This window comes from Podarcis muralis, chromosome 5 (genome assembly GCF_964188315.1).
Source record: "Podarcis muralis chromosome 5, rPodMur119.hap1.1, whole genome shotgun sequence".
Lineage (NCBI taxonomy): Eukaryota > Metazoa > Chordata > Lepidosauria > Squamata > Lacertidae > Podarcis > Podarcis muralis.
In genome coordinates, this window is record NC_135659.1 from 18,264,434 (window position 1) to 18,406,540 (window position 142,107).

The window sequence follows — 142,107 nt, forward strand, 5'->3', positions numbered from 1 at the left end:
TTCGACCGCCAAACCTCTCAGGGGAGCATTTGCAACCGTTTGGCACCATTTTTGAGTGAATTGCCGAAAGTCAGATTTTTGATGAAATTGTGACCCCGGGGCTTAGGGATTTTTTCAAAAAAATCTTTTTTGCCGGCTATGTTGCCGAGGGCTGATTTCTTTTCCTGTGATAAAAAGCCTTCTGTTTCGACCACCAAACCTCTCAGGGGAGCATTTGCAACCTTTTGGCACCATTTTTGAGTGAATTGCCGAAAGTCAGATTTTTCATGAAATTGTGACCCCGGGGCTTAGGGATTTTTTCAAAAAATTCTTTTTTGCCGGTTAAGTTGTCGAGGGCTGATTTCTTTTCCTGTGATAAAAAGCCTTCTGTTTCGACCCCCAAACCTCTCAGGGGAGCATTTGCAACCGTTTGGCACCATTTTTGAGTGAATTGCCGAAAGTCAGATTTTTGAGGAAATTGTGACCCCGGGGCTTAGGGATTTTTTCAAAAAATTCTTTTTCTGCCGGTTGACTTGTCGAGAGCTGGTTTCTTTTCCTGTGATAAAAAGCCTTCTGTTTCGACCGCCAAACCTCTCAGGGGAGCATTTGCAACCGTTTGGCACCATTTTTGAATGAACTGCCGAAAGTCATATTTTTGATGAAATTGTGACCCCGGGGCTTAGGGATTTTTTTTTTTTAAAAAAATTGCCGGTTAAGTTTTCGAGTTCTGATTTCTTTTCCTGTGATAAAAAGCCTTCTGTTTCGACCGCCAAACCTCTCAGGGGAGCATTTGCAACCGTTTGGCACCATTTTTGAGTGAATTGCCGAAAGTCATATTTTTCATGAAATTGTGACCCCGGGGCTTAGGCATTTTTTCAAAAAGATCTTTTTCTGCCGGTTGAATTGTCGAGTTCTGATTTCTTTTCCTGTGATAAAAAGCCTTCTGTTTCGACCGCCAAACCTCTCAGGGGAGCATTTGCAACCGTTTGGCACCATTTTTGAGTGAATTGCCGAAAGTCATATTTTTGATGAAATTGTGAACCCGGGGCTTAGGGATTTTTTCAACAAAATTGTGAAATTGTGAGCTTAGGGATTTTTTCAAAAAAAAAAAAATTCTGCCGGTTGACTTGTCGAGGGCTGATTTCTTTTCCTGTGATAAAAAGCCTTCTGTTTCGACTGCCAAACCTCTCAGGGGAGCATTTGCAACCTTTTGGCACCATTTTTGAGTGAATTGCCGAAAGTCATATTTTTGATGAAATTGTGACCCCGGGGCTTAGGGATTTTTTCAAAAAAATCTTTTTCTGCCGGTTGACTTGTCGAGGGCTGATTTCTTTTCCTGTGATAAAAAGCCTTCTGTTTCGACCGCCAAACCTCTCAGGGGAGCATTTGCAACCGTTTGGCACCATTTTTGAGTGAATTGCCGAAAGTCAGATTTTTCATGAAATTGTGACCCCGGGGCTTAGGGATTTTTTCAAAGAAATCTTTTTTCCGGTTAAGTTGCCGAGGGCTGATTTCTTTTCCTGTGATAAAAAGCCTTCTGTTTCGACCGCCAAATCTCTCAGGGGAGCATTTGCAACCTTTTGGCACCATTTTTGAGTGAATTGCCGAAAGTCAGATTTTTGATGAAATTGTGACCCCGGGGCTTAGGGATTTTTTCAAAAAAATCTTTTTTGCCGGTTAAGTTGCCGAGGGCTGATTTCTTTTCCTGTGATAAAAAGCCTTCTGTTTCGACCGCCAAACCTCGCAGGGGAGCATTTGCAACCGTTTCGTACCATTTTTGAGTGAATTGCCGAAAGTCATATTTTTGATGAAATTGTGACCCCGGGGCTTAGGGATTTTTTCAAAAAAATCTTTTTCTGCCGGTTGACTTGTCGAGGGCTGATTTCTTTTCCTGTGATAAAAAGCCTTCTGTTTCGACCGCCAAACCTCTCAGGGGAGCATTTGCAACCGTTTCGTACCATTTTTGAGTGAATTGCCAAAAGTCATATTTTTGATGAAATTGTGACCCCGGGGTTTAGGGATTTTTTCAAAAAAATCTTTTTCTGCCGGTTGACTTGTCGAGGGCTGATTTCTTTTCCTGTGATAAAAAGCCTTCTGTTTCAACTGCCAAACCTCTCAGGGGAGCATTTGCAACCTTTTGGCACCATTTTTGAGTGAATTGCCGAAAGTCATATTTTTAATGAAATTGTGACCCCGGGGCTTAGGGATTTTTTCAAAAAAATCTTTTTCTGCCAGTTGACTTGTCGAGGGCTGATTTCTTTTCCTGTGATAAAAAGCCTTCTGTTTCGACCGCCAAACCTCTCAGGGGAGCATTTGCAAACGTTTGGTACCATTTTCGAGTGAATTGCCGAAAGTCATATTTTTGATGAAATTGTGACCCCGGGGCTTAGGGATTTTTTTCAAAAAAATCATTTTTGCCGGTTAAGTTGCCGAGGGCTGATTTCTTTTCCTGTGATAAAAAGCCTTCTGTTTCGACCGCCAAACCTCTCAGGGGAGCATTTGCAACCGTTTCGTACCATTTTTGAGTGAATTGCCGAAAGTCATATTTTTGATGAAATTGTGACCCCGGGGCTTAGGGATTTTTTCAAAAAAATCTTTTTCTGCCGGTTGACTTGTCGAGGGCTGATTTCTTTTCCTGTGATAAAAAGCCTTCTGTTTCGACTGCCAAACCTCTCAGGGGAGCATTTGCAACCTTTTGGCACCATTTTTGAGTGAATTGCCGAAAGTCATATTTTTGATGAAATTGTGACCCCGGGGCTTAGGGATTTTTTCAAAAAAATCTTTTTCTGCCGGTTGACTTGTCGAGGGCTGATTTCTTTTCCTGTGATAAAAAGCCTTCTGTTTCGACCGCCAAACCTCTCAGGGGAGCATTTGCAAACGTTTGGTACCATTTTCGAGTGAATTGCCGAAAGTCATATTTTTGATGAAATTGTGACCCCGGGGCTCAGGGATTTTTTCAAAAAAATCTTTTTCTGCCGGTTGAGTTGTCGAGGGCTGATTTCTTTTCCTGTGATAAAAAGCCTTCTGTTTCGACTGCCAAACCTCTCAGGGGAGCATTTGCAACCTTTTGGAACCATTTTTGAGTGAATTGCCGAAAGTCATATTTTTGATGAAATTGTGACCCCGGGGCTTAGGGATTTTTTCAAAAAAATCTTTCTTGCCGGTTAAGTTGTCGAGGGCTGATTTCTTTTCCTGTAATAAAAAGCCTTCTGTTTCGACCGCCAAACCTCTCAGGGGAGCATTTGCAACCGTTTGGTACCATTTTTGAGTGAATTGCCGAAAGTCATATTTTTGATGAAATTGTGACCACGGGGCTTAGGGATATTTTCAAAAAAATCTTTTTTGCCGGTTAAGTTGCCGAGGGCTGATTTCTTTTCCTGTGATAAAAAGCCTTCTGTTTCGACCGCCAAACCTCTCAGGGGAGCATTTGCAACCGTTTCGTACCATTTTTGAGTGAATTTTCGAAAGTCATATTTTTGATGAAATTGTGACCCCGGGGCTTAGGGATTTTTTCAAAAAAAATCTTTTTCTGCCGGTTGACTTGTCGAGGGCTGATTTCTTTTCCTGTGATAAAAAGCCTTCTGTTTCGACTGCCAAACCTCTCAGGGGAGCATTTGCAACCTTTTGGCACCATTTTTGAGTGAATTTTCGAAAGTCATATTTTTGATGAAATTGTGACCCTGGGGCTTAGGGATTTTTTCAAAAAAATCTTTTTCTGCCGGTTGAGTTGTCGAGGGCTGATTTCTTTTCCTGTGATAAAAAGCCTTCTGTTTCGACCGCCAAACCTCTCAGGGGAGCATTTGCAACCGTTTCGTACCATTTTTGAGTGAATTGCCGAAAGTCATATTTTTAATGAAATTGTGACCCCGGGGCTTAGGGATTTTTTCAAAAAAATCTTTTTCTGCCAGTTGACTTGTCGAGGGCTGATTTCTTTTCCTGTGATAAAAAGCCTTCTGTTTCGACCGCCAAACCTCTCAGGGGAGCATTTGCAAACGTTTGGTACCATTTTCGAGTGAATTGCCGAAAGTCATATTTTTGATGAAATTGTGACCCCGGGGCTTAGGGATTTTTTTCTAAAAAATCATTTTTGCCGGTTAAGTTGCCGAGGGCTGATTTCTTTTCCTGTGATAAAAAGCCTTCTGTTTCGACCGCCAAACCTCTCAGGGGAGCATTTGCAACCGTTTCGTACCATTTTTGAGTGAATTGCCGAAAGTCATATTTTTGATGAAATTGTGACCCCGGGGCTTAGGGATTTTTTCAAAAAAATCTTTTTCTGCCGGTTGACTTGTCGAGGGCTGATTTCTTTTCCTGTGATAAAAAGCCTTCTGTTTCGACCGCCAAACCTCTCAGGGGAGCATTTGCAACCTTTTGGCACCATTTTTGAGTGAATTGCCGAAAGTCATATTTTTGATGAAATTGTGACCCCGGGGCTTAGGGATTTTTTCAAAAAAATCTTTTTCTGCCGGTTGACTTGTCGAGGGCTGATTTCTTTTCCTGTGATAAAAAGCCTTCTGTTTCGACTGCCAAACCTCTCAGGGGAGCATTTGCAACCTTTTGGCACCATTTTTGAGTGAATTGCCGAAAGTCATATTTTTGATGAAATTGTGACCCCGGGGCTTAGGGATTTTTTCAAAAAAATCTTTTGCTGCCGGTTGACTTGTTGAGGGCTGATTTCTTTTCCTGTGATAAAAAGCCTTCTGTTTCGACCGCCAAACCTCTCAGGGGAGCATTTGCAACCGTTTGGTACCATTTTCGAGTGAATTGCCGAAAGTCAGATTTTTGATGAAATTGTGACCCCGGGGCTTCGGGATTTTTTCAAAGAAATCTTTTTTCCGGTTAAGTTGCCGAGGGCTGATTTCTTTTCCTGTGATAAAAAGCCTTCTGTTTCGACCGCCAAACCTCTCAGGGGAGCATATGCAACCGTTTGGCACCATTTTTGAGTGAATTGCCGAAAGTCATATTTTTGATGAAATTGTGAACCCGGGGCTTAGGGATTTTTTCAACAAAATTGTGAAATTGTGAAATTGTGAGCTTAGGGATTTTTTCAAAAAAAAAAAAAAATTCTGCCGGTTGACTTGTCTAGGGCTGATTTCTTTTCCTGTGATAAAAAGACTTCTGTTTCGACCGCCAAACCTCTCAGGGGAGCATTTGCAACCTTTTGGCACCATTTTTGAGTGAATTGCCGAAAGTCATATTTTTGATGAAATTGTGACCCCGGGGCTTAGGGATTTTTTCAAAAAAATCTTTTTCTGCCGGTTGACTTGTCGAGGGCTGATTTCTTTTCCTGTGATAAAAAGCCTTCTGTTTCGACTGCCAAACCTCTCAGGGGAGCATTTGCAACCTTTTGGCACCATTTTTGAGTGAATTGCCGAAAGTCATATTTTTGATGAAATTGTGACCCCGGGGCTTAGGGATTTTTTCAAAAAAATCTTTTTCTGCCGGTTGACTTGTCGAGGGCTGATTTCTTTTCCTGTGATAAAAAGCCTTCTGTTTCGACCGCCAAACCTCTCAGGGGAGCATTTGCAACCGTTTGGCACCATTTTTGAGTGAATTGCCGAAAGTCAGATTTTTCATGAAATTGTGACCCCGGGGCTTAGGGATTTTTTCAAAGAAATCTTTTTCTGCCGGTTGACTTGTCGAGGGCTGATTTCTTTTCCTGTGATAAAAAGCCTTCTGTTTCAACTGCCAAACCTCTCAGGGGAGCATTTGCAACCTTTTGGCACCATTTTTGAGTGAATTGCCGAAAGTCATATTTTTGATGAAATTGTGACCCCGGGGCTTAGGGATTTTTTCAAAAAAATCTTTTTCTGCCAGTTGACTTGTCGAGGGCTGATTTCTTTTCCTGTGATAAAAAGCCTTCTGTTTCGACCGCCAAACCTCTCAGGGGAGCATTTGCAAACGTTTGGTACCATTTTCGAGTGAATTGCCGAAAGTCATATTTTTGATGAAATTGTGACCCCGGGGCTTAGGGATTTTTTTCAAAAAAATCTTTTTTGCCGGTTAAGTTGCCGAGGGCTGATTTCTTTTCCTGTGATAAAAAGCCTTCTGTTTCGACCGCCAAACCTCTCAGGGGAGCATTTGCAACCGTTTCGTACCATTTTTGAGTGAATTGCCGAAAGTCATATTTTTGATGAAATTGTGACCCCGGGGCTTAGGGATTTTTTCAAAAAAATCTTTTTCTGCCGGTTGACTTGTCGAGGGCTGATTTCTTTTCCTGTGATAAAAAGCCTTCTGTTTCGACTGCCAAACCTCTCAGGGGAGCATTTGCAACCTTTTGGCACCATTTTTGAGTGAATTGCCGAAAGTCATATTTTTGATGAAATTGTGACCCCGGGGCTTAGGGATTTTTTCAAAAAATCTTTTTCTGCCGGTTGACTTGTCGAGGGCTGATTTCTTTTCCTGTGATAAAAAGCCTTCTGTTTCGACTGCCAAACCTCTCAGGGGAGCATTTGCAACCTTTTGGCACCATTTTTGAGTGAATTGCCGAAAGTCATATTTTTGATGAAATTGTGACCCCGGGGCTTAGGGATTTTTTCAAAAAAATCTTTTGCTGCCGGTTGACTTGTTGAGGGCTGATTTCTTTTCCTGTGATAAAAAGCCTTCTGTTTCGATCGCCAAACCTCTCAGGGGAGCATTTGCGACCGTTTGGTACCATTTTCGAGTGAATTGCCGAAAGTCATATTTTTGATGAAATTGTGACCCCGGGGCTTAGGGATTTTTTCAAAGAAATCTTTTTTCCGGTTAAGTTGCCGAGGGCTGATTTCTTTTCCTGTGATAAAAAGCCTTCTGTTTCGACCGCCAAACCTCTCAGGGGAGCATATGCAACCTTTTGGCACCATTTTTGAGTGAATTGCCGAAAGTCAGATTTTTGATGAAATTGTGACCCCGGGGCTTAGGGATTTTTTCAAAAAAATCTTTTTTGCCGGTTAAGTTGCCGAGGGCTGATTTCTTTTCCTGTGATAAAAAGCCTTCTGTTTCGACCGCCAAACCTCGCAGGGGAGCATTTGCAACCGTTTCGTACCATTTTTGAGTGAATTGCCGAAAGTCATATTTTTGATGAAATTGTGACCCCGGGGCTTAGGGATTTTTTCAAAAAAATCTTTTTCTGCCGGTTGACTTGTCGAGGGCTGATTTCTTTTCCTGTGATAAAAAGCCTTCTGTTTCGACCGCCAAACCTCTCAGGGGAGCATTTGCAACCGTTTCGTACCATTTTTGAGTGAATTGCCGAAAGTCATATTTTTGATGAAATTGTGACCCCGGGGTTTAGGGATTTTTTCAAAAAAATCTTTTTCTGCCGGTTGACTTGTCGAGGGCTGATTTCTTTTCCTGTGATAAAAAGCCTTCTGTTTCAACTGCCAAACCTCTCAGGGGAGCATTTGCAACCTTTTGGCACCATTTCTGAGTGAATTGCCGAAAGTCATATTTTTGATGAAATTGTGACCCCGGGGCTTAGGGATTTTTTCAAAAAAATCTTTTTCTGCCAGTTGACTTGTCGAGGGCTGATTTCTTTTCCTGTGATAAAAAGCCTTCTGTTTCGACCGCCAAACCTCTCAGGGGAGCATTTGCAAACGTTTGGTACCATTTTCGAGTGAATTGCCGAAAGTCATATTTTTGATGAAATTGTGACCCCGGGGCTTAGGGATTTTTTTCAAAAAAATCTTTTTTGCCGGTTAAGTTGCCGAGGGCTGATTTCTTTTTCTGTGATAAAAAGCCTTCTGTTTCGACCGCCAAACCTCTCAGGGGAGCATATGCAACCGTTTCGTACCATTTTTGAGTGAATTGCCGAAAGTCATATTTTTGATGAAATTGTGACCTCGGGGCTTAGGGATTTTTTTCAAAAAAATCTTTTTCTTCCGGTTGACTTGTCGAGGGCTGATTTGTTTTCCTGTGATAAAAAGCCTTCTGTTTCGACCGCCAAACCTCTCAGGGGAGCATTTGCAACCGTTTCGTACCATTTTTGAGTGAATTGCCGAAAGTAATATTTTTGATGAAATTGTGACCCCGGGGCTTAGGGATTTCTTCAAAAAAATCTTTTTTGCCGGTTAAGTTGCCGAGGGCTGATTTCTTTTCCTGTGATAAAAAGCCTTCTGTTTCGACCGCCAAACCTCTCAGGGGAGCATTTGCAACCGTTTCATACCATTTTTGAGTGAATTGCCGAAAGTCATATTTTTGATGAAATTGTGACCCCGGGGCTTAGGGATTTTTTCAAAAAAATCTTTTTCTGCCGGTTGACTTGTCGAGGGCTGATTTCTTTTCCTGTGATAAAAAGCCTTCTGTTTCGACGGCCAAACCTCTCAAGGGAGCATTTGCAACCTTTTGGCACCATTTTTGAGTGAATTGCCGAAAGTCATATTTTTGATGAAATTGTGACCCCGGGGCTTAGGGATTTTTTCAAAAAAATCTTTTTCTGCCGGTTGACTTGTCGAGGGCTGATTTCTTTTCCTGTGATAAAAAGCCTTCTGTTTCGACTGCCAAACCTCTCAGGGGAGCATTTGCAACCTTTTGGCACCATTTTTGAGTGAATTGCCGAAAGTCATATTTTTGATGAAATTGTGACCCCGGGGCTTAGGGATTTTTTCAAAAAAATCTTTTGCTGCCGGTTGACTTGTTGAGGGCTGATTTCTTTTCCTGTGATAAAAAGCCTACTGTTTCGACCGCCAAACCTCTCAGGGGAGCATTTGCAACCGTTTCGTACCATTTTTGAGTGAATTGCCGAAAGTCAGATTTTTGATGAAATTGTGACCCCGGGGCTTAGGGATTTTTTCAAAAAAATCTTTTTTGCCGGCTATGTTGCCGAGGGCTGATTTCTTTTCCTGTGATAAAAAGCCTTCTGTTTCGACTGCCAAACCTCTCAGGGGAGCATTTGCAACCTTTTGGCACCATTTTTGAGTGAATTGCCGAAAGTCATATTTTTGATGAAATTGTGACCCCGGGGCTTAGGGATTTTTTCAAAAAAATCTTTTTCTGCCGGTTGACTTGTCGAGGGCTGATTTCTTTTCCTGTGATAAAAAGCCTTCTGTTTCGACTGCCAAACCTCTCAGGGGAGCATTTGCAACCGTTTGGCACCATTTTTGAGTGAATTGCCGAAAGTCATATTTTTGATGAAATTGTGACCCCGGGGCTTAGGGATTTTTTCAAAAAAATGTTTTTCTGCCGGTTGACTTGTCGAGGGCTCATTTCTTTTCCTGTGATAAAAAGCCTTCTGTTTGACCCGCAAACCTCTCAGGGGAGCATTTGCAACCGTTTGGCACCATTTTTGAGTGAATTGCCAAAAGTCAGATTTTTTATGAAATTGTGACCCCGGGCCCGGCTTAGGGATTTTTTCAAAAAATTCTTTTTCTGCCGGTTGACTTGTCGAGGGCTGATTTCTTTTCCTGTGATAAAAAGCCTTCTGTTTCGACTGCCAAACCTCTCAGGGGAGCATTTGCAACCGTTTGGCACCATTTTTGAATGAACTGCCGAAAGTCAGATTTTTGATGAAATTGTGACCCCGGGGCTTAGGGATTTTTTCAAAAAAATCTTTTTCTGCCGGTTGACTTGTCGAGGGCTCATTTCTTTTCCTGTGATAAAAAGCCTTCTGTTTGACCCCCCAAACCTCTCAGGGGAGCATTTGCAACTGTTTGGCACCATTTTTGAGTGAATTGCCGAAAGTCAGATTTTCCATGAAATTGTGACCCCGGGGCTTACGGATTTTTTCAAAAAAAAAAATTTTTGCCGCTTAAGTTTTCGAGTTCTGATTTCTTTTCCTGTGATAAAAAGCCTTCTGTTTCGACCGCCAAACCTCTCAGGGGAGCATTTGCAACCGTTTGGCACCATTTTTGAGTGAATTGCCGAAAGTCAGATTTTTGATGAAATTGTGACCCCGGGCCTTAGGGATTTTTTCAAAAAAATCTTTTTTGCCGGCTATGTTGCCGAGGGCTGATTTCTTTTCCTGTGATAAAAAGCCTTCTGTTTCGACCACCAAACCTCTCAGGGGAGCATTTGCAACCTTTTGGCACCATTTTTGAGTGAATTGCCGAAAGTCAGATTTTTCATGAAATTGTGACCCCGGGGCTTAGGGATTTTTTCAAAAAATTCTTTTTTGCCGGTTAAGTTGTCGAGGGCTGATTTCTTTTCCTGTGATAAAAAGCCTTCTGTTTCGACCCCCAAACCTCTCAGGGGAGCATTTGCAACCGTTTGGCACCATTTTTGAGTGAATTGCCGAAAGTCAGATTTTTGATGAAATTGTGACCCCGGGGCTTAGGGATTTTTTCAAAAAATTCTTTTTCTGCCGGTTGACTTCTCGAGAGCTGGTTTCTTTTCCTGTGATAAAAAGCCTTCTGTTTCGACCGCCAAACCTTTCAGGGGAGCATTTGCAACCGTTTGGCACCATTTTTGAATGAACTGCCGAAAGTCATATTTTTGATGAAATTGTGACCCCGGGGCTTAGGGATTTTTTTTTTTAAAAAAAATTGCCGGTTAAGTTTTCGAGTTCTGATTTCTTTTCCTGTGATAAAAAGCCTTCTGTTTCGACCGCCAAACCTCTCAGGGGAGCATTTGCAACCGTTTGGCACCATTTTTGAGTGAATTGCCGAAAGTCATATTTTTCATGAAATTGTGACCCCGGGGCTTAGGCATTTTTTCAAAAAGATCTTTTTCTGCCGGTTGAATTGTCGAGTTCTGATTTCTTTTCCTGTGATAAAAAGCCTTCTGTTTCGACCGCCAAACCTCTCAGGGGAGCATTTGCAACCGTTTGGCACCATTTTTGAGTGAATTGCCGAAAGTCATATTTTTGATGAAATTGTGAACCCGGGGCTTAGGGATTTTTTCAACAAAATTGTGAAATTGTGAGCTTAGGGATTTTTTCAAAAAAAAAAAAATTCTGCCGGTTGACTTGTCGAGGGCTGATTTCTTTTCCTGTGATAAAAAGACTTCTGTTTCGACCGCCAAACCTCTCAGGGGAGCATTTGCGACCGTTTGGCACCATTTTTGAGTGAATTGCCGAAAGTCAGATTTTTGATGAAATTGTGACCCCGGGGCTTAGGGATTTTTTCAAAAAATTCTTTTTCTGCCGGTTGACTTGTCGAGAGCTGGTTTCTTTTCCTGTGATAAAAAGCCTTCTGTTTCGACCGCCAAACCTCTCAGGGGAGCATTTGCAACCGTTTGGCACCATTTTTGAATGAACTGCCGAAAGTCATATTTTTGATGAAATTGTGACCCCGGGGCTTAGGGATTTTTTTTTTTTAAAAAAATTGCCGGTTAAGTTTTCGAGTTCTGATTTCTTTTCCTGTGATAAAAAGCCTTCTGTTTCGACCGCCAAACCTCTCAGGGGAGCATTTGCAACCGTTTGGCACCATTTTTGAGTGAATTGCCGAAAGTCATATTTTTGATGAAATTGTGAACCCGGGGCTTAGGGATTTTTTCAACAAAATTGTGAAATTGTGAGCTTAGGGATTTTTTCAAAAAAAAAAAATTCTGCCGGTTGACTTGTCGAGGGCTGATTTCTTTTCCTGTGATAAAAAGACTTCTGTTTCGACCGCCAAACCTCTCAGGGGAGCATTTGCGACCGTTTGGCACCATTTTTGAGTGAATTGCCGAAAGTCATATTTTTGATGAAATTGTGACCCCGGGGCTTAGGGATTTTTTCAAAAAAATCTTTTTCTGCCGGTTGACTTGTCGAGGGCTGATTTCTTTTCCTGTGATAAAAAGCCTTCTGTTTCGACTGCCAAACCTCTCAGGGGAGCATTTGCAACCTTTTGGCACCATTTTTGAGTGAATTGCCGAAAGTCATATTTTTGATGAAATTGTGACCCCGGGGCTTAGGGATTTTTTCAAAAAAATCTTTTTCTGCCGGTTGACTTGTCGAGGGCTGATTTCTTTTCCTGTGATAAAAAGCCTTCTGTTTCGACCGCCAAACCTCTCAGGGGAGCATTTGCAACCGTTTGGCACCATTTTTGAGTGAATTGCCGAAAGTCAGATTTTTCATGAAATTGTGACCCCGGGGCTTAGGGATTTTTTCAAAGAAATCTTTTTTCCGGTTAAGTTGCCGAGGGCTGATTTCTTTTCCTGTGATAAAAAGCCTTCTGTTTCGACCGCCAAATCTCTCAGGGGAGCATTTGCAACCTTTTGGCACCATTTTTGAGTGAATTGCCGAAAGTCAGATTTTTGATGAAATTGTGACCCCGGGGCTTAGGGATTTTTTCAAAAAAATCTTTTTTGCCGGTTAAGTTGCCGAGGGCTGATTTCTTTTCCTGTGATAAAAAGCCTTCTGTTTCGACCGCCAAACCTCGCAGGGGAGCATTTGCAACCGTTTCGTACCATTTTTGAGTGAATTGCCGAAAGTCATATTTTTGATGAAATTGTGACCCCGGGGCTTAGGGATTTTTTCAAAAAAATCTTTTTCTGCCGGTTGACTTGTCGAGGGCTGATTTCTTTTCCTGTGATAAAAAGCCTTCTGTTTCGACCGCCAAACCTCTCAGGGGAGCATTTGCAACCGTTTCGTACCATTTTTGAGTGAATTGCCAAAAGTCATATTTTTGATGAAATTGTGACCCCGGGGTTTAGGGATTTTTTCAAAAAAATCTTTTTCTGCCGGTTGACTTGTCGAGGGCTGATTTCTTTTCCTGTGATAAAAAGCCTTCTGTTTCAACTGCCAAACCTCTCAGGGGAGCATTTGCAACCTTTTGGCACCATTTTTGAGTGAATTGCCGAAAGTCATATTTTTAATGAAATTGTGACCCCGGGGCTTAGGGATTTTTTCAAAAAAATCTTTTTCTGCCAGTTGACTTGTCGAGGGCTGATTTCTTTTCCTGTGATAAAAAGCCTTCTGTTTCGACCGCCAAACCTCTCAGGGGAGCATTTGCAAACGTTTGGTACCATTTTCGAGTGAATTGCCGAAAGTCATATTTTTGATGAAATTGTGACCCCGGGGCTTAGGGATTTTTTCAAAAAAATCTTTTTCTGCCGGTTGACTTGTCGAGGGCTGATTTCTTTTCCTGTGATAAAAAGCCTTCTGTTTCGACTGCCAAACCTCTCAGGGGAGCATTTGCAACCTTTTGGCACCATTTTTGAGTGAATTGCCGAAAGTCATATTTTTGATGAAATTGTGACCCCGGGGCTTAGGGATTTTTTCAAAAAAATCTTTTGCTGCCGGTTGACTTGTTGAGGGCTGATTTCTTTTCCTGTGATAAAAAGCCTTCTGTTTCGACCGCCAAACCTCTCAGGGGAGCATTTGCAACCGTTTGGTACCATTTTCGAGTGAATTGCCGAAAGTCAGATTTTTCATGAAATTGTGACCCCGGGGCTTAGTGATTTTTTCAAAGAAATCTTTTTTCCGGTTAAGTTGCCGAGGGCTGATTTCTTTTCCTGTGATAAAAAGCCTTCTGTTTCGACCGCCAAACCTCTCAGGGGAGCATTTGCAACCGTTTGGCACCATTTTTGAGTGAATTGCCGAAAGTCATATTTTTGATGAAATTGTGAACCCGGGGCTTAGGGATTTTTTCAACAAAATTGTGAAATTGTGAAATTGTGAGCTTAGGGATTTTTTCAAAAAAAAAAAAAATTCTGCCGGTTGACTTGTCTAGGGCTGATTTCTTTTCCTGTGATAAAAAGACTTCTGTTTCGACCGCCAAACCTCTCAGGGGAGCATTTGCAACCTTTTGGCACCATTTTTGAGTGAATTGCCGAAAGTCATATTTTTGATGAAATTGTGACCCCGGGGCTTAGGGATTTTTTCAAAAAAATCTTTTTCTGCCAGTTGACTTGTCGAGGGCTGATTTCTTTTCCTGTGATAAAAAGCCTTCTGTTTCGACTGCCAAACCTCTCAGGGGAGCATTTGCAACCTTTTGGCACCATTTTTGAGTGAATTGCCGAAAGTCATATTTTTGATGAAATTGTGACCCCGGGGCTTAGGGATTTTTTCAAAAAAATCTTTTTCTGCCGGTTGACTTGTCGAGGGCTGATTTCTTTTCCTGTGATAAAAAGCCTTCTGTTTCGACTGCCAAACCTCTCAGGGGAGCATTTGCAACCTTTTGGCACCATTTTTGAGTGAATTGCCGAAAGTCATATTTTTGATGAAATTGTGACCCCGGGGCTTAGGGATTTTTTCAAAAAAATCTTTTTCTGCCGGTTGACTTGTCGAGGGCTGATTTCTTTTCCTGTGATAAAAAGCCTTCTGTTTCGACTGCCAAACCTCTCAGGGGAGCATTTGCAACCTTTTGGCACCATTTTTGAGTGAATTGCCGAAAGTCATATTTTTGATGAAATTGTGACCCCGGGGCTTAGGGATTTTTTCAAAAAAATCTTTTGCTGCCGGTTGACTTGTTGAGGGCTGATTTCTTTTCCTGTGATAGAAAGCCTTCTGTTTCGACCGCCAAACCTCTCAGGGGAGCATTTGCAAACGTTTGGTACCATTTTCGAGTGAATTGCCGAAAGTCATATTTTTGATGAAATTGTGACCCCGGGGCTTAGGGATTTTTTCAAAAAAATCTTTTTCTGCCGGTTGACTTGTCGAGGGCTGATTTCTTTTCCTGTGATAAAAAGCCTTCTGTTTCGACTGCCAAACCTCTCAGGGGAGCATTTGCAACCTTTTGGCACCATTTTTGAGTGAATTGCCGAAAGTCATATTTTTGATGAAATTGTGACCCCGGGGCTTAGGGATTTTTTCAAAAAAATCTTTTGCTGCCGGTTGACTTGTTGAGGGCTGATTTCTTTTCCTGTGATAAAAAGCCTTCTGTTTCGACCGCCAAACCTCTCAGGGGAGCATTTGCAACCGTTTGGTACCATTTTCGAGTGAATTGCCGAAAGTCAGATTTTTCATGAAATTGTGACCCCGGGGCTTAGTGATTTTTTCAAAGAAATCTTTTTTCCGGTTAAGTTGCCGAGGGCTGATTTCTTTTCCTGTGATAAAAAGCCTTCTGTTTCGACCGCCAAACCTCTCAGGGGAGCATTTGCAACCGTTTGGCACCATTTTTGAGTGAATTGCCGAAAGTCATATTTTTGATGAAATTGTGAACCCGGGGCTTAGGGATTTTTTCAACAAAATTGTGAAATTGTGAAATTGTGAGCTTAGGGATTTTTTCAAAAAAAAAAAAAATTCTGCCGGTTGACTTGTCTAGGGCTGATTTCTTTTCCTGTGATAAAAAGACTTCTGTTTCGACCGCCAAACCTCTCAGGGGAGCATTTGCAACCTTTTGGCACCATTTTTGAGTGAATTGCCGAAAGTCATATTTTTGATGAAATTGTGACCCCGGGGCTTAGGGATTTTTTCAAAAAAATCTTTTTCTGCCAGTTGACTTGTCGAGGGCTGATTTCTTTTCCTGTGATAAAAAGCCTTCTGTTTCGACTGCCAAACCTCTCAGGGGAGCATTTGCAACCTTTTGGCACCATTTTTGAGTGAATTGCCGAAAGTCATATTTTTGATGAAATTGTGACCCCGGGGCTTAGGGATTTTTTCAAAAAAATCTTTTTCTGCCGGTTGACTTGTCGAGGGCTGATTTCTTTTCCTGTGATAAAAAGCCTTCTGTTTCGACTGCCAAACCTCTCAGGGGAGCATTTGCAACCTTTTGGCACCATTTTTGAGTGAATTGCCGAAAGTCATATTTTTGATGAAATTGTGACCCCGGGGCTTAGGGATTTTTTCAAAAAAATCTTTTTCTGCCGGTTGACTTGTCGAGGGCTGATTTCTTTTCCTGTGATAAAAAGCCTTCTGTTTCGACTGCCAAACCTGTCAGGGGAGCATTTGCAACCTTTTGGCACCATTTTTGAGTGAATTGCCGAAAGTCATATTTTTGATGAAATTGTGACCCCGGGGCTTAGGGATTTTTTCAAAAAAATCTTTTGCTGCCGGTTGACTTGTTGAGGGCTGATTTCTTTTCCTGTGATAAAAAGCCTTCTGTTTCGACCGCCAAACCTCTCAGGGGAGCATTTGCAACCGTTTGGTACCATTTTCGAGTGAATTGCCGAAAGTCAGATTTTTCATGAAATTGTGACCCCGGGGCTTAGGGATTTTTTCAAAGAAATCTTTTTTCCGGTTAAGTTGCCGAGGGCTGATTTCTTTTCCTGTGATAAAAAGCCTTCTGTTTCGACCGCCAAACCTCTCAGGGGAGCATTTGCAACCTTTTGGCACCATTTTTGAGTGAATTGCCGAAAGTCATATTTTTGATGAAATTGTGACCCTGGGGCTTAGGGATTTTTTCAAAAAAATCTTTTGCTGCCGGTTGACTTGTTGAGGGCTGATTTCTTTTCCTGTGATAAAAAGCCTTCTGTTTCGATCGCCAAACCTCTCAGGGGAGCATTTGCAACCGTTTGGTACCATTTTCGAGTGAATTGCCGAAAGTCAGATTTTTCATGAAATTGTGACCCCGGGGCTTAGGGATTTTTTCAAAGAAATCTTTTTTCCGGTTAAGTTGCCGAGGGCTGATTTCTTTTCCTGTGATAAAAAGCCTTCTGTTTCGACCGCCAAACCTCTCAGGGGAGCATATGCAACCTTTTGGCACCATTTTTGAGTGAATTGCCGAAAGTCAGATTTTTGATGAAATTGTGACCCCGGGGCTTAGGGATTTTTTCAAAAAAATCTTTTTTGCCGGTTAAGTTGCCGAGGGCTGATTTCTTTTCCTGTGATAAAAAGCCTTCTGTTTCGACCGCCAAACCTCGCAGGGGAGCATTTGCAACCGTTTCGTACCATTTTTGAGTGAATTGCCGAAAGTCATATTTTTGATGAAATTGTGACCCCGGGGCTTAGGGATTTTTTCAAAAAAATCTTTTTCTGCCGGTTGACTTGTCGAGGGCTGATTTCTTTTCCTGTGATAAAAAGCCTTCTGTTTCGACCGCCAAACCTCTCAGGGGAGCATTTGCAACCGTTTCGTACCATTTTTGAGTGAATTGCCGAAAGTCATATTTTTGATGAAATTGTGACCCCGGGGTTTAGGGATTTTTTCAAAAAAATCTTTTTCTGCCGGTTGACTTGTCGAGGGCTGATTTCTTTTCCTGTGATAAAAAGCCTTCTGTTTCAACTGCCAAACCTCTCAGGGGAGCATTTGCAACCTTTTGGCACCATTTTTGAGTGAATTGCCGAAAGTCATATTTTTGATGAAATTGTGACCCCGGGGCTTAGGGATTTTTTCAAAAAAATCTTTTTCTGCCAGTTGACTTGTCGAGGGCTGATTTCTTTTCCTGTGATAAAAAGCCTTCTGTTTCGACCGCCAAACCTCTCAGGGGAGCATTTGCAACCGTTTCGTACCATTTTTGAGTGAATTGCCGAAAGTAATATTTTTGATGAAATTGTGACCCCGGGGCTTAGGGATTTCTTCAAAAAAATCTTTTTTGCCGGTTAAGTTGCCGAGGGCTGATTTCTTTTCCTGTGATAAAAAGCCTTCTGTTTCGACCGCCAAACCTCTCAGGGGAGCATTTGCAACCGTTTCATACCATTTTTGAGTGAATTGCCGAAAGTCATATTTTTGATGAAATTGTGACCCCGGGGCTTAGGGATTTTTTCAAAAAAATCTTTTTCTGCCGGTTGACTTGTCGAGGGCTGATTTCTTTTCCTGTGATAAAAAGCCTTCTGTTTCGACGGCCAAACCTCTCAAGGGAGCATTTGCAACCTTTTGGCACCATTTTTGAGTGAATTGCCGAAAGTCATATTTTTGATGAAATTGTGACCCCGGGGCTTAGGGATTTTTTGAAAAAAATCTTTTTCTGCCGGTTGACTTGTCGAGGGCTGATTTCTTTTCCTGTGATAAAAAGCCTTCTGTTTCGACTGCCAAACCTCTCAGGCGAGCATTTGCAACCTTTTGGCACCATTTTTGAGTGAATTGCCGAAAGTCATATTTTTGATGAAATTGTGACCCCGGGGCTTAGGGATTTCTTCAAAGAAATCTTTTTTCCGGTTAAGTTGCCGAGGGCTGATTTCTTTTCCTGTGATAAAAAGCCTTCTGTTTCGACCGCCAAACCTCTCAGGGGAGCATATGCAACCTTTTGGCACCATTTTTGAGTGAATTGCCGAAAGTCATATTTTTGATGAAATTGTGACCCCAGGGCTTAGGGATTTTTTCAAAAAAATCTTTTTTGCCGGTTAAGTTGCCGAGGGCTGATTTCTTTTCCTGTGATAAAAAGCCTTCTGTTTCGACCGCCAAACCTCGCAGGGGAGCATTTGCAACCGTTTCGTACCATTTTTGAGTGAATTGCCGAAAGTCATATTTTTGATGAAATTGTGACCCCGGGGCTTAGGGATTTTTTCAAAAAAATCTTTTTCTGCCGGTTGACTTGTCGAGGGCTGATTTCTTTTCCTGTGATAAAAAGCCTTCTGTTTCGACCGCCAAACCTCTCAGGGGAGCATTTGCAACCGTTTCGTACCATTTTTGAGTGAATTGCCGAAAGTCATATTTTTGATGAAATTGTGACCCCGGGGTTTAGGGATTTTTTCAAAAAAATCTTTTTCTGCCGGTTGACTTGTCGAGGGCTGATTTCTTTTCCTGTGATAAAAAGCCTTCTGTTTCAACTGCCAAACCTCTCAGGGGAGCATTTGCAACCTTTTGGCACTATTTTTGAGTGAATTGCCGAAAGTCATATTTTTGATGAAATTGTGTCCCCGGGGCTTAGGGATTTTTTCAAAAAAATCTTTTTCTGCCAGTTGACTTGTCGAGGGCTGATTTCTTTTCCTGTGATAAAAAGCCTTCTGTTTTGACCGCCAAACCTCTCAGGGGAGCATTTGCAAACGTTTGGTACCATTTTCGAGTGAATTGCCGAAAGTCATATTTTTGATGAAATTGTGACCCCGGGGCTTAGGGATTTTTTTCAAAAAAATCTTTTTTGCCGGTTAAGTTGCCGAGGGCTGATTTCTTTTCCTGTGATAAAAAGCCTTCTGTTTCGACCGCCAAACCTCTCAGGGGAGCATTTGCAACTGTTTCGTACCATTTTTGAGTGAATTGCCGAAAGTCATATTTTTGATGAAATTGTGACCTCGGGGCTTAGGGATTTTTTCAAAAAAATCTTTTTCTACCGGTTGACTTGTCGAGGGCTGATTTCTTTTCCTGTGATAAAAAGCCTTCTGTTTCGACGGCCAAACCTCTCAAGGGAGCATTTGCAACCTTTTGGCACCATTTTTGAGTGAATTGCCGAAAGTCATATTTTTGATGAAATTGTGACCCCGGGGCTTAGGGATTTTTTCAAAAAAATCTTTTTCTGCCGGTTGACTTATCGACGGCTGATTTCTTTTCCTGTGATAAAAAGCCTTCTGTTTCGACTGCCAAACCTCTCAGGGGAGCATTTGCAACCTTTTGGCACCATTTTTGAGTGAATTGCCGAAAGTCATATTTTTGATGAAATTGTGACCCCGGGGCTTAGGGATTTTTTCAAAAAAATCTTTTGCTGCCGGTTGACTTGTTGACGGCTGATTTCTTTTCCTGTGATAAAAAGCCTTCTGTTTCGACCGCCAAACCTCTCAGGGGAGCATTTGCAACCGTTTCGTACCATTTTTGAGTGAATTGCCGAAAGTCATATTTTTGATGAAATTGTGACCCCGGGGCTTAGGGATTTCTTCAAAGAAATCTTTTTTCCGGTTAAGTTGCCGAGGGCTGATTTCTTTTCCTGTGATAAAAAGCCTTCTGTTTCGACCGCCAAACCTCTCAGGGGAGCATTTGCAACCGTTTCGTACCATTTTTGAGTGAATTGCCGAAAGTCATATTTTTGATGAAATTGTGACCCCGGGGTTTAGGGATTTTTTCAAAAAAATCTTTTTCTGCCGGTTGACTTGTCGAGGGCTGATTTCTTTTCCTGTGATAAAAAGCCTTCTGTTTCAACTGCCAAACCTCTCAGGGGAGCATTTGCAACCTTTTGGCACCATTTTTGAGTGAATTGCCGAAAGTCATATTTTTGATGAAATTGTGACCCCGGGGCTTAGGGATTTTTTCAAAAAAATCTTTTTCTGCCAGTTGACTTGTCGAGGGCTGATTTCTTTTCCTGTGATAAAAAGCCTTCTGTTTCGACCGCCAAACCTCTCAGGGGAGCATTTGCAAACGTTTGGTACCATTTTCGAGTGAATTGCCGAAAGTCATATTTTTGATGAAATTGTGACCCCGGGGCTTAGGGATTTTTTTCAAAAAAATCTTTTTTGCCGGTTAAGTTGCCGAGGGCTGATTTCTTTTCCTGTGATAAAAAGCCTTCTGTTTCGACCGCCAAACCTCTCAGGGGAGCATTTGCAACCGTTTCGTACCATTTTTGAGTGAATTGCCGAAAGTCATATTTTTGATGAAATTGTGACCTCGGGGCTTAGGGATTTTTTTCAAAAAAATCTTTTTCTTCCGGTTGACTTGTCGAGGGCTGATTTGTTTTCCTGTGATAAAAAGCCTTCTGTTTCGACCGCCAAACCTCTCAGGGGAGCATTTGCAACCGTTTCGTACCATTTTTGAGTGAATTGCCGAAAGTAATATTTTTGATGAAATTGTGACCCCGGGGCTTAGGGATTTCTTCAAAAAAATCTTTTTTGCCGGTTAAGTTGCCGAGGGCTGATTTCTTTTCCTGTGATAAAAAGCCTTCTGTTTCGACCGCCAAACCTCTCAGGGGAGCATTTGCAACCGTTTCATACCATTTTTGAGTGAATTGCCGAAAGTCATATTTTTGATGAAATTGTGACCCCGGGGCTTAGGGATTTTTTCAAAAAAATCTTTTTCTGCCGGTTGACTTGTCGAGGGCTGATTTCTTTTCCTGTGATAAAAAGCCTTCTGTTTCGACGGCCAAACCTCTCAAGGGAGCATTTGGAACCGTTTCATACCATTTTTGAGTGAATTGCCGAAAGTCATATTTTTGATGAAATTGTGACCCCGGGGCTTAGGGATTTTTCCAAAAAAATCTTTTTCTGCCGGTTGACTTGTCGAGGGCTGATTTCTTTTCCTGTGATAAAAAGCCTTCTGTTTCGACTGCCAAACCTCTCAGGGGAGCATTTGCAACCGTTTCATACCATTTTTGAGTGAATTGCCGAAAGTCATATTTTTGATGAAATTGTGACCCCGGGGCTTAGGGATTTTTTCAAAAAAATCTTTTGCTGCCGGTTGACTTGTTGAGGGCTGATTTCTTTTCCTGTGATAAAAAGCCTTCTGTTTCGACCGCCAAACCTCTCAGGGGAGCATTTGCAACCGTTTCGTACCATTTTTGAGTGAATTGCCGAAAGTCATATTTTTGATGAAATTGTGACCCCGGGGCTTAGGGATTTCTTCAAAGAAATCTTTTTTCCGGTTAAGTTGCCGAGGGCTGATTTCTTTTCCTGTGATAAAAAGCCTTCTGTTTCGACCGCCAAACCTCTCAGGGGAGCATATGCAACCTTTTGGCACCATTTTTGAGTGAATTGCCGAAAGTCATATTTTTGATGAAATTGTGACCCCGGGGTTTAGGGATTTTTTCAAAAAAATCTTTTTCTGCCGGTTGACTTGTCGAGGGCTGATTTCTTTTCCTGTGATAAAAAGCCTTCTGTTACAACTGCCAAACCTCTCAGGGGAGCATTTGCAACCTTTTGGCACCATTTTTGAGTGAATTGCCGAAAGTCATATTTTTGATGAAATTGTGACCCCGGGGCTTAGGGATTTTTTCAAAAAAATCTTTTTCTGCCAGTTGACTTGTCGAGGGCTGATTTCTTTTCCTGTGATAAAAAGCCTTCTGTTTCGACCGCCAAACCTCTCAGGGGAGCATTTGCAAACGTTTGGTACCATTTTCGAGTGAATTGCCGAAAGTCATATTTTTGATGAAATTGTGACCCCGGGGCTTAGGGATTTTTTTCAAAAAAATCTTTTTTGCCGGTTAAGTTGCCGAGGGCTGATTTCTTTTCCTGTGATAAAAAGCCTTCTGTTTCGACCGCCAAACCTCTCAGGGGAGCATTTGCAACCGTTTCGTACCATTTTTGAGTGAATTGCCGAAAGTCATATTTTTGATGAAATTGTGACCTCGGGGCTTAGGGATTTTTTTCAAAAAAATCTTTTTCTTCCGGTTGACTTGTCGAGGGCTGATTTGTTTTCCTGTGATAAAAAGCCTTCTGTTTCGACCGCCAAACCTCTCAGGGGAGCATTTGCAACCGTTTCGTACCATTTTTGAGTGAATTGCCGAAAGTAATATTTTTGATGAAATTGTGACCCCGGGGCTTAGGGATTTCTTCAAAAAAATCTTTTTTGCCGGTTAAGTTGCCGAGGGCTGATTTCTTTTCCTGTGATAAAAAGCCTTCTGTTTCGACCGCCAAACCTCTCAGGGGAGCATTTGCAACCGTTTCGTACCATTTTTGAGTGAATTGCCGAAAGTCATATTTTTGATGAAATTGTGACCCCGGGGCTTAGGGATTTTTTCAAAAAAATCTTTTTCTGCCGGTTGACTTGTCGAGGGCTGATTTCTTTTCCTGTGATAAAAAGCCTTCTGTTTCGACTGCCAAACCTCTCAAGGGAGCATTTGCAACCTTTTGGCACCATTTTTGAGTGAATTGCCGAAAGTCATATTTTTGATGAAATTGTGACCCCGGGGCTTAGGGATTTTTTCAAAAAAATCTTTTTCTGCCGGTTGACTTGTCGAGGGCTGATTTCTTTTCCTGTGATAAAAAGCCTTCTGTTTCGACTGCCAAACCTCTCAGGGGAGCATTTGCAACCTTTTGGCACCATTTTTGAGTGAATTGCCGAAAGTCATATTTTTGATGAAATTGTGACCCCGGGGCTTAGGGATTTTTTCAAAAAAATCTTTTGCTGCCGGTTGACTTGTTGAGGGCTGATTTCTTTTCCTGTGATAAAAAGCCTTCTGTTTCGACCGCCAAACCTCTCAGGGGAGCATTTGCAACCGTTTCGTACCATTTTTGAGTGAATTGCCGAAAGTCATATTTTTGATGAAATTGTGACCCCGGGGCTTAGGGATTTCTTCAAAAAAATCTTTTTTGCCGGTTAAGTTGCCGAGGGCTGATTTCTTTTCCTGTGATAAAAAGCCTTCTGTTTCGACCGCCAAACCTCGCAGGGGAGCATTTGCAACCGTTTCGTACCATTTTTGAGTGAATTGCCGAAAGTCATATTTTTGATGAAATTGTGACCTCGGGGCTTAGGGATTTTTTTCAAAAAAATCTTTTTCTGCCGGTTGACTTGTCGAGGGCTGATTTGTTTTCCTGTGATAAAAAGCCTTCTGTTTCGACCGCCAAACCTCTCAGGGGAGCATTTGCAACCGTTTCGTACCATTTTTGAGTGAATTGCCGAAAGTAATATTTTTGATGAAATTGTGACCCCGGGGCTTAGGGATTTCTTCAAAAAAATCTTTTTTGCCGGTTAAGTTGCCGAGGGCTGATTTCTTTTCCTGTGATAAAAAGCCTTCTGTTTCGACCGCCAAACCTCGCAGGGGAGCATTTGCAACCGTTTCGTACCATTTTTGAGTGAATTGCCGAAAGTCATATTTTTGATGAAATTGTGACCCCGGGGCTTAGGGATTTTTTCAAAAAAATCTTTTTCTGCCGGTTGACTTGTCGAGGGCTGATTTCTTTTCCTGTGATAAAAAGCCTTCTGTTTCGACTGCCAAACCTCTCAGGGGAGCATTTGCAACCTTTTGGCACCATTTTTGAGTGAATTGCCGAAAGTCATATTTTTGATGAAATTGTGACCCCGGGGCTTAGGGATTTTTTCAAAAAAATCTTTTTCTGCCGGTTGACTTGTCGAGGGCTGATTTCTTTTCCTGTGATAAAAAGCCTTCTGTTTCGACTGCCAAACCTCTCAGGGGAGCATTTGCAACCTTTTGGCACCATTTTTGAGTGAATTGCCGAAAGTCATATTTTTGATGAAATTGTGACCCCGGGGTTTAGGGATTTTTTCAAAAAAATCTTTTGCTGCCGGTTGACTTGTTGAGGGCTGATTTCTTTTCCTGTGATAAAAAGCCTTCTGTTTCGACCGCCAAACCTCTCAGGGGAGCATTTGCAACCTTTTGGCACCATTTTTGAGTGAATTGCCGAAAGTCATATTTTTGATGAAATTGTGACCCCGGGGCTTAGGGATTTTTTCAAAAAAATCTTTTTCTACCGGTTGACTTGTCGAGGGCTGATTTCTTTTCCTGTGATAAAAAGCCTTCTGTTTCGACCGCCAAACCTCTCAGGGGAGCATTTCCAACCGTTTCGTACCATTTTTGAGTGAATTGCCGAAAGTCATATTTTTGATGAAATTGTGACCCCGGGGCTTAGGGATTTTTTCAAAAAAATCTTTTTCTGCCGGTTGACTTGTCGAGGGCTGATTTCTTTTCCTGTGATAAAAAGCCTTCTGTTTCGATTGCCAAACCTCTCAGGGGAGCATTTGCAACCTTTTGGCACCATTTTTGAGTGAATTGCCGAAAGTCATATTTTTGATGAAATTGTGACCCCGGGGCTTAGGGATTTTTTCAAAAAAATCTTTTTCTGCCGGTTGACTTGTCGAGGGCTGATTTCTTTTCCTGTGATAAAAAGCCTTCTGTTTCGACTGCCAAACCTCTCAGGGGAGCATTTGCAACCTTTTGGCACCATTTTTGAGTGAATTGCCGAAAGTCATATTTTTGATGAAATTGTGACCCCGGGGCTTAGGGATTTTTTCAAAAAAATCTTTTGCTGCCGGTTGACTTGTTGAGGGCTGATTTCTTTTCCTGTGATAAAAAGCCTTCTGTTTCGACCGCCAAACCTCTCAGGGGAGCATTTGCAACCTTTTGGCACCATTTTTGAGTGAATTGCCGAAAGTCATATTTTTGATGAAATTGTGACCCCGGGGCTTAGGGATTTTTTCAAAAAAATCTTTTTCTACCGGTTGACTTGTCGAGGGCTGATTTCTTTTCCTGTGATAAAAAGCCTTCTGTTTCGACCGCCAAACCTCTCAGGGGAGCATTTCCAACCGTTTCGTACCATTTTTGAGTGAATTGCCGAAAGTCATATTTTTGATGAAATTGTGACCCCGGGGCTTAGGGATTTTTTCAAAAAAATCTTTTTCTGCCGGTTGACTTGTCGAGGGCTGATTTCTTTTCCTGTGATAAAAAGCCTTCTGTTTCGACTGCCAAACCTCTAAGTGGAGCATTTGCAACCTTTTGGCACCATTTTTGAGTGAATTGCCGAAAGTCATATTTTTGATGAAATTGTGACCCCGGGGCTTAGGGATTTTTTCAAAAAAATCTTTTTCTGCCGGTTGACTTGTCGAGGGCTGATTTCTTTTCCTGTGATAAAAAGCCTTCTGTTTCGACCGCCAAACCTCTCAGGGGAGCATTTGCAACCGTTTGGTACCATTTTTGAGTGAATTGCCGAAAGTCATATTTTTGATGAAATTGTGACCCCGGGGCTTAGGGATTTTTTCAAAAAAATCTTTTTTGCCGGTTAAGTTGCCGAGGGCTGATTTCTTTTCCTGTGATAAAAAGCCTTCTGTTTCGACCGCCAAACCTCTCAGGGGAGCATTTGCAACCGTTTCGTACCATTTTTGAGTGAATTGCCGAAAGTCATATTTTTGATGAAATTGTGACCCCGGGGCTTAGGGATTTTTTCAAAAAAATCTTTTTCTGCCGGTTGACTTGTCGAGGGCTCATTTCTTTTACTGTGATAAAAAGCCTTCTGTTTCGACCGCCAAACCTCTCAGGGGAGCATTTGCAACCTTTTGGCACCATTTTTTGAGTGAATTGCCGAAAGTCATATTTTTGATGAAATTGTGACCCCGGGGCTTAGGGATTTTTTCAAAAAATTCTTTTTTGCCGGTTAAGTTGCCGAGGGCTGATTTCTTTTCCTGTGATAAAAAGCCTTCTGTTTCGAACGCCAAACCTCTCAGGGGAGCATTTGCAACCGTTTCATACCATTTTTGAGTGAATTGCCGAAAGTCATATTTTTGATGAAATTGTGACCCCGGGGCTTAGGGATTTTTTCAAAAAAATCTTTTTCTGCCGGTTGAGTTGTCGAGGGCTGATTTCTTTTCCTGTGATAAAAAGCCTTCTGTTTCGACCGCCAAACCTCTCAGGGGAGCATTTGCAACCGTTTCGTACCATTTTTGAGTGAATTGCCGAAAGTCATATTTTTGATGAAATTGTGACCCCGGGGCTTAGGGATTTTTTCAAAAAAATCTTTTTCTGCCGATTGAGTTGTCGAGGGCTGATTTCTTTTCCTGTGATAAAAAGCCTTCTGTTTCGACCGCCAAACCTCTCAGGGGAGCATTTGCAACCGTTTGGCACCACTTTTGAGTGAATTGCCGAAAGTCATATTTTTGATGAAATTGTGACCCCGGGGCTTAGGGATTTTTTCAAAAAAATCTTTTTCTGCCGGTTGACTTGTCGAGGGCTGATTTCTTTTCCTGTGATAAAAAGCCTTCTGTTTCGACCGCCAAACCTCTCAGGGGAGCATTTGCAACCGTTTGGTAGCATTTTTGAGTGAATTGCCGAAAGGCATATTTTTGATGAAATTGTGACCCCGGGGCTTAGGGATTTTTTCAAAAAAATCTTTTTTGCCGGTTAAGTTGCTGAGGGCTGATTTCTTTTCCTGTGATAAAAAGCCTTCTGTTTCGACCGCCCAACCTCTCAGGGGAGCATTTGCAACCGTTTCGTACCATTTTTGAGTGAATTGCCGAAAGTCATATTTTTGATGAAATTGTGACCCCGGGGCTTAGGGATTTTTTCAAAAAAATCTTTTTCTGCCGGTTGACTTGTCGAGGGCTGATTTCTTTTCCTGTGATAAAAAGCCTTCTGTTTCGACTGCCAAACCTCTCAGGGGAGCATTTGCAACCTTTTGGCACCATTTTTGAGTGAATTGCCGAAAGTCATATTTTTGATGAAATTGTGACCCCGGGGCTTAGGGATTTTTTCAAAAAAATCTTTTTCTGCCGGTTAAGTTGCCGAGGGCTGATTTCTTTTCCTGTGATAAAAAGCCTTCTGTTTCGACCGCCAAACCTCTCAGGGGAGCATTTGCAACCGTTTCGTACCATTTTTGAGTGAATTGCCAAAAGTCATATTTTTGATGAAATTGTGACCCCGGGGCTTATGGATTTTTTCAAAAAAATCTTTTTCTGCCGGTTGACTTGTCGAGGGCTGATTTCTTTTCCTGTGATAAAAAGCCTTCTGTTTCGACCGCCAAACCTCTCAGGGGAGCATTTGCAACCGTTTGGTACCATTTTTGAGTGAATTGCCGAAAGTCATATTTTTGATGAAATTGTGACCCCGGGGCTTAGGGATTTTTTCAAAAAAATCTTTTTTGCCGGTTAAGTTGCTGAGGGCTGATTTCTTTTCCTGTGATAAAAAGCCTTCTGTTTCGACCGCCAAACCTCTCAGGGGAGCATTTGCAACCTTTTGGCACCATTTTTGAGTGAATTGCCGAAAGTCATATTTTTGATGAAATTGTGACCCCGGGGCTTAGGGATTTTTTCAAAAAAATCTTTTTCTACCGGTTGACTTGTCGAGGGCTGATTTCTTTTCCTGTGATAAAAAGCCTTCTGTTTCGACCGCCAAACCTCTCAGGGGAGCATTTCCAACCGTTTCGTACCATTTTTGAGTGAATTGCCGAAAGTCATATTTTTGATGAAATTGTGACCCCGGGGCTTAGGGATTTTTTCAAAAAAATCTTTTTCTGCCGGTTGACTTGTCGAGGGCTGATTTCTTTTCCTGTGATAAAAAGCCTTCTGTTTCGACTGCCAAACCTCTCAGTGGAGCATTTGCAACCTTTTGGCACCATTTTTGAGTGAATTGCCGAAAGTCATATTTTTGATGAAATTGTGACCCCGGGGCTTAGGGATTTTTTCAAAAAAATCTTTTTCTGCCGGTTGACTTGTCGAGGGCTGATTTCTTTTCCTGTGATAAAAAGCCTTCTGTTTCGACCGCCAAACCTCTCAGGGGAGCATTTGCAACCGTTTCGTACCATTTTTGAGTGAATTGCCGAAAGTCATATTTTTGATGAAATTGTGACCCCGGGGCTTAGGGATTTTTTCAAAAAAATCTTTTTCTGCCGGTTGACTTGTCGAGGGCTCATTTCTTTTACTGTGATAAAAAGCCTTCTGTTTCGACCGCCAAACCTCTCAGGGGAGCATTTGCAACCTTTTGGCACCATTTTTTGAGTGAATTGCCGAAAGTCATATTTTTGATGAAATTGTGACCCCGGGGCTTAGGGATTTTTTCAAAAAAATCTTTTTTGCCGGTTAAGTTGCCGAGGGCTGATTTCTTTTCCTGTGATAAAAAGCCTTCTGTTTCGAACGCCAAACCTCTCAGGGGAGCATTTGCAACCGTTTCATACCATTTTTGAGTGAATTGCCGAAAGTCATATTTTTGATGAAATTGTGACCCCGGGGCTTAGGGATTTTTTCAAAAAAATCTTTTTCTGCCGGTTGAGTTGTCGAGGGCTGATTTCTTTTCCTGTGATAAAAAGCCTTCTGTTTCGACCGCCAAACCTCTCAGGGGAGCATTTGCAACCGTTTCGTACCATTTTTGAGTGAATTGCCGAAAGTCATATTTTTGATGAAATTGTGACCCCGGGGCTTAGGGATTTTTTCAAAAAAATCTTTTTCTGCCGATTGAGTTGTCGAGGGCTGATTTCTTTTCCTGTGATAAAAAGCCTTCTGTTTCGACCGCCAAACCTCTCAGGGGAGCATTTGCAACCGTTTGGCACCATTTTTGAGTGAATTTTCGAAAGTCATATTTTTGATGAAATTGTGACCCCGGGGCTTAGGGATTTTTTCAAAAAAAATCTTTTTCTGCCGGTTGACTTGTCGAGGGCTGATTTCTTTTCCTGTGATAAAAAGCCTTCTGTTTCGACTGCCAAACCTCTCAGGGGAGCATTTGCAACCTTTTGGCACCATTTTTGAGTGAATTGCCGAAAGTCATATTTTTGATGAAATTGTGACCCCGGGGCTTAGGGATTTTTTCAAAAAAATCTTTTTCTGCCGGTTAAGTTGCCGAGGGCTGATTTCTTTTCCTGTGATAAAAAGCCTTCTGTTTCGACCGCCAAACCTCTCAGGGGAGCATTTGCAACCGTTTCGTACCATTTTTGAGTGAATTGCCGACAGTCATATTTTTGATGAAATTGTGACCCCGGGGCTTATGGATTTTTTCAAAAAAATCTTTTTCTGCCGGTTGACTTGTCGAGGGCTGATTTCTTTTCCTGTGATAAAAAGCCTTCTGTTTCGACCGCCAAACCTCTCAGGGGAGCATTTGCAACCGTTTGGTACCATTTTTGAGTGAATTGCCGAAAGTCATATTTTTGATGAAATTGTGACCCCGGGGCTTAGGGATTTTTTCAAAAAAATCTTTTTTGCCGGTTAAGTTGCCGAGGGCTGATTTCTTTTCCTGTGATAAAAAGCCTTCTGTTTCGACCGCCAAACCTCTCAGGGGAGCATTTGCAACCTTTTGGCACCATTTTTGAGTGAATTGCCGAAAGTCATATTTTTGATGAAATTGTGACCCCGGGGCTTAGGGATTTTTTCAAAAAAATCTTTTTCTACCGGTTGACTTGTCGAGGGCTGATTTCTTTTCCTGTGATAAAAAGCCTTCTGTTTCGACCGCCAAACCTCTCAGGGGAGCATTTCCAACCGTTTCGTACCATTTTTGAGTGAATTGCCGAAAGTCATATTTTTGATGAAATTGTGACCCCGGGGCTTAGGGATTTTTTCAAAAAAATCTTTTTCTGCCGGTTGACTTGTCGAGGGCTGATTTCTTTTCCTGTGATAAAAAGCCTTCTGTTTCGACCGCCAAACCTCTCAGGGGAGCATTTGCAACCTTTTGGCACCATTTTTTGAGTGAATTGCCGAAAGTCATATTTTTGATGAAATTGTGACCCCGGGGCTTAGGGATTTTTTCAAAAAATTCTTTTTTGCCGGTTAAGTTGCCGAGGGCTGATTTCTTTTCCTGTGATAAAAAGCCTTCTGTTTCGAACGCCAAACCTCTCAGGGGAGCATTTGCAACCGTTTCATACCATTTTTGAGTGAATTGCCGAAAGTCATATTTTTGATGAAATTGTGACCCCGGGGCTTAGGGATTTTTTCAAAAAAATCTTTTTCTGCCGGTTGAGTTGTCGAGGGCTGATTTCTTTTCCTGTGATAAAAAGCCTTCTGTTTCGACCGCCAAACCTCTCAGGGGAGCATTTGCAACCGTTTCGTACCATTTTTGAGTGAATTGCCGAAAGTCATATTTTTGATGAAATTGTGACCCCGGGGCTTAGGGATTTTTTCAAAAAAATCTTTTTCTGCCGATTGAGTTGTCGAGGGCTGATTTCTTTTCCTGTGATAAAAAGCCTTCTGTTTCGACCGCCAAACCTCTCAGGGGAGCATTTGCAACCGTTTGGCACCACTTTTGAGTGAATTGCCGAAAGTCATATTTTTGATGAAATTGTGACCCCGGGGCTTAGGGATTTTTTCAAAAAAATCTTTTTCTGCCGGTTGACTTGTCGAGGGCTGATTTCTTTTCCTGTGATAAAAAGCCTTCTGTTTCGACCGCCAAACCTCTCAGGGGAGCATTTGCAACCGTTTGGTAGCATTTTTGAGTGAATTGCCGAAAGGCATATTTTTGATGAAATTGTGACCCCGGGGCTTAGGGATTTTTTCAAAAAAATCTTTTTTGCCGGTTAAGTTGCTGAGGGCTGATTTCTTTTCCTGTGATAAAAAGCCTTCTGTTTCGACCGCCCAACCTCTCAGGGGAGCATTTGCAACCGTTTCGTACCATTTTTGAGTGAATTGCCGAAAGTCATATTTTTGATGAAATTGTGACCCCGGGGCTTAGGGATTTTTTCAAAAAAATCTTTTTCTGCCGGTTGACTTGTCGAGGGCTGATTTCTTTTCCTGTGATAAAAAGCCTTCTGTTTCGACTGCCAAACCTCTCAGGGGAGCATTTGCAACCTTTTGGCACCATTTTTGAGTGAATTGCCGAAAGTCATATTTTTGATGAAATTGTGACCCCGGGGCTTAGGGATTTTTTCAAAAAAATCTTTTTCTGCCGGTTAAGTTGCCGAGGGCTGATTTCTTTTCCTGTGATAAAAAGCCTTCTGTTTCGACCGCCAAACCTCTCAGGGGAGCATTTGCAACCGTTTCGTACCATTTTTGAGTGAATTGCCAAAAGTCATATTTTTGATGAAATTGTGACCCCGGGGCTTATGGATTTTTTCAAAAAAATCTTTTTCTGCCGGTTGACTTGTCGAGGGCTGATTTCTTTTCCTGTGATAAAAAGCCTTCTGTTTCGACCGCCAAACCTCTCAGGGGAGCATTTGCAACCGTTTGGTACCATTTTTGAGTGAATTGCCGAAAGTCATATTTTTGATGAAATTGTGACCCCGGGGCTTAGGGATTTTTTCAAAAAAATCTTTTTTGCCGGTTAAGTTGCTGAGGGCTGATTTCTTTTCCTGTGATAAAAAGCCTTCTGTTTCGACCGCCAAACCTCTCAGGGGAGCATTTGCAACCTTTTGGCACCATTTTTGAGTGAATTGCCGAAAGTCATATTTTTGATGAAATTGTGACCCCGGGGCTTAGGGATTTTTTCAAAAAAATCTTTTTCTACCGGTTGACTTGTCGAGGGCTGATTTCTTTTCCTGTGATAAAAAGCCTTCTGTTTCGACCGCCAAACCTCTCAGGGGAGCATTTCCAACCGTTTCGTACCATTTTTGAGTGAATTGCCGAAAGTCATATTTTTGATGAAATTGTGACCCCGGGGCTTAGGGATTTTTTCAAAAAAATCTTTTTCTGCCGGTTGACTTGTCGAGGGCTGATTTCTTTTCCTGTGATAAAAAGCCTTCTGTTTCGACTGCCAAACCTCTCAGTGGAGCATTTGCAACCTTTTGGCACCATTTTTGAGTGAATTGCCGAAAGTCATATTTTTGATGAAATTGTGACCCCGGGGCTTAGGGATTTTTTCAAAAAAATCTTTTTCTGCCGGTTGACTTGTCGAGGGCTGATTTCTTTTCCTGTGATAAAAAGCCTTCTGTTTCGACCGCCAAACCTCTCAGGGGAGCATTTGCAACCGTTTCGTACCATTTTTGAGTGAATTGCCGAAAGTCATATTTTTGATGAAATTGTGACCCCGGGGCTTAGGGATTTTTTCAAAAAAATCTTTTTCTGCCGGTTGACTTCTCGAGGGCTCATTTCTTTTACTGTGATAAAAAGCCTTCTGTTTCGACCGCCAAACCTCTCAGGGGAGCATTTGCAACCTTTTGGCACCATTTTTTGAGTGAATTGCCGAAAGTCATATTTTTGATGAAATTGTGACCCCGGGGCTTAGGGATTTTTTCAAAAAAATCTTTTTCTGCCGGTTAAGTTGCCGAGGGCTGATTTCTTTTCCTGTGATAAAAAGCCTTCTGTTTCGAACGCCAAACCTCTCAGGGGAGCATTTGCAACCGTTTCATACCATTTTTGAGTGAATTGCCGAAAGTCATATTTTTGATGAAATTGTGACCCCGGGGCTTAGGGATTTTTTCAAAAAAATCTTTTTCTGCCGGTTGAGTTGTCGAGGGCTGATTTCTTTTCCTGTGATAAAAAGCCTTCTGTTTCGACCGCCAAACCTCTCAGGGGAGCATTTGCAACCGTTTCGTACCATTTTTGAGTGAATTGCCGAAAGTCATATTTTTGATGAAATTGTGACCCCGGGGCTTAGGGATTTTTTCAAAAAAATCTTTTTCTGCCGATTGAGTTGTCGAGGGCTGATTTCTTTTCCTGTGATAAAAAGCCTTCTGTTTCGACCGCCAAACCTCTCAGGGGAGCATTTGCAACCGTTTGGCACCATTTTTGAGTGAATTTTCGAAAGTCATATTTTTGATGAAATTGTGACCCCGGGGCTTAGGGATTTTTTCAAAAAAAATCTTTTTCTGCCGGTTGACTTGTCGAGGGCTGATTTCTTTTCCTGTGATAAAAAGCCTTCTGTTTCGACTGCCAAACCTCTCAGGGGAGCATTTGCAACCTTTTGGCACCATTTTTGAGTGAATTGCCGAAAGTCATATTTTAGATGAAATTGTGACCCCGGGGCTTAGGGATTTTTTCAAAAAAATCTTTTTCTGCCGGTTAAGTTGCCGAGGGCTGATTTCTTTTCCTGTGATAAAAAGCCTTCTGTTTCGACCGCCAAACCTCTCAGGGGAGCATTTGCAACCGTTTCGTACCATTTTTGAGTGAATTGCCGACAGTCATATTTTTGATGAAATTGTGACCCCGGGGCTTATGGATTTTTTCAAAAAAATCTTTTTCTGCCGGTTGACTTGTCGAGGGCTGATTTCTTTTCCTGTGATAAAAAGCCTTCTGTTTCGACCGCCAAACCTCTCAGGGGAGCATTTGCAACCGTTTGGTACCATTTTTGAGTGAATTGCCGAAAGTCATATTTTTGATGAAATTGTGACCCCGGGGCTTAGGGATTTTTTCAAAAAAATCTTTTTTGCCGGTTAAGTTGCCGAGGGCTGATTTCTTTTCCTGTGATAAAAAGCCTTCTGTTTCGACCGCCAAACCTCTCAGGGGAGCATTTGCAACCTTTTGGCACCATTTTTGAGTGAATTGCCGAAAGTCATATTTTTGATGAAATTGTGACCCCGGGGCTTAGGGATTTTTTCAAAAAAATCTTTTTCTACCGGTTGACTTGTCGAGGGCTGATTTCTTTTCCTGTGATAAAAAGCCTTCTGTTTCGACCGCCAAACCTCTCAGGGGAGCATTTCCAACCGTTTCGTACCATTTTTGAGTGAATTGCCGAAAGTCATATTTTTGATGAAATTGTGACCCCGGGGCTTAGGGATTTTTTCAAAAAAATCTTTTTCTGCCGGTTGACTTGTCGAGGGCTGATTTCTTTTCCTGTGATAAAAAGCCTTCTGTTTCGACTGCCAAACCTCTCAGTGGAGCATTTGCAACCTTTTGGCACCATTTTTGAGTGAATTGCCGAAAGTCATATTTTTGATGAAATTGTGACCCCGGGGCTTAGGGATTTTTTCAAAAAAATCTTTTTCTGCCGGTTGACTTGCCGAGGGCTGATTTCTTTTCCTGTGATAAAAAGCCTTCTGTTTCGACCGCCAAACCTCTCAGGGGAGCATTTGCAACCGTTTCGTACCATTTTTGAGTGAATTGCCGAAAGTCATATTTTTGATGAAATTGTGACCCCGGGGCTTAGGGATTTTTTCAAAAAAATCTTTTTCTGCCGGTTGACTTGTCGAGGGCTCATTTCTTTTACTGTGATAAAAAGCCTTCTGTTTCGACCGCCAAACCTCTCAGGGGAGCATTTGCAACCTTTTGGCACCATTTTTTGAGTGAATTGCCGAAAGTCATATTTTTGATGAAATTGTGACCCCGGGGCTTAGGGATTTTTTCAAAAAAATCTTTTTTGCCGGTTAAGTTGCCGAGGGCTGATTTCTTTTCCTGTGATAAAAAGCCTTCTGTTTCGAACGCCAAACCTCTCAGGGGAGCATTTGCAACCGTTTCATACCATTTTTGAGTGAATTGCCGAAAGTCATATTTTTGATGAAATTGTGACCCCGGGGCTTAGGGATTTTTTCAAAAAAATCTTTTTCTGCCGGTTGAGTTGTCGAGGGCTGATTTCTTTTCCTGTGATAAAAAGCCTTCTGTTTCGACCGCCAAACCTCTCAGGGGAGCATTTGCAACCGTTTCGTACCATTTTTGAGTGAATTGCCGAAGGTCATACTTTTGATGAAATTGTGACCCCGGGGCTTAGGGATTTTTTCAAAAAAATCTTTTTCTGCCGATTGAGTTGTCGAGGGCTGATTTCTTTTCCTGTGATAAAAAGCCTTCTGTTTCGACCGCCAAACCTCTCAGGGGAGCATTTGCAACCGTTTGGCACCATTTTTGAGTGAATTGCCGAAAGTCATATTTTAGATGAAATTGTGACCCCGGGGCTTAGGGATTTTTTCAAAAAAATCTTTTTCTGCCGGTTGACTTGTCGAGGGCTGATTTCTTTTCCTGTGATAAAAAGCCTTCTGTTTCGACCGCCAAACCTCTCAGGGGAGCATTTGCAACCGTTTGGTAGCATTTTTGAGTGAATTGCCGAAAGGCATATTTTTGATGAAATTGTGACCCCGGGGCTTAGGGATTTTTTCAAAAAAATCTTTTTTGCCGGTTAAGTTGCTGAGGGCTGATTTCTTTTCCTGTGATAAAAAGCCTTCTGTTTCGACCGCCAAACCTCTCAGGGGAGCATTTGCAACCGTTTCGTACCATTTTTGAGTGAATTGCCGAAAGTCATATTTTTGATGAAATTGTGACCCCGGGGTTTAGGGATTTTTTCAAAAAAATCTTTTTCTGCCGGTTGACTTGTCGAGGGCTGATTTCTTTTCCTGTGATAAAAAGCCTTCTGTTTCGACCGCCAATCCGCTCCGGGGAGCATTTGCAACCATTTCGTACCATTTTTGAGTGAATTTTCGAAAGTCATATTTTTGATGAAATTGTGACCCCGGGGCTTAGGGATTTTTTCAAAAAAAATCTTTTTCTGCCGGTTGACTTGTCGAGGGCTGATTTCTTTTCCTGTGATAAAAAGCCTTCTGTTTCGACTGCCAAACCTCTCAGGGGAGCATTTGCAACCTTTTGGCACCATTTTTGAGTGAATTGCCGAAAGTCATATTTTTGATGAAATTGTGACCCCGGGGCTTAGGGATTTTTTCAAAAAAATCTTTTTCTGCCGGTTAAGTTGCCGAGGGCTGATTTCTTTTCCTGTGATAAAAAGCCTTCTGTTTCGACCGCCAAACCTCTCAATGGAGCATTTGCAACCGTTTCGTACCATTTTTGAGTGAATTGCCGAAAGTCATATTTTTGATGAAATTGTAACCACGGGGCTTAGGGATTTTTTCAAAAACTTTTTTTATGCCGGTTGACTTGTCGAGGGCTGATTTCTTTTCCTGTGATAAAAAGCCTTCTGTTTCGACCGCCAAACCTCTCAGGGGAGCATTTGCAACCGTTTCGTACCATTTTTGAGTGAATTGCCGAAAGTCATATTTTTGATGAAATTGTGACCCCGGGGCTTATGGATTTTTTCAAAAAAATCTTTTTCTGCCGGTTGACTTGTCGAGGGCTGATTTCTTTTCCTGTGATAAAAAGCCTTCTGTTTCGACCGCCAAACCTCTCAGGGGAGCATTTGCAACCGTTTGGTACCATTTTTGAGTGAATTGCCGAAAGTCATATTTTTGATGAAATTGTGACCCCGGGGCTTAGGGATTTTTTCAAAAAAATCTTTTTTGCCGGTTAAGTTGCCGAGGGCTGATTTCTTTTCCTGTGATAAAAAGCCTTCTGTTTCGACCGCCAAACCTCTCAGGGGAGCATTTGCAACCGTTTCGTACCATTTTTGAGTGAATTGCCGAAAGTCATATGTTTGATGAAATTGTGACCCCGGGGCTTAGGGATTTTTTCAAAAAAATCTTTTTCTGCCGGTTGACTTGTCGAGGGCTGATTTCTTTTCCTGTGATAAAAAGCCTTCTGTTTCGACTGCCAAACCTCTCAGGGGAGCATTTGCAACCGTTTCGTACCATTTTTGAGTGAATTGCCGAAAGTCATATTTTTGATGAAATTGTGACCCCGGGGCTTAGGGATTTTTTCAAAAAAATCTTTTTCTGCCGGTTGACTTGTCGAGGGCTGATTTCTTTTCCTGTGATAAAAAGCCTTCTGTTTCGACTGCCAAACCTCTCAGTGGAGCATTTGCAACCTTTTGGCACCATTTTTGAGTGAATTGCCGAAAGTCATATTTTTGATGAAATTGTGACCCCGGGGCTTAGGGATTTTTTCAAAAAAATCTTTTTCTGCCGGTTGACTTGTCGAGGGCTGATTTCTTTTCCTGTGATAAAAAGCCTTCTGTTTCGACCGCCAAACCTCTCAGGGGAGCATTTGCAACCGTTTCGTACCATTTTTGAGTGAATTGCCGAAAGTCATATTTTTGATGAAATTGTGACCCCGGGGCTTAGGGATTTTTTCAAAAAAATCTTTTTCTGCCGGTTGACTTGTCGAGGGCTCATTTCTTTTACTGTGATAAAAAGCCTTCTGTTTCGACCGCCAAACCTCTCAGGGGAGCATTTGCAACCTTTTGGCACCATTTTTTGAGTGAATTGCCGAAAGTCATATTTTTGATGAAATTGTGACCCCGGGGCTTAGGGATTTTTTCAAAAAAATCTTTTTTGCCGGTTAAGTTGCCGAGGGCTGATTTCTTTTCCTGTGATAAAAAGCCTTCTGTTTCGAACGCCAAACCTCTCAGGGGAGCATTTGCAACCGTTTCATACCATTTTTGAGTGAATTGCCGAAAGTCATATTTTTGATGAAATTGTGACCCCGGGGCTTAGGGATTTTTTCAAAAAAATCTTTTTCTGCCGGTTGAGTTGTCGAGGGCTGATTTCTTTTCCTGTGATAAAAAGCCTTCTGTTTCGACCGCCAAACCTCTCAGGGGAGCATTTGCAACCGTTTCGTACCATTTTTGAGTGAATTGCCGAAAGTCATATTTTTGATGAAATTGTGACCCCGGGGCTTAGGGATTTTTTCAAAAAAATCTTTTTCTGCCGATTGAGTTGTCGAGGGCTGATTTCTTTTCCTGTGATAAAAAGCCTTCTGTTTCGACCGCCAAACCTCTCAGGGGAGCATTTGCAACCGTTTGGCACCATTTTTGAGTGAATTGCCGAAAGTCATATTTTTGATGAAATTGTGACCCCGGGGCTTAGGGATTTTTTCAAAAAAATCTTTTTCTGCCGGTTGACTTGTCGAGGGCTGATTTCTTTTCCTGTGATAAAAAGCCTTCTGTTTCGACCGCCAAACCTCTCAGGGGAGCATTTGCAACCGTTTGGTAGCATTTTTGAGTGAATTGCCGAAAGGCATATTTTTGATGAAATTATGACCCCGGGGCTTAGGGATTTTTTCAAAAAAATCTTTTTTGCCGGTTAAGTTGCTGAGGGCTGATTTCTTTTCCTGTGATAAAAAGCCTTCTGTTTCGACCGCCAAACCTCTCAGGGGAGCATTTGCAACCGTTTCGTACCATTTTTGAGTGAATTGCCGAAAGTCATATTTTTGATGAAATTGTGACCCCGGGGCTTAGGGATTTTTTCAAAAAAATCTTTTTCTGCCGGTTGACTTGTCGAGGGCTGATTTCTTTTCCTGTGATAAAAAGCCTTCTGTTTCGACCGCCAATCCGCTCAGGGGAGCATTTGCAACCATTTCGTACCATTTTTGAGTGAATTTTCGAAAGTCATATTTTTGATGAAATTGTGACCCCGGGGCTTAGGGATTTTTTCAAAAAAAATCTTTTTCTGCCGGTTGACTTGTCGAGGGCTGATTTCTTTTCCTGTGATAAAAAGCCTTCTGTTTCGACTGCCAAACCTCTCAGGGGAGCATTTGCAACCTTTTGGCACCATTTTTGAGTGAATTGCCGAAAGTCATATTTTTGATGAAATTGTGACCCCGGGGCTTAGGGATTTTTTCAAAAAAATCTTTTTCTGCCGGTTAAGTTGCCGAGGGCTGATTTCTTTTCCTGTGATAAAAAGCCTTCTGTTTCGACCGCCAAACCTCTCAGGGGAGCATTTGCAACCGTTTCGTACCATTTTTGAGTGAATTGCCGACAGTCATATTTTTGATGAAATTGTGACCCCGGGGCTTATGGATTTTTTCAAAAAAATCTTTTTCTGCCGGTTGACTTGTCGAGGGCTGATTTCTTTTCCTGTGATAAAAAGCCTTCTGTTTCGACCGCCAAACCTCTCAGGGGAGCATTTGCAACCGTTTGGTACCATTTTTGAGTGAATTGCCGAAAGTCATATTTTTGATGAAATTGTGACCCCGGGGCTTAGGGATTTTTTCAAAAAAATCTTTTTTGCCGGTTAAGTTGCCGAGGGCTGATTTCTTTTCCTGTGATAAAAAGCCTTCTGTTTCGACCGCCAAACCTCTCAGGGGAGCATTTGCAACCTTTTGGCACCATTTTTGAGTGAATTGCCGAAAGTCATATTTTTGATGAAATTGTGACCCCGGGGCTTAGGGATTTTTTCAAAAAAATCTTTTTCTACCGGTTGACTTGTCGAGGGCTGATTTCTTTTCCTGTGATAAAAAGCCTTCTGTTTCGACCGCCAAACCTCTCAGGGGAGCATTTCCAACCGTTTCGTACCATTTTTGAGTGAATTGCCGAAAGTCATATTTTTGATGAAATTGTGACCCCGGGGCTTAGGGATTTTTTCAAAAAAAATCTTTTTCTGCCGGTTGACTTGTCGAGGGCTGATTTCTTTTCCTGTGATAAAAAGCCTTCTGTTTCGACTGCCAAACCTCTCAGTGGAGCATTTGCAACCTTTTGGCACCATTTTTGAGTGAATTGCCGAAAGTCATATTTTTGATGAAATTGTGACCCCGGGGCTTAGGGATTTTTTCATAAAAATCTTTTTCTGCCGGTTGACTTGTCGAGGGCTGATTTCTTTTCCTGTGATAAAAAGCCTTCTGTTTCGACCGCCAAACCTCTCAGGGGAGCATTTGCAACCGTTTCGTACCATTTTTGAGTGAATTGCCGAAAGTCATATTTTTGATGAAATTGTGACCCCGGGGCTTAGGGATTTTTTCAAAAAAATCTTTTTCTGCCGGTTGACTTGTCGAGGGCTCATTTCTTTTACTGTGATAAAAAGCCTTCTGTTTCGACCGCCAAACCTCTCAGGGGAGCATTTGCAACCTTTTGGCACCATTTTTTGAGTGAATTGCCGAAAGTCATATTTTTGATGAAATTGTGACCCCGGGGCTTAGGGATTTTTTCAAAAAAATCTTTTTTGCCGGTTAAGTTGCCGAGGGCTGATTTCTTTTCCTGTGATAAAAAGCCTTCTGTTTCGAACGCCAAACCTCTCAGGGGAGCATTTGCAACCGTTTCATACCATTTTTGAGTGAATTGCCGAAAGTCATATTTTTGATGAAATTGTGACCCCGGGGCTTAGGGATTTTTTCAAAAAAATCTTTTTCTGCCGGTTGAGTTGTCGAGGGCTGATTTCTTTTCCTGTGATAAAAAGCCTTCTGTTTCGACCGCCAAACCTCTCAGGGGAGCATTTGCAACCGTTTCGTACCATTTTTGAGTGAATTGCCGAAAGTCATATTTTTGATGAAATTGTGACCCCGGGGCTTAGGGATTTTTTCAAAAAAATCTTTTTCTGCCGATTGAGTTGTCGAGGGCTGATTTCTTTTCCTGTGATAAAAAGCCTTCTGTTTCGACCGCCAAACCTCTCAGGGGAGCATTTGCAACCGTTTGGCACCATTTTTGAGTGAATTGCCGAAAGTCATATTTTTGATGAAATTGTGACCCCGGGGCTTAGGGATTTTTTCAAAAAAATCTTTTTCTGCCGGTTGACTTGTCGAGGGCTGATTTCTTTTCCTGTGATAAAAAGCCTTCTGTTTCGACCGCCAAACCTCTCAGGGGAGCATTTGCAACCGTTTGGTAGCATTTTTGAGTGAATTGCCGAAAGGCATATTTTTGATGAAATTGTGACCCCGGGGCTTAGGGATTTTTTCAAAAAAATCTTTTTTGCCGGTTAAGTTGCTGAGGGCTGATTTCTTTTCCTGTGATAAAAAGCCTTCTGTTTCGACCGCCAAACCTCTCAGGGGAGCATTTGCAACCGTTTCGTACCATTTTTGAGTGAATTGCCGAAAGTCATATTTTTGATGAAATTGTGACCCCGGGGCTTAGGGATTTTTTCAAAAAAATCTTTTTCTGCCGGTTGACTTGTCGAGGGCTGATTTCTTTTCCTGTGATAAAAAGCCTTCTGTTTCGACCGCCAATCCGCTCAGGGGAGCATTTGCAACCATTTCGTACCATTTTTGAGTGAATTTTCGAAAGTCATATTTTTGATGAAATTGTGACCCCGGGGCTTAGGGATTTTTTCAAAAAAAATCTTTTTCTGCCGGTTGACTTGTCGAGGGCTGATTTCTTTTCCTGTGATAAAAAGCCTTCTGTTTCGACTGCCAAACCTCTCAGGGGAGCATTTGCAACCTTTTGGCACCATTTTTGAGTGAATTGCCGAAAGTCATATTTTTGATGAAATTGTGACCCCGGGGCTTAGGGATTTTTTCAAAAAAATCTTTTTCTGCCGGTTAAGTTGCCGAGGGCTGATTTCTTTTCCTGTGATAAAAAGCCTTCTGTTTCGACCGCCAAACCTCTCAATGGAGCATTTGCAACCGTTTCGTACCATTTTTGAGTGAATTGCCGAAAGTCATATTTTTGATGAAATTGTAACCACGGGGCTTAGGGATTTTTTCAAAAACTTTTTTTATGCCGGTTGACTTGTCGAGGGCTGATTTCTTTTCCTGTGATAAAAAGCCTTCTGTTTCGACCGCCAAACCTCTCAGGGGAGCATTTGCAACCGTTTCGTACCATTTTTGAGTGAATTGCCGAAAGTCATATTTTTGATGAAATTGTGACCCCGGGGCTTATGGATTTTTTCAAAAAAATCTTTTTCTGCCGGTTGACTTGTCGAGGGCTGATTTCTTTTCCTGTGATAAAAAGCCTTCTGTTTCGACCGCCAAACCTCTCAGGGGAGCATTTGCAACCGTTTGGTACCATTTTTGAGTGAATTGCCGAAAGTCATATTTTTGATGAAATTGTGACCCCGGGGCTTAGGGATTTTTTCAAAAAAATCTTTTTTGCCGGTTAAGTTGCCGAGGGCTGATTTCTTTTCCTGTGATAAAAAGCCTTCTGTTTCGACCGCCAAACCTCTCAGGGGAGCATTTGCAACCGTTTCGTACCATTTTTGAGTGAATTGCCGAAAGTCATATGTTTGATGAAATTGTGACCCCGGGGCTTAGGGATTTTTTCAAAAAAATCTTTTTCTGCCGGTTGACTTGTCGAGGGCTGATTTCTTTTCCTGTGATAAAAAGCCTTCTGTTTCGACTGCCAAACCTCTCAGGGGAGCATTTGCAACCGTTTCGTACCATTTTTGAGTGAATTGCCGAAAGTCATATTTTTGATGAAATTGTAACCACGGGGCTTAGGGATTTTTTCAAAAACTTTTTTTATGCCGGTTGACTTGTCGAGGGCTGATTTCTTTTCCTGTGATAAAAAGCCTTCTGTTTCGACCGCCAAACCTCTCAGGGGAGCATTTGCAACCGTTTCGTACCATTTTTGAGTGAATTGCCGAAAGTCATATTTTTGATGAAATTGTGACCCCGGGGCTTATGGATTTTTTCAAAAAAATCTTTTTCTGCCGGTTGACTTGTCGAGGGCTGATTTCTTTTCCTGTGATAAAAAGCCTTCTGTTTCGACCGCCAAACCTCTCAGGGGAGCATTTGCAACCGTTTGGTACCATTTTTGAGTGAATTGCCGAAAGTCATATTTTTGATGAAATTGTGACCCCGGGGCTTAGGGATTTTTTCAAAAAAATCTTTTTTGCCGGTTAAGTTGCCGAGGGCTGATTTCTTTTCCTGTGATAAAAAGCCTTCTGTTTCGACCGCCAAACCTCTCAGGGGAGCATTTGCAACCTTTTGGCACCATTTTTGAGTGAATTGCCGAAAGTCATATTTTTGATGAAATTGTGACCCCGGGGCTTAGGGATTTTTTTCAAAAAAATCTTTTTCTACCGGTTGACTTGTCGAGGGCTGATTTCTTTTCCTGTGATAAAAAGCCTTCTGTTTCGACCGCCAAACCTCTCAGGGGAGCATTTCCAACCGTTTCGTACCATTTTTGAGTGAATTGCCGAAAGTCATATTTTTGATGAAATTGTGACCCCGGGGCTTAGGGATTTTTTCAAAAAAATCTTTTTCTGCCGGTTGACTTGTCGAGGGCTGATTTCTTTTCCTGTGATAAAAAGCCTTCTGTTTCGACTGCCAAACCTCTCAGTGGAGCATTTGCAACCTTTTGGCACCATTTTTGAGTGAATTGCCGAAAGTCATATTTTTGATGAAATTGTGACCCCGGGGCTTAGGGATTTTTTCAAAAAAATCTTTTTCTGCCGGTTGACTTGTCGAGGGCTGATTTCTTTTCCTGTGATAAAAAGCCTTCTGTTTCGACCGCCAAACCTCTCAGGGGAGCATTTGCAACCGTTTGGTACCATTTTTGAGTGAATTGCCGAAAGTCATATTTTTGATGAAATTGTGACCCCGGGGCTTAGGGATTTTTTCAAAAAAATCTTTTTTGCCGGTTAAGTTGCCGAGGGCTGATTTCTTTTCCTGTGATAAAAAGCCTTCTGTTTCGACCGCCAAACCTCTCAGGGGAGCATTTGCAACCGTTTCGTACCATTTTTGAGTGAATTGCCGAAAGTCATATTTTTGATGAAATTGTGACCCCGGGGCTTAGGGATTTTTTCAAAAAAATCTTTTTCTGCCGGTTGACTTGTCGAGGGCTCATTTCTTTTACTGTGATAAAAAGCCTTCTGTTTCGACCGCCAAACCTCTCAGGGGAGCATTTGCAACCTTTTGGCACCATTTTTTGAGTGAATTGCCGAAAGTCATATTTTTGATGAAATTGTGACCCCGGGGCTTAGGGATTTTTTCAAAAAAATCTTTTTTGCCGGTTAAGTTGCCGAGGGCTGATTTCTTTTCCTGTGATAAAAAGCCTTCTGTTTCGAACGCCAAACCTCTCAGGGGAGCATTTGCAACCGTTTCATACCATTTTTGAGTGAATTGCCGAAAGTCATATTTTTGATGAAATTGTGACCCCGGGGCTTAGGGATTTTTTCAAAAAAATCTTTTTCTGCCGGTTGAGTTGTCGAGGGCTGATTTCTTTTCCTGTGATAAAAAGCCTTCTGTTTCGACCGCCAAACCTCTCAGGGGAGCATTTGCAACCGTTTCGTACCATTTTTGAGTGAATTGCCGAAAGTCATATTTTTGATGAAATTGTGACCCCGGGGCTTAGGGATTTTTTCAAAAAAATCTTTTTCTGCCGGTTGACTTGTCGAGGGCTCATTTCTTTTACTGTGATAAAAAGCCTTCTGTTTCGACCGCCAAACCTCTCAGGGGAGCATTTGCAACCTTTTGGCACCATTTTTTGAGTGAATTGCCGAAAGTCATATTTTTGATGAAATTGTGACCCCGGGGCTTAGGGATTTTTTCAAAAAAATCTTTTTTGCCGGTTAAGTTGCCGAGGGCTGATTTCTTTTCCTGTGATAAAAAGCCTTCTGTTTCGAACGCCAAACCTCTCAGGGGAGCATTTGCAACCGTTTCATACCATTTTTGAGTGAATTGCCGAAAGTCATATTTTTGATGAAATTGTGACCCCGGGGCTTAGGGATTTTTTCAAAAAAATCTTTTTCTGCCGGTTGAGTTGTCGAGGGCTGATTTCTTTTCCTGTGATAAAAAGCCTTCTGTTTCGACCGCCAAACCTCTCAGGGGAGCATTTGCAACCGTTTCGTACCATTTTTGAGTGAATTGCCGAAAGTCATATTTTTGATGAAATTGTGACCCCGGGGCTTAGGGATTTTTTCAAAAAAATCTTTTTCTGCCGATTGAGTTGTCGAGGGCTGATTTCTTTTCCTGTGATAAAAAGCCTTCTGTTTCGACCGCCAAACCTCTCAGGGGAGCATTTGCAACCGTTTGGCACCATTTTTGAGTGAATTGCCGAAAGTCATATTTTTGATGAAATTGTGACCCCGGGGCTTAGGGATTTTTTCAAAAAAATCTTTTTCTGCCGGTTGACTTGTCGAGGGCTGATTTCTTTTCCTGTGATAAAAAGCCTTCTGTTTCGACCGCCAAACCTCTCAGGGGAGCATTTGCAACCGTTTGGTAGCATTTTTGAGTGAATTGCCGAAAGGCATATTTTTGATGAAATTGTGACCCCGGGGCTTAGGGATTTTTTCAAAAAAATCTTTTTTGCCGGTTAAGTTGCTGAGGGCTGATTTCTTTTCCTGTGATAAAAAGCCTTCTGTTTCGACCGCCAAACCTCTCAGGGGAGCATTTGCAACCGTTTCGTACCATTTTTGAGTGAATTGCCGAAAGTCATATTTTTGATGAAATTGTGACCCCGGGGCTTAGGGATTTTTTCAAAAAAATCTTTTTCTGCCGGTTGACTTGTCGTTGGCTGATTTCTTTTCCTGTGATAAAAAGCCTTCTGTTTCGACCGCCAATCCGCTCAGGGGAGCATTTGCAACCATTTCGTACCATTTTTGAGTGAATTTTCGAAAGTCATATTTTTGATGAAATTGTGACCCCGGGGCTTAGGGATTTTTTCAAAAAAAATCTTTTTCTGCCGGTTGACTTGTCGAGGGCTGATTTCTTTTCCTGTGATAAAAAGCCTTCTGTTTCGACTGCCAAACCTCTCAGGGGAGCATTTGCAACCTTTTGGCACCATTTTTGAGTGAATTGCCGAAAGTCATATTTTTGATGAAATTGTGACCCCGGGGCTTAGGGATTTTTTCAAAAAAATCTTTTTCTGCCGGTTAAGTTGCCGAGGGCTGATTTCTTTTCCTGTGATAAAAAGCCTTCTGTTTCGACCGCCAAACCTCTCAATGGAGCATTTGCAACCGTTTCGTACCATTTTTGAGTGAATTGCCGAAAGTCATATTTTTGATGAAATTGTAACCACGGGGCTTAGGGATTTTTTCAAAAACTTTTTTTATGCCGGTTGACTTGTCGAGGGCTGATTTCTTTTCCTGTGATAAAAAGCCTTCTGTTTCGACCGCCAAACCTCTCAGGGGAGCATTTGCAACCGTTTCGTACCATTTTTGAGTGAATTGCCGAAAGTCATATTTTTGATGAAATTTTGACCCCGGGGCTTATGGATTTTTTCAAAAAAATCTTTTTCTGCCGGTTGACTTGTCGAGGGCTGATTTCTTTTCCTGTGATAAAAAGCCTTCTGTTTCGACCGCCAAACCTCTCAGGGGAGCATTTGCAACCGTTTGGTACCATTTTTGAGTGAATTGCCGAAAGTCATATTTTTGATGAAATTGTGACCCCGGGGCTTAGGGATTTTTTCAAAAAAATCTTTTTTGCCGGTTAAGTTGCCGAGGGCTGATTTCTTTTCCTGTGATAAAAAGCCTTCTGTTTCGACCGCCAAACCTCTCAGGGGAGCATTTGCAACCGTTTCGTACCATTTTTGAGTGAATTGCCGAAAGTCATATGTTTGATGAAATTGTGACCCCGGGGCTTAGGGATTTTTTCAAAAAAATCTTTTTCTGCCGGTTGACTTGTCGAGGGCTGATTTCTTTTCCTGTGATAAAAAGCCTTCTGTTTCGACTGCCAAACCTCTCAGGGGAGCATTTGCAACCTTTTGGCACCATTTTTGAGTGAATTGCCGAAAGTCAGATTTTTGATGAAATTGTGACCCCGGGGCTTAGGGATTTTTTCAAAAAAATCTTTTTTGCCGGTTGACTTGTCGAGGGCTGATTTCTTTTCCTGTGATAAAAAGCCTTCTGTTTCGACCGCCAAACCTCTCAGGGGAGCATTTGCAACCGTTTCGTACCATTTTTGAGTGAATTGCCGAAAGTCATATTTTTGATGAAATTGTGACCCCGGGGCTTAGGGATTTTTTCAAAAAAATCTTTTTCTGCCGGTTGACTTGTCGAGGGCTGATTTCTTTTCCTGTGATAAAAAGCCTTCTGTTTCGACCGCCAAACCTCTCAGGGGAGCATTTGCAACCGTTTGGTACCATTTTTGAGTGAATTGCCGAAAGTCATATTTTTGATGAAATTGTGACCCCGGGGCTTAGGGATTTTTTCAAAAAAAATCTTTTTCTGCCGGTTGACTTGTCGAGGGCTGATTTCTTTTCCTGTGATAAAAAGCCTTCTGTTTCGACTGCCAAACCTCTCAGGGGAGCATTTGCAACCTTTTGGCACCATTTTTGAGTGAATTGCCGAAAGTCGTATTTTTGATGAAATTGTGACCCCGGGGCTTAGGGATTTTTTCAAAAAAATCTTTTTCTGCCGGTTGAGTTGTCGAGGGCTGATTTCTTTTCCTGTGATAAAAAGCCTTCTGTTTCGACCGCCAAACCTCTCAGGGGAGCAATTGCAACCGTTTGGTACCATTTTTGAGTGAATTGCCGATAGTCAGATTTTTGATGAAATTGTGACCCCGGGGCTTAGGGATTTTTTCAAAAAAATCTTTTTTGCCGGTTAAGTTGCCGAGGGCTGATTTCTTTTCCTGTGATAAAAAGCCTTCTGTTTCGACCGCCAAACCTCTCAATGGAGCATTTGCAACCGTTTCGTACCATTTTTGAGTGAATTGCCGAAAGTCATATTTTTGATGAAATTGTAACCCCGGGGCTTAGGGATTTTTTCAAAAACTTTTTTTATGCCGGTTGACTTGTCGAGGGCTGATTTCTTTTCCTGTGATAAAAAGCCTTCTGTTTCGACCGCCAAACCTCTCAGGGGAGCATTTGCAACCGTTTCGTACCATTTTTGAGTGAATTGCCGAAAGTCATATTTTTGATGAAATTGTGACCCCGGGGCTTATGGATTTTTTCAAAAAAATCTTTTTCTGCCGGTTGACTTGTCGAGGGCTGATTTCTTTTCCTGTGATAAAAAGCCTTCTGTTTCGACCGCCAAACCTCTCAGGGGAGCATTTGCAACCGTTTGGTACCATTTTTGAGTGAATTGCCGAAAGTCATATTTTTGATGAAATTGTGACCCCGGGGCTTAGGGATTTTTTCAAAAAAATCTTTTTTGCCGGTTAAGTTGCCGAGGGCTGATTTCTTTTCCTGTGATAAAAAGCCTTCTGTTTCGACCGCCAAACCTCTCAGGGGAGCATTTGCAACCGTTTCGTACCATTTTTGAGTGAATTGCCGAAAGTCATATGTTTGATGAAATTGTGACCCCGGGGCTTATGGATTTTTTCAAAAAAATCTTTTTCTGCCGGTTGACTTGTCGAGGGCTGATTTCTTTTCCTGTGATAAAAAGCCTTCTGTTTCGACCGCCAAACCTCTCAGGGGAGCATTTGCAACCGTTTGGTACCATTTTTGAGTGAATTGCCGAAAGTCAGATTTTTGATGAAATTGTGACCCCGGGGCTTAGGGATTTTTTCAAAAAAATCTTTTTTGCCGGTTAAGTTGCCGAGGGCTGATTTCTTTTCCTGTGATAAAAAGCCTTCTGTTTCGACCGCCAAACCTCTCAGGGGAGCATTTGCAACCGTTTCGTACCATTTTTGAGTGAATTGCCGAAAGTCATATTTTTGATGAAATTGTGACCACGGGGCTTAGGGATTTTTTCAAAAAAATCTTTTTTGCCGGTTAAGTTGCCGAGGGCTGATTTCTTTTCCTGTGATAAAAAGCCTTCTGTTTCGACCGCCAAACCTCTCAGGGGAGCATTTGCAACCGTTTGGTACCATTTTTCAGTGAATTTCCGAAAGTCATATTTTTGATGAAATTGTGACCCCGGGGCTCAGGGATTTTTTCAAAAAAATCTTTTTTTGCCGGTTGAGTTGTCGAGGGCTGATTTCTTTTCCTGTGATAAAAAGCCTTCTGTTTCGACTGCCAAACCTCTCAGGGGAGCATTTGCAACCTTTTGGAACCATTTTTGAGTGAATTGCCGAAAGTCATATTTTTGATGAAATTGTGACCCCGGGGCTTAGGGATTTTTTCAAAAAAATCTTTCTTGCCGGTTAAGTTGTCGAGGGCTGATTTCTTTTCCTGTGATAAAAAGCCTTCTGTTTCGACCGCCAAACCTCTCAGGGGAGCATTTGCAACCGTTTCGTACCATTTTTGAGTGAATTGCCGAAAGTCATATTTTTGATGAAATTGTGACCCCGGGGCTTAGGGATTTTTTCAAAAAAATCTTTTTCTGCCGGTTGACTTGTCGAGGGCTGATTTCTTTTCCTGTGATAAAAAGCCTTCTGTTTCGACCGCCAAACCTCTCAGGGGAGCATTTGCAACCGTTTGGTACCATTTTTGAGTGAATTGCCGAAAGTCATATTTTTGATGAAATTGTGACCCCGGGGCTTAGGGATTTTTTCAAAAAAATCTTTTTTGCCGGTTAAGTTGCCGAGGGCTGATTTCTTTTCCTGTGATAAAAAGCCTTCTGTTTCGACCGCGAAACCTCTCAGGGGAGCATTTGCAACCGTTTTGTACCATTTTTGAGTGAATTGCCAAAAGTCATATTTTTGATGAAATTGTGACCCCGGGGCTTAGGGATTTTTTCAAAAAAATCTTTTTCTGCCGGTTGACTTGTCGAGGGCTGATTTCTTTTCCTGTGATAAAAAGCCTTCTGTTTCGACCGCCAAACCTCTCAGGGGAGCATTTACAACCTTTTGGCACCATTTTTGAGTGAATTGCCGAAAGTCATATTTTTGATGAAATTGTGACCCCGGGGCTTAGGGATTTTTTCAAAAAAATCTTTTTTGCCGGTTAAGTTGCCGAGGGCTGATTTCTTTTCCTGTGATAAAAAGCCTTCTGTTTCGACCGCCAAACCTCTCAGGGGAGCATTTGCAACCGTTTCGTACCATTTTTGAGTGAATTGCCGAAAGTCATATTTTTGATGAAATTGTGACCCCGGGGCTTAGGGATTTTTTCAAAAAAATCTTTTTCTGCCGGTTGACTTGTCGAGGGCTGATTTCTTTTCCTGTGATAAAAAGCCTTCTGTTTCGACCGCCAAACCTCTCAGGGGAGCATTTGCAACCTTTTGGCACCATTTTTGAGTGAATTGCCGAAAGTCATATTTTTGATGAAATTGTGACCCCGGGGCTTAGGGATTTTTTCAAAAAAATCTTTTTCTGCCGGTTGACTTGTCGAGGGCTGATTTCTTTTCCTGTGATAAAAAGCCTTCTGTTTCGACCGCCAAACCTCTCAGGGGAGCATTTGCAACCGTTTGGTACCATTTTTGAGTGAATTGCCGAAAGTCTTATTTTTGATGAAATTGTGACCCCGGGGCTTAGGGATTTTTTCAAAAAAATCTTTTTTGCCGGTTAAGTTGCCGAGGGCTGATTTCTTTTCCTGTGATAAAAAGCCTTCTGTTTCGACCGCCAAACCTCTCAGGGGAGCATTTGCAACCGTTTCGTACCATTTTTGAGTGAATTGCCGAAAGGCATATTTTTGATGAAATTGTGACCACGGGGCTTAGGGATTTTTTCAAAAAAATCTTTTTTGCCGGTTAAGTTGCCGAGGGCTGATTTCTTTTCCTGTGATAAAAAGCCTTCTGTTTCGACCGCCAAACCTCTCAGGGGAGCATTTGCAACCGTTTCGTACCATTTTTGAGTGAATTTCCGAAAGTCATATTTTTGATGAAATTGTGACCCCGGGGCTCAGGGATTTTTTCAAAAAAATCTTTTTCTGCCGGTTGAGTTGTCGAGGGCTGATTTCTTTTCCTGTGATAAAAAGCCTTCTGTTTCGACTGCCAAACCTCTCAGGGGAGCATTTGCAACCTTTTGGAACCATTTTTGAGTGAATTGCCGAAAGTCATATTTTTGATGAAATTGTGACCCCGGGGCTTAGGGATTTTTTCAAAAAAATCTTTCTTGCCGGTTAAGTTGTCGAGGGCTGATTTCTTTTCCTGTAATAAAAAGCCTTCTGTTTCGACCGCCAAACCTCTCAGGGGAGCATTTGCAACCGTTTGGTACCATTTTTGAGTGAATTGCCGAAAGTCATATTTTTGATGAAATTGTGACCACGGGGCTTAGGGATATTTTCAAAAAAATCTTTTTTGCCGGTTAAGTTGCCGAGGGCTGATTTCTTTTCCTGTGATAAAAAGCCTTCTGTTTCGACCGCCAAACCTCTCAGGGGAGCATTTGCAACCGTTTCGTACCATTTTTGAGTGAATTTTCGAAAGTCATATTTTTGATGAAATTGTGACCCCGGGGCTTAGGGATTTTTTCAAAAAAAATCTTTTTCTGCCGGTTGACTTGTCGAGGGCTGATTTCTTTTCCTGTGATAAAAAGCCTTCTGTTTCGACTGCCAAACCTCTCAGGGGAGCATTTGCAACCTTTTGGCACCATTTTTGAGTGAATTTTCGAAAGTCATATTTTTGATGAAATTGTGACCCTGGGGCTTAGGGATTTTTTCAAAAAAATCTTTTTCTGCCGGTTGAGTTGTCGAGGGCTGATTTCTTTTCCTGTGATAAAAAGCCTTCTGTTTCGACCGCCAAACCTCTCAGGGGAGCATTTGCAACCGTTTCGTACCATTTTTGAGTGAATTGCCGAAAGTCAGATTTTTGATGAAATTGTGACCCCGGGGCTTAGGGATTTTTTCAAAAAAATCTTTTTCTGCCGGTTGACTTGTCGAGGGCTGATTTCTTTTCCTGTGATAAAAAGCCTTCTGTTTCGACCGCCAAACCTCTCAATGGAGCATTTGCAACCGTTTCGTACCATTTTTGAGTGAATTGCCGAAAGTCATATTTTTGATGAAATTGTGACCCCGGGGCTTAGGGATTTTTTCAAAAAAATCTTTCTTGCCGGTTAAGTTGTCGAGGGCTGATTTCTTTTCCTGTAATAAAAAGCCTTCTGTTTCGACCGCCAAACCTCTCAGGGGAGCATTTGCAACCGTTTGGTACCATTTTTGAGTGAATTGCCGAAAGTCATATTTTTGATGAAATTGTGACCACGGGGCTTAGGGATATTTTCAAAAAAATCTTTTTTGCCGGTTAAGTTGCCGAGGGCTGATTTCTTTTCCTGTGATAAAAAGCCTTCTGTTTCGACCGCCAAACCTCTCAGGGGAGCATTTGCAACCGTTTCGTACCATTTTTGAGTGAATTGCCGAAAGTCATATTTTTGATGAAATTGTGACCCCGGGGCTTAGGGATTTTTTCAAAAAAAATCTTTTTCTGCCGGTTGACTTGTCGAGGGCTGATTTCTTTTCCTGTGATAAAAAGCCTTCTGTTTCGACTGCCAAACCTCTCAGGGGAGCATTTGCAACCTTTTGGCACCATTTTTGAGTGAATTGCCGAAAGTCATATTTTTGATGAAATTGTGACCCCGGGGCTTAGGGATTTTTTCAAAAAAATCTTTTTCTGCCGGTTTAGTTGTCGAGGGCTGATTTCTTTTCCTGTGATAAAAAGCCTTCTGTTTCGACCGCCAAACCTCTCAGGGGAGCATTTGCAACCGTTTGGTACCATTTTTGAGTGAATTGCCGAAAGTCAGATTTTTGATGAAATTGTGACCCCGGGGCTTAGGGATTTTTTCAAAAAAGTCTTTTTCTGCCGGTTGACTTGTCGAGGGCTGATTTCTTTTCCTGTGATAAAAAGCCTTCTGTTTCGACCGCCAAACCTCTCAGGGGAGCATTTGCAACCGTTTGGTAACATTTTTTAGTGAATTGCCGAAAGTCATATTTTTGATGAAATTGTGACCCCGGGGCTTAGGGATTTTTTCAAAAAAATCTTTTTTGCCGGTTAAGTTGCCGAGGGCTGATTTCTTTTCCTGTGATAAAAAGCCTTCTGTTTCGACCGCCAAACCTCTCAGGGGAGCATTTGCAACCGTTTCGTACCATTTTTGAGTGAATTGCCGAAAGTCATATGTTTGATGAAATTGTGACCCCGGGGCTTAGGGATTTTTTCAAAAAAATCTTTTTCTGCCGGTTGACTTGTCGAGGGCTGATTTCTTTTCCTGTGATAAAAAGCCTTCTGTTTCGACCGCCAAACCTCTCAGGGGAGCATTTGCAACCGTTTCGTACCATTTTTGAGTGAATTGGCAAAAGTCATATTTTTGATGAAATTGTGACCCCGGGGCTTAGGGATTTTTTCAAAAAAATCTTTTTCTGCCGGTTAAGTTGCCGAGGGCTGATTTCTTTTCCTGTGATAAAAAGCCTTCTGTTTCGACCGCCAAACCTCTCAATGGAGCATTTGCAACCGTTTCGTACCATTTTTGAGTGAATTGCCGAAAGTCATATTTTTGATGAAATTGTAACCCCGGGGCTTAGGGATTTTTTCAAAAACTCTTTTTCTGCCGGTTGACTTGTCGAGGGCTGATTTCTTTTCCTGTGATAAAAAGCCTTCTGTTTCGACCGCCAAACCTCTCAGGGGAGCATTTGCAACCGTTTCGTACCATTTTTGAGTGAATTGCCGAAAGTCATATTTTTGATGAAATTGTGACCCCGGGGCTTAGGGATTTTTTCAAAAAAATCTTTTTCTGCCGGTTGACTTGTCGAGGGCTGATTTCTTTTCCTGTGATAAAAAGCCTTCTGTTTCGACCGCCAAACCTCTCAGGGGAGCATTTGCAACCGTTTGGTACCATTTTTGAGTGAATTGCCGAAAGTCATATTTTTGATGAAATTGTGACCCCGGGGCTTAGGGATTTTTTCAAAAAAATCTTTTTTGCCGGTTAAGTTGCCGAGGGCTGATTTCTTTTCCTGTGATAAAAAGCCTTCTGTTTCGACCGCCAAACCTCTCAGGGGAGCATTTGCAACCGTTTCGTACCATTTTTGAGTGAATTGCCGAAAGTCATATGTTTGATGAAATTGTGACCCCGGGGCTTAGGGATTTTTTCAAAAAAATCTTTTTTGCCGGTTAAGTTGCCGAGGGCTGATTTCCTTTCCTGTGATAAAAAGCCTTCTGTTTCGACCGCCAAACCTCTCAGGGGAGCATTTGCAACCGTTTCGTACCATTTTTGAGTGAATTGCCAAAAGTCATATTTTTGATGAAATTGTGACCCCGGGGCTTAGGGATTTTTTCAAAAAAATCTTTTTCTGCCGGTTGACTTGTCGAGGGCTTATTTCTTTTCCTGTGATAAAAAGCCTTCTGTTTCGACCGCCAAACCTCTCAGGGGAGCATTTGCAACCTTTTGGCACCATTTTTGAGTGAATTGCCGAAAGTCATATTTTTGATGAAATTGTGACCCCGGGGCTTAGGGATTTTTTAAAAAAAATCTTTTTTGCCGGTTAAGTTGCCGAGGGCTGATTTCTTTTCCTGTGATAAAAAGCCTTCTGTTTCGACCGCCAAACCTCTCAGGGGAGCATTTGCAACCTTTTGGCACCATTTTTGAGTGAATTGCTGAAAGTCATATTTTTGATGAAATTGTGACCCCGGGGCTTAGGGATTTTTTCAAAAAAATCTTTTTCTGCCGGTTGACTTGTCGAGGGCTGATTTCTTTTCCTGTGATAAAAAGCCTTCTGTTTCGACCGCCAAACCTCTCAGGGGAGCATTTGCAACCGTTTGGCACCATTTTTGAGTGAATTGCCGAAAGTCAGATTTTTGATGAAATTGTGACCCCGGGGCTTAGGGATTTTTTCAAAAAAATCTTTTTCCGCCGGTTGACTTGTCGAGGGCTGATTTCTTTTCCTGTGATAAAAAGCCTTCTGTTTCGACCGCCAAACCTCTCAGGGGAGCATTTGCAACCGTTTGGCACCATTTTTGAGTGAATTGCCGAAAGTCATATTTTTGATGAAATTGTGACCCCGGGGCTTAGGGATTTTTTCAAAAAAATCTTTTTCTGCCGGTTGACTTGTCGAGGGCTGATTTCTTTTCCTGTGATAAAAAGCCTTCTGTTTCGACTGCCAAACCTCTCAGGGGAGCATTTGCAACCTTTTGGCACCATTTTTGAGTGAATTGCCGAAAGTCATATTTTTGATGAAATTGTGACCCCGGGGCTTAGGGATTTTTTCAAAAAAATCTTTTTCTGCCGGTTTAGTTGTCGAGGGCTGATTTCTTTTCCTGTGATAAAAAGCCTTCTGTTTCGACCGCCAAACCTCTCAGGGGAGCATTTGCAACCGTTTGGTACCATTTTTGAGTGAATTGCCGAAAGTCAGATTTTTGATGAAATTGTGACCCCGGGGCTTAGGGATTTTTTCAAAAAAGTCTTTTTCTGCCGGTTGACTTGTCGAGGGCTGATTTCTTTTCCTGTGATAAAAAGCCTTCTGTTTCGACCGCCAAACCTCTCAGGGGAGCATTTGCAACCGTTTGGTAACATTTTTTAGTGAATTGCCGAAAGTCATATTTTTGATGAAATTGTGACCCCGGGGCTTAGGGATTTTTTCAAAAAAATCTTTTTTGCCGGTTAAGTTGCCGAGGGCTGATTTCTTTTCCTGTGATAAAAAGCCTTCTGTTTCGACCGCCAAACCTCTCAGGGGAGCATTTGCAACCGTTTCGTACCATTTTTGAGTGAATTGCCGAAAGTCATATGTTTGATGAAATTGTGACCCCGGGGCTTAGGGATTTTTTCAAAAAAATCTTTTTCTGCCGGTTGACTTGTCGAGGGCTGATTTCTTTTCCTGTGATAAAAAGCCTTCTGTTTTGACCGCCAAACCTCTCAGGGGAGCATTTGCAACCGTTTCGTACCATTTTTGAGTGAATTGCCAAAAGTCATATTTTTGATGAAATTGTGACCCCGGGGCTTAGGGATTTTTTCAAAAAAATCTTTTTCTGCCGGTTAAGTTGCCGAGGGCTGATTTCTTTTCCTGTGATAAAAAGCCTTCTGTTTCGACCGCCAAACCTCTCAATGGAGCATTTGCAACCGTTTCGTACCATTTTTGAGTGAATTGCCGAAAGTCATATTTTTGATGAAATTGTAACCCCGGGGCTTAGGGATTTTTTCAAAAACTCTTTTTCTGCCGGTTGACTTGTCGAGGGCTGATTTCTTTTCCTGTGATAAAAAGCCTTCTGTTTCGACCGCCAAACCTCTCAGGGGAGCATTTGCAACCGTTTCGTACCATTTTTGAGTGAATTGCCGAAAGTCATATTTTTGATGAAATTGTGACCCCGGGGCTTAGGGATTTTTTCAAAAAAATCTTTTTCTGCCGGTTGACTTGTCGAGGGCTGATTTCTTTTCCTGTGATAAAAAGCCTTCTGTTTCGACCGCCAAACCTCTCAGGGGAGCATTTGCAACCGTTTGGTACCATTTTTGAGTGAATTGCCGAAAGTCATATTTTTGATGAAATTGTGACCCCGGGGCTTAGGGATTTTTTCAAAAAAATCTTTTTTGCCGGTTAAGTTGCCGAGGGCTGATTTCTTTTCCTGTGATAAAAAGCCTTCTGTTTCGACCGCCAAACCTCTCAGGGGAGCATTTGGAACCGTTTCGTACCATTTTTGAGTGAATTGCCGAAAGTCATATGTTTGATGAAATTGTGACCCCGGGGCTTAGGGATTTTTTCAAAAAAATCTTTTTTGCCGGTTAAGTTGCCGAGGGCTGATTTCCTTTCCTGTGATAAAAAGCCTTCTGTTTCGACCGCCAAACCTCTCAGGGGAGCATTTGCAACCGTTTCGTACCATTTTTGAGTGAATTGCCAAAAGTCATATTTTTGATGAAATTGTAACCCCGGGGCTTAGGGATTTTTTCAAAAACTCTTTTTCTGCCGGTTGACTTGTCGAGGGCTGATTTCTTTTCCTGTGATAAAAAGCCTTCTGTTTCGACCGCCAAACCTCTCAGGGGAGCATTTGCAACCGTTTCGTACCATTTTTGAGTGAATTGCCGAAAGTCATATTTTTGATGAAATTGTGACCCCGGGGCTTAGGGATTTTTTCAAAAAAATCTTTTTCTGCCGGTTGACTTGTCGAGGGCTGATTTCTTTTCCTGTGATAAAAAGCCTTCTGTTTCGACCGCCAAACCTCTCAGGGGAGCATTTGCAACCGTTTGGTACCATTTTTGAGTGAATTGCCGAAAGTCATATTTTTGATGAAATTGTGACCCCGGGGCTTAGGGATTTTTTCAAAAAAATCTTTTTTGCCGGTTAAGTTGCCGAGGGCTGATTTCTTTTCCTGTGATAAAAAGCCTTCTGTTTCGACCGCCAAACCTCTCAGGGGAGCATTTGCAACCGTTTCGTACCATTTTTGAGTGAATTGCCGAAAGTCATATGTTTGATGAAATTGTGACCCCGGGGCTTAGGGATTTTTTCAAAAAAATCTTTTTTGCCGGTTAAGTTGCCGAGGGCTGATTTCCTTTCCTGTGATAAAAAGCCTTCTGTTTCGACCGCCAAACCTCTCAGGGGAGCATTTGCAACCGTTTCGTACCATTTTTGAGTGAATTGCCAAAAGTCATATTTTTGATGAAATTGTGACCCCGGGGCTTAGGGATTTTTTCAAAAAAATCTTTTTCTGCCGGTTGACTTGTCGAGGGCTTATTTCTTTTCCTGTGATAAAAAGCCTTCTGTTTCGACCGCCAAACCTCTCAGGGGAGCATTTGCAACCTTTTGGCCCCATTTTTGAGTGAATTGCCGAAAGTCATATTTTTGATGAAATTGTGACCCCGGGGCTTAGGGATTTTTTCAAAAAAATCTTTTTTGCCGGTTAAGTTGCCGAGGGCTGATTTCTTTTCCTGTGATAAAAAGCCTTCTGTTTCGACCGCCAAACCTCTCAGGGGAGCATTTGCAACCTTTTGGCACCATTTTTGAGTGAATTGCTGAAAGTCATATTTTTGATGAAATTGTGACCCCGGGGCTTAGGGATTTTTTCAAAAAAATCTTTTTCTGCCGGTTGACTTGTCGAGGGCTGATTTCTTTTCCTGTGATAAAAAGCCTTCTGTTTCGACCGCCAAACCTCTCAGGGGAGCATTTGCAACCGTTTGGCACCATTTTTGAGTGAATTGCCGAAAGTCATATTTTTGATGAAATTGTGACCCCGGGGCTTAGGGATTTTTTCAAAAAAATCTTTTTCTGCCGGTTGACTTGTCGAGGGCTGATTTCTTTTCCTGTGATAAAAAGCCTTCTGTTTCGACTGCCAAACCTCTCAGGGGAGCATTTGCAACCTTTTGGCACCATTTTTGAGTGAATTGCCGAAAGTCATATTTTTGATGAAATTGTGACCCCGGGGCTTAGGGATTTTTTCAAAAAAATCTTTTTCTGCCGGTTTAGTTGTCGAGGGCTGATTTCTTTTCCTGTGATAAAAAGCCTTCTGTTTCGACCGCCAAACCTCTCAGGGGAGCATTTGCAACCGTTTGGTACCATTTTTGAGTGAATTGCCGAAAGTCAGATTTTTGATGAAATTGTGACCCCGGGGCTTAGGGATTTTTTCAAAAAAGTCTTTTTCTGCCGGTTGACTTGTCGAGGGCTGATTTCTTTTCCTGTGATAAAAAGCCTTCTGTTTCGACCGCCAAACCTCTCAGGGGAGCATTTGCAACCGTTTGGTAACATTTTTTAGTGAATTGCCGAAAGTCATATTTTTGATGAAATTGTGACCCCGGGGCTTAGGGATTTTTTCAAAAAAATCTTTTTTGCCGGTTAAGTTGCCGAGGGCTGATTTCTTTTCCTGTGATAAAAAGCCTTCTGTTTCGACCGCCAAACCTCTCAGGGGAGCATTTGCAACCGTTTCGTACCATTTTTGAGTGAATTGCCGAAAGTCATATGTTTGATGAAATTGTGACCCCGGGGCTTAGGGATTTTTTCAAAAAAATCTTTTTTGCCGGTTAAGTTGCCGAGGGCTGATTTCCTTTCCTGTGATAAAAAGCCTTCTGTTTCGACCGCCAAACCTCTCAGGGGAGCATTTGCAACCGTTTCGTACCATTTTTGAGTGAATTGCCAAAAGTCATATTTTTGATGAAATTGTGACCCCGGGGCTTAGGGATTTTTTCAAAAAAATCTTTTTCTGCCGGTTGACTTGTCGAGGGCTTATTTCTTTTCCTGTGATAAAAAGCCTTCTGTTTCGACCGCCAAACCTCTCAGGGGAGCATTTGCAACCTTTTGGCACCATTTTTGAGTGAATTGCCGAAAGTCATATTTTTGATGAAATTGTGACCCCGGGGCTTAGGGATTTTTTCAAAAAAATCTTTTTTGCCGGTTAAGTTGCCGAGGGCTGATTTCTTTTCCTGTGATAAAAAGCCTTCTGTTTCGACCGCCAAACCTCTCAGGGGAGCATTTGCAACCTTTTGGCACCATTTTTGAGTGAATTGCTGAAAGTCATATTTTTGATGAAATTGTGACCCCGGGGCTTAGGGATTTTTTCAAAAAAATCTTTTTCTGCCGGTTGACTTGTCGAGGGCTGATTTCTTTTCCTGTGATAAAAAGCCTTCTGTTTCGACCGCCAAACCTCTCAGGGGAGCATTTGCAACCGTTTGGCACCATTTTTGAGTGAATTGCCGAAAGTCAGATTTTTGATGAAATTGTGACCCCGGGGCTTAGGGATTTTTTCAAAAAAATCTTTTTCTGCCGGTTGACTTGTCGAGGGCTGATTTCTTTTCCTGTGATAAAAAGCCTTCTGTTTCGACTGCCAAACCTCTCAGGGGAGCATTTGCAACCTTTTGGCACCATTTTTGAGTGAATTGCCGAAAGTCATATTTTTGATGAAATTGTGACCCCGGGGCTTAGGGATTTTTTCAAAAAAATCTTTTTCTGCCGGTTGACTTGTCGAGGGCTGATTTCTTTTCCTGTGATAAAAAGCCTTCTGTTTCGACCGCCAAACCTCTCAGGGGAGCATTTGCAACCGTTTGGCACCATTTTTGAGTGAATTGCCGAAAGTCAGATTTTTGATGAAATTGTGACCCCGGGGCTTAGGGATTTTTTCAAAAAAGTCTTTTTCTGCCGGTTGACTTGTCGAGGGCTGATTTCTTTTCCTGTGATAAAAAGCCTTCTGTTTCGACCGCCAAACCTCTCAGGGGAGCATTTGCAACCGTTTGGTAACATTTTTTAGTGAATTGCCGAAAGTCATATTTTTGATGAAATTGTGACCCCGGGGCTTAGGGATTTTTTCAAAAAAATCTTTTTTGCCGGTTAAGTTGCCGAGGGCTGATTTCTTTTCCTGTGATAAAAAGCCTTCTGTTTCGACCGCCAAACCTCTCAGGGGAGCATTTGCAACCGTTTCGTACCATTTTTGAGTGAATTGCCGAAAGTCATATGTTTGATGAAATTGTGACCCCGGGGCTTAGGGATTTTTTCAAAAAAATCTTTTTCTGCCGGTTGACTTGTCGAGGGCTGATTTCTTTTCCTGTGATAAAAAGCCTTCTGTTTTGACCGCCAAACCTCTCAGGGGAGCATTTGCAACCGTTTCGTACCATTTTTGAGTGAATTGCCAAAAGTCATATTTTTGATGAAATTGTGACCCCGGGGCTTAGGGATTTTTTCAAAAAAATCTTTTTCTGCCGGTTAAGTTGCCGAGGGCTGATTTCTTTTCCTGTGATAAAAAGCCTTCTGTTTCGACCGCCAAACCTCTCAATGGAGCATTTGCAACCGTTTCGTACCATTTTTGAGTGAATTGCCGAAAGTCATATTTTTGATGAAATTGTAACCCCGGGGCTTAGGGATTTTTTCAAAAACTCTTTTTCTGCCGGTTGACTTGTCGAGGGCTGATTTCTTTTCCTGTGATAAAAAGCCTTCTGTTTCGACCGCCAAACCTCTCAGGGGAGCATTTGCAACCGTTTCGTACCATTTTTGAGTGAATTGCCGAAAGTCATATTTTTGATGAAATTGTGACCCCGGGGCTTAGGGATTTTTTCAAAAAAATCTTTTTCTGCCGGTTGACTTGTCGAGGGCTGATTTCTTTTCCTGTGATAAAAAGCCTTCTGTTTCGACCGCCAAACCTCTCAGGGGAGCATTTGCAACCTTTTGGCACCATTTTTGAGTGAATTGCTGAAAGTCATATTTTTGATGAAATTGTGACCCCGGGGCTTAGGGATTTTTTCAAAAAAATCTTTTTCTGCCGGTTGACTTGTCGAGGGCTGATTTCTTTTCCTGTGATAAAAAGCCTTCTGTTTCGACCGCCAAACCTCTCAGGGGAGCATTTGCAACCGTTTGGCACCATTTTTGAGTGAATTGCCGAAAGTCATATTTTTGATGAAATTGTGACCCCGGGGCTTAGGGATTTTTTCAAAAAAATCTTTTTCTGCCGGTTGACTTGTCGAGGGCTGATTTCTTTTCCTGTGATAAAAAGCCTTCTGTTTCGACTGCCAAACCTCTCAGGGGAGCATTTGCAACCTTTTGGCACCATTTTTGAGTGAATTGCCGAAAGTCATATTTTTGATGAAATTGTGACCCCGGGGCTTAGGGATTTTTTCAAAAAAATCTTTTTCTGCCGGTTTAGTTGTCGAGGGCTGATTTCTTTTCCTGTGATAAAAAGCCTTCTGTTTCGACCGCCAAACCTCTCAGGGGAGCATTTGCAACCGTTTGGTACCATTTTTGAGTGAATTGCCGAAAGTCAGATTTTTGATGAAATTGTGACCCCGGGGCTTAGGGATTTTTTCAAAAAAGTCTTTTTCTGCCGGTTGACTTGTCGAGGGCTGATTTCTTTTCCTGTGATAAAAAGCCTTCTGTTTCGACCGCCAAACCTCTCAGGGGAGCATTTGCAACCGTTTGGTAACATTTTTTAGTGAATTGCCGAAAGTCATATTTTTGATGAAATTGTGACCCCGGGGCTTAGGGATTTTTTCAAAAAAATCTTTTTTGCCGGTTAAGTTGCCGAGGGCTGATTTCTTTTCCTGTGATAAAAAGCCTTCTGTTTCGACCGCCAAACCTCTCAGGGGAGCATTTGCAACCGTTTCGTACCATTTTTGAGTGAATTGCCGAAAGTCATATGTTTGATGAAATTGTGACCCCGGGGCTTAGGGATTTTTTCAAAAAAATCTTTTTCTGCCGGTTGACTTGTCGAGGGCTGATTTCTTTTCCTGTGATAAAAAGCCTTCTGTTTTGACCGCCAAACCTCTCAGGGGAGCATTTGCAACCGTTTCGTACCATTTTTGAGTGAATTGCCAAAAGTCATATTTTTGATGAAATTGTGACCCCGGGGCTTAGGGATTTTTTCAAAAAAATCTTTTTCTGCCGGTTAAGTTGCCGAGGGCTGATTTCTTTTCCTGTGATAAAAAGCCTTCTGTTTCGACCGCCAAACCTCTCAATGGAGCATTTGCAACCGTTTCGTACCATTTTTGAGTGAATTGCCGAAAGTCATATTTTTGATGAAATTGTAACCCCGGGGCTTAGGGATTTTTTCAAAAACTCTTTTTCTGCCGGTTGACTTGTCGAGGGCTGATTTCTTTTCCTGTGATAAAAAGCCTTCTGTTTCGACCGCCAAACCTCTCAGGGGAGCATTTGCAACCGTTTCGTACCATTTTTGAGTGAATTGCCGAAAGTCATATTTTTGATGAAATTGTGACCCCGGGGCTTAGGGATTTTTTCAAAAAAATCTTTTTCTGCCGGTTGACTTGTCGAGGGCTGATTTCTTTTCCTGTGATAAAAAGCCTTCTGTTTCGACCGCCAAACCTCTCAGGGGAGCATTTGCAACCGTTTGGTACCATTTTTGAGTGAATTGCCGAAAGTCATATTTTTGATGAAATTGTGACCCCGGGGCTTAGGGATTTTTTCAAAAAAATCTTTTTTGCCGGTTAAGTTGCCGAGGGCTGATTTCTTTTCCTGTGATAAAAAGCCTTCTGTTTCGACCGCCAAACCTCTCAGGGGAGCATTTGCAACCGTTTCGTACCATTTTTGAGTGAATTGCCGAAAGTCATATGTTTGATGAAATTGTGACCCCGGGGCTTAGGGATTTTTTCAAAAAAATCTTTTGCTGCCGGTTGACTTGTCGAGGGCTGATTTCTTTTCCTGTGATAAAAAGCCTTCTGTTTCGACCGCCAAACCTCTCAGGGGAGCATTTGCAACCGTTTGGCACCATTTTTGAGTGAATTGCCGAAAGTCAGATTTTTGATGAAATTGTGACCCCGGGGCTTAGGGATTTTTTCAAAAAAGTCTTTTTCTGCCGGTTGACTTGTCGAGGGCTGATTTCTTTTCCTGTGATAAAAAGCCTTCTGTTTCGACCGCCAAACCTCTCAGGGGAGCATTTGCAACCGTTTGGTAACATTTTTTAGTGAATTGCCGAAAGTCATATTTTTGATGAAATTGTGACCCCGGGGCTTAGGGATTTTTTCAAAAAAATCTTTTTTGCCGGTTAAGTTGCCGAGGGCTGATTTCTTTTCCTGTGATAAAAAGCCTTCTGTTTCGACCGCCAAACCTCTCAGGGGAGCATTTGCAACCGTTTCGTACCATTTTTGAGTGAATTGCCGAAAGTCATATGTTTGATGAAATTGTGACCCCGGGGCTTAGGGATTTTTTCAAAAAAATCTTTTTCTGCCGGTTGACTTGTCGAGGGCTGATTTCTTTTCCTGTGATAAAAAGCCTTCTGTTTTGACCGCCAAACCTCTCAGGGGAGCATTTGCAACCGTTTCGTACCATTTTTGAGTGAATTGCCAAAAGTCATATTTTTGATGAAATTGTGACCCCGGGGCTTAGGGATTTTTTCAAAAAAATCTTTTTCTGCCGGTTAAGTTGCCGAGGGCTGATTTCTTTTCCTGTGATAAAAAGCCTTCTGTTTCGACCGCCAAACCTCTCAATGGAGCATTTGCAACCGTTTCGTACCATTTTTGAGTGAATTGCCGAAAGTCATATTTTTGATGAAATTGTAACCCCGGGGCTTAGGGATTTTTTCAAAAACTCTTTTTCTGCCGGTTGACTTGTCGAGGGCTGATTTCTTTTCCTGTGATAAAAAGCCTTCTGTTTCGACCGCCAAACCTCTCAGGGGAGCATTTGCAACCGTTTCGTACCATTTTTGAGTGAATTGCCGAAAGTCATATTTTTGATGAAATTGTGACCCCGGGGCTTAGGGATTTTTTCAAAAAAATCTTTTTCTGCCGGTTGACTTGTCGAGGGCTGATTTCTTTTCCTGTGATAAAAAGCCTTCTGTTTCGACCGCCAAACCTCTCAGGGGAGCATTTGCAACCTTTTGGCACCATTTTTGAGTGAATTGCTGAAAGTCATATTTTTGATGAAATTGTGACCCCGGGGCTTAGGGATTTTTTCAAAAAAATCTTTTTCTGCCGGTTGACTTGTCGAGGGCTGATTTCTTTTCCTGTGATAAAAAGCCTTCTGTTTCGACCGCCAAACCTCTCAGGGGAGCATTTGCAACCGTTTGGCACCATTTTTGAGTGAATTGCCGAAAGTCATATTTTTGATGAAATTGTGACCCCGGGGCTTAGGGATTTTTTCAAAAAAATCTTTTTCTGCCGGTTGACTTGTCGAGGGCTGATTTCTTTTCCTGTGATAAAAAGCCTTCTGTTTCGACTGCCAAACCTCTCAGGGGAGCATTTGCAACCTTTTGGCACCATTTTTGAGTGAATTGCCGAAAGTCATATTTTTGATGAAATTGTGACCCCGGGGCTTAGGGATTTTTTCAAAAAAATCTTTTTCTGCCGGTTTAGTTGTCGAGGGCTGATTTCTTTTCCTGTGATAAAAAGCCTTCTGTTTCGACCGCCAAACCTCTCAGGGGAGCATTTGCAACCGTTTGGTACCATTTTTGAGTGAATTGCCGAAAGTCAGATTTTTGATGAAATTGTGACCCCGGGGCTTAGGGATTTTTTCAAAAAAGTCTTTTTCTGCCGGTTGACTTGTCGAGGGCTGATTTCTTTTCCTGTGATAAAAAGCCTTCTGTTTCGACCGCCAAACCTCTCAGGGGAGCATTTGCAACCGTTTGGTAACATTTTTTAGTGAATTGCCGAAAGTCATATTTTTGATGAAATTGTGACCCCGGGGCTTAGGGATTTTTTCAAAAAAATCTTTTTTGCCGGTTAAGTTGCCGAGGGCTGATTTCTTTTCCTGTGATAAAAAGCCTTCTGTTTCGACCGCCAAACCTCTCAGGGGAGCATTTGCAACCGTTTCGTACCATTTTTGAGTGAATTGCCGAAAGTCATATGTTTGATGAAATTGTGACCCCGGGGCTTAGGGATTTTTTCAAAAAAATCTTTTTCTGCCGGTTGACTTGTCGAGGGCTGATTTCTTTTCCTGTGATAAAAAGCCTTCTGTTTTGACCGCCAAACCTCTCAGGGGAGCATTTGCAACCGTTTCGTACCATTTTTGAGTGAATTGCCAAAAGTCATATTTTTGATGAAATTGTGACCCCGGGGCTTAGGGATTTTTTCAAAAAAATCTTTTTCTGCCGGTTAAGTTGCCGAGGGCTGATTTCTTTTCCTGTGATAAAAAGCCTTCTGTTTCGACCGCCAAACCTCTCAATGGAGCATTTGCAACCGTTTCGTACCATTTTTGAGTGAATTGCCGAAAGTCATATTTTTGATGAAATTGTAACCCCGGGGCTTAGGGATTTTTTCAAAAACTCTTTTTCTGCCGGTTGACTTGTCGAGGGCTGATTTCTTTTCCTGTGATAAAAAGCCTTCTGTTTCGACCGCCAAACCTCTCAGGGGAGCATTTGCAACCGTTTCGTACCATTTTTGAGTGAATTGCCGAAAGTCATATTTTTGATGAAATTGTGACCCCGGGGCTTAGGGATTTTTTCAAAAAAATCTTTTTCTGCCGGTTGACTTGTCGAGGGCTGATTTCTTTTCCTGTGATAAAAAGCCTTCTGTTTCGACCGCCAAACCTCTCAGGGGAGCATTTGCAACCGTTTGGTACCATTTTTGAGTGAATTGCCGAAAGTCATATTTTTGATGAAATTGTGACCCCGGGGCTTAGGGATTTTTTCAAAAAAATCTTTTTTGCCGGTTAAGTTGCCGAGGGCTGATTTCTTTTCCTGTGATAAAAAGCCTTCTGTTTCGACCGCCAAACCTCTCAGGGGAGCATTTGCAACCGTTTCGTACCATTTTTGAGTGAATTGCCGAAAGTCATATGTTTGATGAAATTGTGACCCCGGGGCTTAGGGATTTTTTCAAAAAAATCTTTTTTGCCGGTTAAGTTGCCGAGGGCTGATTTCCTTTCCTGTGATAAAAAGCCTTCTGTTTCGACCGCCAAACCTCTCAGGGGAGCATTTGCAACCGTTTCGTACCATTTTTGAGTGAATTGCCAAAAGTCATATTTTTGATGAAATTGTGACCCCGGGGCTTAGGGATTTTTTCAAAAAAATCTTTTTCTGCCGGTTGACTTGTCGAGGGCTTATTTCTTTTCCTGTGATAAAAAGCCTTCTGTTTCGACCGCCAAACCTCTCAGGGGAGCATTTGCAACCTTTTGGCACCATTTTTGAGTGAATTGCCGAAAGTCATATTTTTGATGAAATTGTGACCCCGGGGCTTAGGGATTTTTTCAAAAAAATCTTTTTTGCCGGTTAAGTTGCCGAGGGCTGATTTCTTTTCCTGTGATAAAAAGCCTTCTGTTTCGACCGCCAAACCTCTCAGGGGAGCATTTGCAACCTTTTGGCACCATTTTTGAGTGAATTGCTGAAAGTCATATTTTTGATGAAATTGTGACCCCGGGGCTTAGGGATTTTTTCAAAAAAATCTTTTTCTGCCGGTTGACTTGTCGAGGGCTGATTTCTTTTCCTGTGATAAAAAGCCTTCTGTTTCGACCGCCAAACCTCTCAGGGGAGCATTTGCAACCGTTTGGCACCATTTTTGAGTGAATTGCCGAAAGTCAGATTTTTGATGAAATTGTGACCCCGGGGCTTAGGGATTTTTTCAAAAAAATCTTTTTCCGCCGGTTGACTTGTCGAGGGCTGATTTCTTTTCCTGTGATAAAAAGCCTTCTGTTTCGACCGCCAAACCTCTCAGGGGAGCATTTGCAACCGTTTGGCACCATTTTTGAGTGAATTGCCGAAAGTCATATTTTTGATGAAATTGTGACCCCGGGGCTTAGGGATTTTTTCAAAAAAATCTTTTTCTGCCGGTTGACTTGTCGAGGGCTGATTTCTTTTCCTGTGATAAAAAGCCTTCTGTTTCGACTGCCAAACCTCTCAGGGGAGCATTTGCAACCTTTTGGCACCATTTTTGAGTGAATTGCCGAAAGTCATATTTTTGATGAAATTGTGACCCCGGGGCTTAGGGATTTTTTCAAAAAAATCTTTTTCTGCCGGTTTAGTTGTCGAGGGCTGATTTCTTTTCCTGTGATAAAAAGCCTTCTGTTTCGACCGCCAAACCTCTCAGGGGAGCATTTGCAACCGTTTGGTACCATTTTTGAGTGAATTGCCGAAAGTCAGATTTTTGATGAAATTGTGACCCCGGGGCTTAGGGATTTTTTCAAAAAAGTCTTTTTCTGCCGGTTGACTTGTCGAGGGCTGATTTCTTTTCCTGTGATAAAAAGCCTTCTGTTTCGACCGCCAAACCTCTCAGGGGAGCATTTGCAACCGTTTGGTAACATTTTTTAGTGAATTGCCGAAAGTCATATTTTTGATGAAATTGTGACCCCGGGGCTTAGGGATTTTTTCAAAAAAATCTTTTTTGCCGGTTAAGTTGCCGAGGGCTGATTTCTTTTCCTGTGATAAAAAGCCTTCTGTTTCGACCGCCAAACCTCTCAGGGGAGCATTTGCAACCGTTTCGTACCATTTTTGAGTGAATTGCCGAAAGTCATATGTTTGATGAAATTGTGACCCCGGGGCTTAGGGATTTTTTCAAAAAAATCTTTTTCTGCCGGTTGACTTGTCGAGGGCTGATTTCTTTTCCTGTGATAAAAAGCCTTCTGTTTTGACCGCCAAACCTCTCAGGGGAGCATTTGCAACCGTTTCGTACCATTTTTGAGTGAATTGCCAAAAGTCATATTTTTGATGAAATTGTGACCCCGGGGCTTAGGGATTTTTTCAAAAAAATCTTTTTCTGCCGGTTAAGTTGCCGAGGGCTGATTTCTTTTCCTGTGATAAAAAGCCTTCTGTTTCGACCGCCAAACCTCTCAATGGAGCATTTGCAACCGTTTCGTACCATTTTTGAGTGAATTGCCGAAAGTCATATTTTTGATGAAATTGTAACCCCGGGGCTTAGGGATTTTTTCAAAAACTCTTTTTCTGCCGGTTGACTTGTCGAGGGCTGATTTCTTTTCCTGTGATAAAAAGCCTTCTGTTTCGACCGCCAAACCTCTCAGGGGAGCATTTGCAACCGTTTCGTACCATTTTTGAGTGAATTGCCGAAAGTCATATTTTTGATGAAATTGTGACCCCGGGGCTTAGGGATTTTTTCAAAAAAATCTTTTTCTGCCGGTTGACTTGTCGAGGGCTGATTTCTTTTCCTGTGATAAAAAGCCTTCTGTTTCGACCGCCAAACCTCTCAGGGGAGCATTTGCAACCGTTTGGTACCATTTTTGAGTGAATTGCCGAAAGTCATATTTTTGATGAAATTGTGACCCCGGGGCTTAGGGATTTTTTCAAAAAAATCTTTTTTGCCGGTTAAGTTGCCGAGGGCTGATTTCTTTTCCTGTGATAAAAAGCCTTCTGTTTCGACCGCCAAACCTCTCAGGGGAGCATTTGCAACCGTTTCGTACCATTTTTGAGTGAATTGCCGAAAGTCATATGTTTGATGAAATTGTGACCCCGGGGCTTAGGGATTTTTTCAAAAAAATCTTTTTTGCCGGTTAAGTTGCCGAGGGCTGATTTCCTTTCCTGTGATAAAAAGCCTTCTGTTTCGACCGCCAAACCTCTCAGGGGAGCATTTGCAACCGTTTCGTACCATTTTTGAGTGAATTGCCAAAAGTCATATTTTTGATGAAATTGTGACCCCGGGGCTTAGGGATTTTTTCAAAAAAATCTTTTTCTGCCGGTTAAGTTGCCGAGGGCTGATTTCCTTTCCTGTGATAAAAAGCCTTCTGTTTCGACCGCCAAACCTCTCAGGGGAGCATTTGCAACCGTTTCGTACCATTTTTGAGTGAATTGCCAAAAGTCATATTTTTGATGAAATTGTGACCCCGGGGCTTAGGGATTTTTTCAAAAAAATCTTTTTCTGCCGGTTGACTTGTCGAGGGCTTATTTCTTTTCCTGTGATAAAAAGCCTTCTGTTTCGACCGCCAAACCTCTCAGGGGAGCATTTGCAACCTTTTGGCACCATTTTTGAGTGAATTGCCGAAAGTCATATTTTTGATGAAATTGTGACCCCGGGGCTTAGGGATTTTTTCAAAAAAATCTTTTTTGCCGGTTAAGTTGCCGAGGGCTGATTTCTTTTCCTGTGATAAAAAGCCTTCTGTTTCGACCGCCAAACCTCTCAGGGGAGCATTTGCAACCTTTTGGCACCATTTTTGAGTGAATTGCTGAAAGTCATATTTTTGATGAAATTGTGACCCCGGGGCTTAGGGATTTTTTCAAAAAAATCTTTTTCTGCCGGTTGACTTGTCGAGGGCTGATTTCTTTTCCTGTGATAAAAAGCCTTCTGTTTCGACCGCCAAACCTCTCAGGGGAGCATTTGCAACCGTTTGGCACCATTTTTGAGTGAATTGCCGAAAGTCAGATTTTTGATGAAATTGTGACCCCGGGGCTTAGGGATTTTTTCAAAAAAATCTTTTTCCGCCGGTTGACTTGTCGAGGGCTGATTTCTTTTCCTGTGATAAAAAGCCTTCTGTTTCGACCGCCAAACCTCTCAGGGGAGCATTTGCAACCGTTTGGCACCATTTTTGAGTGAATTGCCGAAAGTCATATTTTTGATGAAATTGTGACCCCGGGGCTTAGGGATTTTTTCAAAAAAATCTTTTTCTACCGGTTAAGTTGCCGAGGGCTGATTTCCTTTCCTGTGATAAAAAGCCTTCTGTTTCGACCGCCAAACCTCTCAGGGGAGCATTTGCAACCGTTTCGTACCATTTTTGAGTGAATTGCCAAAAGTCATATTTTTGATGAAATTGTGACCCCGGGGCTTAGGGATTTTTTCAAAAAAATCTTTTTCTGCCGGTTGACTTGTCGAGGGCTTATTTCTTTTCCTGTGATAAAAAGCCTTCTGTTTCGACCGCCAAACCTCTCAGGGGAGCATTTGCAACCTTTTGGCACCATTTTTGAGTGAATTGCCGAAAGTCATATTTTTGATGAAATTGTGACCCCGGGGCTTAGGGATTTTTTCAAAAAAATCTTTTTTGCCGGTTAAGTTGCCGAGGGCTGATTTCTTTTCCTGTGATAAAAAGCCTTCTGTTTCGACCGCCAAACCTCTCAGGGGAGCATTTGCAACCGTTTGGCACCATTTTTGAGTGAATTGCCGAAAGTCATATTTTTGATGAAATTGTGACCCCGGGGCTTAGGGATTTTTTCAAAAAAATCTTTTTTGCCGGTTAAGTTGCCGAGGGCTGATTTCTTTTCCTGTGATAAAAAGCCTTCTGTTTCGACCGCCAAACCTCTCAGGGGAGCATTTGCAACCGTTTGGCACCATTTTTGAGTGAATTGCCGAAAGTCAGATTTTTGATGAAATTGTGACCCCGGGGCTTAGGGATTTTTTCAAAAAAATCTTTTTCCGCCGGTTGACTTGTCGAGGGCTGATTTCTTTTCCTGTGATAAAAAGCCTTCTGTTTCGACCGCCAAACCTCTCAGGGGAGCATTTGCAACCGTTTGGCACCATTTTTGAGTGAATTGCCGAAAGTCATATTTTTGATGAAATTGTGACCCCGGGGCTTAGGGATTTTTTCAAAAAAATCTTTTTCTGCCGGTTGACTTGTCGAGGGCTGATTTCTTTTCCTGTGATAAAAAGCCTTCTGTTTCGACCGCCAAACCTCTCAGGGGAGCATTTGCAACCGTTTGGTAGCATTTTTGAGTGAATTGCCGAAAGTCATATTTTTGATGAAATTGTAACCCCGGGGCTTAGGGATTTTTTCAAAAACTCTTTTTCTGCCGGTTGACTTGTCGAGGGCTGATTTCTTTTCCTGTGATAAAAAGCCTTCTGTTTCGACCGCCAAACCTCTCAGGGGAGCATTTGCAACCGTTTGGTACCATTTTTGAGTGAATTGCCAAAAGTCATATTTTTGATGAAATTGTGACCCCGGGGCTTAGGGATTTTTTCAAAAAAATCTTTTTTGCCGGTTAAGTTGCCGAGGGCTGATTTCTTTTCCTGTGATAAAAAGCCTTCTGTTTCGACCGCCAAACCTCTCAGGGGAGCATTTGCAACCGTTTCGTACCATTTTTGAGTTAATTGCCGAAAGTCATATTTTTGATGAAATTGTGACCCCGGGGCTTAGGGATTTTTTCAAAAAAATCTTTTTCTACCGGTTGACTTGTCGAGGGCTGATTTCTTTTCCTTTGATAAAAAGCCTTCTGTTTCGACCGCCAAACCACTCAGGGGAGCATTTGCAACCTTTTGGCACCATATTTGAGTGAATTGCCGAAAGTCATATTTTTGATGAAATTGTGACCCCGGGGCTTAGGGATTTTTTCAAAAAAATCTTTTTTGCCGGTTAAGTTGCCGAGGGCTGATTTCTTTTCCTGTGATAAAAAGCCTTCTGTTTCGACCGCCAAACCTCTCAGGGGAGCATTTGCAACCGTTTCGTACCATTTTTGAGTGAATTGCCGAAAGTCATATTTTTGATGAAATTGTGACCCCGGGGCTTAGGGATTTTTTCAAAAAAATCTTTTTCTGCCGGTTGAGTTGTCGAGGGCTGATTTCTTTTCCTGTGATAAAAAGCCTTCTGTTTCGACTGCCAAACCTCTCAGGGGAGCATTTGCAACCGTTTGGCACCATTTTTGAATGAACTGCCGAAAGTCATATTTTTGATGAAATTGTGACCCCGGGGCTTAGGGATTTTTTCAAAAAAATCTTTTTCTGCCGGTTGACTTGTCGAGGGCTGATTTCTTTTCCTGTGATAAAAAGCCTTCTGTTTCGACCGCCAAACCTCTCAGGGGAGCATTTGCAACCGTTTCGTACCATTTTTGAGTGAATTGCCGAAAGTCATATTTTTGATGAAATTGTGACCCCGGGGCTTAGGGATTTTTTCAAAAAAATCTTTTTCTGCCGGTTGACTTGTCGAGGGCTGATTTCTTTTCCTGTGATAAAAAGCCTTCTGTTTCGACCGCCAAACCTCTCAGGGGAGCATTTGCAACCGTTTGGTACCATTTTTGAGTGAATTGCCGAAAGTCATATTTTTGATGAAATTGTGACCCCGGGGCTTAGGGATTTTTTCAAAAAAATCTTTTTTGCCGGTTAAGTTGCCGAGGGCTGATTTCTTTTCCTGTGATAAAAAGCCTTCTGTTTCGACCGCCAAACCTCTCAGGGGAGCATTTGCAACCGTTTCGTACCATTTTTGAGTGAATTGCCGAAAGTCATATGTTTGATGAAATTGTGACCCCGGGGCTTAGGGATTTTTTCAAAAAAATCTTTTTTGCCGGTTAAGTTGCCGAGGGCTGATTTCCTTTCCTGTGATAAAAAGCCTTCTGTTTCGACCGCCAAACCTCTCAGGGGAGCATTTGCAACCGTTTCGTACCATTTTTGAGTGAATTGCCAAAAGTCATATTTTTGATGAAATTGTGACCCCGGGGCTTAGGGATTTTTTCAAAAAAATCTTTTTCTGCCGGTTGACTTGTCGAGGGCTTATTTCTTTTCTTGTGATAAAAAGCCTTCTGTTTCGACCGCCAAACCTCTCAGGGGAGCATTTGCAACCTTTTGGCACCATTTTTGAGTGAATTGCCGAAAGTCATATTTTTGATGAAATTGTGACCCCGGGGCTTAGGGATTTTTTCAAAAAAATCTTTTTTGCCGGTTAAGTTGCCGAGGGCTGATTTCTTTTCCTGTGATAAAAAGCCTTCTGTTTCGACCGCCAAACCTCTCAGGGGAGCATTTGCAACCTTTTGGCACCATTTTTGAGTGAATTGCTGAAAGTCATATTTTTGATGAAATTGTGACCCCGGGGCTTAGGGATTTTTTCAAAAAAATCTTTTTCTGCCGGTTGACTTGTCGAGGGCTGATTTCTTTTCCTGTGATAAAAAGCCTTCTGTTTCGACCGCCAAACCTCTCAGGGGAGCATTTGCAACCGTTTGGCACCATTTTTGAGTGAATTGCCGAAAGTCAGATTTTTGATGAAATTGTGACCCCGGGGCTTAGGGATTTTTTCAAAAAAATCTTTTTCCGCCGGTTGACTTGTCGAGGGCTGATTTCTTTTCCTGTGATAAAAAGCCTTCTGTTTCGACCGCCAAACCTCTCAGGGGAGCATTTGCAACCGTTTGGCACCATTTTTGAGTGAATTGCCGAAAGTCATATTTTTGATGAAATTGTGACCCCGGGGCTTAGGGATTTTTTCAAAAAAATCTTTTTCTGCCGGTTGACTTGTCGAGGGCTGATTTCTTTTCCTGTGATAAAAAGCCTTCTGTTTCGACCGCCAAACCTCTCAGGGGAGCATTTGCAACCGTTTGGTAGCATTTTTGAGTGAATTGCCGAAAGTCATATTTTTGATGAAATTGTGACCCCGGGGCTTAGGGATTTTTTCAAAAAAATCTTTTTCTGCCGGTTGACTTGTCGAGGGCTGATTTCTTTTCCTGTGATAAAAAGCCTTCTGTTTCGACCGCCAAACCTCTCAGGGGAGCATTTGCAACCGTTTGGTACCATTTTTGAGTGAATTGCCGAAAGTCAGATTTTTGATGAAATTGTGACCCCGGGGCTTAGGGATTTTTTTAAAAAAATCTTTTTTGCCGGTTAAGTTGTCGAGGGCTGATTTCTTTTCCTGTGATAAAAAGCCTTCTGTTTCGACCGCCAAACCTCTCAGGGGAGCATTTGCAACCGTTTGGTACCATTTTTGAGTGAATTGCCAAAAGTCATATTTTTGATGAAATTGTGACCCCGGGGCTTAGGGATTTTTTCAAAAAAATCTTTTTTGCCGGTTAAGTTGCCGAGGGCTGATTTCTTTTCCTGTGATAAAAAGCCTTCTGTTTCGACCGCCAAACCTCTCAGGGGAGCATTTGCAACCGTTTCGTACCATTTTTGAGTTAATTGCCGAAAGTCATATTTTTGATGAAATTGTGACCCCGGGGCTTAGGGATTTTTTCAAAAAAATCTTTTTCTACCGGTTGACTTGTCGAGGGCTGATTTCTTTTCCTTTGATAAAAAGCCTTCTGTTTCGACCGCCAAACCACTCAGGGGAGCATTTGCAACCTTTTGGCACCATATTTGAGTGAATTGCCGAAAGTCATATTTTTGATGAAATTGTGACCCCGGGGCTTAGGGATTTTTTCAAAAAAATCTTTTTTGCCGGTTAAGTTGCCGAGGGCTGATTTCTTTTCCTGTGATAAAAAGCCTTCTGTTTCGACCGCCAAACCTCTCAGGGGAGCATTTGCAACCGTTTCGTACCATTTTTGAGTGAATTGCCGAAAGTCATATTTTTGATGAAATTGTGACCCCGGGGCTTAGGGATTTTTTCAAAAAAATCTTTTTCTGCCGGTTGAGTTGTCGAGGGCTGATTTCTTTTCCTGTGATAAAAAGCCTTCTGTTTCGACTGCCAAACCTCTCAGGGGAGCATTTGCAACCGTTTGGCACCATTTTTGAATGAACTGCCGAAAGTCATATTTTTGATGAAATTGTGACCCCGGGGCTTAGGGATTTTTTCAAAAAAATCTTTTTCTGCCGGTTGACTTGTCGAGGGCTGATTTCTTTTCCTGTGATAAAAAGCCTTCTGTTTCGACCGCCAAACCTCTCAGGGGAGCATTTGCAACCGTTTCGTACCATTTTTGAGTGAATTGCCGAAAGTCATATTTTTGATGAAATTGTGACCCCGGGGCTTAGGGATTTTTTCAAAAAAATCTTTTTCTGCCGGTTGACTTGTCGAGGGCTGATTTCTTTTCCTGTGATAAAAAGCCTTCTGTTTCGACCGCCAAACCTCTCAGGGGAGCATTTGCAACCGTTTGGTACCATTTTTGAGTGAATTGCCGAAAGTCATATTTTTGATGAAATTGTGACCCCGGGGCTTAGGGATTTTTTCAAAAAAATCTTTTTTGCCGGTTAAGTTGCCGAGGGCTGATTTCTTTTCCTGTGATAAAAAGCCTTCTGTTTCGACCGCCAAACCTCTCAGGGGAGCATTTGCAACCGTTTCGTACCATTTTTGAGTGAATTGCCGAAAGTCATATGTTTGATGAAATTGTGACCCCGGGGCTTAGGGATTTTTTCAAAAAAATCTTTTTTGCCGGTTAAGTTGCCGAGGGCTGATTTCCTTTCCTGTGATAAAAAGCCTTCTGTTTCGACCGCCAAACCTCTCAGGGGAGCATTTGCAACCGTTTCGTACCATTTTTGAGTGAATTGCCAAAAGTCATATTTTTGATGAAATTGTGACCCCGGGGCTTAGGGATTTTTTCAAAAAAATCTTTTTCTGCCGGTTAAGTTGCCGAGGGCTGATTTCCTTTCCTGTGATAAAAAGCCTTCTGTTTCGACCGCCAAACCTCTCAGGGGAGCATTTGCAACCGTTTCGTACCATTTTTGAGTGAATTGCCAAAAGTCATATTTTTGATGAAATTGTGACCCCGGGGCTTAGGGATTTTTTCAAAAAAATCTTTTTCTGCCGGTTGACTTGTCGAGGGCTTATTTCTTTTCTTGTGATAAAAAGCCTTCTGTTTCGACCGCCAAACCTCTCAGGGGAGCATTTGCAACCTTTTGGCACCATTTTTGAGTGAATTGCCGAAAGTCATATTTTTGATGAAATTGTGACCCCGGGGCTTAGGGATTTTTTCAAAAAAATCTTTTTTGCCGGTTAAGTTGCCGAGGGCTGATTTCTTTTCCTGTGATAAAAAGCCTTCTGTTTCGACCGCCAAACCTCTCAGGGGAGCATTTGCAACCTTTTGGCACCATTTTTGAGTGAATTGCTGAAAGTCATATTTTTGATGAAATTGTGACCCCGGGGCTTAGGGATTTTTTCAAAAAAATCTTTTTCTGCCGGTTGACTTGTCGAGGGCTGATTTCTTTTCCTGTGATAAAAAGCCTTCTGTTTCGACCGCCAAACCTCTCAGGGGAGCATTTGCAACCGTTTGGCACCATTTTTGAGTGAATTGCCGAAAGTCAGATTTTTGATGAAATTGTGACCCCGGGGCTTAGGGATTTTTTCAAAAAAATCTTTTTCCGCCGGTTGACTTGTCGAGGGCTGATTTCTTTTCCTGTGATAAAAAGCCTTCTGTTTCGACCGCCAAACCTCTCAGGGGAGCATTTGCAACCGTTTGGCACCATTTTTGAGTGAATTGCCGAAAGTCATATTTTTGATGAAATTGTGACCCCGGGGCTTAGGGATTTTTTCAAAAAAATCTTTTTCTGCCGGTTGACTTGTCGAGGGCTGATTTCTTTTCCTGTGATAAAAAGCCTTCTGTTTCGACCGCCAAACCTCTCAGGGGAGCATTTGCAACCGTTTGGTAGCATTTTTGAGTGAATTGCCGAAAGTCATATTTTTGATGAAATTGTGACCCCGGGGCTTAGGGATTTTTTCAAAAAAATCTTTTTCTGCCGGTTGACTTGTCGAGGGCTGATTTCTTTTCCTGTGATAAAAAGCCTTCTGTTTCGACCGCCAAACCTCTCAGGGGAGCATTTGCAACCGTTTGGTACCATTTTTGAGTGAATTGCCGAAAGTCAGATTTTTGATGAAATTGTGACCCCGGGGCTTAGGGATTTTTTTAAAAAAATCTTTTTTGCCGGTTAAGTTGTCGAGGGCTGATTTCTTTTCCTGTGATAAAAAGCCTTCTGTTTCGACCGCCAAACCTCTCAGGGGAGCATTTGCAACCGTTTCGTACCATTTTTGAGTGAATTGCCGAAAGTCATATTTTTGATGAAATTGTGACCCCGGGGCTTAGGGATTTTTTCAAAAAAAATCTTTTTCTGCCGGTTGACTTGTCGAGGGCTGATTTCTTTTCCTGTGATAAAAAGCCTTCTGTTTCGACTGCCAAACCTCTCAGGGGAGCATTTGCAACCTTTTGGCACCATTTTTGAGTGAATTGCCGAAAGTAATATTTTTGATGAAATTGTGACCCCGGGGCTTAGGGATTTTTTCAAAAAAATCTTTTTTGCCGGTTAAGTTGCCGTGGGCTGATTTCTTTTCCTGTGATAAAAAGCCTTCTGTTTCGACCGCCAAACCTCTCAATGGAGCATTTGCAACCGTTTCGTACCATTTTTGAGTGAATTGCCAAAAGTCATATTTTTGATGAAATTGTAACCCCGGGGCTTAGGGATTTTTTCAAAAACTCTTTTTCTGCCGGTTGACTTGTCGAGGGCTGATTTCTTTTCCTGTGATAAAAAGCCTTCTGTTTCGACCGCCAAACCTCTCAGGGGAGCATTTGCAACCGTTTGGTACCATTTTTGAGTGAATTGCCAAAAGTCATATTTTTGATGAAATTGTGACCCCGGGGCTTAGGGATTTTTTCAAAAAAATCTTTTTTGCCGGTTAAGTTGCCGAGGGCTGATTTCTTTTCCTGTGATAAAAAGCCTTCTGTTTCGACCGCCAAACCTCTCAGGGGAGCATTTGCAACCGTTTCGTACCATTTTTGAGTTAATTGCCGAAAGTCATATTTTTGATGAAATTGTGACCCCGGGGCTTAGGGATTTTTTCAAAAAAATCTTTTTCTGCCGGTTGAGTTGTCGAGGGCTGATTTCTTTTCCTGTGATAAAAAGCCTTCTGTTTCGACTGCCAAACCTCTCAGGGGAGCATTTGCAACCGTTTGGCACCATTTTTGAATGAACTGCCGAAAGTCATATTTTTGATGAAATTGTGACTCCGGGGCTTAGGGATTTTTTCAAAAAAATCTTTTTCTGCCGGTTGACTTGTCGAGGGCTGATTTCTTTTCCTGTGATAAAAAGCCTTCTGTTTCGACCGCCAAACCTCTCAGGGGAGCATTTGCAACCGTTTGGTAGCATTTTTGAGTGAATTGCCGAAAGTCATATTTTTGATGAAATTGTGACCCCGGGGCTTAGGGATTTTTTCAAAAAAATCTTTTTTGCCGGTTAAGTTGCCGAGGGCTGATTTCTTTTCCTGTGATAAAAAGCCTTCTGTTTCGACCGCCAAACCTCTCAGGGGAGCATTTGCAACCGTTTGGTACCATTTTTGAGTGAATTGCCGAAAGTCAGATTTTTGATGAAATTGTGACCCCGGGGCTTAGGGATTTTTTTAAAAAAATCTTTTTTGCCGGTTAAGTTGTCGAGGGCTGATTTCTTTTCCTGTGATAAAAAGCCTTCTGTTTCGACCGCCAAACCTCTCAGGGGAGCATTTGCAACCGTTTCGTACCATTTTTGAGTGAATTGCCGAAAGTCATATTTTTGATGAAATTGTGACCCCGGGGCTTAGGGATTTTTTCAAAAAAAATCTTTTTCTGCCGGTTGACTTGTCGAGGGCTGATTTCTTTTCCTGTGATAAAAAGCCTTCTGTTTCGACTGCCAAACCTCTCAGGGGAGCATTTGCAACCTTTTGGCACCATTTTTGAGTGAATTGCCGAAAGTAATATTTTTGATGAAATTGTGACCCCGGGGCTTAGGGATTTTTTCAAAAAAATCTTTTTTGCCGGTTAAGTTGCCGTGGGCTGATTTCTTTTCCTGTGATAAAAAGCCTTCTGTTTCGACCGCCAAACCTCTCAATGGAGCATTTGCAACCGTTTCGTACCATTTTTGAGTGAATTGCCAAAAGTCATATTTTTGATGAAATTGTAACCCCGGGGCTTAGGGATTATTTCAAAAACTCTTTTTCTGCCGGTTGACTTGTCGAGGGCTGATTTCTTTTCCTGTGATAAAAAGCCTTCTGTTTCGACCGCCAAACCTCTCAGGGGAGCATTTGCAAACGTTTGGTACCATTTTTGAGTGAATTGCCAAAAGTCATATTTTTGATGAAATTGTGACCCCGGGGCTTAGGGATTTTTTCAAAAAAATCTTTTTTGCCGGTTAAGTTGCCGAGGGCTGATTTCTTTTCCTGTGATAAAAAGCCTTCTGTTTCGACCGCCAAACCTCTCAGGGGAGCATTTGCAACCGTTTCGTACCATTTTTGAGTTAATTGCCGAAAGTCATATTTTTGATGAAATTGTGACCCCGGGGCTTAGGGATTTTTTCAAAAAAATCTTTTTCTACCGGTTGACTTGTCGAGGGCTGATTTCTTTTCCTTTGATAAAAAGCCTTCTGTTTCGACCGCCAAACCACTCAGGGGAGCATTTGCAACCTTTTGGCACCATATTTGAGTGAATTGCCGAAAGTCATATTTTTGATGAAATTGTGACCCCGGGGCTTAGGGATTTTTTCAAAAAAATCTTTTTTGCCGGTTAAGTTGCCGAGGGCTGATTTCTTTTCCTGTGATAAAAAGCCTTCTGTTTCGACCGCCAAACCTCTCAGGGGAGCATTTGCAACCGTTTCGTACCATTTTTGAGTGAATTGCCGAAAGTCAGATTTTTGATGAAATTGTGACCCCGGGGCTTAGGGATTTTTTTAAAAAAATCTTTTTTGCCGGTTAAGTTGTCGAGGGCTGATTTCTTTTCCTGTGATAAAAAGCCTTCTGTTTCGACCGCCAAACCTCTCAGGGGAGCATTTGCAACCGTTTCGTACCATTTTTGAGTGAATTGCCGAAAGTCATATTTTTGATGAAATTGTGACCCCGGGGCTTAGGGATTTTTTCAAAAAAAATCTTTTTCTGCCGGTTGACTTGTCGAGGGCTGATTTCTTTTCCTGTGATAAAAAGCCTTCTGTTTCGACTGCCAAACCTCTCAGGGGAGCATTTGCAACCTTTTGGCACCATTTTTGAGTGAATTGCCGAAAGTAATATTTTTGATGAAATTGTGACCCCGGGGCTTAGGGATTTTTTCAAAAAAAATCTTTTTTGACGGTTAAGTTGCCGTGGGCTGATTTCTTTTCCTGTGATAAAAAGCCTTCTGTTTCGACCGCCAAACCTCTCAATGGAGCATTTGAAACCGTTTCGTACCATTTTTGAGTGAATTGCCAAAAGTCATATTTTTGATGAAATTGTAACCCCGGGGCTTAGGGATTTTTTCAAAAACTCTTTTTCTGCCGGTTGACTTGTCGAGGGCTGATTTCTTTTCCTGTGATAAAAAGCCTTCTGTTTCGACCGCCAAACCTCTCAGGGGAGCATTTGCAACCGTTTGGTACCATTTTTGAGTGAATTGCCAAAAGTCATATTTTTGATGAAATTGTGACCCCGGGGCTTAGGGATTTTTTCAAAAAAATCTTTTTTGCCGGTTAAGTTGCCGAGGGCTGATTTCTTTTCCTGTGATAAAAAGCCTTCTGTTTCGACCGCCAAACCTCTCAGGGGAGCATTTGCAACCGTTTCGTACCATTTTTGAGTTAATTGCCGAAAGTCATATTTTTGATGAAATTGTGACCCCGGGGCTTAGGGATTTTTTCAAAAAAATCTTTTTCTACCGGTTGACTTGTCGAGGGCTGATTTCTTTTCCTTTGATAAAAAGCCTTCTGTTTCGACCGCCAAACCACTCAGGGGAGCATTTGCAACCTTTTGGCACCATATTTGAGTGAATTGCCGAAAGTCATATTTTTGATGAAATTGTGACCCCGGGGCTTAGGGATTTTTTCAAAAAAAACTTTTTTGCCGGTTAAGTTGCCGAGGGCTGATTTCTTTTCCTGTGATAAAAAGCCTTCTGTTTCGACCGCCAAACCTCTCAGGGGAGCATTTGCAACCGTTTCGTACCATTTTTGAGTGAATTGCCGAAAGTCATATTTTTGATGAAATTGTGACCCCGGGGCTTAGGGATTTTTTCAAAAAAATCTTTTTCTGCCGGTTGAGTTGTCGAGGGCTGATTTCTTTTCCTGTGATAAAAAGCCTTCTGTTTCGACCGCCAAACCTCTCAGGGGAGCATTTGCAACCGTTTGGCACCATTTTTCAGTGAATTGCCGAAAGTCAGATTTTTGATGAAATTGTGACCCCGGGGCTTAGGGATTTTTTCAAAAAAATCTTTTTCTGCCGGTTGACTTGTCGAGGGCTGATTTCTTTTCCTGTGATAAAAAGCCTTCTGTTTCGACTGCCAAACCTCTCAGGGGAGCATTTGCAACCGTTTGGCACCATTTTTGAATGAACTGCCGAAAGTCATATTTTTGATGAAATTGTGACCCCGGGGCTTAGGGATTTTTTCAAAAAAATCTTTTTCTGCCGGTTGACTTGTCGAGGGCTGATTTCTTTTCCTGTGATAAAAAGCCTTCTGTTTCGACCGCCAAACCTCTCAGGGGAGCATTTGCAACCGTTTGGTAGCATTTTTGAGTGAATTGCCGAAAGTCATATTTTTGATGAAATTGTGACCCCGGGGCTTAGGGATTTTTTCAAAAAAATCTTTTTTGCCGGTTAAGTTGCCGAGGGCTGATTTCTTTTCCTGTGATAAAAAGCCTTCTGTTTCGACCGCCAAACCTCTCAGGGGAGCATTTGCAACCGTTTGGTACCATTTTTGAGTGAATTGCCGAAAGTCAGATTTTTGATGAAATTGTGACCCCGGGGCTTAGGGATTTTTTTAAAAAAATCTTTTTTGCCGGTTAAGTTGTCGAGGGCTGATTTCTTTTCCTGTGATAAAAAGCCTTCTGTTTCGACCGCCAAACCTCTCAGGGGAGCATTTGCAACCGTTTCGTACCATTTTTGAGTGAATTGCCGAAAGTCATATTTTTGATGAAATTGTGACCCCGGGGCTTAGGGATTTTTTCAAAAAAAATCTTTTTCTGCCGGTTGACTTGTCGAGGGCTGATTTCTTTTCCTGTGATAAAAAGCCTTCTGTTTCGACTGCCAAACCTCTCAGGGGAGCATTTGCAACCTTTTGGCACCATTTTTGAGTGAATTGCCGAAAGTAATATTTTTGATGAAATTGTGACCCCGGGGCTTAGGGATTTTTTCAAAAAAATCTTTTTTGCCGGTTAAGTTGCCGTGGGCTGATTTCTTTTCCTGTGATAAAAAGCCTTCTGTTTCGACCGCCAAACCTCTCAATGGAGCATTTGCAACCGTTTCGTACCATTTTTGAGTGAATTGCCAAAAGTCATATTTTTGATGAAATTGTAACCCCGGGGCTTAGGGATTATTTCAAAAACTCTTTTTCTGCCGGTTGACTTGTCGAGGGCTGATTTCTTTTCCTGTGATAAAAAGCCTTCTGTTTCGACCGCCAAACCTCTCAGGGGAGCATTTGCAAACGTTTGGTACCATTTTTGAGTGAATTGCCAAAAGTCATATTTTTGATGAAATTGTGACCCCGGGGCTTAGGGATTTTTTCAAAAAAATCTTTTTTGCCGGTTAAGTTGCCGAGGGCTGATTTCTTTTCCTGTGATAAAAAGCCTTCTGTTTCGACCGCCAAACCTCTCAGGGGAGCATTTGCAACCGTTTCGTACCATTTTTGAGTTAATTGCCGAAAGTCATATTTTTGATGAAATTGTGACCCCGGGGCTTAGGGATTTTTTCAAAAAAATCTTTTTCTACCGGTTGACTTGTCGAGGGCTGATTTCTTTTCCTTTGATAAAAAGCCTTCTGTTTCGACCGCCAAACCACTCAGGGGAGCATTTGCAACCTTTTGGCACCATATTTGAGTGAATTGCCGAAAGTCATATTTTTGATGAAATTGTGACCCCGGGGCTTAGGGATTTTTTCAAAAAAATCTTTTTTGCCGGTTAAGTTGCCGAGGGCTGATTTCTTTTCCTGTGATAAAAAGCCTTCTGTTTCGACCGCCAAACCTCTCAGGGGAGCATTTGCAACCGTTTCGTACCATTTTTGAGTGAATTGCCGAAAGTCAGATTTTTGATGAAATTGTGACCCCGGGGCTTAGGGATTTTTTTAAAAAAATCTTTTTTGCCGGTTAAGTTGTCGAGGGCTGATTTCTTTTCCTGTGATAAAAAGCCTTCTGTTTCGACCGCCAAACCTCTCAGGGGAGCATTTGCAACCGTTTCGTACCATTTTTGAGTGAATTGCCGAAAGTCATATTTTTGATGAAATTGTGACCCCGGGGCTTAGGGATTTTTTCAAAAAAAATCTTTTTCTGCCGGTTGACTTGTCGAGGGCTGATTTCTTTTCCTGTGATAAAAAGCCTTCTGTTTCGACTGCCAAACCTCTCAGGGGAGCATTTGCAACCTTTTGGCACCATTTTTGAGTGAATTGCCGAAAGTAATATTTTTGATGAAATTGTGACCCCGGGGCTTAGGGATTTTTTCAAAAAAATCTTTTTTGACGGTTAAGTTGCCGTGGGCTGATTTCTTTTCCTGTGATAAAAAGCCTTCTGTTTCGACCGCCAAACCTCTCAATGGAGCATTTGAAACCGTTTCGTACCATTTTTGAGTGAATTGCCAAAAGTCATATTTTTGATGAAATTGTAACCCCGGGGCTTAGGGATTTTTTCAAAAACTCTTTTTCTGCCGGTTGACTTGTCGAGGGCTGATTTCTTTTCCTGTGATAAAAAGCCTTCTGTTTCGACCGCCAAACCTCTCAGGGGAGCATTTGCAACCGTTTGGTACCATTTTTGAGTGAATTGCCAAAAGTCATATTTTTGATGAAATTGTGACCCCGGGGCTTAGGGATTTTTTCAAAAAAATCTTTTTTGCCGGTTAAGTTGCCGAGGGCTGATTTCTTTTCCTGTGATAAAAAGCCTTCTGTTTCGACCGCCAAACCTCTCAGGGGAGCATTTGCAACCGTTTCGTACCATTTTTGAGTTAATTGCCGAAAGTCATATTTTTGATGAAATTGTGACCCCGGGGCTTAGGGATTTTTTCAAAAAAATCTTTTTCTACCGGTTGACTTGTCGAGGGCTGATTTCTTTTCCTTTGATAAAAAGCCTTCTGTTTCGACCGCCAAACCACTCAGGGGAGCATTTGCAACCTTTTGGCACCATATTTGAGTGAATTGCCGAAAGTCATATTTTTGATGAAATTGTGACCCCGGGGCTTAGGGATTTTTTCAAAAAAAACTTTTTTGCCGGTTAAGTTGCCGAGGGCTGATTTCTTTTCCTGTGATAAAAAGCCTTCTGTTTCGACCGCCAAACCTCTCAGGGGAGCATTTGCAACCGTTTCGTACCATTTTTGAGTGAATTGCCGAAAGTCATATTTTTGATGAAATTGTGACCCCGGGGCTTAGGGATTTTTTCAAAAAAATCTTTTTCTGCCGGTTGAGTTGTCGAGGGCTGATTTCTTTTCCTGTGATAAAAAGCCTTCTGTTTCGACCGCCAAACCTCTCAGGGGAGCATTTGCAACCGTTTGGCACCATTTTTCAGTGAATTGCCGAAAGTCAGATTTTTGATGAAATTGTGACCCCGGGGCTTAGGGATTTTTTCAAAAAAATCTTTTTCTGCCGGTTGACTTGTCGAGGGCTGATTTCTTTTCCTGTGATAAAAAGCCTTCTGTTTCGACTGCCAAACCTCTCAGGGGAGCATTTGCAACCGTTTGGCACCATTTTTGAATGAGCTGCCGAAAATCAGATTTTTGATGAAATTGTGACCCCGGGGCTTAGTGATTTTTTCAAAAAAATCTTTTTCTGCCGGTTGACTTGTCGAGGGCTGATTTCTTTTCCTGTGATAAAAAGCCTTCTGTTTCGACTGCCAAACCTCTCAGGGGAGCATTTGCAACCGTTTCGTACCATTTTTGAGTGAATTGCCGAAAGTCATATTTTTGATGAAATTGTGACCCCGGGGCTTAGGGATTTTTTCAAAAAAATCTTTTTCTGCCGGTTGACTTGTCGAGGGCTGATTTCTTTTCCTCTGATAAAAAGCCTTCTGTTTCGACTGCCAAACCTCTCAGGGGAGCATTTGCAACCTTTTGGCACCACTTTTGAGTGAATTGCCGAAAGTCATATTTTTGATGAAATTGTGACCCCGGGGCTTAGGGATTTTTTCAAAAAAATCTTTTTCTGCCGGTTGAGTTGTCGAGGGCTGATTTCTTTTCCTGTGATAAAAAGCCTTCTGTTTCGACCGCCAAACCTCTCAGGGGAGCATTTGCAACCGTTTGGCACCATTTTTCAGTGAATTGCCGAAAGTCAGATTTTTGATGAAATTGTGACCCCGGGGCTTAGGGATTTTTTCAAAAAAATCTTTTTCTGCCGGTTGACTTGTCGAGGGCTGATTTCTTTTCCTGTGATAAAAAGCCTTCTGTTTCGACTGCCAAACCTCTCAGGGGAGCATTTGCAACCGTTTGGCACCATTTTTGAATGAACTGCCGAAAATCAGATTTTTGATGAAATTGTGACCCCGGGGCTTAGGGATTTTTTCAAAAAAATCTTTTTCTGCCGGTTGACTTGTCGAGGGCTGATTTCTTTTCCTTTGATAAAAAGCCTTCTGTTTCGACCGCCAAACCACTCAGGGGAGCATTTGCAACCTTTTGGCACCATATTTGAGTGAATTGCCGAAAGTCATATTTTTGATGAAATTGTGACCCCGGGGCTTAGGGATTTTTTCAAAAAAATCTTTTTTGCCGGTTAAGTTGCCGAGGGCTGATTTCTTTTCCTGTGATAAAAAGCCTTCTGTTTCGACCGCCAAACCTCTCAGGGGAGCATTTCAACCGTTTCGTACCATTTTTGAGTGAATTGCCGAAAGTCATATTTTTGATGAAATTGTGACCCCGGGGCTTAGGGATTTTTTCAAAAAAATCTTTTTCTGCCGGTTGAGTTGTCGAGGGCTGATTTCTTTTCCTGTGATAAAAAGCCTTCTGTTTCGACCGCCAAACCTCTCAGGGGAGCATTTGCAACCGTTTGGCACCATTTTTCAGTGAATTGCCGAAAGTCAGATTTTTGATGAAATTGTGACCCCGGGGCTTAGGGATTTTTTCAAAAAAATCTTTTTCTGCCGGTTGACTTGTCGAGGGCTGATTTCTTTTCCTGTGATAAAAAGCCTTCTGTTTCGACTGCCAAACCTCTCAGGGGAGCATTTGCAACCGTTTCGTACCATTTTTGAGTGAATTGCCGAAAGTCAGATTTTTGATGAAATTGTGACCCCGGGGCTTAGGGATTTTTTCAAAAAAATCTTTTTCTGCCGGTTGACTTGTCGAGGGCTGATTTCTTTTCCTGTGATAAAAAGCCTTCTGTTTCGACTGCCAAACCTCTCAGGGGAGCATTTGCAACCTTTTGGCACCATTTTTGAGTGAATTGCCGAAAGTCAGATTTTTGATGAAATTGTGACCCCGGGGCTTAGGGATTTTTTCAAAAAAATCTTTTTCTGCCGGTTGACTTGTCGAGGGCTGATTTCTTTTCCTGTGATAAAAAGCCTTCTGTTTCGACCGCCAAACCTCTCAGGGGAGCATTTGCAACCGTTTGGCACCATTTTTGAATGAACTGCCGAAAATCAGATTTTTGATGAAATTGTGACCCCGGGGCTTAGGGATATTTTCAAAAAAATCTTTTTCTGCCGGTTGACTTGTCGAGGGCTGATTTCTTTTCCTGTGATAAAAAGCCTTCTGTTTCGACCGCCAAACCTCTCAGGGGAGCATTTGCAACCTTTTGGCACCATTTTTGAGTGAATTGCCGAAAGTCATATTTTTGATGAAATTGTGACCCCGGGGCTTAGGGATTTTTTCAAAAAAATCTTTTTTGCCGGTTAAGTTGCCGAGGGCTGATTTCTTTTCCTGTGATAAAAAGCCTTCTGTTTCGACCGCCAAACCTCTCAGGGGAGCATTTGCAACCGTTTCGTACCATTTTTGAGTGAATTGCCGAAAGTTATATTTTTGATGAAATTGTGACCCCGGGGCTTAGGGATTTTTTCAAAAAAATCTTTTTCTGCCGGTTGACTTGTCGAAGGCTGATTTCTTTTCCTGTGATAAAAAGCCTTCTGTTTCGACCGCCAAACCTCTCAGGGGAGCATTTGCAACCGTTTCGTACCATTTTTGAGTGAATTGCCGAAAGTCATATTTTTGATGAAATTGTGACCCCGGGGCTTAGGGATTTTTTCAAAAAAATCTTTTTCTGCCGGTTGACTTGTCGAGGGCTGATTTCTTTTCCTGTGATAAAAAGCCTTCTGTTTCGACTGCCAAACCTCTCAGGGGAGCATTTGCAACCTTTTGGCACCATTTTTGAGTGAATTGCTGAAAGTCATATTTTTGATGAAATTGTGACCCCGGGGCTTAGGGATTTTTTCAAAAAAATCTTTTTCTGCCGGTTGACTTGTCGAGGGCTGATTTCGTTTCCTGTGATAAAAAGCCTTCTGTTTCGACCGCCAAACCTCTCAATGGAGCATTTGCAACCGTTTCGTACCATTTTTGAGTGAATTGCCGAAAGTCATATTTTTGATGAAATTGTGACCCCGAGGCTTAGGGATTTTTTCAAAAATCTTTTTCTGCCGGTTGACTTGTCGAGGGCTGATTTCTTTTCCTGTGATAAAAAGCCTTCTGTTTCGACCGGCAAACCTCTCAGGGGAGCATTTGCAACCGTTTGGTACCATTTTTGAGTGATTTGCCGAAAGTCATATTTTTGATGAAATTGTGACCCCGGGGCTTAGGGATTTTTTCAAAAAAATCTTTTTTGCCGGTTAAGTTGCCGAGGGCTGATTTCTTTTCCTGTGATAAAAAGCCTTCTGTTTCGACTGCCAAACCTCTCAGGGGAGCATTTGCAACCTTTTGGCACCATTTTTGAGTGAATTGCCGAAAGTCAGATTTTTGATAAAATTGTGACCCCGGGGCTTAGGGATTTTTTCAAAAAAATCTTTTTTGCCGGTTAAGTTGCCGAGGGCTGATTTCTTTTCCTGTGATAAAAAGCCTTCTGTTTCGACCGCCAAACCTCTCAGGGGAGCATTTGCAACCGTTTCGTACCATTTTTGAGTGAATTGCCGAAAGTCATATTTTTGATGAAATTGTGACCCCGGGGCTTAGGGATTTTTTCAAAAAAATCTTTTTCTGCCGGTTGACTTGTCGAGGGCTGATTTCTTTTCCTGTGATAAAAAGCCTTCTGTTTCGACTGCCAAACCTCTCAGGGGAGCATTTGCAACCTTTTGGCACCATTTTTGAGTGAATTGCCGAAAGTCATATTTTTGATGAAATTGTGACCCCGGGGCTTAGGGATTTTTTCAAAAAAATCTTTTTCTGCCGGTTGACTTGTCGAGGGCTGATTTCTTTTCCTGTGATAAAAAGCCTTCTGTTTCGACTGCCAAACCTCTCAGGGGAGCATTTGCAACCTTTTGGCACCATTTTTGAGTGAATTGCCGAAAGTCATATTTTTGATGAAATTGTGACCCCGGGGCTTAGGGATTTTTTCAAAAAAATCTTTTTCTGCCGGTTGACTTGTCGAGGGCTGATTTCTTTTCCTGTGATAAAAAGCCTTCTGTTTCGACTGCCAAACCTCTCAGGGGAGCATTTGCAACCTTTTGGCACCATTTTTGAGTGAATTGCCGAAAGTCATATTTTTGATGAAATTGTGACCCCGGGGCTTAGGGATTTTTTCAAAAAAATCTTTTTCTGCCGGTTGAGTTGTCGAGGACTGATTTCTTTTCCTGTGATAAAAAGCCTTCTGTTTCGACCGCCAAACCTCTCAGGGGAGCATTTGCAACCTTTTGGCACCATTTTTGAGTGAATTGCCGAAAGTCATATTTTTGATGAAATTGTGACCCCGGGGCTTAGGGATTTTTTCAAAAAAATCTTTTTCTGCCGGTTGACTTGTCGAGGGCTGATTTCTTTTCCTGTGATAAAAAGCCTTCTGTTTCGACTGCCAAACCTCTCAGGGGAGCATTTGCAACCTTTTGGCACCATTTTTGAGTGAATTGCCGAAAGTCATATTTTTGATGAAATTGTGACCCCGGGGCTTAGGGATTTTTTCAAAAAAATCTTTTTCTGCCGGTTGAGTTGTCGAGGGCTGATTTCTTTTCCTGTGATAAAAAGCCTTCTGTTTCGACCGCCAAACCTCTCAATGGAGCATTTGCAACCGTTTCGTACCATTTTTGAGTGAATTGCCGAAAGTCATATTTTTGATGAAATTGTGACCCCGAGGCTTAGGGATTTTTTCAAAAATCTTATTCTGCCGGTTGACTTGTCGAGGGCTGATTTCTTTTCCTGTGATAAAAAGCCTTCTGTTTCGACCGCCAAACCTCTCAGGGGAGCATTTGCAACCGTTTGGTACCATTTTTGAGTGCATTGCCGAAAGTCATATTTTTGATGAAATTGTGACCCCGGGGCTTAGGGATTTTTTCAAAAAAATCTTTTTTGCCGGTTAAGTTGCCGAGGGCTGATTTCTTTTCCTGTGATAAAAAGCCTTCTGTTTCGACCGCCAAACCTCTTAGGGGAGCATTTGCAACCGTTTCGTACCATTTTTGAGTGAATTGCCGAAAGTCATATGTTTGATGAAATTGTGACCCCGGGGCTTAGGGATTTTTTCAAAAAAATCTTTTTCTGCCGGTTGACTTGTCGAGGGCTGATTTCTTTTCCTGTGATAAAAAGCCTTCTGTTTCGACTGCCAAACCTCTCAGGGGAGCATTTGCAACCTTTTGGCACCATTTTTGAGTGAATTGCCGAAAGTCAGATTTTTGATGAAATTGTGACCCCGGGGCTTAGGGATTTTTTCAAAAAAATCTTTTTTGCCGGTTAAGTTGCCGAGGGCTGATTTCTTTTCCTGTGATAAAAAGCCTTCTGTTTCGACCGCCAAACCTCTCAGGGGAGCATTTGCAACCGTTTCGTACCATTTTTGAGTGAATTGCCGAAAGTCATATTTTTGATGAAATTGTGACCCCGAGGCTTAGGGATTTTTTCAAAAATCTTATTCTGCCGGTTGACTTGTCGAGGGCTGATTTCTTTTCCTGTGATAAAAAGCCTTCTGTTTCGACCGCCAAACCTCTCAGGGGAGCATTTGCAACCGTTTGGTACCATTTTTGAGTGCATTGCCGAAAGTCATATTTTTGATGAAATTGTGACCCCGGGGCTTAGGGATTTTTTCAAAAAAATCTTTTTTGCCGGTTAAGTTGCCGAGGGCTGATTTCTTTTCCTGTGATAAAAAGCCTTCTGTTTCGACCGCCAAACCTCTTAGGGGAGCATTTGCAACCGTTTCGTACCATTTTTGAGTGAATTGCCGAAAGTCATATGTTTGATGAAATTGTGACCCCGGGGCTTAGGGATTTTTTCAAAAAAATCTTTTTCTGCCGGTTGACTTGTCGAGGGCTGATTTCTTTTCCTGTGATAAAAAGCCTTCTGTTTCGACTGCCAAACCTCTCAGGGGAGCATTTGCAACCTTTTGGCACCATTTTTGAGTGAATTGCCGAAAGTCAGATTTTTGATGAAATTGTGACCCCGGGGCTTAGGGATTTTTTCAAAAAAATCTTTTTTGCCGGTTAAGTTGCCGAGGGCTGATTTCTTTTCCTGTGATAAAAAGCCTTCTGTTTCGACCGCCAAACCTCTCAGGGGAGCATTTGCAACCGTTTCGTACCATTTTTGAGTGAATTGCCGAAAGTCATATTTTTGATGAAATTGTGACCCCGGGGCTTAGGGATTTTTTCAAAAAAATCTTTTTCTGCCGGTTGACTTGTCGAGGGCTGATTTCTTTTCCTGTGATAAAAAGCCTTCTGTTTTGACCGCCAAACCTCTCAGGGGAGCATTTGCAACCTTTTGGCACCATATCTGAGTGAATTGCCGAAAGTCATATTTTTGATGAAATTGTGACCCCGGGGCTTAGGGATTTTTTCAAAAAAATCTTTTTTGCCGGTTAAGTTGCCGAGGGCTGATTTCTTTTCCTGTGATAAAAAGCCTTCTGTTTCGACCGCCAAACCTCTCAGGGGAGCATTTGCAACCGTTTCGTACCATTTTTGAGTGAATTGCCGAAAGTCATATTTTTGATGAAATTGTGACCCCGGGGCTTAGGGATTTTTTCAAAAAAATCTTTTTCTGCCGGTTGACTTGTCGAGGGCTGATTTCTTTTCCTGTGATAAAAAGCCTTCTGTTTCGACTGCCAAACCTCTCAGGGGAGCATTTGCAACCGTTTGGTACCATTTTTGAATGAACTGCCGAAAATCAGATTTTTGATGAAATTGTGACCCCGGGGCTTAGGGATTTTTTCAAAAAAATCTTTTTCTGCCGGTTGACTTGTCGAGGGCTGATTTCTTTTCCTGTGATAAAAAGCCTTCTGTTTGGACCGCCAAACCTCTCAGGGGAGCATTTGCAACCGTTTTGTACCATTTTTGAGTGAATTGCCGAAAGTCATATTTTTGATGAAATTGTGACCCCGGGGCTTAGGGATTTTTTCAAAAAAATCTTTTTCTGCCGGTTGACTTGTCGAGGGCTGATTTCTTTTCCTGTGATAAAAAGCCTTCTTTTTCGACCGCCAAACCTCTCAGGGGAGCATTTGCAACCGTTTGGCACCATTTTTGAGTGAATTGCCGAAAGTCATATTTTTTATGAAATTGTGACCCCGGGGCTTAGGGATTTTTTTCAAAAAAATCTTTTTCCGCCGGTTGACTTGTCGAGGGCTGATTTCTTTTCCTGTGATAAAAAGCCTTCTGTTTCGACTGCCAAACCTCTCAGGGGAGCATTTGCAACCGTTTGGCACCATTTTTAAATGAACTGCCGAAAATCAGATTTTTGATGAAATTGTGACCCCGGGGCTTAGGGATTTTTTCAAAAAAATCTTTTTCTGCCGGTTGACTTGTCGAGGGCTGATTTCTTTTCCTGTGATAAAAAGCCTTCTGTTTGGACCGCCAAACCTCTCAGGGGAGCATTTGCAACCGTTTTGTACCATTTTTGAGTGAATTATTGTGACCCCGGGGCTTAGGGATTTTTTCAAAAACTCTTTTTCTGCCGGTTGACTTGTCGAGGGCTGATTTCTTTTCCTGTGATAAAAAGCCTTCTGTTTCGACCGCCAAACCTCTCAGGGGAGCATTTGCAACCGTTTGGCACCATTTTTCAGTGAATTGCCGAAAGTCAGATTTTTGATGAAATTGTGACCCCGGGGCTTAGGGATTTTTTCAAAAAAATCTTTTTTGCCGGTTAAGTTGCCGAGGGCTGATTTCTTTTCCTGTGATAAAAAGCCTTCTGTTTCGACCGCCAAACCTCTCAGGGGAGCATTTGCAACCGTTTCGTACCATTTTTGAGTGAATTGCCGAAAGTCATATTTTTGATGAAATTGTGACCCCGGGGCTTAGGGATTTTTTCAAAAAAATCTTTTTCTGCCGGTTGACTTGTCGAGGGCTGATTTCTTTTTCTGTGATAAAAAGCCTTCTGTTTCGACCGCCAAACCTCTCAGGGGAGCATTTGCAACCTTTTGGCACCATTTTTGAGTGAATTGCCGAAAGTCATATTTTTGATGAAATTGTGACCCCGGGGCTTAGGGATTTTTTCAAAAAAATCTTTTTCTGCCGGTTGACTTGTCGAGGGCTGATTTCTTTTCCTGTGATAAAAAGCCTTCTGTTTCGACTGCCAAACCTCTCAGGGGAGCATTTGCAACCTTTTGGCACCATTTTTGAGTGAATTGCCGAAAGTCATATTTTTGATGAAATTGTGACCCCGGGGCTTAGGGATTTTTTCAAAAAAATCTTTTTCTGCCGGTTGAGTTGTCGAGGGCTGATTTCTTTTCCTGTGATAAAAAGCCTTCTGTTTCGACCGCCAAACCTCTCAGGGGAGCATTTGCAACCGTTTGGCACCATTTTTCAGTGAATTGCCGAAAGTCAGATTTTTGATGAAATTGTGACCCCGGGGCTTAGGGATTTTTTCAAAAAAATCTTTTTCTGCCGGTTGACTTGTCGAGGGCTGATTTCTTTTCCTGTGATAAAAAGCCTTCTGTTTCGACTGCCAAACCTCTCAGGGGAGCATTTGCAACCGTTTGGCACCATTTTTGAATGAACTGCCGAAAATCAGATTTTTGATGAAATTGTGACCCCGGGGCTTAGGGATTTTTTCAAAAAAATCTTTTTCTGCCGGTTGACTTGTCGAGGACTGATTTCTTTTCCTGTGATAAAAAGCCTTCTGTTTCGACCGCCAAACCTCTCAGGGGAGCATTTGCAACCTTTTGGCACCATTTTTGAGTGAATTGCCGAAAGTCATATTTTTGATGAAATTGTGACCCCGGGGCTTAGGGATTTTTTCAAAAAAATCTTTTTTGCCGGTTAAGTTGCCGAGGGCTGATTTCTTTTCCTGTGATAAAAAGCCTTCTGTTTCGACCGCCAAACCTCTCAGGGGAGCATTTGCAACCGTTTCGTACCATTTTTGAGTGAATTGCCGAAAGTTATATTTTTGATGAAATTGTGACCCCGGGGCTTAGGGATTTTTTCAAAAAAATCTTTTTCTGCCGGTTGACTTGTCGAGGGCTGATTTCTTTTCCTGTGATAAAAAGCCTTCTGTTTCGACCACCAAACCTCTCAGGGGAGCATTTGCAACCGTTTCGTACCATTTTTGAGTGAATTGCCGAAAGTCATATTTTTGATGAAATTGTGACCCCGGGGCTTAGGGATTTTTTCAAAAAAATCTTTTTCTGCCGGTTGACTTGTCGAGGGCTGATTTCTTTTCCTGTGATAAAAAGCCTTCTGTTTCGACTGCCAAACCTCTCAGGGGAGCATTTGCAACCTTTTGGCACCATTTTTGAGTGAATTGCTGAAAGTCATATTTTTGATGAAATTGTGACCCCGGGGCTTAGGGATTTTTTCAAAAAAATCTTTTTCTGCCGGTTGACTTGTCGAGGGCTGATTTCTTTTCCTGTGATAAAAAGCCTTCTGTTTCGACCGCCAAACCTCTCAATGGAGCATTTGCAACCGTTTCGTACCATTTTTGAGTGAATTGCCGAAAGTCATATTTTTGATGAAATTGTGACCCCGAGGCTTAGGGATTTTTTCAAAAATCTTTTTCTGCCGGTTGACTTGTCGAGGGCTGATTTCTTTTCCTGTGATAAAAAGCCTTCTGTTTCGACCGGCAAACCTCTCAGGGGAGCATTTGCAACCGTTTGGTACCATTTTTGAGTGAATTGCCGAAAGTCATATTTTTGATGAAATTGTGACCCCGGGGCTTAGGGATTTTTTCAAAAAAATCTTTTTTGCCGGTTAAGTTGCCGAGGGCTGATTTCTTTTCCTGTGATAAAAAGCCTTCTGTTTCGACTGCCAAACCTCTCAGGGGAGCATTTGCAACCTTTTGGCACCATTTTTGAGTGAATTGCCGAAAGTCAGATTTTTGATGAAATTGTGACCCCGGGGCTTAGGGATTTTTTCAAAAAAATCTTTTTTGCCGGTTAAGTTGCCGAGGGCTGATTTCTTTTCCTGTGATAAAAAGCCTTCTGTTTCGACCGCCAAACCTCTCAGGGGAGCATTTGCAACCGTTTCGTACCATTTTTGAGTGAATTGCCGAAAGTCATATTTTTGATGAAATTGTGACCCCGGGGCTTAGGGATTTTTTCAAAAAAATCTTTTTCTGCCGGTTGACTTGTCGAGGGCTGATTTCTTTTTCTGTGATAAAAAGCCTTCTGTTTCGACCGCCAAACCTCTCAGGGGAGCATTTGCAACCTTTTGGCACCATTTTTGAGTGAATTGCCGAAAGTCATATTTTTGATGAAATTGTGACCCCGGGGCTTAGGGATTTTTTCAAAAAAATCTTTTTCTGCCGGTTGACTTGTCGAGGGCTGATTTCTTTTCCTGTGATAAAAAGCCTTCTGTTTCGACTGCCAAACCTCTCAGGGGAGCATTTGCAACCTTTTGGCACCATTTTTGAGTGAATTGCCGAAAGTCATATTTTTGATGAAATTGTGACCCCGGGGCTTAGGGATTTTTTCAAAAAAATCTTTTTCTGCCGGTTGAGTTGTCGAGGGCTGGTTTCTTTTCCTGTGATAAAAAGCCTTCTGTTTCGACCGCCAAACCTCTCAATGGAGCATTTGCAACCGTTTCGTACCATTTTTGAGTGAATTGCCGAAAGTCATATTTTTCATGAAATTGTGACCCCGAGGCTTAGGGATTTTTTCAAAAATCTTATTCTGCCGGTTGACTTGTCGAGGGCTGATTTCTTTTCCTGTGATAAAAAGCCTTCTGTTTCGACCGCCAAACCTCTCAGGGGAGCATTTGCAACCGTTTGGTACCATTTTTGAGTGAATTGCCGAAAGTCATATTTTTGATGAAATTGTGACCCCGGGGCTTAGGGATTTTTTCAAAAAAATCTTTTTTGCCGGTTAAGTTGCCGAGGGCTGATTTCTTTTCCTGTGATAAAAAGCCTTCTGTTTCGACCGCCAAACCTCTCAGGGGAGCATTTGCAACCGTTTCGTACCATTTTTGAGTGAATTGCCGAAAGTCATATGTTTGATGAAATTGTGACCCCGGGGCTTAGGGATTTTTTCAAAAAAATCTTTTTCTGCCGGTTGACTTGTCGAGGGCTGATTTCTTTTCCTGTGATAAAAAGCCTTCTGTTTCGACTGCCAAACCTCTCAGGGGAGCATTTGCAACCTTTTGGCACCATTTTTGAGTGAATTGCCGAAAGTCAGATTTTTGATGAAATTGTGACCCCGGGGCTTAGGGATTTTTTCAAAAAAATCTTTTTTGCCGGTTATGTTGCCGAGGGCTGATTTCTTTTCCTGTGATAAAAAGCCTTCTGTTTCGACCGCCAAACCTCTCAGGGGAGCATTTGCAACCGTTTCGTACCATTTTTGAGTGAATTGCCGAAAGTCATATTTTTGATGAAATTGTGACCCCGGGGCTTAGGGATTTTTTCAAAAAAATCTTTTTCTGCCGGTTGACTTGTCGAGGGCTGATTTCTTTTCCTGTGATAAAAAGCCTTCTGTTTTGACCGCCAAACCTCTCAGGGGAGCATTTGCAACCTTTTGGCACCATATCTGAGTGAATTGCCGAAAGTCATATTTTTGATGAAATTGTGACCCCGGGGCTTAGGGATTTTTTCAAAAAAATCTTTTTTGCCGGTTAAGTTGCCGAGGGCTGATTTCTTTTCCTGTGATAAAAAGCCTTCTGTTTCGACCGCCAAACCTCTCAGGGGAGCATTTGCAACCGTTTCGTACCATTTTTGAGTGAATTGCCGAAAGTCATATTTTTGATGAAATTGTGACCCCGGGGCTTAGGGATTTTTTCAAAAAAATCTTTTTCTGCCGGTTGACTTGTCGAGGGCTGATTTCTTTTCCTGTGATAAAAAGCCTTCTGTTTCGACCGCCAAACCTCTCAGGGGAGCATTTGCAACCGTTTCGTACCATTTTTGAGTGAATTGCCGAAAGTCATATTTTTGATGAAATTGTGACCCCGGGGCTTAGGGATTTTTTCAAAAAAATCTTTTTCTGCCGGTTGACTTGTCGAGGGCTGATTTCTTTTCCTGTGATAAAAAGCCTTCTGTTTCGACTGCCAAACCTCTCAGGGGAGCATTTGCAACCGTTTGGTACCATTTTTGAATGAACTGCCGAAAATCAGATTTTTGATGAAATTGTGACCCCGGGGCTTAGGGATTTTTTCAAAAAAATCTTTTTCTGCCGGTTGACTTGTCGAGGGCTGATTTCTTTTCCTGTGATAAAAAGCCTTCTGTTTGGACCGCCAAACCTCTCAGGGGAGCATTTGCAACCGTTTTGTACCATTTTTGAGTGAATTGCCGAAAGTCATATTTTTGATGAAATTGTGACCCCGGGGCTTAGGGATTTTTTCAAAAAAATCTTTTTCTGCCGGTTGACTTGTCGAGGGCTGATTTCTTTTCCTGTGATAAAAAGCCTTCTTTTTCGACCGCCAAACCTCTCAGGGGAGCATTTGCAACCGTTTGGCACCATTTTTGAGTGAATTGCCGAAAGTCATATTTTTGATGAAATTGTGACCCCGGGGCTTAGGGATTTTTTCAAAAAAATCTTTTTCTGCCGGTTGAGTTGTCGAGGGCTGATTTCTTTTCCTGTGATAAAAAGCCTTCTGTTTCGACCGCCAAACCTCTCAGGGGAGCATTTGCAACCGTTTGGTACCATTTTTGAGTGAATTGCCGAAAGTCATATGTTTGATGAAATTGTGACCCCGGGGCTTAGGGATTTTTTCAAAAAAATCTTTTTCTGCCGGTTGACTTGTCGAGGGCTGATTTCTTTTCCTGTGATAAAAAGCCTTCTGTTTCGACTGCCAAACCTCTCAGGGGAGCATTTGCAACCGTTTGGCACCATTTTTAAATGAACTGCCGAAAGTCATATTTTTGATGAAATTGTGACCCCGGGGCTTAGGGATTTTTTCAAAAAAATCTTTTTCTGCCGGTTGACTTGTCGAGGGCTGATTTCTTTTCCTGTGATAAAAAGCCTTCTGTTTGGACCGCCAAACCTCTCAGGGGAGCATTTGCAACCTTTTGGCACCATTTTTGAGTGAATTGCCGAAAGTCATATTTTTGATGAAATTGTGACCCCGGGGCTTAGGGATTTTTTCAAAAAAATCTTTTTCTGCCGGTTGAGTTGTCGAGGGCTGATTTCTTTTCCTGTGATAAAAAGCCTTCTGTTTCGACCGCCAAACCTCTCAGGGGAGCATTTGCAACCGTTTCGTACCATTTTTGAGTGAATTGCCGAAAGTCATATGTTTGATGAAATTGTGACCCCGGGGCTTAGGGATTTTTTCAAAAAAATCTTTTTTGCCGGTTAAGTTGCCGAGGGCTGATTTCTTTTCCTGTGATAAAAAGCCTTCTGTTTCGACCGCCAAACCTCTCAGGGGAGCATTTGCAACCGTTTCGTACCATTTTTGAGTGAATTGCCGAAAGTCATATTTTTGATGAAATTGTGACCCCGGGGCTTAGGGATTTTTTCAAAAAAATCTTTTTCTGCCGGTTGACTTGTCGAGGGCTGATTTCTTTTCCTGTGATAAAAAGCCTTCTGTTTTGACCGCCAAACCTCTCAGGGGAGCATTTGCAACCTTTTGGCACCATATCTGAGTGAATTGCCGAAAGTCATATTTTTGATGAAATTGTGACCCCGGGGCTTAGGGATTTTTTCAAAAAAATCTTTTTTGCCGGTTAAGTTGCCGAGGGATGATTTCTTTTCCTGTGATAAAAAGCCTTCTGTTTCGACCGCCAAACCTCTCAGGGGAGCATTTGCAACCGTTTCGTACCATTTTTGAGTGAATTGCCGAAAGTCATATTTTTGATGAAATTGTGACCCCGGGGCTTAGGGATTTTTTCAAAAAAATCTTTTTCTGCCGGTTGACTTGTCGAGGGCTGATTTCTTTTCCTGTGATAAAAAGCCTTCTGTTTCGACCGCCAAACCTCTCAGGGGAGCATTTGCAACCGTTTGGTACCATTTTTGAGTGAATTGCCGAAAGTCAGATTTTTGATGAAATTGTGACCCCGGGGCTTAGGGATTTTTTCAAAAAAATCTTTTTCTGCCGGTTGACTTGTCAAGGGCTGATTTCTTTTCCTGTGATAAAAAGCCTTCTGTTTCGACTGCCAAACCTCTCAGGGGAGCATTTGCAACCGTTTGGCACCATTTTTGAATGAACTGCCGAAAGTCAGATTTTTGATGAAATTGTGACCCCGGGGCTTAGGGATTTTTTCAAAAAAATCCTTTTCTGCCGGTTGACTTGTCGAGGGCTGATTTCTTTTCCTGTGATAAAAAGCCTTCTGTTTGGACCGCCAAACCTCTCAGGGGAGCATTTGCAACCGTTTTGTACCATTTTTTAGTGAATTGCCGAAAGTCATATTTTTGATGAAATTGTGACCCCGGGGCTTAGGGATTTTTTCAAAAAAATCTTTTTCTGCCGGTTGAGTTGTCGAGGGCTGATTTCTTTTCCTGTGATAAAAAGCCTTCTGTTTCGACCGCCAAACCTCTCAGGGGAGCATTTGCAACCGTTTGGTACCATTTTTGAGTGAATTGCCGAAAGTCATATGTTTGATGAAATTGTGACCCCGGGGCTTAGGGATTTTTTCAAAAAAATCTTTTTCTGCCGGTTGACTTGTCGAGGGCTGATTTCTTTTCCTGTGATAAAAAGCCTTCTGTTTCGACTGCCAAACCTCTCAGGGGAGCATTTGCAACCGTTTGGCACCATTTTTAAATGAACTGCCGAAAGTCATATTTTTGATGAAATTGTGACCCCGGGGCTTAGGGATTTTTTCAAAAAAATCTTTTTCTGCCGGTTGACTTGTCGAGGGCTGATTTCTTTTCCTGTGATAAAAAGCCTTCTGTTTGGACCGCCAAACCTCTCAGGGGAGCATTTGCAACCTTTTGGCACCATTTTTGAGTGAATTGCCGAAAGTCATATTTTTGATGAAATTGTGACCCCGGGGCTTAGGGATTTTTTCAAAAAAATCTTTTTCTGCCGGTTGAGTTGTCGAGGGCTGATTTCTTTTCCTGTGATAAAAAGCCTTCTGTTTCGACCGCCAAACCTCTCAGGGGAGCATTTGCAACCGTTTCGTACCATTTTTGAGTGAATTGCCGAAAGTCATATGTTTGATGAAATTGTGACCCCGGGGCTTAGGGATTTTTTCAAAAAAATCTTTTTTGCCGGTTAAGTTGCCGAGGGCTGATTTCTTTTCCTGTGATAAAAAGCCTTCTGTTTCGACCGCCAAACCTCTCAGGGGAGCATTTGCAACCGTTTCGTACCATTTTTGAGTGAATTGCCGAAAGTCATATTTTTGATGAAATTGTGACCCCGGGGCTTAGGGATTTTTTCAAAAAAATCTTTTTCTGCCGGTTGACTTGTCGAGGGCTGATTTCTTTTCCTGTGATAAAAAGCCTTCTGTTTTGACCGCCAAACCTCTCAGGGGAGCATTTGCAACCTTTTGGCACCATATCTGAGTGAATTGCCGAAAGTCATATTTTTGATGAAATTGTGACCCCGGGGCTTAGGGATTTTTTCAAAAAAATCTTTTTTGCCGGTTAAGTTGCCGAGGGATGATTTCTTTTCCTGTGATAAAAAGCCTTCTGTTTCGACCGCCAAACCTCTCAGGGGAGCATTTGCAACCGTTTCGTACCATTTTTGAGTGAATTGCCGAAAGTCATATTTTTGATGAAATTGTGACCCCGGGGCTTAGGGATTTTTTCAAAAAAATCTTTTTCTGCCGGTTGACTTGTCGAGGGCTGATTTCTTTTCCTGTGATAAAAAGCCTTCTGTTTCGACCGCCAAACCTCTCAGGGGAGCATTTGCAACCGTTTGGTACCATTTTTGAGTGAATTGCCGAAAGTCAGATTTTTGATGAAATTGTGACCCCGGGGCTTAGGGATTTTTTCAAAAAAATCTTTTTCTGCCGGTTGACTTGTCAAGGGCTGATTTCTTTTCCTGTGATAAAAAGCCTTCTGTTTCGACTGCCAAACCTCTCAGGGGAGCATTTGCAACCGTTTGGCACCATTTTTGAATGAACTGCCGAAAGTCAGATTTTTGATGAAATTGTGACCCCGGGGCTTAGGGATTTTTTCAAAAAAATCCTTTTCTGCCGGTTGACTTGTCGAGGGCTGATTTCTTTTCCTGTGATAAAAAGCCTTCTGTTTGGACCGCCAAACCTCTCAGGGGAGCATTTGCAACCGTTTTGTACCATTTTTTAGTGAATTGCCGAAAGTCATATTTTTGATGAAATTGTGACCCCGGGGCTTAGGGATTTTTTCAAAAAAATCTTTTTCTGCCGGTTGACTTGTCGAGGGCTGATTTCTTTTCCTGTGATAAAAAGCCTTCTTTTTCGACCGCCAAACCTCTCAGGGGAGCATTTGCAACCGTTTGGCACCATTTTTGAGTGAATTGCCGAAAGTCATATTTTTGATGAAATTGTGACCCCGGGGCTTAGGGATTTTTTTCAAAAAAATCTTTTTCTGCCGGTTGACTTGTCGAGGGCTGATTTCTTTTCCTGTGATAAAAAGCCTTCTGTTTCGACTGCCAAACCTCTCAGGGGAGCATTTGCAACCGTTTGGCACCATTTTTAAATGAACTGCCGAAAATCAGATTTTTGATGAAATTGTGACCCCGGGGCTTAGGGATTTTTTCAAAAAAATCTTTTTCTGCCGGTTGACTTGTCGAGGACTGATTTCTTTTCCTGTGATAAAAAGCCTTCTGTTTGGACCGCCAAACCTCTCAGGGGAGCATTTGCAACCGTTTTGTACCATTTTTGAGTGAATTATTGTGACCCCGGGGCTTAGGGATTTTTTCAAAAACTCTTTTTCTGCCGGTTGACTTGCCGAGGGCTGATTTCTTTTCCTGTGATAAAAAGCCTTCTGTTTCGACCGCCAAACCTCTCAGGGGAGCATTTGCACCCGTTTCGTACCATTTTTGAGTGAATTGCCGAAAGTCATATTTTTGATGAAATTGTGACCCCGGGGCTTAGGGATTTTTTCAAAAAAATCTTTTTCTGCCGGTTGACTTGTCGAGGGCTGATTTCTTTTCCTGTGATAAAAAGCCTTCTGTTTCGACCGCCAAACCTCTCAGGGGAGCATTTGCAACCGTTTCGTACCATTTTTGAGTGAATTGCCGAAAGTCATATTTTTGATGAAATTGTGACCCCGGGGCTTAGGGATTTTTTCAAAAAAATCTTTTTCTGCCGGTTGACTTGTCGAGGGCTGATTTCTTTTCCTGTGATAAAAAGCCTTCTGTTTCGACTGCCAAACCTCGCAGGGGAGCATTTGCAACCTTTTGGCACCATTTTTGAGTGAATTGCCGAAAGTCATATTTTTGATGAAATTGTGACCCCGGGGCTTAGGGATTCTTTCAAAAAAATCTTTTTCTGCCGGTTGACTTGTCGAGGGCTGATTTCTTTTCCTGTGATAGAAAGCCTTCTGTTTCGACTGCCAAACCTCTCAGGGGAGCATTTGCAACCGTTTGGTACCATTTTTGAATGAACTGCCGAAAATCAGATTTTTGATGAAATTGTGACCCCGGGGCTTAGGGATTTTTTCAAAAAAATCTTTTTCTGCCGGTTGACTTGTCGAGGGCTGATTTCTTTTCCTGTGATAAAAAGCCTTCTGTTTGGACCGCCAAACCTCTCAGGGGAGCATTTGCAACCGTTTTGTACCATTTTTGAGTGAATTGCCGAAAGTCATATTTTTGATGAAATTGTGACCCCGGGGCTTAGGGATTTTTTCAAAAAAATCTTTTTCTGCCGGTTGACTTGTCGAGGGCTGATTTCTTTTCCTGTGATAAAAAGCCTTCTTTTTCGACCGCCAAACCTCTCAGGGGAGCATTTGCAACCGTTTGGCACCATTTTTGAGTGAATTGCCGAAAGTCATATTTTTGATGAAATTGTGACCCCGGGGCTTAGGGATTTTTTTCAAAAAAATCTTTTTCTGCCGGTTGACTTGTCGAGGGCTGATTTCTTTTCCTGTGATAAAAAGCCTTCTGTTTCGACTGCCAAACCTCTCAGGGGAGCATTTGCAACCGTTTGGCACCATTTTTAAATGAACTGCCGAAAATCAGATTTTTGATGAAATTGTGACCCCGGGGCTTAGGGATTTTTTCAAAAAAATCTTTTTCTGCCGGTTGACTTGTCGAGGGCTGATTTCTTTTCCTGTGATAAAAAGCCTTCTGTTTGGACCGCCAAACCTCTCAGGGGAGCATTTGCAACCGTTTTGTACCATTTTTGAGTGAATTATTGTGACCCCGGGGCTTAGGGATTTTTTCAAAAACTCTTTTTCTGCCGGTTGACTTGCTGAGGGCTGATTTCTTTTCCTGTGATAAAAAGCCTTCTGTTTCGACCGCCAAACCTCTCAGGGGAGCATTTGCAACCGTTTCGTACCATTTTTGAGTGAATTGCCGAAAGTCATATTTTTGATGAAATTGTGACCCCGGGGCTTAGGGATTTTTTTCAAAAAAATCTTTTTCTGCCGGTTGACTTGTCGAGGGCTGATTTCTTTTCCTGTGATAAAAAGCCTTCTGTTTCGACTGCCAAACCTCTCAGGGGAGCATTTGCAACCGTTTGGCACCATTTTTAAATGAACTGCCGAAAATCAGATTTTTGATGAAATTGTGACCCCGGGGCTTAGGGATTTTTTCAAAAAAATCTTTTTCTGCCGGTTGACTTGTCGAGGGCTGATTTCTTTTCCTGTGATAAAAAGCCTTCTGTTTGGACCGCCAAACCTCTCAGGGGAGCATTTGCAACCGTTTTGTACCATTTTTGAGTGAATTATTGTGACCCCGGGGCTTAGGGATTTTTTCAAAAACTCTTTTTCTGCCGGTTGACTTGCCGAGGGCTGATTTCTTTTCCTGTGATAAAAAGCCTTCTGTTTCGACTGCCAAACCTCTCAGGGGAGCATTTGCAACCTTTTGGCACCATTTTTGAGTGAATTGCCGAAAGTCATATTTTTGATGAAATTGTGACCCCGGGGCTTAGGGATTTTTTCAAAAAAATCTTTTTCTGCCGGTTTACTTGTCGAGGGCTGATTTCTTTTCCTGTAATAAAAAGCCTTCTGTTTCGACCGCCAAACCTCTCAGGGGAGCATTTGCAACCGTTTGGTACCATTTTTGAGTGAATTGCCGAAAGTCATATTTTTGATGAAATTGTGACCCCGGGGCTTAGGGGTTTTTTCAAAAAAATCTTTTTTGCCGGTTAAGTTGCCGAGGGCTGATTTCTTTTCCTGTGATAAAAAGCCTTCTGTTTCGACCGCCAAACCTCTCAGGGGAGCATTTGCAACCGTTTCGTACCATTTTTGAGTGAATTGCCGAAAGTCATATTTTTGATGAAATTGTGACCCCGTGGCTTAGGGATTTTTTCAAAAAAATCTTTTTCTGCCGGTTGACTTGTCGAGGGCTCATTTCTTTTACTGTGATAAAAAGCCTTCTGTTTCGACTGCCAAACCTCTCAGGGGAGCATTTGCAACCTTTTGGCACCATTTTTTGAGTGAATTGCAGAAAGTCATAATTTTGATGAAATTGTGACCCCGGGGCTTAGGGATTTTTTCAAAAAAATCTTTTTCTGCCGGTTGACTTGTCGAGGGCTGATTTCTTTTCCTGTGATAAAAAGCCTTCTGTTTCGACCGCCAAACCTCTCAGGGGAGCATTTGCAACCTTTTGGCACCATTTTTGAGTGAATTGCCGAAAGTCATATTTTTGATGAAATTGTGACCCCGGGGCTTAGGGATTTTTTCAAAAAAATCTTTTTCTGCCGGTTGAGTTGTCGAGGGCTGATTTCTTTTCCTGTGATAAAAAGCCTTCTGTTTCGACCGCCAAACCTGTCAGGGGAGCATTTGCAACCGTTTGGCACCATTTTTGAGTGAATTGCCGAAAGTCATATTTTTGATGAAATTGTGACCCCGGGGCTTAGGGGTTTTTTCAAAAAAATCTTTTTTGCCGGTTAAGTTGCCGAGGGCTGATTTCTTTTCCTGTGATAAAAAGCCTTCTGTTTCGACCGCCAAACCTCTCAGGGGAGCATTTGCAACCGTTTCGTACCATTTTTGAGTGAATTGCCGAAAGTCATATTTTTGATGAAATTGTGACCCCGGGGCTTAGGGATTTTTTCAAAAAAATCTTTTTCTGCCGGTTGACTTGTCGAGGGCTCATTTCTTTTACTGTGATAAAAAGCCTTCTGTTTCGACCGCCAAACCTCTCAGGGGAGCATTTGCAACCTTTTGGCACCATTTTTTGAGTGAATTGCCGAAAGTCATATTTTTGATGAAATTGTGACCCCGGGGCTTAGGGATTTTTTCAAAAAAATCTTTTTTGCCAGTTAAGTTGCCGAGGGCTGATTTCTTTTCCTGTGATAAAAAGCCTTCTGTTTCGACCGCCAAACCTCTCAGGGGAGCATTTGCAACCGTTTCGTACCATTTTTGAGTGAATTGCCGAAAGTCATATTTTTGATGAAATTGTGACCCCGTGGCTTAGGGATTTTTTCAAAAAAATCTTTTTCTGCCGGTTGACTTGTCGAGGGCTCATTTCTTTTACTGTGATAAAAAGCCTTCTGTTTCGACTGCCAAACCTCTCAGGGGAGCATTTGCAACCTTTTGGCACCATTTTTTGAGTGAATTGCCGAAAGTCATATTTTTGATGAAATTGTGACCCCGGGGCTTAGGGATTTTTTCAAAAAAATCTTTTTCTGCCGGTTGACTTGTCGAGGGCTGATTTCTTTTCCTGTGATAAAAAGCCTTCTGTTTCGACCGCCAAACCTCTCAGGGGAGCATTTGCAACCTTTTGGCACCATTTTTGAGTGAATTGCCGAAAGTCATATTTTTGATGAAATTGTGACCCCGGGGCTTAGGGATTTTTTCAAAAAAATCTTTTTCTGCCGGTTGAGTTGTCGAGGGCTGATTTCTTTTCCTGTGATAAAAAGCCTTCTGTTTCGACCGCCAAACCTGTCAGGGGAGCATTTGCAACCGTTTGGCACCATTTTTGAGTGAATTGCCGAAAGTCATATTTTTGATGAAATTGTGACCCCGGGGCTTAGGGATTTTTTCAAAAAAATCTTTTTCTGCCGGTTTACTAGTCGAGGGCTGATTTCTTTTCCTGTGATAAAAAGCCTTCTGTTTCGACCGCCAAACCTGTCAGGGGAGCATTTGCAACCGTTTGGCACCATTTTTGAGTGAATTGCCGAAAGTCATATTTTTGATGAAATTGTGACCCCGGGGCTTAGGGATTTTTTCAAAAAAATCTTTTTCTGCCGGTTTACTTGTCGAGGGCTGATTTCTTTTCCTGTAATAAAAAGCCTTCTGTTTCGACCGCCAAACCTCTCAGGGGAGCATTTGCAACCGTTTGGTACCATTTTTGAGTGAATTGCCGAAAGTCATATTTTTGATGAAATTGTGACCCCGGGGCTTAGGGGTTTTTTCAAAAAAATCTTTTTTGCCGGTTAAGTTGCCGAGGGCTGATTTCTTTTCCTGTGATAAAAAGCCTTCTGTTTCGACCGCCAAACCTCTCAGGGGAGCATTTGCAACCTTTTGGCACCATTTTTTGAGTGAATTGCCGAAAGTCATATTTTTGATGAAATTGTGACCCCGGGGCTTAGGGATTTTTTCAAAAAAATCTTTTTCTGCCGGTTGACTTGTCGAGGGCTGATTTCTTTTCCTGTAATAAAAAGCCTTCTGTTTCGACCGCCAAACCTCTCAGGGGAGCATTTGCAACCGTTTCGTACCATTTTTGAGTGAATTGCCGAAAGTCATATTTTTGATGAAATTGTGACCCCGAGGCTTAGGGATTTTTTCAAAAAAATCTTTTTCTGCCGGTTGAGTTGTCGAGGGCTGATTTCTTTTCCTGTGATAAAAAGCCTTCTGTTTCGACCGCCAAACCTGTCAGGGGAGCATTTGCAACCGTTTGGCACCATTTTTGAGTGAATTGCCGAAAGTCATATTTTTGATGAAATTGTGACCCCGGGGCTTAGGGATTTTTTCAAAAAAATCTTTTTCTGCCGGTTGACTTGTCGAGGGCTGATTTCTTTTCCTGTGATAAAAAGCCTTCTGTTTCGACCGCCAAACCTGTCAGGGGAGCATTTGCAACCGTTTGGCACCATTTTTGAGTGAATTGCCGAAAGTCATATTTTTGATGAAATTGTGACCCCGGGGCTTAGGGATTTTTTCAAAAAAATCTTTTTCTGCCGGTTGACTTGTCGAGGGCTGATTTCTTTTCCTGTGATAAAAAGCCTTCTGTTTCGACCGCCAAACCTCTCAGGGGAGCATTTGCAACCGTTTCGTACCATTTTTGAGTGAATTGCCGAAAGTCATATTTTTGATGAAATTGTGACCCCGGGGCTTAGGGATTTTTTCAAAAAAATCTTTTTCTGCCGGTTGACTTGTCGAGGGCACATTTCTTTTACTGTGATAAAAAGCCTTCTGTTTCGACCGCCAAACCTCTCAGGGGAGCATTTGCAACCGTTTGGTACCATTTTTGAGTGAATTGCCGAAAGTCATATTTTTGATGAAATTGTGACCCCGGGGCTTAGGGGTTTTTTCAAAAAAATCTTTTTTGCCGGTTAAGTTGCCGAGGGCTGATTTCTTTTCCTGTGATAAAAAGCCTTCTGTTTCGACCGCCAAACCTCTCAGGGGAGCATTTGCAACCGTTTCGTACCATTTTTGAGTGAATTGCCGAAAGTCATATTTTTGATGAAATTGTGACCCCGGGGCTTAGGGATTTTTTCAAAAAAATCTTTTTCTGCCGGTTGACTTGTCGAGGGCTCATTTCTTTTACTGTGATAAAAAGCCTTCTGTTTCGACTGCCAAACCTCTCAGGGGAGCATTTGCAACCTTTTGGCACCATTTTTTGAGTGAATTGCCGAAAGTCATATTTTTGATGAAATTGTGACCCCGGGGCTTAGGGATTTTTTTCAAAAAAATCTTTTTCTGCCGGTTGACTTGTCGAGGGCTGATTTCTTTTCCTGTGATAAAAAGCCTTCTGTTTCGACCGCCAAACCTCTCAGGGGAGCATTTGCAACCTTTTGGCACCATTTTTGAGTGAATTGCCGAAAGTCATATTTTTGATGAAATTGTGACCCCGGGGCTTAGGGATTTTTTCAAAAAAATCTTTTTCTGCCGGTTGAGTTGTCGAGGGCTGATTTCTTTTCCTGTGATAAAAAGCCTTCTGTTTCGACCGCCAAACCTGTCAGGGGAGCATTTGCAACCGTTTGGCACCATTTTTGAGTGAATTGCCGAAAGTCATATTTTTGATGAAATTGTGACCCCGGGGCTTAGGGATTTTTTCAAAAAAATCTTTTTCTGCCGGTTTACTTGTCGAGGGCTGATTTCTTTTCCTGTAATAAAAAGCCTTCTGTTTCGACCGCCAAACCTCTCAGGGGAGCATTTGCAACCGTTTGGTACCATTTTTGAGTGAATTGCCGAAAGTCATATTTTTGATGAAATTGTGACCCCGGGGCTTAGGGGTTTTTTCAAAAAAATCTTTTTTGCCGGTTAAGTTGCCGAGGGCTGATTTCTTTTCCTGTGATAAAAAGCCTTCTGTTTCGACCGCCAAACCTCTCAGGGGAGCATTTGCAACCTTTTGGCACCATTTTTTGAGTGAATTGCCGAAAGTCATATTTTTGATGAAATTGTGACCCCGGGGCTTAGGGATTTTTTCAAAAAAATCTTTTTCTGCCGGTTGACTTGTCGAGGGCTGATTTCTTTTCCTGTAATAAAAAGCCTTCTGTTTCGACCGCCAAACCTCTCAGGGGAGCATTTGCAACCGTTTCGTACCATTTTTGAGTGAATTGCCGAAAGTCATATTTTTGATGAAATTGTGACCCCGAGGCTTAGGGATTTTTTCAAAAAAATCTTTTTCTGCCGGTTGAGTTGTCGAGGGCTGATTTCTTTTCCTGTGATAAAAAGCCTTCTGTTTCGACCGCCAAACCTGTCAGGGGAGCATTTGCAACCGTTTGGCACCATTTTTGAGTGAATTGCCGAAAGTCATATTTTTGATGAAATTGTGACCCCGGGGCTTAGGGATTTTTTCAAAAAAATCTTTTTCTGCCGGTTGAGTTGTCGAGGGCTGATTTCTTTTCCTGTGATAAAAAGCCTTCTGTTTCGACCGCCAAACCTGTCAGGGGAGCATTTGCAACCGTTTGGAACCATTTTTGAGTGAATTGCCGAAAGTCATATTTTTGATGAAATTGTGACCCCGGGGCTTAGGGATTTTTTCAAAAAAATCTTTTTCTGCCGGTTGAGTTGCCGAGGGCTGATTTCTTTTCCTGTGATAAAAAGCCTTCTGTTTCGACCGCCAAACCTCTCAGGGGAGCATTTGCAACCGTTTCGTACCATTTTTGAGTGAATTGCCGAAAGTCATATTTTTGATGAAATTGTGACCCCGGGGCTTAGGGATTTTTTCAAAAAAATCTTTTTCTGCCGGTTGACTTGTCGAGGGCTCATTTCTTTTACTGTGATAAAAAGCCTTCTGTTTCGACCGCCAAACCTCTCAGGGGAGCATTTGCAACCTTTTGGCACCATTTTTTGAGTGAATTGCCGAAAGTCATATTTTTGATGAAATTGTGACCCCGGGGCTTAGGGATTTTTTCAAAAAAATCTTTTTTGCCGGTTAAGTTGCCGAGGGCTGATTTCTTTTCCTGTGATAAAAAGCCTTCTGTTTCGACCGCCAAACCTCTCAGGGGAGCATTTGCAACCGTTTCGTACCATTTTTGAGTGAATTGCCGAAAGTCATATTTTTGATGAAATTGTGACCCCGAGGCTTAGGGATTTTTTCAAAAAAATCTTTTTCTGCCGGTTGAGTTGTCGAGGGCTGATTTCTTTTCCTGTGATAAAAAGCCTTCTGTTTCGACCGCCAAACCTGTCAGGGGAGCATTTGCAACCGTTTGGCACCATTTTTGAGTGAATTGCCGAAAGTCATATTTTTGATGAAATTGTGACCCCGGGGCTTAGGGATTTTTTCAAAAAAATCTTTTTCTGCCGGTTGACTTGTCGAGGGCTGATTTCTTTTCCTGTGATAAAAAGCCTTCTGTTTCGACCGCCAAACCTCTCAGGGGAGCATTTGCAACCGTTTGGTAGCATTTTTGAGTGAATTGCCGAAAGGCATATTTTTGATGAAATTGTGACCCCGGGGCTTAGGGATTTTTTCAAAAAAATCTTTTTCTGCCGGTTGAGTTGTCGAGGGCTGATTTCTTTTCCTGTGATAAAAAGCCTTCTGTTTCGACCGCCAAACCTCTCAGGGGAGCATTTGCAACCGTTTCGTACCATTTTTGAGTGAATTGCCGAAAGTCATATTTTTGATAAAATTGTGACCCCGGGGCTTAGGGATTTTTTCAAAAACTCTTTTTCTGCCGGTTGACTTGTCGAGGGCTGATTTCTTTTCCTGTGATAAAAAGCCTTCTGTTTCGACCGCCAAACCTCTCAGGGGAGCATTTGCAACCGTTTCGTACCATTTTTGAGTGAATTGCCGAAAGTCATATTTTTGATAAAATTGTGACCCCGGGGCTTAGGGATTTTTTCAAAAAAATCTTTTTCTGCCGGTTGACTTGTCGAGGGCTGATTTCTTTTCCTGTGATAAAAAGCCTTCTGTTTCGACCGCCAAACCTCTCAGGGGTGCATTTGCAACCGTTTGGTACCATTTTTGAGTGAATTGCCGAAAGTCATATTTTTGATGAAATTGTGACCCCGGGGCTTAGGGATTTTTTCAAAAAAATCTTTTTTGCCGGTTAAGTTGCCGAGGGCTGATTTCTTTTCCTGTGATAAAAAGCCTTCTGTTTCGACCGCCAAACCTCTCAGGGGAGCATTTGCAACCGTTTTGTACCATTTTTGAGTGAATTGCCGAAAGTCATATGTTTGATGAAATTGTGACCCCGGGGCTTAGGGATTTTTTCAAAAAAATCTTTTTCTGCCGGTTGACTTGTCGAGGGCTGATTTCTTTTCCTGTGATAAAAAGCCTTCTGTTTCGACTGCCAAACCTCTCAGGGGAGCATTTGCAACCTTTTGGCACCATTTTTGAGTGAATTGCCGAAAGTCATATTTTTGATGAAATTGTGACCCCGGGGCTTAGGGATTTTTTCAAAAAAATCTTTTTCTGCCGGTTGAGTTGTCGAGGGCTGATTTCTTTTCCTGTGATAAAAAGCCTTCTGTTTCGACCGCCAAACCTCTCAGGGGAGCATTTGCAACCGTTTGGTACCATTTTTGAGTGAATTGCCGAAAGTCGGATTTTTGATGAAATTGTGACCCCGGGGCTTAGGGATTTTTTCAAAAAAATCTTTTTTGCCGGTTAAGTTGCCGAGGGCTGATTTCTTTTCCTGTAATAAAAAGCCTTCTGTTTCGACCACCAAACCTCTCAGGGGAGCATTTGCAACCGTTTGGTACCATTTTTGAGTGAATTGCCGAAAGTCATATTTTTGATGAAATTGTGACCACGGGGCTTAGGGATTTTTTCAAAAAAATCTTTTTTGCCGGTTAAGTTGCCGAGGGCTGATTTCTTTTCCTGTGATAAAAAGCCTTCTGTTTCGACCGCCAAACCTCTCAGGGGAGCATTTGCAACCGTTTCGTACCATTTTTGAGTGAATTGCCGAAAGTCATATTTTTGATGAAATTGTGACCCCCCCGGGGCTTAGGGATTTTTTCAAAAACTCTTTTTCTGCCGGTTGACTTGTCGAGGGCTGATTTCTTTTCCTGTGATAAAAAGCCTTCTGTTTCGACCGCCAAACCTCTCAGGGGAGCATTTGCAACCGTTTCGTACCATTTTTGAGTGAATTGCCGAAAGTCATATTTTTGATAAAATTGTGACCCCGGGGCTTAGGGATTTTTTCAAAAAAATCTTTTTCTGCCGGTTGACTTGTCGAGGGCTGATTTCTTTTCCTGTGATAAAAAGCCTTCTGTTTCGACCGCCAAACCTCTCAGGGGAGCATTTGCAACCGTTTGGTACCATTTTTGAGTGAATTGCCGAAAGTCATATTTTTGATGAAATTGTGACCCCGGGGCTTAGGGATTTTTTCAAAAAAATCTTTCTTGCCGGTTAAGTTGCCGAGGGCTGATTTCTTTTCCTGTGATAAAAAGCCTTCTGTTTCGACCGCCAAACCTCTCAGGGGAGCATTTGCAACCGTTTCGTACCATTTTTGAGTGAATTGCCGAAAGTCATATGTTTGATGAAATTGTGACCCCGGGGCTTAGGGATTTTTTCAAAAAAATCTTTTTCTGCCGGTTGACTTGTCGAGGGCTGATTTCTTTTCCTGTGATAAAAAGCCTTCTGTTTCGACTGCCAAACCTCTCAGGGGAGCATTTGCAACCTTTTGGCACCATTTTTGAGTGAATTGCCGAAAGTCAGATTTTTGATGAAATTGTGACCCCGGGGCTTAGGGATTTTTTCAAAAAAATCTTTTTTGCCGGTTAAGATGCCGAGGGCTGATTTCTTTTCCTGTGATAAAAAGCCTTCTGTTTCGACCGCCAAACCTCTCAGGGGAGCATTTGCAACCGTTTCGTACCATTTTTGAGTGAATTGCCGAAAGTCATATTTTTGATGAAATTGTGACCCCGGGGATTAGGGTTTTTTTCAAAAAAATCTTTTTCTGCCGGTTGACTTGTCGAGGGCTGATTTCTTTTCCTGTGATAAAAAGCCTTCTGTTTCGACTGCCAAACCTCTCAGGGGAGCATTTGCAACCGTTTGGCACCATTTTTGAATGAACTGCCGAAAATCAGATTTTTGATGAAATTGTGACCCCGGGGCTTAGGGATTTTTTCAAAAAAATCTTTTTCTGCCGGTTGACTTGTCGAGGGCTGATTTCTTTTCCTGTGATAAAAAGCCTTCTGTTTCGAACGCCAAACCTCTCAGGGGAGCATTTGGAACCGTTTTGTACCATTTTTGAGTGAATTGCCGAAAGTCATATTTTTGATGAAATTGTGACCCCGGGGCTTAGGGATTTTTTCAAAAACTCTTTTTCTGCCGGTTGACTTGTCGAGGGCTGATTTCTTTTCCTGTGATAAAAAGCCTTCTGTTTCGACCGCCAAACCTCTCAGGGGAGCATTTGCAACCGTTTCGTACCATTTTTGAGTGAATTGCCGAAAGTCATATTTTTGATGAAATTGTGACCCCGGGGCTTAGGGATTTTTTCAAAAAAATCTTTTTCTGCCGGTTGACTTGTCGAGGGCTGATTTCTTTTCCTGTGATAAAAAGCCTTCTGTTTCGACCGCCAAACCTCTCAGGGGAGCATTTGCAACCGTTTGGTACCATTTTTGAGTGAATTGCCGAAAGTCAGATTTTTGATGAAATTGTGACCCCGGGGCTTAGGGATTTTTTCAAAAAAATCTTTTTTGCCGGTTAAGTTGTCGAGGGCTGATTTCTTTTCCTGTAATAAAAAGCCTTCTGTTTCGACCACCAAACCTCTCAGGGGAGCATTTGCAAACGTTTGGTACCATTTTTGAGTGAATTGCTGCCGAAAGTCATATTTTTGATGAAATGTTGACCACGGGGCTTAGGGATTTTTTCAAAAAAATCTTTTTTGCCGGTTAAGTTGCCGAGGGCTGATTTCTTTTCCTGTGATAAAAAGCCTTCTGTTTCTATCGCCAAACCTCTCAGGGGAGCATTTGCAACCGTTTGGTACCATTTTTGAGTGAATTGCCGAAAGTCATATTTTTGATGAAATTGTGACCCCGGGGCTTAGGGATTTTTTCAAAAAAATCTTTTTCTGCCGGTTGACTTGTCGAGGGCTGATTTCTTTTCCTGTGATAAAAAGCCTTCTGTTTCGACCGCCAAACCTCTCAGGGGAGCATTTGCAACCGTTTGGTACCATTTTTGAGTGAATTGCCGAAAGTCATATTTTTGATGAAATTGTGACCCCGGGGCTTAGGGATTTTTTCAAAAAAATCTTTTTTGCCGGTTAAGTTGCCGAGGGCTGATTTCTTTTCCTGTGATAAAAAGCCTTCTGTTTCGACCGCCAAACCTCTCAGGGGAGCATTTGCAACCGTTTGGTACCATTTTTCAGTGAATTGCCGAAAGTCATATTTTTGATGAAATTGTGACCACGGGGCTTAGGGATTTTTTCAAAAAAATCTTTTTTGCCGGTTAAGTTGCCGAGGGCTGATTTCTTTTCCTGTGATAAAAAGCCTTCTGTTTCGACCGCCAAACCTCTCAGGGGAGCATTTGCAACCGTTTCGTACCATTTTTGAGTGAATTGCCGAAAGTCATATGTTTGATGAAATTGTGACCCCGGGGCTTAGGGATTTTTTCAAAAAAATCTTTTTCTGCCGGTTGACTTGTCGAGGGCTGATTTCTTTTCCTGTGATAAAAAGCCTTCTGTTTCGACCGCCAAACCTCTCAGGGGAGCATTTGCAACCGTTTGGTACCATTTTTGAGTGAATTGCCGAAAGTCATATTTTTGATGAAATTGTGACCCCGGGGCTTAGGGATTTTTTCAAAAAAATCTTTTTTGCCGGTTAAGTTGCCGAGGGCTGATTTCTTTTCCTGTGATAAAAAGCCTTCTGTTTCGACCGCCAAACCTCTCAGGGGAGCATTTGCAACCGTTTCGTACCATTTTTGAGTGAATTTCCGAAGGTCATATTTTTGATGAAATTGTGACCCCGGGGCTTAGGGATTTTTTCAAAAAAATCTTTTTCTACCGGTTGAGTTGTCGAGGGCTGATTTCTTTTCCTGTGATAAAAAGCCTTCTGTTTCGACTGCCAAACCTCTCAGGGGAGCATTTGCAACCGTTTCGTACCATTTTTGAGTGAATTGCCGAAAGTCAGATTTTTGATGAAATTGTGACCCCGGGGCTTAGGGATTTTTTCAAAAAAATCTTTTTTGCCGGTTAAGTTGTCGAGGGCTGATTTCTTTTCCTGTAATAAAAAGCCTTCTGTTTCGACCACCAAACCTCTCAGGGGAGCATTTGCAACCGTTTGGTACCATTTTTGAGTGAATTGCCGAAAGTCATATTTTTGATGAAATTGTGACCACGGGGCTTAGGGATTTTTTCAAAAAAATCTTTTTTGCCGGTTAAGTTGCCGAGGGCTGATTTCTTTTCCTGTGATAAAAAGCCTTCTGTTTCGACCGCCAAACCTCTCAGGGGAGCATTTGCAACCGTTTCGTACCATTTTTGAGTGAATTGCCGAAAGTCATATTTTTGATGAAATTGTGACCCCGGGGCTTAGGGATTTTTTAAAAAACTCTTTTTCTGCCGGTTGACTTGTCGAGGGCTGATTTCTTTTCCTGTGATAAAAAGCCTTCTGTTTCGACCGCCAAACCTCTCAGGGGAGCATTTGCAACCGTTTCGTACCATTTTTGAGTGAATTGCCGTAAGTCATATTTTTGATAAAATTGTGACCCCGGGGCTTAGGGATTTTTTCAAAAAAATCTTTTTCTGCCGGTTGACTTGTCGAGGGCTGATTTCTTTTCCTGTGATAAAAAGCCTTCTGTTTCGACCGCCAAACCTCTCAGGGGAGCATTTGCAACCGTTTGGTACCATTTTTGAGTGAATTGCCGAAAGTCATATTTTTGATGAAATTGTGACCCCGGGGCTTAGGGATTTTTTCAAAAAAATCTTTCTTGCCGGTTAAGTTGCCGAGGGCTGATTTCTTTTCCTGTGATAAAAAGCCTTCTGTTTCGACCGCCAAACCTCTCAGGGGAGCATTTGCAACCGTTTCGTACCATTTTTGAGTGAATTGCCGAAAGTCATATTTTTGATGAAATTGTGACCCCGGGGCTTAGGGATTTTTTCAAAAAAATCTTTTTTGCCGGTTAAGTTGCCGAGGGCTGATTTCTTTTCCTGTGATAAAAAGCCTTCTGTTTCGACCGCCAAACCTCTCAGGGGAGCATTTGCAACCGTTTCGTACCATTTTTGAGTGAATTTCCGAAGGTCATATTTTTGATGAAATTGTGACCCCGGGGCTTAGGGATTTTTTCAAAAAAATCTTTTTCTGCCGGTTGAGTTGTCGAGGGCTGATTTCTTTTCCTGTGATAAAAAGCCTTCTGTTTCGACTGCCAAACCTCTCAGGGGAGCATTTGCAACCGTTTCGTACCATTTTTGAGTGAATTGCCGAAAGTCAGATTTTTGATGAAATTGTGACCCCGGGGCTTAGGGATTTTTTCAAAAAAATCTTTTTTGCCGGTTAAGTTGTCGAGGGCTGATTTCTTTTCCTGTAATAAAAAGCCTTCTGTTTCGACCACCAAACCTCTCAGGGGAGCATTTGCAACCGTTTGGTACCATTTTTGAGTGAATTGCCGAAAGTCATATTTTTGATGAAATTGTGACCACGGGGCTTAGGGATTTTTTCAAAAAAATCTTTTTTGCCGGTTAAGTTGCCGAGGGCTGATTTCTTTTCCTGTGATAAAAAGCCTTCTGTTTCGACCGCCAAACCTCTCAGGGGAGCATTTGCAACCGTTTCGTACCATTTTTGAGTGAATTGCCGAAAGTCATATTTTTGATGAAATTGTGACCCCGGGGCTTAGGGATTTTTTCAAAAACTCTTTTTCTGCCGGTTGACTTGTCGAGGGCTGATTTCTTTTCCTGTGATAAAAAGCCTTCTGTTTCGACCGCCAAACCTCTCAGGGGAGCATTTGCAACCGTTTCGTACCATTTTTGAGTGAATTGCCGTAAGTCATATTTTTGATAAAATTGTGACCCCGGGGCTTAGGGATTTTTTCAAAAAAATCTTTTTCTGCCGGTTGACTTGTCGAGGGCTGATTTCTTTTCCTGTGATAAAAAGCCTTCTGTTTCGACCGCCAAACCTCTCAGGGGAGCATTTGCAACCGTTTGGTACCATTTTTGAGTGAATTGCCGAAAGTCATATTTTTGATGAAATTGTGACCCCGGGGCTTAGGGATTTTTTCAAAAAAATCTTTCTTGCCGGTTAAGTTGCCGAGGGCTGATTTCTTTTCCTGTGATAAAAAGCCTTCTGTTTCGACCGCCAAACCTCTCAGGGGAGCATTTGCAACCGTTTCGTACCATTTTTGAGTGAATTGCCGAAAGTCATATGTTTGATGAAATTGTGACCCCGGGGCTTAGGGATTTTTTCAAAAAAATCTTTTTCTGCCGGTTGACTTGTCGAGGGCTGATTTCTTTTCCTGTGATAAAAAGCCTTCTGTTTCGACTGCCAAACCTCTCAGGGGAGCATTTGCAACCTTTTGGCACCATTTTTGAGTGAATTGCCGAAAGTCATATTTTTGATGAAATTGTGACCCCGGGGCTTAGGGATTTTTTCAAAAAAATCTTTTTCTGCCGGTTGAGTTGTCGAGGGCTGATTTCTTTTCCTGTGATAAAAAGCCTTCTGTTTCGACCGCCAAACCTCTCAGGGGAGCATTTGCAACCTTTTGGCACCATTTTTGAGTGAATTGCCGAAAGTCATATTTTTGATGAAATTGTGACCCCGGGGCTTAGGGATTTTTTCAAAAAAATCTTTTTCTGCCGGTTGAGTTGTCGAGGGCTGATTTCTTTTCCTGTGATAAAAAGCCTTCTGTTTCGACCGCCAAACCTCTCAGGGGAGCATTTGCAACCGTTTGGTACCATTTTTGAGTGAATTGCCGAAAGTCGGATTTTTGATGAAATTGTGACCCCGGGGCTTAGGGATTTTTTCAAAAAAATCTTTTTTGCCGGTTAAGTTGTCGAGGGCTGATTTCTTTTCCTGTAATAAAAAGCCTTCTGTTTCGACCACCAAACCTCTCAGGGGAGCATTTGCAACCGTTTGGTACCATTTTTGAGTGAATTGCCGAAAGTCTTATTTTTGATGAAATTGTGACCACGGGGCTTAGGGATTTTTTCAAAAAAATCTTTTTTGCCGGTTAAGTTGCCGAGGGCTGATTTCTTTTCCTGTGATAAAAAGCCTTCTGTTTCGACCGCCAAACCTCTCAGGGGAGCATTTGCAACTGTTTCGTACCATTTTTGAGTGAATTGCCGAAAGTCATATTTTTGATGAAATTGTGACCCCGGGGCTTAGGGATTTTTTCAAAAACTCTTTTTCTGCCGGTTGACTTGTCGAGGGCTGATTTCTTTTCCTGTGATAAAAAGCCTTCTGTTTCGACCGCCAAACCTCTCAGGGGAGCATTTGCAACCGTTTCGTACCATTTTTGAGTGAATTGCCGAAAGTCATATTTTTGATAAAATTGTGACCCCGGGGCTTAGGGATTTTTTCAAAAAAATCTTTTTCTGCCGGTTGACTTGTCGAGGGCTGATTTCTTTTCCTGTGATAAAAAGCCTTCTGTTTCGACCGCCAAACCTCTCAGGGGTGCATTTGCAACCGTTTGGTACCATTTTTGAGTGAATTGCCGAAAGTCATATTTTTGATGAAATTGTGACCCCGGGGCTTAGGGATTTTTTCAAAAAAATCTTTTTTGCCGGTTAAGTTGCCGAGGGCTGATTTCTTTTCCTGTGATAAAAAGCCTTCTGTTTCGACCGCCAAACCTCTCAGGGGAGCATTTGCAACCGTTTCGTACCATTTTTGAGTGAATTGCCGAAAGTCATATGTTTGATGAAATTGTGACCCCGGGGCTTAGGGATTTTTTCAAAAAAAAATTTTTCTGCCGGTTGACTTGTCGAGGGCTGATTTCTTTTCCTGTGATAAAAAGCCTTCTGTTTCGACTGCCAAACCTCTCAGGGGAGCATTTGCAACCTTTTGGCACCATTTTTGAGTGAATTGCCGAAAGTCAGATTTTTGATGAAATTGTGACCCCGGGGCTTAGGGATTTTTTCAAAAAAATCTTTTTTGCCGGTTAAGTTGCCGAGGGCTGATTTCTTTTCCTGTGATAAAAAGCCTTCTGTTTCGACCGCCAAACCTCTCAGGGGAGCATTTGCAACCGTTTCGTACCATTTTTGAGTGAATTTCCGAAAGTCATATTTTTGATGAAATTGTGACCCCGGGGCTTAGGGATTTTTTCAAAAAAATCTTTTTCTGCTGGTTGACTTGTCGAGGGCTGATTTCTTTTCCTGTGATAAAAAGCCTTCTGTTTCGACTGCCAAACCTCTCAGGGGAGCATTTGCAACCGTTTCGTACCATTTTTGAGTGAATTGCCGAAAGTCATATTTTTGATGAAATTGTGACCCCGGGGCTTAGGGATTTTTTCAAAAAAATCTTTTTTGCCGGTTAAGTTGTCGAGGGCTGATTTCTTTTCCTGTAATAAAAAGCCTTCTGTTTCGACCACCAAACCTCTCAGGGGAGCATTTGCAACCGTTTGGTACCATTTTTCAGTGAATTGCCGAAAGTCATATTTTTGATGAAATTGTGACCACGGGGCTTAGGGATTTTTTCTAAAAAAATCTTTTTTGCCGGTTAAGTTGCCGAGGGCTGATTTCTTTTCCTGTGATAAAAAGCCTTCTGTTTCGACCGCCAAACCTCTCAGGGGAGCATTTGCAACCGTTTCGTACCATTTTTGAGTGAATTTCCGAAGGTCATATTTTTGATGAAATTGTGACCCCGGGGCTTAGGGATTTTTTCAAAAAAATCTTTTTCTGCCGGTTGACTTGTCGAGGGCTGATTTCTTTTCCTGTGATAAAAAGCCTTCTGTTTCGACTGCCAAACCTCTCAGGGGAGCATTTGCAACCGTTTCGTACCATTTTTGAGTGAATTGCCGAAAGTCATATTTTTGATGAAATTGTGACCCCGGGGCTTAGGGATTTTTTCAAAAAAATCTTTTTCTGCCGGTTGAGTTGTCGAGGGCTGATGTCTTTTCCTGTGATAAAAAGCCTTCTGTTTCGACCGCCAAACCTCTCAGGGGAGCATTTGCAACCGTTTGGTACCATTTTTGAGTGAATTGCCGAAAGTCAGATTTTTGATGAAATTGTGACCCCGGGGCTTAGGGATTTTTTCAAAAAAATCTTTTTTGCCGGTTAAGTTGTCGAGGGCTGATTTCTTTTCCTGTAATAAAAAGCCTTCTGTTTCGACCACCAAACCTCTCAGGGGAGCATTTGCAACCGTTTGGTACCATTTTTGAGTGAATTGCCGAAAGTCATATTTTTGATGAAATTGTGACCACGGGGCTTAGGGATTTTTTCAAAAAAATCTTTTTTGCCGGTTAAGTTGCCGAGGGCTGATTTCTTTTCCTGTGATAAAAAGCCTTCTGTTTCGACCGCCAAACCTCTCAGGGGAGCATTTGCAACCGTTTCGTACCATTTTTGAGTGAATTGCCGAAAGTCATATTTTTGATGAAATTGTGACCCCGGGGCTTAGGGATTTTTTCAAAAACTCTTTTTCTGCCGGTTGACTTGTCGAGGGCTGATTTCTTTTCCTGTGATAAAAAGCCTTCTGTTTCGACCGCCAAACCTCTCAGGGGAGCATTTGCAACCGTTTCGTACCATTTTTGAGTGAATTGCCGAAAGTCATATTTTTGATGAAATTGTGACCCCGGGGCTTAGGGATTTTTTCAAAAAAATCTTTTTCTGCCGGTTGACTTGTCGAGGGCTGATTTCTTTTCCTGTGATAAAAAGCCTTCTGTTTCGACCGCCAAACCTCTCAGGGGAGCATTTGCAACCGTTTGGTACCATTTTTGAGTGAATTGCCGAAAGTCATATTTTTGATGAAATTGTGACCCCGGGGCTTAGGGATTTTTTCAAAAAAATCTTTCTTGCCGGTTAAGTTGCCGAGGGCTGATTTCTTTTCCTGTGATAAAAAGCCTTCTGTTTCGACCGCCAAACCTCTCAGGGGAGCATTTGCAACCTTTTGGCACCATTTTTGAGTGAATTGCCGAAAGTCAGATTTTTGATGAAATTGTGACCCCGGGGCTTAGGGATTTTTTCAAAAAAATCTTTTTTGCCGGTTAAGTTGCCGAGGGCTGATTTCTTTTCCTGTGATAAAAAGCCTTCTGTTTCGACCGCCAAACCTCTCAGGGGAGCATTTGCAACCGTTTCGTACCATTTTTGAGTGAATTGCCGAAAGTCATATTTTTGATGAAATTGTGACCCCGGGGCTTAGGGATTTTTTCAAAAAAATCTTTTTCTGCCGGTTGACTTGTCGAGGGCTGATTTCTTTTCCTGTGATAAAAAGCCTTCTGTTTCGACTGCCAAACCTCTCAGGGGAGCATTTGCAACCGTTTGGCACCATTTTTGAATGAACTGCCGAAAATCAGATTTTTGATGAAATTGTGACCCCGGGGCTTAGGGATTTTTTCAAAAAAATCTTTTTCTGCCGGTTGACTTGTCGAGGGCTGATTTCTTTTCCTGTGATAAAAAGCCTTCTGTTTCGAACGCCAAACCTCTCAGGGGAGCATTTGCAACCGTTTTGTACCATTTTTGAGTGAATTGCCGAAAGTCATATTTTTGATGAAATTGTGACCCCGGGGCTTAGGGATTTTTTCAAAAACTCTTTTTCTGCCGGTTGACTTGTCGAGGGCTGATTTCTTTTCCTGTGATAAAAAGCCTTCTGTTTCGACCGCCAAACCTCTCAGGGGAGCATTTGCAACCGTTTCGTACCATTTTTGAGTGAATTGCCGAAAGTCATATTTTTGATGAAATTGTGACCCCGGGGCTTAGGGATTTTTTCAAAAAAATCTTTTTCTGCCGGTTGACTTGTCGAGGGCTGATTTCTTTTCCTGTGATAAAAAGCCTTCTGTTTCGACCGCCAAACCTCTCAGGGGAGCATTTGCAACCGTTTGGTACCACTTTTCAGTGAATTGCCGAAAGTCATATTTTTGATGAAATTGTGACCCCGGGGCTTAGGGATTTTTTCAAAAAAATCTTTTTTGCCGGTTAAGTTGCCGAGGGCTGATTTCCTTTCCTGTGATAAAAAGCCTTCTGTTTCGACCGCCAAACCTCTCAGGGGAGCATTTGCAACCGTTTCGTACCATTTTTGAGTGAATTTCCGAAAGTCATATTTTTGATGAAATTGTGACCCCGGGGCTTAGGGATTTTTTCAAAAAAATCTTTTTCTGCCGGTTGACTTGTCGAGGGCTGATTTCTTTTCCTGTGATAAAAAGCCTTCTGTTTCGACCGCCAAACCTCTCAGGGGAGCATTTGCAACCGTTTGGTACCATTTTTGAGTGAATTGCCGAAAGTCAGATTTTTGATGAAATTGTGACCCCGGGGCTTAGGGATTTTTTCAAAAAAATCTTTTTTGCCGGTTAAGTTGTCGAGGGCTGATTTCTTTTCCTGTAATAAAAAGCCTTCTGTTTCGACCACCAAACCTCTCAGGGGAGCATTTGCAAACGTTTGGTACCATTTTTGAGTGAATTGCCGAAAGTCATATTTTTGATGAAATGTTGACCACGGGGCTTAGGGATTTTTTCAAAAAAATCTTTTTTGCCGGTTAAGTTGCCGAGGGCTGATTTCTTTTCCTGTGATAAAAAGCCTTCTGTTTCTATCGCCAAACCTCTCAGGGGAGCATTTGCAACCGTTTCGTACCATTTTTGAGTGAATTGCCGAAAGTCATATTTTTGATGAAATTGTGACCCCGGGGCTTAGGGATTTTTTCAAAAAAATCTTTTTCTGCCGGTTGACTTGTCGAGGGCTGATTTCTTTTCCTGTGATAAAAAGCCTTCTGTTTCGACCGCCAAACCTCTCAGGGGAGCATTTGCAACCGTTTGGTACCATTTTTGAGTGAATTGCCGAAAGTCATATTTTTGATGAAATTGTGACCCCGGGGCTTAGGGATTTTTTCAAAAAAATCTTTTTTGCCGGTTAAGTTGCCGAGGGCTGATTTCTTTTCCTGTGATAAAAAGCCTTCTGTTTCGACCGCCAAACCTCTCAGGGGAGCATTTGCAACCGTTTCGTACCATTTTTGAGTGAATTTCCGAAAGTCATATTTTTGATGAAATTGTGACCCCGGGGCTTAGGGATTTTTTCAAAAAAATCTTTTTCTGCCGGTTGACTTGTCGAGGGCTGATTTCTTTTCCTGTGATAAAAAGCCTTCTGTTTCGACTGCCAAACCTCTCAGGGGAGCATTTGCAACCGTTTCGTACCATTTTTGAGTGAATTGCCGAAAGTCATATTTTTGATGAAATTGTGACCCCGGGGCTTAGGGATTTTTTCAAAAAAATCTTTTTCTGCCGGTTGAGTTGTCGAGGGCTGATTTCTTTTCCTGTGATAAAAAGCCTTCTGTTTCGACCGCCAAACCTCTCAGGGGAGCATTTGCAACCGTTTGGTACCATTTTTGAGTGAATTGCCAAAAGTCAGATTTTTGATGAAATTGTGACCCCGGGGCTTAGGGATTTTTTCAAAAAAATCTTTTTTGCCGGTTAAGTTGTCGAGGGCTGATTTCTTTTCCTGTAATAAAAAGCCTTCTGTTTCGACCACCAAACCTCTCAGGGGAGCATTTGCAACCGTTTGGTACCATTTTTCAGTGAATTGCCGAAAGTCATATTTTTGATGAAATTGTGACCCCGGGGCTTAGGGATTTTTTCAAAAAAATCTTTTTTGCCGGTTAAGTTGCCGAGGGCTGATTTCTTTTCCTGTGATAAAAAGCCTTCTGTTTCGACCGCCAAACCTCTCAGGGGAGCATTTGCAACCGTTTCGTACCATTTTTGAGTGAATTTCCGAAGGTCATATTTTTGATGAAATTGTGACCCCGGGGCTTAGGGATTTTTTCAAAAAAATCTTTTTCTGCCGGTTGAGTTGTCGAGGGCTGATTTCTTTTCCTGTGATAAAAAGCCTTCTGTTTCGACTGCCAAACCTCTCAGGGGAGCATTTGCAACCGTTTCGTACCATTTTTGAGTGAATTGCCGAAAGTCAGATTTTTGATGAAATTGTGACCCCGGGGCTTAGGGATTTTTTCAAAAAAATCTTTTTTGCCGGTTAAGTTGTCGAGGGCTGATTTCTTTTCCTGTAATAAAAAGCCTTCTGTTTCGACCACCAAACCTCTCAGGGGAGCATTTGCAACCGTTTGGTACCATTTTTGAGTGAATTGCCGAAAGTCATATTTTTGATGAAATTGTGACCACGGGGCTTAGGGATTTTTTCAAAAAAATATTTTTTGCCGGTTAAGTTGCCGAGGGCTGATTTCTTTTCCTGTGATAAAAAGCCTTCTGTTTCGACCGCCAAACCTCTCAGGGGAGCATTTGCAACCGTTTCGTACCATTTTTGAGTGAATTGCCGAAAGTCATATTTTTGATGAAATTGTGACCCCGGGGCTTAGGGATTTTTTCAAAAACTCTTTTTCTGCCGGTTGACTTGTCGAGGGCTGATTTCTTTTCCTGTGATAAAAAGCCTTCTGTTTCGACCGCCAAACCTCTCAGGGGAGCATTTGCAACCGTTTCGTACCATTTTTGAGTGAATTGCCGTAAGTCATATTTTTGATAAAATTGTGACCCCGGGGCTTAGGGATTTTTTCAAAAAAATCTTTTTCTGCCGGTTGACTTGTCGAGGGCTGATTTCTTTTCCTGTGATAAAAAGCCTTCTGTTTCGACCGCCAAACCTCTCAGGGGAGCATTTGCAACCGTTTGGTACCATTTTTGAGTGAATTGCCGAAAGTCATATTTTTGATGAAATTGTGACCCCGGGGCTTAGGGATTTTTTCAAAAAAATCTTTCTTGCCGGTTAAGTTGCCGAGGGCTGATTTCTTTTCCTGTGATAAAAAGCCTTCTGTTTCGACCGCCAAACCTCTCAGGGGAGCATTTGCAACCGTTTCGTACCATTTTTGAGTGAATTGCCGAAAGTCATATGTTTGATGAAATTGTGACCCCGGGGCTTAGGGATTTTTTCAAAAAAATCTTTTTCTGCCGGTTGACTTGTCGAGGGCTGATTTCTTTTCCTGTGATAAAAAGCCTTCTGTTTCGACTGCCAAACCTCTCAGGGGAGCATTTGCAACCTTTTGGCACCATTTTTGAGTGAATTGCCGAAAGTCAGATTTTTGATGAAATTGTGACCCCGGGGCTTAGGGATTTTTTCAAAAAAATCTTTTTTGCCGGTTAAGTTGCCGAGGGCTGATTTCTTTTCCTGTGATAAAAAGCCTTCTGTTTCGACCGCCAAACCTCTCAGGGGAGCATTTGCAACCGTTTCGTACCATTTTTGAGTGAATTGCCGAAAGTCATATTTTTGATGAAATTGTGACCCCGGGGCTTAGGGATTTTTTCAAAAAAATCTTTTTCTGCCGGTTGACTTGTCGAGGGCTGATTTCTTTTCCTGTGATAAAAAGCCTTCTGTTTCGACTGCCAAACCTCTCAGGGGAGCATTTGCAACCGTTTGGCACCATTTTTGAATGAACTGCCGAAAATCAGATTTTTGATGAAATTGTGACCCCGGGGCTTAGGGATTTTTTCAAAAAAATCTTTTTCTGCCGGTTGACTTGTCGAGGGCTGATTTCTTTTCCTGTGATAAAAAGCCTTCTGTTTCGAACGCCAAACCTCTCAGGGGAGCATTTGCAACCGTTTTGTACCATTTTTGAGTGAATTGCCGAAAGTCATATTTTTGATGAAATTGTGACCCCGGGGCTTAGGGATTTTTTCAAAAACTCTTTTTCTGCCGGTTGACTTGTCGAGGGCTGATTTCTTTTCCTGTGATAAAATTCCTTCTGTTTCGACCGCCAAACCTCTCAGGGGAGCATTTGCAACCGTTTCGTACCATTTTTGAGTGAATTGCCGAAAGTCATATTTTTGATGAAATTGTGACCCCGGGGCTTAGGGATTTTTTCAAAAAAATCTTTTTCTGCCGGTTGACTTGTCGAGGGCTGATTTCTTTTCCTGTGATAAAAAGCCTTCTGTTTCGACCGCCAAACCTCTCTTGGGAGCATTTGCAACCGTTTGGTACCATTTTTGAGTGAATTGCCGAAAGTCATATTTTTGATGAAATTGTGACCCCGGGGCTTAGGGATTTTTTCAAAAAAATCTTTTTTGCCGGTTAAGTTGCCGAGGGCTGATTTCTTTTCCTGTGATAAAAAGCCTTCTGTTTCGACCGCCAAACCTCTCAGGGGAGCATTTGCAACCGTTTCGTACCATTTTTGAGTGAATTTAAGAAAGTCATATTTTTGATGAAATTGTAACCCCGGGGCTTAGGGATTTTTTCAAAAAAATCTTTTTCTGCCGGTTGAGTTGTCGAGGGATGATTTCTTTTCCTGTGATAAAAAGCCTTCTGTTTCGACCGCCAAACCTCTCAGGGGAGCATTTGCAACCGTTTGGTACCATTTTTGAGTGAATTGCCGAAAGTCAGATTTTTGATGAAATTGTGACCCCGGGGCTTAGGGATTTTTTCAAAAAAATCTTTTTTGCCGGTTAAGTTGTCGAGGGCTGATTTCTTTTCCTGTAATAAAAAGCCTTCTGTTTCGACCACCAAACCTCTCAGGGGAGCATTTGCAACCGTTTCGTACCATTTTTGAGTGAATTGCCGAAAGTCATATTTTTGATGAAATTGTGACCCCGGGGCTTAGGGATTTTTTCAAAAAAATCTTTTTCTGCCTGTTGACTTGTCGAGGGCTGATTTCTTTTCCTGTGATAAAAAGCCTTCTGTTTCGACCGCCAAACCTCTCAGGGGAGCATTTGCAACCGTTTCGTACCATTTTTGAGTGAATTGCCGAAAGTCAGATTTTTGATGAAATTGTGACCCCGGGGCTTAGGGATTTTTTCAAAAAAATCTTTTTTGCCGGTTAAGTTGCCGAGGGCTGATTTCTTTTCCTGTGATAAAAAGCCTTCTGTTTCGACCGCCAAACCTCTCAGGGGAGCATTTGCAACCGTTTCGTACCATTTTTGAGTGAATTGCCGAAAGTCATATTTTTGATGAAATTGTGACCCCGGGGCTTAGGGATTTTTTCAAAAAAATCTTTTTCTGCCGGTTGACTTGTCGAGGGCTGATTTCTTTTCCTGTGATAAAAAGCCTTCTGTTTCGACCGCCAAACCTCTCAGGGGAGCATTTGCAACCGTTTGGTACCATTTTTGAGTGAATTGCCGAAAGTCATATTTTTGATGAAATTGTGACCCCGGGGCTTAGGGATTTTTTCAAAAAAATCTTTTTCTGCCGGTTGACTTGTCGAGGGCTGATTTCTTTTCCTGTGATAAAAAGCCTTCTGTTTCGACCGCCAAACCTCTCAGGGGAGCATTTGCAACCGTTTCGTACCATTTTTGAGTGAATTGCCGAAAGTCATATTTTTGATGAAATTGTGACCCCGGGGCTTAGGGATTTTTTCAAAAAAATCTTTTTTGCCGGTTAAGTTGCCGAGGGCTGATTTCTTTTCCTGTGATAAAAAGCCTTCTGTTTCGACCGCCAAACCTCTCAGGGGAGCATTTGCAACCGTTTCGTACCATTTTTGAGTGAATTGCCGAAAGTCATATTTTTGATGAAATTGTGACCCCGGGGCTTAGGGATTTTTTCAAAAAAATCTTTTTCTGCCGGTTGACTTGTCGAGGGCTGATTTCTTTTCCTGTGATAAAAAGCCTTCTGTTTCGACCGCCAAACCTCTCAGGGGAGCATTTGCAACCGTTTGGTACCATTTTTGAGTGAATTGCCGAAAGTCATATTTTTGATGAAATTGTGACCCCGGGGCTTAGGGATTTTTTCAAAAAAATCTTTTTCTGCCGGTTGACTTGTCGAGGGCTGATTTCTTTTCCTGTGATAAAAAGCCTTCTGTTTCGACCGCCAAACCTCTCAGGGGAGCATTTGCAACCGTTTCGTACCATTTTTGAGTGAATTGCCGAAAGTCATATTTTTGATGAAATTGTGACCCCGGGGCTTAGGGATTTTTTCAAAAAAATCTTTTTCTGCCTGTTGACTTGTCGAGGGCTGATTTCTTTTCCTGTGATAAAAAGCCTTCTGTTTCGACCGCCAAACCTCTCAGGGGAGCATTTGCAACCGTTTCGTACCATTTTTGAGTGAATTGCCGAAAGTCATATTTTTGATGAAATTGTGACCCCGGGGCTTAGGGATTTTTTCAAAAAAATCTTTTTTGCCGGTTAAGTTGCCGAGGGCTGATTTCTTTTCCTGTGATAAAAAGCCTTCTGTTTCGACCGCCAAACCTCTCAGGGGAGCATTTGCAACGGTTTCGTACCATTTTTGAGTGAATTTCCGAAAGTCATATTTTTGATGAAATTGTGACCCCGGGGCTTAGGGATTTTTTCAAAAAAATCTTTTTCTGCCGGTTGACTTGTCGAGGGCTGATTTCTTTTCCTGTGATAAAAAGCCTTCTGTTTCGACTGCCAAACCTCTCAGGGGAGCATTTGCAACCGTTTCGTACCATTTTTGAGTGAATTGCCGAAAGTCATATTTTTGATGAAATTGTGACCCCGGGGCTTAGGGATTTTTTCAAAAAAATCTTTTTCTGCCGGTTGAGTTGTCGAGGGCTGATTTCTTTTCCTGTGATAAAAAGCCTTCTGTTTCGACCGCCAAACCTCTCAGGGGAGCATTTGCAACCGTTTGGTACCATTTTTGAGTGAATTGCCGAAAGTCAGATTTTTGATGAAATTGTGACCCCGGGGCTTAGGGATTTTTTCAAAAAAATCTTTTTTGCCGGTTAAGTTGTCGAGGGCTGATTTCTTTTCCTGTAATAAAAAGCCTTCTGTTTCGACCACCAAACCTCTCAGGGGAGCATTTGCAACCGTTTGGTACCATTTTTCAGTGAATTGCCGAAAGTCATATTTTTGATGAAATTGTGACCACGGGGCTTAGGGATTTTTTCAAAAAAATCTTTTTTGCCGGTTAAGTTGCCGAGGGCTGATTTCTTTTCCTGTGATAAAAAGCCTTCTGTTTCGACCGCCAAACCTCTCAGGGGAGCATTTGCAACCGTTTCGTACCATTTTTGAGTGAATTGCCGAAAGTCATATTTTTGATGAAATTGTGACCCCGGGGCTTAGGGATTTTTTCAAAAACTCTTTTTCTGCCGGTTGACTTGTCGAGGGCTGATTTCTTTTCCTGTGATAAAAAGCCTTCTGTTTCGACCGCCAAACCTCTCAGGGGAGCATTTGCAACCGTTTCGTACCATTTTTGAGTGAATTGCCGAAAGTCATATTTTTGATAAAATTGTGACCCCGGGGCTTAGGGATTTTTTCAAAAAAATCTTTTTCTGCCGGTTGACTTGTCGAGGGCTGATTTCTTTTCCTGTGATAAAAAGCCTTCTGTTTCGACCGCCAAACCTCTCAGGGGAGCATTTGCAACCGTTTGGTACCATTTTTGAGTGAATTGCCGAAAGTCATATTTTTGATGAAATTGTGACCCCGGGGCTTAGGGATTTTTTCAAAAAAATCTTTCTTGCCGGTTAAGTTGCCGAGGGCTGATTTCTTTTCCTGTGATAAAAAGCCTTCTGTTTCGACCGCCAAACCTCTCAGGGGAGCATTTGCAACCGTTTCGTACCATTTTTGAGTGAATTGCCGAAAGTCATATGTTTGATGAAATTGTGACCCCGGGGCTTAGGGATTTTTTCAAAAAAATCTTTTTCTGCCGGTTGACTTGTCGAGGGCTGATTTCTTTTCCTGTGATAAAAAGCCTTCTGTTTCGACTGCCAAACCTCTCAGGGGAGCATTTGCAACCTTTTGGCACCATTTTTGAGTGAATTGCCGAAAGTCAGATTTTTGATGAAATTGTGACCCCGGGGCTTAGGGATTTTTTCAAAAAAATCTTTTTTGCCGGTTAAGTTGCCGAGGGCTGATTTCTTTTCCTGTGATAAAAAGCCTTCTGTTTCGACCGCCAAACCTCTCAGGGGAGCATTTGCAACCGTTTCGTACCATTTTTGAGTGAATTGCCGAAAGTCATATTTTTGATGAAATTGTCACCCCGGGGCTTAGGGATTTTTTCAAAAAAATCTTTTTCTGCCGGTTGACTTGTCGAGGGCTGATTTCTTTTCCTGTGATAAAAAGCCTTCTGTTTCGACTGCCAAACCTCTCAGGGGAGCATTTGCAACCGTTTGGCACCATTTTTGAATGAACTGCCGAAAATCAGATTTTTGATGAAATTGTGACCCCGGGGCTTAGGGATTTTTTCAAAAAAATCTTTTTCTACCGGTTGACTTGTCGAGGGCTGATTTCTTTTCCTGTGATAAAAAGCCTTCTGTTTCGACTGCCAAACCTCTCAGGGGAGCATTTGCAACCGTTTCGTACCATTTTTGAGTGAATTGCCGAAAGTCATATTTTTGATGAAATTGTGACCCCGGGGCTTAGGGATTTTTTCAAAAAAATCTTTTTTGCCGGTTAAGTTGCCGAGGGCTGATTTCTTTTCCTGTGATAAAAAGCCTTCTGTTTCGACCGCCAAACCTCTCAGGGGAGCATTTGCAACCGTTTCGTACCATTTTTGAGTGAATTGCCGAAAGTCATATTTTTGATGAAATTGTGACCCCGGGGCTTAGGGATTTTTTCAAAAAAATCTTTTTCTGCCGGTTGACTTGTCGAGGGCTGATTTCTTTTCCTGTGATAAAAAGCCTTCTGTTTCGACCGCCAAACCTCTCAGGGGAGCATTTGCAACCGTTTCGTACCATTTTTGAGTGAATTGCCGAAAGTCATATTTTTGATGAAATTGTGACCCCGGGGCTTAGGGATTTTTTCAAAAAAATCTTTTTCTGCCGGTTGACTTGTCGAGGGCTGATTTCTTTTCCTGTGATAAAAAGCCTTCTGTTTCGACTGCCAAACCTCTCAGGGGAGCATTTGCAACCGTTTCGTACCATTTTTGAGTGAATTGCCGAAAGTCATATTTTTGATGAAATTGTGACCCCGGGGCTTAGGGATTTTTTCAAAAAAATCTTTTTCTGCCGGTTGAGTTGTCGAGGGCTGATTTCTTTTCCTGTGATAAAAAGCCTTCTGTTTCGACCGCCAAACCTCTCAGGGGAGCATTTGCAACCGTTTGGTACCATTTTTGAGTGAATTGCCGAAAGTCAGATTTTTGATGAAATTGTGACCCCGGGGCTTAGGGATTTTTTCAAAAAAATCTTTTTTGCCGGTTAAGTTGTCGAGGGCTGATTTCTTTTCCTGTAATAAAAAGCCTTCTGTTTCGACCACCAAACCTCTCAGGGGAGCATTTGCAACCGTTTGGTACCATTTTTCAGTGAATTGCCGAAAGTCATATTTTTGATGAAATTGTGACCACGGGGCTTAGGGATTTTTTCAAAAAAATCTTTTTTTTCCCGGTTAAGTTGCCGAGGGCTGATTTCTTTTCCTGTGATAAAAAGCCTTCTGTTTCGACCGCCAAACCTCTCAGGGGAGCATTTGCAACCGTTTCGTACCATTTTTGAGTGAATTGCCGAAAGTCATATTTTTGATGAAATTGTGACCCCGGGGCTTAGGGATTTTTTCAAAAACTCTTTTTCTGCCGGTTGACTTGTCGAGGGCTGATTTCTTTTCCTGTGATAAAAAGCCTTCTGTTTCGACCGCCAAACCTCTCAGGGGAGCATTTGCAACCGTTTCGTACCATTTTTGAGTGAATTGCCGAAAGTCATATTTTTGATGAAATTGTGACCCCGGGGCTTAGGGATTTTTTCAAAAAAATCTTTTTCTGCCGGTTGACTTGTCGAGGGCTGATTTCTTTTCCTGTGATAAAAAGCCTTCTGTTTCGACCGCCAAACCTCTCAGGGGAGCATTTGCAACCGTTTGGTACCATTTTTGAGTGAATTGCCGAAAGTCATATTTTTGATGAAATTGTGACCCCGGGGCTTAGGGATTTTTTCAAAAAAATCTTTTTTGCCGGTTAAGTTGCCGAGGGCTGATTTCTTTTCCTGTGATAAAAAGCCTTCTGTTTCGACCGCCAAACCTCTCAGGGGAGCATTTGCAACCGTTTCGTGCCATTTTTGAGTGAATTTCCGAAAGTCATATTTTTGATGAAATTGTGACCCCGGGGCTTAGGGATTTTTTCAAAAAAATCTTTTTCTGCCGGTTGAGTTGTCGAGGGCTGATTTCTTTTCCTGTGATAAAAAGCCTTCTGTTTCGACCGCCAAACCTCTCAGGGGAGCATTTGCAACCGTTTGGTACCATTTTTGAGTGAATTGCCGAAAGTCAGATTTTTGATGAAATTGTGACCCCGGGGCTTAGGGATTTTTTCAAAAAAATCTTTTTTGCCGGTTAAGTTGTCGAATGCTGATTTCTTTTCCTGTAATAAAAAGCCTTCTGTTTCGACCACCAAACCTCTCAGGGGAGCATTTGCAACCGTTTGGTACCATTTTTGAGTGAATTGCCGAAAGTCATATTTTTGATGAAATGTTGACCACGGGGCTTAGGGATTTTTTCAAAAAAATCTTTCTTGCCGGTTAAGTTGCCGAGGGCTGATTTCTTTTCCTGTGATAAAAAGCCTTCTCTTTCGACCGCCAAACCTCTCAGGGGAGCATTTGCAACCGTTTCGTACCATTTTTGAGTGAATTGCCGAAAGTCATATGTTTGATGAAATTGTGACCCCGGGGCTTAGGGATTTTTTCAAAAAAATCTTTTTCTGCCGGTTGACTTGTCGAGGGCTGATTTCTTTTCCTGTGATAAAAAGCCTTCTGTTTCGACTGCCAAACCTCTCAGGGGAGCATTTGCAACCTTTTGGCACCATTTTTGAGTGAATTGCCGAAAGTCAGATTTTTGATGAAATTGTGACCCCGGGGCTTAGGGATTTTTTCAAAAAAATCTTTCTTGCCGGTTAAGTTGCCGAGGGCTGATTTCTTTTCCTGTGATAAAAAGCCTCCTGTTTCGACCGCCAAACCTCTCAGGGGAGCATTTGCAACCGTTTCGTACCATTTTTGAGTGAATTGCCGAAAGTCATATTTTTTATGAAATTGTGACCCCGGGGCTTAGGGATTTTTTCAAAAAAATCTTTTTTTGCCGGTTGACTTGTCGAGGGCTGATTTCTTTTCCTGTGATAAAAAGCCTTCTGTTTCGACTGCCAAACCTCTCAGGGGAGCATTTGCAACCGTTTGGCACCATTTTTGAATGAACTGCCGAAAGTCATATTTTTGATGAAATTGTGACCCCGGGGCTTAGGGATTTTTTCAAAAACTCTTTTTCTGCCGGTTGACTTGTCGAGGGCTGATTTCTTTTCCTGTGATAAAAAGCCTTCTGTTTCGACCGCCAAACCTCTCAGGGGAGCATTTGCAACCGTTTCGTACCATTTTTGAGTGAATTGCCGAAAGTCATATTTTTGATGAAATTGTGACCCCGGGGCTTAGGGGTTTTTTCAAAAAAATCTTTTTCTGCCGGTTGACTTGTCGAGGGCTGATTTCTTTTCCTGTGATAAAAAGCCTTCTGTTTCGACCGCCAAACCTCTCAGGGGAGCATTTGCAACCGTTTGGTACCATTTTTGAGTGAATTGCCGAAAGTCATATTTTTGATGAAATTGTGACCCCGGGGCTTAGGGATTTTTTCAAAAAAATCTTTTTTGCCGGTTAAGTTGCCGAGGGCTGATTTCTTTTCCTGTGATATAAAGCCTTCTGTTTCGACCGCCAAACCTCTCAGGGGAGCATTTGCAACCGTTTCGTACCATTTTTGAGTGAATTTCCGAAAGTCATATTTTTGATGAAATTGTGACCCCGGGGCTTAGGGATTTTTTCAAAAAAATCTTTTTCTGCCGGTTGAGTTGTCGAGGGCTGATTTCTTTTCCTGTGATAAAAAGCCTTCTGTTTCGACCGCCAAACCTCTCATGGGAGCATTTGCAACCGTTTGGTACCATTTTTGAGTGAATTGCCGAAAGTCAGATTTTTGATGAAATTGTGACCCCGGGGCTTAGGGATTTTTTCAAAAAAATCTTTTTTGCCGGTTAAGTTGTCGAGGGCTGATTTCTTTTCCTGTAATAAAAAGCCTTCTGTTTCGACCACCAAACCTCTCAGGGGAGCATTTGCAACCGTTTGGTACCATTTTTGAGTGAATTGCCGAAAGTCATATTTTTGATGAAATGTTGACCACGGGGCTTAGGGATTTTTTCAAAAAAATCTTTTTTGCCGGTTAAGTTGCCGAGGGCTGATTTCTTTTCCTGTGATAAAAAGCCTTCTGTTTCGATCGCCAAACCTCTCAGGGGAGCATTTGCAACCGTTTCGTACCATTTTTGAGTGAATTGCCGAAAGTCATATTTTTGATGAAATTGTGACCCCGGGGCTTAGGGATTTTTTCAAAAACTCTTTTTCTGCCGGTTGACTTGTCGAGGGCTGATTTCTTTTCCTGTGATAAAAAGCCTTCTGTTTCGACCGCCAAACCTCTCAGGGGAGCATTTGCAACCGTTTCGTACCATTTTTGAGTGAATTGCCGAAAGTCATATTTTTGATAAAATTGTGACCCCGGGGCTTAGGGATTTTTTCAAAAAAATCTTTTTCTGCCGGTTGACTTGTCGAGGGCTGATTTCTTTTCCTGTGATAAAAAGCCTTCTGTTTCGACCGCCAAACCTCTCAGGGGAGCATTTGCAACCGTTTGGTACCATTTTTGAGTGAATTGCCGAAAGTCATATTTTTGATGAAATTGTGACCCCGGGGCTTAGGGATTTTTTCAAAAAAATCTTTTTTGCCGGTTAAGTTGCCGAGGGCTGATTTCTTTTCCTGTGATAAAAAGCCTTCTGTTTCGACCGCCAAACCTCTCAGGGGAGCATTTGCAACCGTTTCGTACCATTTTTGAGTGAATTGCCGAAAGTCATATGTTTGATGAAATTGTGACCCCGGGGCTTAGGGATTTTTTCAAAAAGATCTTTTTGCCGGTTAAGTTGCCGAGGGCTGATTTCTTTTCCTGTGATAAAAAGCCTTCTGTTTCGACCGCCAAACCTCTCAGGGGAGCATTTGCAACCGTTTCGTACCATTTTTGAGTGAATTGCCGAAAGTCATATTTTTGATGAAATTGTGACCCCGGGGCTTAGGGATTTTTTCAAAAAAATCTTTTTCTGCCGGTTGACTTGTCGAGGGCTGATTTCTTTTCCTGTGATAAAAAGCCTTCTGTTTCGACCGCCAAACCTCTCAGGGGAGCATTTGCAACCGTTTCGTACCATTTTTGAGTGAATTGCCGAAAGTCATATTTTTGATAAAATTGTGACCCCGGGGCTTAGGGATTTTTTCAAAAAAATCTTTTTCTGCCGGTTGACTTGTCGAGGGCTGATTTCTTTTCCTGTGATAAAAAGCCTTCTGTTTCGACCGCCAAACCTCTCAGGGGAGCATTTGCAACCGTTTGGTACCATTTTTGAGTGAATTGCCGAAAGTCATATTTTTGATGAAATGTTGACCCCGGGGCTTAGGGATTTTTTCAAAAAAATCTTTTTTGCCGGTTAAGTTGCCGAGGGCTGATTTCTTTTCCTGTGATAAAAAGCCTTCTGTTTCGACCGCCAAACCTCTCAGGGGAGCATTTGCAACCGTTTCGTACCATTTTTGAGTGAATTGCCGAAAGTCATATGTTTGATGAAATTGTGACCCCGGGGCTTAGGGATTTTTTCAAAAAAACCTTTTTGCCGGTTAAGTTGCCGAGGGCTGATTTCTTTTCCTGTGATAAAAAGCCTTCTGTTTCGACCGCCAAACCTCTCAGGGGAGCATTTGCAACCGTTTCGTACCATTTTTGAGTGAATTGCCGAAAGTCATATTTTTGATGAAATTGTGACCCCGGGGCTTAGGGATTTTTTCAAAAAAATCTTTTTCTGCCGGTTGACTTGTCGAGGGCTGATTTCTTTTCCTGTGATAAAAAGCCTTCTGTTTCGACTGCCAAACCTCTCAGGGGAGCATTTGCAACCGTTTGGCACCATTTTTGAATGAACTGCCGAAAATCAGATTTTTGATGAAATTGTGACCCCGGGGCTTAGGGATTTTTTCAAAAAAATCTTTTTCTGCCGGTTGACTTGTCGAGGGCTGATTTCTTTTCCTGTGATAAAAAGCCTTCTGTTTCGACTGCCAAACCTCTCAGGGGAGCATTTGCAACCTTTTGGTACCATTTTTGAGTGAATTGCCGAAAGTCAGATTTTTGATGAAATTGTGACCCCGGGGCTTAGGGATTTTTTCAAAAAAATCTTTCTTGCCGGTTAAGTTGCCGAGGGCTGATTTCTTTTCCTGTGATAAAAAGCCTTCTGTTTCGACCGCCAAACCTCTCAGGGGAGCATTTGCAACCGTTTCGTACCATTTTTTCGAGTGAATTGCCGAAAGTCATATTTTTGATGAAATTGTGACCCCGGGGCTTAGGGATTTTTTCAAAAAAATCTTTTTTTGCCGGTTGACTTGTCGAGGGCTGATTTCTTTTCCTGTGATAAAAAGCCTTCTGTTTCGACTGCCAAACCTCTCAGGGGAGCATTTGCAACCGTTTGGCACCATTTTTGAATGAACTGCCGAAAGTCATATTTTTGATGAAATTGTGACCCCGGGGCTTAGGGATTTTTTCAAAAACTCTTTTTCTGCCGGTTGACTTGTCGAGGGCTGATTTCTTTTCCTGTGATAAAAAGCCTTCTGTTTCGACCGCCAAACCTCTCAGGGGAGCATTTGCAACCGTTTCGTACCATTTTTGAGTGAATTGCCGAAAGTCATATTTTTGATGAAATTGTGACCCCGGGGCTTAGGGGTTTTTTCAAAAAAATCTTTTTCTGCCGGTTGACTTGTCGAGGGCTGATTTCTTTTCCTGTGATAAAAAGCCTTCTGTTTCGACTGCCAAACCTCTCAGGGGAGCATTTGCAACCGTTTCGTACCATTTTTGAGTGAATTGCCGAAAGTCATATTTTTGATGAAATTGTGACCCCGGGGCTTAGGGATTTTTTCAAAAAAATCTTTTTCTGCCGGTTGACTTGTCGAGGGCTGATTTCTTTTCCTGTGATAAAAAGCCTTCTGTTTCGACCGCCAAACCTCTCAGGGGAGCATTTGCAACCGTTTGGTACCATTTTTGAGTGAATTGCCGAAAGTCATATTTTTGATGAAATTGTGACCCCGGGGCTTAGGGATTTTTTCAAAAAAATCTTTTTCTGCCGGTTGACTTGTCGAGGGCTGATTTCTTTTCCTGTGATAAAAAGCCTTCTGTTTCGACCGCCAAACCTCTCAGGGGAGCATTTGCAACCGTTTCGTACCATTTTTGAGTGAATTGCCGAAAGTCATATTTTTGATGAAATTGTGACCCCGGGGCTTAGGGATTTTTTCAAAAAAATCTTTTTTGCCGGTTAAGTTGCCGAGGGCTGATTTCTTTTCCTGTGATAAAAAGCCTTCTGTTTCGACCGCCAAACCTCTCAGGGGAGCATTTGCAACCGTTTCGTACCATTTTTGAGTGAATTGCCGAAAGTCATATTTTTGATGAAATTGTGACCCCGGGGCTTAGGGATTTTTTCAAAAAAATCTTTTTCTGCCGGTTGACTTGTCGAGGGCTGATTTCTTTTCCTGTGATAAAAAGCCTTCTGTTTCGACCGCCAAACCTCTCAGGGGAGCATTTGCAACCGTTTGGTACCATTTTTGAGTGAATTGCCGAAAGTCATATTTTTGATGAAATTGTGACCCCGGGGCTTAGGGATTTTTTCAAAAAAATCTTTTTCTGCCGGTTGACTTGTCGAGGGCTGATTTCTTTTCCTGTGATAAAAAGCCTTCTGTTTCGACCGCCAAACCTCTCAGGGGAGCATTTGCAACCGTTTCGTACCATTTTTGAGTGAATTGCCGAAAGTCATATTTTTGATGAAATTGTGACCCCGGGGCTTAGGGATTTTTTCAAAAAAATCTTTTTCTGCCTGTTGACTTGTCGAGGGCTGATTTCTTTTCCTGTGATAAAAAGCCTTCTGTTTCGACCGCCAAACCTCTCAGGGGAGCATTTGCAACCGTTTCGTACCATTTTTGAGTGAATTGCCGAAAGTCATATTTTTGATGAAATTGTGACCCCGGGGCTTAGGGATTTTTTCAAAAAAATCTTTTTTGCCGGTTAAGTTGCCGAGGGCTGATTTCTTTTCCTGTGATAAAAAGCCTTCTGTTTCGACCGCCAAACCTCTCAGGGGAGCATTTGCAACGGTTTCGTACCATTTTTGAGTGAATTTCCGAAAGTCATATTTTTGATGAAATTGTGACCCCGGGGCTTAGGGATTTTTTCAAAAAAATCTTTTTCTGCCGGTTGACTTGTCGAGGGCTGATTTCTTTTCCTGTGATAAAAAGCCTTCTGTTTCGACTGCCAAACCTCTCAGGGGAGCATTTGCAACCGTTTCGTACCATTTTTGAGTGAATTGCCGAAAGTCATATTTTTGATGAAATTGTGACCCCGGGGCTTAGGGATTTTTTCAAAAAAATCTTTTTCTGCCGGTTGAGTTGTCGAGGGCTGATTTCTTTTCCTGTGATAAAAAGCCTTCTGTTTCGACCGCCAAACCTCTCAGGGGAGCATTTGCAACCGTTTCGTACCATTTTTGAGTGAATTGCCGAAAGTCATATGTTTGATGAAATTGTGACCCCGGGGCTTAGGGATTTTTTCAAAAAAACCTTTTTGCCGGTTAAGTTGCCGAGGGCTGATTTCTTTTCCTGTGATAAAAAGCCTTCTGTTTCGACCGCCAAACCTCTCAGGGGAGCATTTGCAACCGTTTCGTACCATTTTTGAGTGAATTGCCGAAAGTCATATTTTTGATGAAATAGTGACCCCGGGGCTTAGGGATTTTTTCAAAAAAATCTTTTTCTGCCGGTTGACTTGTCGAGGGCTGATTTCTTTTCCTGTGATAAAAAGCCTTCTGTTTCGACTGCCAAACCTCTCAGGGGAGCATTTGCAACCGTTTGGCACCATTTTTGAATGAACTGCCGAAAATCAGATTTTTGATGAAATTGTGACCCCGGGGCTTAGGGATTTTTTCAAAAAAATCTTTTTCTGCCGGTTGACTTGTCGAGGGCTGATTTCTTTTCCTGTGATAAAAAGCCTTCTGTTTCGACTGCCAAACCTCTCAGGGGAGCATTTGCAACCTTTTGGCACCATTTTTGAGTGAATTGCCGAAAGTCAGATTTTTGATGAAATTGTGACCCCGGGGCTTAGGGATTTTTTCAAAAAAATCTTTCTTGCCGGTTAAGTTGCCGAGGGCTGATTTCTTTTCCTGTGATAAAAAGCCTTCTGTTTCGACCGCCAAACCTCTCAGGGGAGCATTTGCAACCGTTTCGTACCATTTTTGAGTGAATTGCCGAAAGTCATATTTTTGATGAAATTGTGACCCCGGGGCTTAGGGATTTTTTCAAAAAAATCTTTTTTTGCCGGTTGACTTGTCGAGGGCTGATTTCTTTTCCTGTGATAAAAAGCCTTCTGTTTCGACTGCCAAACCTCTCAGGGGAGCATTTGCAACCGTTTGGCACCATTTTTGAATGAACTGCCGAAAGTCATATTTTTGATGAAATTGTGACCCCGGGGCTTAGGGATTTTTTCAAAAACTCTTTTTCTGCCGGTTGACTTGTCGAGGGCTGATTTCTTTTCCTGTGATAAAAAGCCTTCTGTTTCGACCGCCAAACCTCTCAGGGGAGCATTTGCAACCGTTTCGTACCATTTTTGAGTGAATTGCCGAAAGTCATATTTTTGATGAAATTGTGACCCCGGGGCTTAGGGGTTTTTTCAAAAAAATCTTTTTCTGCCGGTTGACTTGTCGAGGGCTGATTTCTTTTCCTGTGATAAAAAGCCTTCTGTTTCGACCGCCAAACCTCTCAGGGGAGCATTTGCAACCGTTTGGTACCATTTTTGAGTGAATTGCCGAAAGTCATATTTTTGATGAAATTGTGACCCCGGGGCTTAGGGATTTTTTCAAAAAAATCTTTTTTGCCGGTTAAGTTGCCGAGGGCTGATTTCTTTTCCTGTGATATAAAGCCTTCTGTTTCGACCGCCAAACCTCTCAGGGGAGCATTTGCAACCGTTTCGTACCATTTTTGAGTGAATTTCCGAAAGTCATATTTTTGATGAAATTGTGACCCCGGGGCTTAGGGATTTTTTCAAAAAAATCTTTTTCTGCCGGTTGAGTTGTCGAGGGCTGATTTCTTTTCCTGTGATAAAAAGCCTTCTGTTTCGACCGCCAAACCTCTCATGGGAGCATTTGCAACCGTTTGGTACCATTTTTGAGTGAATTGCCGAAAGTCAGATTTTTGATGAAATTGTGACCCCGGGGCTTAGGGATTTTTTCAAAAAAATCTTTTTTGCCGGTTAAGTTGTCGAGGGCTGATTTCTTTTCCTGTAATAAAAAGCCTTCTGTTTCGACCACCAAACCTCTCAGGGGAGCATTTGCAACCGTTTGGTACCATTTTTGAGTGAATTGCCGAAAGTCATATTTTTGATGAAATGTTGACCACGGGGCTTAGGGATTTTTTCAAAAAAATCTTTTTTGCCGGTTAAGTTGCCGAGGGCTGATTTCTTTTCCTGTGATAAAAAGCCTTCTGTTTCGATCGCCAAACCTCTCAGGGGAGCATTTGCAACCGTTTCGTACCATTTTTGAGTGAATTGCCGAAAGTCATATTTTTGATGAAATTGTGACCCCGGGGCTTAGGGATTTTTTCAAAAACTCTTTTTCTGCCGGTTGACTTGTCGAGGGCTGATTTCTTTTCCTGTGATAAAAAGCCTTCTGTTTCGACCACCAAACCTCTCAGGGGAGCATTTGCAACCGTTTCGTACCATTTTTGAGTGAATTGCCGAAAGTCATATTTTTGATAAAATTGTGATCCCGGGGCTTAGGGATTTTTTCAAAAAAATCTTTTTCTGCCGGTTGACTTGTCGAGGGCTGATTTCTTTTCCTGTGATAAAAAGCCTTCTGTTTCGACCGCCAAACCTCTCAGGGGAGCATTTGCAACCGTTTGGTACCATTTTTGAGTGAATTGCCGAAAGTCATATTTTTGATGAAATTGTGACCCCGGGGCTTAGGGATTTTTTCAAAAAAATCTTTTTTGCCGGTTAAGTTGCCGAGGGCTGATTTCTTTTCCTGTGATAAAAAGCCTTCTGTTTCGACCGCCAAACCTCTCAGGGGAGCATTTGCAACCGTTTCGTACCATTTTTGAGTGAATTGCCGAAAGTCATATGTTTGATGAAATTGTGACCCCGGGGCTTAGGGATTTTTTCAAAAAGATCTTTTTGCCGGTTAAGTTGCCGAGGGCTGATTTCTTTTCCTGTGATAAAAAGCCTTCTGTTTCGACCGCCAAACCTCTCAGGGGAGCATTTGCAACCGTTTCGTACCATTTTTGAGTGAATTGCCGAAAGTCATATTTTTGATGAAATTGTGACCCCGGGGCTTAGGGATTTTTTCAAAAAAATCTTTTTCTGCCGGTTGACTTGTCGAGGGCTGATTTCTTTTCCTGTGATAAAAAGCCTTCTGTTTCGACCGCCAAACCTCTCAGGGGAGCATTTGCAACCGTTTCGTACCATTTTTGAGTGAATTGCCGAAAGTCATATTTTTGATAAAATTGTGACCCCGGGGCTTAGGGATTTTTTCAAAAAAATCTTTTTCTGCCGGTTGACTTGTCGAGGGCTGATTTCTTTTCCTGTGATAAAAAGCCTTCTGTTTCGACCGCCAAACCTCTCAGGGGAGCATTTGCAACCGTTTGGTACCATTTTTGAGTGAATTGCCGAAAGTCATATTTTTGATGAAATGTTGACCCCGGGGCTTAGGGATTTTTTCAAAAAAATCTTTTTTGCCGGTTAAGTTGCCGAGGGCTGATTTCTTTTCCTGTGATAAAAAGCCTTCTGTTTCGACCGCCAAACCTCTCAGGGGAGCATTTGCAACCGTTTCGTACCATTTTTGAGTGAATTGCCGAAAGTCATATGTTTGATGAAATTGTGACCCCGGGGCTTAGGGATTTTTTCAAAAAAACCTTTTTGCCGGTTAAGTTGCCGAGGGCTGATTTCTTTTCCTGTGATAAAAAGCCTTCTGTTTCGACCGCCAAACCTCTCAGGGGAGCATTTGCAACCGTTTCGTACCATTTTTGAGTGAATTGCCGAAAGTCATATTTTTGATGAAATTGTGACCCCGGGGCTTAGGGATTTTTTCAAAAAAATCTTTTTCTGCCGGTTGACTTGTCGAGGGCTGATTTCTTTTCCTGTGATAAAAAGCCTTCTGTTTCGACTGCCAAACCTCTCAGGGGAGCATTTGCAACCGTTTGGCACCATTTTTGAATGAACTGCCGAAAATCAGATTTTTGATGAAATTGTGACCCCGGGGCTTAGGGATTTTTTCAAAAAAATCTTTTTCTGCCGGTTGACTTGTCGAGGGCTGATTTCTTTTCCTGTGATAAAAAGCCTTCTGTTTCGAACGCCAAACCTCTCAGGGGAGCATTTGCAACCGTTTGGTACCATTTTTGAGTGAATTGCCGAAAGTCATATTTTTGATGAAATGTTGACCACGGGGCTTAGGGATTTTTTCAAAAAAATCTTTTTTGCCGGTTAAGTTGTCGAGGGCTGATTTCTTTTCCTGTAATAAAAAGCCTTCTGTTTCGACCACCAAACCTCTCAGGGGAGCATTTGCAACCGTTTGGTACCATTTTTGAGTGAATTGCCGAAAGTCATATTTTTGATGAAATGTTGACCACGGGGCTTAGGGATTTTTTCAAAAAAATCTTTTTTGCCGGTTAAGTTGCCGAGGGCTGATTTCTTTTCCTGTGATAAAAAGCCTTCTGTTTCGATCGCCAAACCTCTCAGGGGAGCATTTGCAACCGTTTCGTACCATTTTTGAGTGAATTGCCGAAAGTCATATTTTTGATGAAATTGTGACCCCGGGGCTTAGGGATTTTTTCAAAAACTCTTTTTCTGCCGGTTGACTTGTCGAGGGCTGATTTCTTTTCCTGTGATAAAAAGCCTTCTGTTTCGACCGCCAAACCTCTCAGGGGAGCATTTGCAACCGTTTCGTACCATTTTTGAGTGAATTGCCGAAAGTCATATTTTTGATAAAATTGTGACCCCGGGGCTTAGGGATTTTTTCAAAAAAATCTTTTTCTGCCGGTTGACTTGTCGAGGGCTGATTTCTTTTCCTGTGATAAAAAGCCTTCTGTTTCGACCGCCAAACCTCTCAGGGGAGCATTTGCAACCGTTTGGTACCATTTTTGAGTGAATTGCCGAAAGTCATATTTTTGATGAAATTGTGACCCCGGGGCTTAGGGATTTTTTCAAAAAAATCTTTTTTGCCGGTTAAGTTGCCGAGGGCTGATTTCTTTTCCTGTGATAAAAAGCCTTCTGTTTCGACCGCCAAACCTCTCAGGGGAGCATTTGCAACCGTTTCGTACCATTTTTGAGTGAATTGCCGAAAGTCATATGTTTGATGAAATTGTGACCCCGGGGCTTAGGGATTTTTTCAAAAAAATCTTTTTGCCGGTTAAGTTGCCGAGGGCTGATTTCTTTTCCTGTGATAAAAAGCCTTCTGTTTCGACCGCCAAACCTCTCAGGGGAGCATTTGCAACCGTTTCGTACCATTTTTGAGTGAATTGCCGAAAGTCATATTTTTGATGAAATTGTGACCCCGGGGCTTAGGGATTTTTTCAAAAAAATCTTTTTCTGCCGGTTGACTTGTCGAGGGCTGATTTCTTTTCCTGTGATAAAAAGCCTTCTGTTTCGACTGCCAAAACTCTCAGGGGAGCATTTGCAACCGTTTGGCACCATTTTTGAATGAACTGCCGAAAATCAGATTTTTGATGAAATTGTGACCCCGGGGCTTAGGGATTTTTTCAAAAAAATCTTTTTCTGCCGGTTGACTTGTCGAGGGCTGATTTCTTTTCCTGTGATAAAAAGCCTTCTGTTTCGAACGCCAAACCTCTCAGGGGAGCATTTGCAACCGTTTTGTACCATTTTTGAGTGAATTGCCGAAAGTCATATTTTTGATGAAATTGTGACCCCGGGGCTTAGGGATTTTTTCAAAAACTCTTTTTCTGCCGGTTGACTTGTCGAGGGCTGATTTCTTTTCCTGTGATAAAAAGCCTTCTGTTTCGACCGCCAAACCTCTCAGGGGAGCATTTGCAACCGTTTCGTACCATTTTTGAGTGAATTGCCGAAAGTCATATTTTTGATGAAATTGTGACCCCGGGGCTTAGGGATTTTTTCAAAAACTCTTTTTCTGCCGGTTGACTTGTCGAGGGCTGATTTCTTTTCCTGTGATAAAAAGCCTTCTGTTTCGACCGCCAAACCTCTCAGGGGAGCATTTGCAACCGTTTCGTACCATTTTTGAGTGAATTGCCGAAAGTCATATTTTTGATAAAATTGTGACC